This window comes from Spermophilus citellus (assembly GCF_964194105.1).
Source record: "Spermophilus citellus genome assembly, chromosome: 3".
Lineage (NCBI taxonomy): Eukaryota > Metazoa > Chordata > Mammalia > Rodentia > Sciuridae > Spermophilus > Spermophilus citellus.
The window spans coordinates 2,562,986-2,674,617 of NC_138184.1; the positions used below are offsets into that span (position 1 = coordinate 2,562,986).

Sequence of the window (111,632 nt, forward strand, 5' to 3'; positions counted from 1 at the left end):
TAGCCCCTTTGGAACTGTGGACTCAGGGCCAGGCTGTCCTCTGGGGAGGTGTCCTGGGCACTGCAGGGTGCTGGACTGTGGCCTCCACCCACACCAGGTTAGGAGCTCTCCCAGTCCCGAGAGCCACCAATGTTCCCGGATGTGGCCAAATGTTGGGGCAGGGGTGGTGGTGGTCAGAATTAGCCCAAGCCCTACCCCTGGGCAAATAACAGCTGGAGTGTCTAGGAGCAGTGGCCCCACGGAGCACCAATGGGCACTGAGAGCAAACACGTTCCACCTCCGCAGCAAAATAAAATGTGAAAAGCACACTAGCAACTTCCCTTCAGCCACAGGTTAAGTGCCGACACTCTGCTCCACCCGGTCACAGAAACACTCCAGGTGAATGCCACCCGTCTGTCTCCCTCTGGTTCCCGGGCAGGGTGCAGCCTGGAGCCTGAGGCCCGGCCAGCTCTACAAACCTGTTTTGTCTTACCTGCCCCGCCCCGGAGCCCCCAGCACTCAGGGCTATTAGGGTCAGAGAAGGAAATGCAGCCGTCCCAGGGCCAGGGCTGGTCCCATGGGGAGAATTCCACAGGATGAGCTGGCAGGCGGTTGCCCAGGACCCCGAATTAATAACTAAAACCCTTAGGGCTGGGGTGCAGCGGGGTCCGGCAGAGCGCCTGCCTAGCATGTGCCAGGTTCCACATCCCATCCCCAGTACCGAATTAGAAAACAGCACTGCGCCTCACTGAGTGGGGACTCAGGCAGGTCCTCTGTGGCCAACGGCCTGGTGGGGGAAGCCAGTAGTGACCTGGCTGGTGCCACGTGTGGCTGGGGAGCACCGAGCATGCAGGCATGGGAATGGGGTCTGGCCGGCTGCCAGGCAGGCACACTGCCCTCTGGGGTGCTGCTGCCAGGCAGAGCTAGGGAGAACCTGGCAAACGCTCCAAGCCAGCTTCCCCCAACCACAGGTCAACCCTGCTCTCCTTGATCTGGGCGTTTCTGCCACCCGCACATGGGGCAGTGCTGCCAGCACACCAGTCTTTTCTATCTACTCGTTTTGTGATGCTGGACATGGAACCCAGGGCTTCAAAGGAACTATCCACTGGGCCACACCCCAACTGGCCTTTTTCCTTGGTCAAAACAAGGAACCCAACACTTTATGAAAAGTCTCCCAGCCACAGGGAGCTCGGGGAACAAGCTGGGAGCGCCCGCGGCCTGCTGCAGTGCCACCTTGCAACTCACGCCCCAAACAACCACTCGGCATGATTCACAGAGCCCACCTGCTGCCCAGAGAATCCGTGGCCAGCAGTGGGAGCAAGGGCCAGGCGTCTGGGCCTCCAGCTGTGGAGAAGGGCCGGCCTGGATTAGAGGTAGCCAAGGGTGGGGATGTCTGCAGGCAGCATGGGGAGGCCAGGAGAGACCCTGGAAGCCAGCAGTGGAGGGAAACGGGGAGGCCAGGGTTTGTGTTCTTGGCAGTACCCGGAGCAAACCCAGGGCTGCTCTCCACTGAGCCACGTCCCCAGCCCCTTTTATTTTTTGAGACAGGGTCTCCTTAAGTTGTCAAAGATGGCCTTGGACTTGCAGTCCTTCTGCTTCTGCCTCCCAAAAACCTAAATTGTAAGAGGGTTTGGGCAGAAACCAGCAACGCTGTTTGAATGAGGCACCAGCTCATGTCCTTTTTGGTGTCTGCAGAAAAAAAAAAAAAATCCAATACAGGACTAAAAAGTCTCCCAAGAAAAGGATGGTGCTCCGGCCCTCTGCAGCAGCACAGGGCCCGCGGCCCACAGAGAAGTGCGGCCTGTGCGCTCGTGCTCAGGAGCATGGAGGGGCTGCTCTGGGCCGCAGCTGCTTCAGAGGCCAGAGGGAGGCCTTGCAAGCAGCCCAGATGCGGCTTCCCTGGGTGAGTGGGCTGAGGTTACGCAGCCTTGAAGGCAGGACGGCTGGGCCTCGGGCCATGCAGGGACCACAGAGGAGGGCCCAACAGGAATGAAGGACAACACGGGAACTGGGACAGGACCTCATCCGCTTTGCTTGTAACCAACTGGGGCTGAGCAGCTGGTGGCCCTCGGGAGAGTGACGTGCCTGGGCACTGGCTTGTGATTCGCGGGGCGGGCACCGGTGACAGCCACCACATCTGTGGGGCCTGTTGCAAGTGCAGGGACACAGGCCTTATCTGCTGCATCTGCTGGGGTTTCAACCACACAGAGCGTGGAGACCAGCACTTCCTCTCTGCAGAGCTGTTTCAGCTCAGCCCCGGGGAGGGAGTGTGCTCCCTGGAGCCTAGAGAGGCCTCCATGGTGCGCTGGGCAGGAGGCAGGGCTGCCTCCTGCCCAGGCTGCATAACGAGGGGCAGAGCAGCCAGAGGGGGAGGCAAGGAAGTGGTCCCGCTGGAGGCCCTCGGCTCCCGGCCCCTGGCCCCCGGCTTTCCAGGTGAGATGCTGAGGTGGGGCCTGGGCACTGGGGCTTCCGCCCTGGAGGGCAGCGGCGGCCCTGATCCTCGCCGGCCTCCAGGGGAGAGACCAACATGGAGAAGACCCGCGCAGCAAGGAGGCGCAGTAGGCAGCGTTTGCTTTTCCTCTCCCTGTTTTGTTTTAAACTAAGTAAGCAGGTTCCTAGACGGTGACAGGAGCAGTGTCCCTCCCAGGCCAGGCAGCAACCCAGGGGACATGAGGACACAAATGTTCTCGGGGCAGGAGGGGCCAGAAGGCGGGCACAGATGGGGCAGGCAGGTGGCCAGACGCGGGAGCCTGGGCGGCCATCACACAGCGGTGCGCGTGGGTGTGCTGGGCTGGTTCAGCCGCAGGGTCCTGCACAGCCAGCCGGCGAAGTCCACCTCTTCAGCCTCTGAGCGCTTGATAAAGGCGTGGCCCTGCAAGGGAGAGGAGCTGAGGGCTGGGCACGGTGGCCGCAGACCCAGGGAGTGCCAATGGCCACCCAGGACCACATACTTGGTTTCAGAGGGGACCCAAGTGCAGAGAGTGGAAGTAATGCGGAAATGACACAGAAGTGACGCCTGCAGCTGGGGCAGGGTGGGAACACCAGCCCCACAGCCTGCGCTCCCTTCAGCATGCTGGACACGGGGGGAGGGGCTCTTCTCTGGGGTGGGTGTCCCTGGCCTCTATTGGACAACCCCCGAGACAGGACCACCCCACCAAGGACATCTGATCAGGAAAAGCCCCATCTGCCAAGGGAGCTCTCTGCACGGTTCCCAACTCAAAGAATGTCCAATAAGTCAGTCACTGGCCACAAAGCTCTAGAGCCCCGAAATGTGGCTCAGGGACGAGGGTGCACTGCTGAGGAGCTGGGCAGAAGGGGCTTCAGGGTCACCAGAGGGTGTCATTTGGGATACATGCCCCTGATTGAGTCAAGAGCACAATTGGACTGACACATCCAGTTGGCTGGCACAGGAATGGTGAGCAGGCTCCTACCTGTGCCCAGGCTGAGCCAGGGCCTCCCGTGTGCAGCAAGTGCTAACACCAAGCCTTGCCCCAGAGCCCTGGGTGACTTTTAAGGTGTTCAGACACCTGGTGCCCTGCTCCACTGCCCTGCACAGGTGTTGCTTCTGTCATGCACTTAAGATCTGGGTGGGTGCAGGGCCCTCTAGAGAAGCAGCCGGAGACGACCCCTTCCCACCCAGGCCTTGTGCTCCTACCACAGCCAAGGGTCTCAAAACTCAGCTGTCCCCACAACCAACTGATGGGGGCCATCCTGGAGGAGGCACTGAAGTGGGCCTCCTGGGCAGGGGGCAGCCAGTTGGCACAAGGGCATCCAAGAGTCCTGAGGTGAAGCACTGCAGGGCCAAGGAGGGCACAGCGAGGAAGCGGCAGGCTGTGCAGCCTGACCCATGGGGCCTACTGGCGCCACAGGCAAAGGGCACGGCTTGCGTTTTCAAAATGCCCTGCACTGACATCTCCACCGTGGACTTGGGAGACTGAGAATCAACGTCTGTGTCTCTAACGCAAAGATCTTTCTTGGGGCACATGAAGCAGCGGCTATCTAGGATGGACAGCAGCTCAGACCTGATGAGGCCTGCTGACTTGTTCTGGGGACATGCTGACCATGGGCGGCGGATGCGGCTGGGAGGGCTCGTGTCGGGCCTGCCTGCCCAGGAGAACATGTTGGCTGGGCCCCAGGTGGCTGTTTCCCTCTTCCCACCTGCTGGGGAGGCAAGCTCTGGCCAATAGCCGGGTGCAGCAAGAAGTGTGAGCTTCAAGGACACCTGCAGTCACCTCCAGGGTGCAGAAACCTTGGCCTGCTTGGGGGAGTTTGGCCAGGGCGGAGCATCTGAGCACACCAAGAGCACATCCTGAGCCTCAGGGGGACACCGCCCAGAGCGACAGAGCACCCAGGTACTGAGTGAGACTCACTCAGGGTGTATGACAAAGGCAGTCACCTCGCCAGGCCACAGGAGCTGGGAGCTGCTCAGGACTAAGGGGCTGGCCCATAGCCACCCAGTGCCCAGGAACCCTGGCACCATCCTTCTGGAGAAACACCCTCTGCTCTCCCAGCCCTGCGCCCAGCCAGCTTGGACTCCTCCTGCTCGCTCACAGCAGGGCCCCACGTGCACCCTCTCCACACCCAGCCCAGGGTCCGAGGGCACCACTCACCATGAGCATCTTCAGATCTGCTCGTTCTGCAGGGTTCTTAATGAGGCTGGGGACAGGCACAAGACAGGGCAGTCAGTTGGTGGCTCGGGGGCCAGTGTTTTGGACTGTGGTGAGGCTGCCTGTGTCACCCCAGCCCATGAGGAGACCTGTGCAGGAGCCTGGGACTCTGGTTCAGTGCTGCCCAGCCACCTGGCTCCTGCCCAGACAGACACGGGGCTCCAGCACTGGGGGCTCCATCACTGCCTCCGGTCTCCAGAGCAAGACGCCCCCGGGAGAGAGTAGGATAAGGGCCTGAGGGGAGGCAAGGGGAAAGGGGCGGGAACCCCTCCTGCCTGGGCACAGCTGGCAGCAGCCATAGATGTGTACCTTTCTACCACATCCCCAGCTCTGGTTATTATTGGAGACGGGGTTTGCTAAGTTACCGAGCTTGGACTTGAACTGGCCACCCTCTTCCCTCAACCTCCTCAGCCCCTACAGGTAGATCTCTAATAAAAAAACGCCAAGCTCGGAGGCCCAGGGTCAAAATGGAAGTTTTTCCTTTAAAAAAACAGAACAGCCTGAGGACAGCAGCTCAAAGCAGCTCAGGGCTACAGGGTGGTTCTCAGACACAAAGGGCCACCAGGGCACATCTGACGGGTAACCTCCACAGGAGGCTGCCTCCAGGGCACCAGGTGCTACATGAGGCCCCAGCACCGACACTACTGGTTCCTTGATGGGCAGGAGAATCCAAGTAGGAGAGCCCAGGAGAGACCTGACTCCTCCCTCCCGCCAGTGGACAGCAGGTGGCAGCTGCGGATAGACCAAGGGCCCAATCCAGGTTCATACACAATTTTGGGGGCAAGCGGGGAGGGCAGGTGGGAGCCACACCCCAGAAAGGGCCTCTGGCTCTCCTGAGGGTTTTAAGTGCCTGCCAAATCCTGCCACCGACTGCTCAGGATTCTCTAGGGACAGGCAGGTCATCAGTGGGACCGAGAGCAGGAAGAGCTCGAGTGAGCCGATGGGGGTCAGGGCCCCTCCTGCCCCGCTGGGCACGGCCATGCCAGTCCTCACCATTTATGCACGAACTCCTGGAAGTGTGGGCTGAACACGCCACTGGGTAGCTTGGGAGGTGGCTGTGGGGAGACAGAGGGCAGGTTAGCACATGTGGCCTTGGGCCCCCCACCTGACCTCTCCTGGCCCTTGCTGCAAGCAGAGAACAGCCTCCCCTCTTCCCACTGCACAACGCACTGACTGGGCACGACGGGGCAGAGCAGGGCAGGCTTATCATCCCGTGGACCACGCCATCCCTCCAGGATCCAAGCCTAGGCTGCTGCCTCCCTGGTCAGCACTGCACGGGCCAGCTGCTGCCCAGGTTTGTGCGCAAGCACTGTGGGGAGTCTGAGGGTCTAGCCCTGAGAACGACCCCAGATAGGGGGGCTCCTTGATGCTCAGGGTGTTTGACGTGCTCACAGCACCCGGGGATCCCTGCCAATGGCAGGGAAAGCCACGTCACCAGGCCCACCACATCACATCCTGTCATTTCACCACCTAACCAAGGGACAAGCCTAATCCTGCAGCAGACTGGCTCTAGTGGACCCGAGGACCTGGTCAACAGGGTAGTTCCGGGGTCCAGGCTGTGTCCCTCCTGATTACCAGCCCTGAGGTCACTGGCTCATCTGCGCAGGACACAGCCACACTATCTGCTTTTGGGGCATCTGGGAGGAGCCACCAAAGACCCAGAAAGAGCAGGAAGGGAAAAAATGGCCCACTCCCCAGAGCCCTGCTGCAGAGTCAGCCCATCCCTCTGGAGCCGAGCATCCTCCCCAGACCAGGGTGGCAGGGAAGGGGATTAAAGCCCTTGACTCCACGATGCTCTAACTAGGACTAGGACATGCTGGGGGACAGCGCCTGAGGCGCAGCCTGGCTCTGGGCCCAGCACAGGCAGACTGGGGCATCTCTGGATACAGGGAGGGGTTGCAACGGGGATTCTGGATTTGTCTTCCTTAAGGAAACAAGACCCCCTGGGGAAGGGGAGAACCTGTGCGGTCCGAGAGGAGAGGTGGCAGTGGCTTGCACACCAGACAACTGTCCACAAAAAGGAGCGGCCCCCTTGCTCGGGCAGCACATGGGCAGAGTCCCTAGGAAGAACCAGCACTGGAGGCCTCCTCACGCACCTCATTCACAATGTAGTCCAGCAGCTCGAAGATGGCCATGGCTGGCCGGCTGTCCATCCCGTGACCTACACAGTGGGGGACAGAAGTGGGTGAGACTGGCAGATGACTGCCCCTGTGCAGGTGAAGGTCTGGGGGCGCTGGGCACACTGGGCGCCATCACAGCCACTGGCTTATGGCAGCAGCAAAACTCTGGGGAGGTGGCAGTGGCGAGGGCCTGGCCTCTGGCTCCTGAGCTTGCTCCTTGGGAAGAGACTGCTCTCCTGAGCCCCCCATGAACTCAAACAAAAAAGCCACAACAAACACGAGCGCTTTGGAAGAGCCACGCTTGGCTGTGCCTTGGGAGGTGCCACAGCCACGGCCCTGCTCCTGAGCTGCAGGCTGGGCGGGGGAGGGGGCCCACAGTAAGGACAGCAGCATGACCTTGCACAGAGCCACTGGTGGTGACAGAGGCAGGCTCCAGATGCCACTTGGAACAGGAAGCTGGCAGGGGGTGGCTGACCCCTGTCCGAGACCCAGCTGGCCAGGTCTGGGCTCAGCAGCTGGACTTTCGCCTCCTGCCTGTTCTGAAATGGGCGCGGAGGCCAGGGCATGGGCTGGGGGAGGTGCTGGCAGGCAGGTGGCTGCCATCTGAGTGGGGCTGGGAGGGGCAGGGCCAGGCCTGAGGACAAAGACCTGGGAACTCTCCCCTGGAATGAGACCAAGACACCCATGTGGTCTGTCTGCAGCAGCACACAGAGTAGGAACGGGGCTTGTGGGTGATGCTGTCACCTCCCCACATGCCCAGCCATGGGGTGGCTAAACCCAGAACAGCCCACCCTCAGAATGGAATATTATTGAGCCCTCAAAATGAGTATGGAGGTACCTGAGGACCTCGTGCTCATTGAGAACCAGACACAGAAGACACAGTGTGTGACCCAGTGACAGGACATGGATCTATGGGTGCAGGGGCTGGGGACAGGATGGGGGTTGCTCCTGGGGACAGGGCTTCCTGTTCAGGTGATGGAATGCCGTGGAACTAAAGGCGGCAGGACACTGAGGTGCTGAAGCCCTGATGGGCACCTGCCCGAGGCGAGGCAGGGTGTGGAGGTCCTGCTTCAGCAGAGCGGCTGCACTACTGCAGGCCCTCAGGGCTCACCCCAACTTGGGAAAGACAGAACCCCAGGGGTCCAGAAACTGCTCTGGGGCTCTGCTGCCTGTCCGGGACCCTCCCCTATACTCTCCCCCAGAGTGAGCGAGGCGTCCTCAGGAAGGGTTCCCCGCACCCTCCAGGGCCCTGGTGGTCAAATCCAGTAGTCCTAAGGATGTTCCAGAGTCAAGGTCTTGGGTTTAGAGCTCCGGGATGGCCCGGCCCTAAGTAGTAGGTGCCCAGGGGCAATTCCTGCCACTCAAGTGCACAGTTGACGTTTCCCTGATAAAATGCTGGAGAACCCATCCAACGACCTGGCCAGCTGCTAGCAACAGCTGCGACACCCCGGGCACACCAGGTCTGGGGCGCTTGCTGTTTCCAGCTCGTCCCCAGAAACCCCAGCACCATGAGAGGACTGCTGACTAGCGGGACAATCCAGGGGGACAGGTGGTGCTGAGGGAGCCAGAGAGCGGCAGCTGCCATCCCGGACACAGCAGTGCCTGCATGGGTCACACTACCCGCCGGGAGTTTCAGACTCAGGCCATACCGCTGATGGGGCGCCCAGGGGGTCTCGGCCGGGGTGAGGTGCTGTGGGGCTCTCCTTCTGCACCGTTGCCCACGGGCCTGCCGAAGATGGCCTCCAGCTCCTTGGCATCGGGTGGGGGGATGGGGTACCTCCCGATGGACAGCTCCACCAAGGACAGGCCCATGCTCCAGATGTCCGACTGCACCGAATAGTGTGTGCCTTGCAATCGCTCTGGCTGCCAGAGAGACGGGAGGGAGGAGTGCGCAGAGGGCCAGCACCTGCAGTCCAGGGACCGCTGCGACCCAGCCCGCTTCCCCAGCCAGGGACCAGAGCAGTGGGAGGATGCAGAGCCACATCCCTCCATGCCCACAGGGTGTTCACGAGGCCTGGGGACTGAGGCCCTGGACGCCCACAGCACTGGGAGCTTCTGCAGAGGCTGATCCCCCACTCTGTGCAGGGCGAGACTGGCTTCTCAGATCCCAGGCCCCCTGCAGGTTCCGGGGCACCCAGGTATCTCTGAAGGCACCAAGAAAGTCTGATCTCAGTTCAGAAAGTAGCAAGTGCTCTGGGCTGGATGGTAGCCGACCCAGGCAGGACACGGGCAGGTCTCCAGGAGGAAGAGCTGCTTGGGAAAGGGAGGGCGACAGGACTCGGCCGCAGAGGAAAGCCAGACGTGGAAAACAGACTAGGGGGACCCGTGGGCTCCCTGTGGGTCTGGGTGGGACAGGGGAGGCCTGGAAGGACTTACAGACATGTAGGACCGTGTTCCCACGAAGGAGTTGGCCATGGAATCGATGAGCTGCCCGCTCACCCCGAAGTCGCACAGCTTGATCTCCCCTCTGGAGTTGACCAGGATGTTGGAGGGTTTCACATCTGAGGACAGGGCCAGCCAGGAATGAGGGGCCATTGGGCACTGCGGTAGCCCGCCAGGCTCTGGGGACGGCACGAGCCTCCTTACCTCGGTGCATGATCTGATGCTTTTCTCGAAGGTATGCCAGGCCCCGGAGAACCTGCAAGGGCCGTGGACTGGGTGAGCAGGACAGGGGCAGCAGGGGCTGCCCTGGCCCCAGCCACATCTAAGTAGCCAGTGTCTGGAATAGGCCATGGCGACCCTGTCTAGGTGGTGTTGACCTTCTCAGGTTTAGAGCCAATAGAGGCCAACAGGGAGGCTGGCCTCCAGTGGTAGGGGGCGTGTGCAAACTGTCTGGTTCCCACACAGCCTGTGAGGGGCATGTTGGTCCCCCCTCCACTTGAAAGAGGAGGGGCTGGCGCACAGAGGCAGAGGCAGCCTGGGTCCTAGCACCAGGCTCAGCCCTGCCAGCCCCACGGCATCTCCCGGGTGCTCAGGCTCGGGGGTGTGCTAAGGAACAGGTTAAGGTTCCAGCAGAACTGAACAGATTACGGGTGCACTGGGCTGTTTTGCCAAGGGGCGCCTGGATGGCAGATTCCTCAGGGGGAAGTGGTCGACGATGGTGCCGACAATGGCTGTTTCTGGAACGCTGAGCGCCAGGCCCCAGCATCCCATCAGCCCTCCACCCAAGTGGGCAGGTGCACCTCCAGTCATTTTGTGGGCTCAGACGCAGGCTCTGGGAGCAACGTTCTGTGGAGTCACAGAGCGGCAGGATCTAAATCCCCAGGTTCTGCCAATTGTGGGGCTGGGGCTGGGGCCGGGACGCCTGCCCCGTCCCTCAGCTGCCCAGCGCATTTTTGGACAGTGAGGGGAGAATGGGGTCAGAGGTTTATGTCTGCCCCAGGCTCCCCCTTCAACCACCCTGACCAACGCGACCTGAGACCCCAGCCAGTGGTGTCTGCCTGCCATAAGATGGAGGGAAGATGGTGGCCATTCTGCTCATAGTTGTTCAACTGAGACCTTGGCTAGGCCTGAGATGTAGGGGTAGGGACAAGGACAATGACAGAAAATCTTAAAAGCTAGAAAGGACCTGCCACCTTCACCCAGCGGATGGGGATCCAAGGACCCTCAGAAACTTGCTCAGAAGTCCCACAGCCAGTGGAGACAGAATTGGCAACTCTCTGCAGGGCCCCACAAGCACCCCCACGGCTCTGAGCAGCTCCTGGACCCTGGCCATGAGGAAGGGGCTGGCACAGGAAAGAGTGCCTCAGCTGGGAGGGATGCGCTGGGGTCCGTGGTGAGACTCACCGCAATGCTGACCTTCCCCAAGATCTCCTCGGGGATCCTCTTGGCCTCCTTCAACACCTGGTCCAGGGAGCCCCCGTCCTGCGTGAGAAACAGCTCTCAAGAGCCAGCCGGGCAGTGAGGGCTCCTTCTACTGCAGGAAGGCACCAGGCCAGGGCCAAGCACGGCCGTCCAGCGAAGGGCAGGGACTCCTTCAGCTGTGGCCTTAGAGGCTGCAGGGCCACATCTACAGCAGGAAGTGAGGAGGAGTATCCCAGGGCACTGGTGTGTGCCCCACGCCACTTTCCTGAGGTCACCATGGTAGGCGCTCTACTCTGGTTTCCACCAAAACCCTGACTGGGACAGAGATAGTCCCTAGGAGCTCACAAGGCTGTCTGTGCAGCCTGGGCGGTCGTTGGGAGTGGAACTTGAGCAGCTACCACATTGGCACATGCAAGCCACAAACCAGCTTTTGGGGCCCCTGTCCTAGCCAGCACGCCCGCCAGGTGTGGTGTCACAGGCAGGAAAAAGGAGGAAGGGCAGGCTGGCTGGGGGTCCACAGCCCACCCTGGCATTCCCATAGAAACCCAAGTGCTTCCGTTGCCAGCACCTGTGCAGGCTGCTCCCTGGCCTCCCTCTAGGGCAAGGTGAGGAAGGGCAGCTAATGCCTGTGGGCCCTGGCCCGCAGGAGAGGTGCTCGGAAGGCCAGCTAGGGGACAGGGACATCTGAACTCCTCCTCTATTCTCCCGTCACCCATTCGTCATTGTGCCATGCACCCTGCAAAAGACCTGCAGATAACCAACACTGGTTAGTCTCCCATGGTGTCTGGGTCGGGCCCCAAGTCCAATGGACAGACGAGGAAACAGAGATTATGTGTCCTTCACAAGGTGCCCAGGAACAAAACTGGAGACCCAGGGGCTGCCCCAGGTGCCTGGGGAGGGAGAGGAGTCTGGGCCATGCTACCAGGCCAGCCCTGGGCACCAGGTGGTGACAGAACCCTGCCAGGAGTCTACTCTGGGTTGGACACAGAGGAAACTGAAACAGGAAGTCTGGGGGCAGAGTTCTTGCCAACCTGTTTTGCAGGACCCCAAAGACGGCTTGGTCACCAGGACATGCTTCCCTTCATTTGAGGGCAAGAGGAGAAGCAGCAGCCTCAGGAGTGCTGGGGCCCCTGCTCTGCCCCACTGTGCTGTAGAACACTACAAAACCCTATGTGCTCTGAAGCTTCCAGGACCCACAGGTGACGATTATCGAGGAGCTCTGGGCAAAGGTGCTGGTCATGTGGGTAGAAGGACAGGTGTGGCCCCCGCCTGGAGAGCTAGGACCAGGTGCGCCAGTGAGCAGGACGACCAGGCAAGTGGCGCAAGAGGGAGTACACATGTTCTTCTTGCCCCATTCCCGCCTCCCCCCTTTGGTCCTGAGGATTTAGAGCCACCACTGAGCTGCATCCCCAGCCCTTTTTTAAAATCTTATTTTGAGACAAGGTCTCATTTAACTTGCTAAAGCTGGCCTCAAACTTGTGACCCTCTTGCCTCAGCCTCTGGGAGCAGCTGGGGCCATGGGCATGACCACTGTGCCTTGCTCTTGTTTGTATCAACTGACTTTAACAAAACTAGAAAAGCAAAAACAGATAATAAAGCTGGGGCTGTGGCTCAGTGGCAGAGCGCTTCCCTAGCACGCATGATGCACTGGGCTGGATTCCAGCACCACATGAACATGAATAAATAAAATAAAGGTATTGCGTCCATCTACAACTTAAAAAAAAAAAATCCCTAGTAACAGCTCTTTTCATCTTTAATATTTTGAGACAGGGTCTCACAAGGTGCTGAGGCTGCCTGTGAACCTGCCATTCTCCTGCCTCAGCTCCTGAGCAGCTGGGATGACAGGTGTGGCCAGTGCCACCTCTTTTCATTCCAACTCCTCAGAGCTACAATAAATATGTGCAGGACGAAGAAACAGAGAGTGTTTTCTGGGAGGAGCCGGGGGGCCAGTGGGTCCAACAGGAATCTCCAGGAATCTCCCCAGTGCACACAAAACCCCTCCATCTGCAGGGCAGAGAGGGGTGGTGGCTGCCTGCACATTTCCCACTGAGGATATTGGGGCCAATCAAATTGTAGTGGGTGTCCTGGGCACTGCAGGTGCTAAGCAGCATCCTGGCCTCACCCACTCCATGCCAGGAGAACCCCGGTCACAACCAAAAGGTCCCCAGAAATGGTCCACAGCCGGGGGCAGGGGGGGCAGGGGAAAAGGCAGGATCAGCGCCAGGGAGCCCCAGCCTGCAGCTGGGGAGTGCACAGCCTGCCAGCATAAGTGGCCTGCCTGAGGCACGGGACAGGATGTGGTAGGGAAAACATGGCGCCCAGGTCTCTGTGACACCGATCTCACTCTGCATGACTAGACACTTTTTTTGCATGTGTGTTTTAAATGTTCCTGAAAACGTGTTGCTATTGAGCAAGTAATACATGAATACATTTTCTTATTAGAAAATTCAGATGTAATGCTAGGTGTGGTGCTGCATGTCTATAATCCCGGATTTGAGAGGCCAAGGTAACAGGATCACAGGCTCAAGGCCAGCCTATCTCAAAATAAGACTTTTTAAAAAGGGGCTGGAATGAAGCTTAGTGGTGGAGCACCCCGGGTTAGTCCCAAGTACAAAAAAAAAAAAAAAAAAAAGGCAGGCAGTGATCACCCTCTAAGCCCCAGCAGTTCCACCTTCTGGCCCCAAAGTGTGACATACTCTTCTGGATCTTTCTTTTCTTTTTCTTTCTTAATTTATCTTTTATTTGGACATAACAGTTTTATTTTATTTATTTTTATGTGGTGCGGAGAATCGAACCCAGGACCTGAACATGCTAGGCAAGCGCTCTACGCTGAGCCCAGCCCCAGCCCTCTTCTGGATCTTTCCATGCATTCATGCACACACCAACACGTAATGGGAAATAGAGTTGAAACAAACAGGCTCCCTCTGGCGTGTCCTTACAGCCCCACACACGTGGACTGCACTCGTGCGGCTTCATTCCCCATCATGGAGCCGCGCGGTGCCTCCAGATCCAGGGCTGTAGGCTCCTCACTGCTGCGCCTAGGAGCGCCTGGTCACAGAGTTGACCAGACCCCAAGAATGCTGGGGTACCTCTGTGTGGTCAGCACACTACGGCCGCCCTCTGTGGCCCCGGGCCCCACTGCTCACTGGGTTCTGTGTGAGCTTTTCAATAGGTTCAGGCTGCAGAGAAGCAGCCAGCCCCGCTGATCCCAGGACCAACAGGAGCGGCGGGTGAGCTGGGCCATGTGCACCAGAGCTGTGTGGCTCACAGCTCGCCACAGTGTGGAGCTGGGGTGTCTCCTGAAGGCCCAGGTTTAGGGCTCCATCCCCAGCTTGGCACTGTTGGGAGGTGCTGGAGCTTTTACAAGGTGGATCTGCTGGGAAGTTAGGCCACTGCGTGCGGCCTGAAGGGGACACAGGGACTCAGTCCCTCCTCTTTCCATCTCTTGCTTCTCCACCAGTGGTCTCCCCTGCCAGGCACTCCCACCGTGGCCTGCTATCAGCACAGGCCCAAAGCTATAGCGAGCCAGAGTTCCAGCCCGAGTTCCACAACAGAAAGCTCACATGGCGACAGTGGTCACCTTACAGTCACTAACTGCATGTCAGCACGTTAATCACTCGTTACATAAAACACATCATGGTCACAATGACGTGACCACATAACTAGGAGTCTTTTCTTGAAAGCCAGACTCCACCAGACTGCAAACAAGCCGTCTGCACATGTCTGCTGGGAGAGAGGCTGAGACCTCCCTTTAGATCAGGACACTCCAACAGCCCAGGGACGCTACTGTGGCCTGGGTGTGGTGTGGTCCTCCAAGCCCTGCGTGGAAACGCAGCCCCCCCATACAAGCACTGCCTGAGCCCTTTCAGGGTCACAGGCTCCACCTTCATGAGGAGAGATGGATGCTTCTCTGGGTATGTGGCAGGGGTAGACTCCCCTGGGGGTGGGTGGCTTCTAGGACAGTGGCTATTAGAAAGCAAGCAGCCCTTTGTGCCTCCTAGCACACCTGCTCGGCTTCACCTCCCCCAGCTATGACTGTGCATGTGCAGACGCGGGCTGTGCTCTCAGACTTCTCCACCTTTAGAACTATGACCCAATAAACCTCTTTCCTGTATAAACTACCCACCATGGCACTCTGTTATAGCAACTGAAAACACACTAAGCCAGGTACTAACCAGGCAGACTGTCATGCAACTGTAAGCACTGAGAAATGAAGAGGATGAAGAACAGGACCATGCTGCAGGGCAAGGAGGGTGCTGCCCTCTGCTCAGTGCTCACACAGCACTGGGTGCTGTCCAGGACGAGCTTGTTAATGCTTACCCAGCAGGGACCCCTCCCTCCTCTGACTGCCCACAGAGAGCTGCCAGTCTTGTCCAAAGTTTTGTGTGTGAGAGAGTGCATGTCCCAGACCAGTGTGCTCAGCCACGGCAGCCCCAGGACCCCCACAGAGGCTCACTTCCACTTCAAATCTACACTCTAGACTATGGTGGTGGCTCAGTGGTAGAGCGCTCGCCTAGTATGTACAAGGCACTGGGTTCCATCCTCGGCACCATATAAAAATGAATAAATAAAAGTATAAAAAAAGATCTATACTCTAGTGACTCGGGAAGCTGAGGCAAGAGGATCGTGAGTTCAAAGCCTAGTTGGGGCCTCATCAACTAAGCGAGGCCCTAAGGAACTGAGACCCTGACTTTAAATAAAATTCAAAAGGGCCAGGGATGTGTCTCAGTGGTTAAGGGTCCCTGGATTCAATCCCTGGTACCAAAAAAAAAAAAAAAAGAAAGAAAATCCACATCCTTTGCCCCGCCTCTTTCTGGTGCCAGGGACTGAACCCAGGGGTGCTCTACCACTGAGATACAGTCCCAGCCCTTTAAATTTTCTTTTTAAGGTAGGGATCTCCAGAAGTTGCTAAGTGTCTTGTAAAATTGCCGGGAGTGGCCTTGAACTTGAAATCCTCAGCCTCCAAGTCTCTGGATTATAGGCGTGTGCACTGTGCCCTGCCTTTCATCTGAGGTGTGGGTGTGTCGGCCACCCCAGGCTGCCGCACGTGTGCTGAACACTCCATCTCCTACTTCAGTGAGTCTGCCTGCGGTGGAAGCAAAGGGCAGGTCCTCAAAACAGAGGAGGGCCCGTGGCTCCCTCCTGAGCAGGGGCTGCCTGGTGCCTGGCTACAGGGCTGGCTGCACTGGGACCACGTGCTAAGCACCCATCAGAGTGGGCAATAGGAGATGAAGCACATTCCTTCCCAGAGGGTAAGCAGGGAGCCTCTGGAACCACACCCCAGCTAGGGAAGAAGGGGAGGAGGCAGGTCCCGCCCAAGGGGCGCTTTCTCCTCCCTCTGCCCTCTGGCCTTCCTGCACCTGGGCTTTGCAAGACAGACTCGCTCCTCCCAGGTGGGGAAGGGGCTCCCACATGAGTGGATTTGCTTGGACCCCATAGCTGAGTGGGACTCTTGCTCAAATTCATTTCCTGCCTTAGTTACAATACTGTTGCAGGGGATGGTGTGCTCGCAAGGCTCAGCCAAGGGGACATCAGACAACCAGTGCACCCTAGTTCTGCACGGGGAGCCCTGTGGCAGGCAGTCTGGCACCTGCAGCCAGGATGGGGGCCACTCCCCAGGCTCTGCAGTTCTCACCACTTCTGCTTTTGATCCCACCCATTTCTGAGTTTCCACACCACAGTATTCGAACAAGGGGCCACAGTGAGCCCAACCATGGTGGTTCAGGTGCCTAGCCCCAGCAGGACTGGGACCCTGGCTCTGACTGGGTTGTGGGCAGGAGCGCCCTTTCCAGCAGCAGCTCGGTTCTCCATGCTCCCCTGAGCCCAGCCACTGCACTGTGGATCTTGCCCCGTGGTGCTCACTGGCACGCTGCACACAGCTGTACTCTAGATGGGGCAGCTCACAGGGGCAACTTGTGTGTCCCCCACAGGACCAGACAACGACCACACAGGTCCAGCACACTGGAAACACGGTACCCCAGGCAGAGACAGGGGATTCTCTCTAGGCTGACCAGGGATGACTTCCCCACCCTCCATGGAAATAGAGCTGAGAAGAGGGTGCCACTGAGAAACAGGACACACACAAGTAGGCCCCGGGGACACCCAAGGAACCCTCTGAAGCTGCTGAGCTGCTGCCTGAGAGGACAGGGGCTCTCAGGCCCCGGCAGGGAGTCACCCTCCTCCCTGTGGTTCCTGGCCGGGTGCTCACCATGTGCTCCATGCAGATGCTGATCTCCCCATCGCTGTAGAAGGCGCCGTAGAAGCCCACGATGTACGGGGAGTTGCACTCGTGCAGGACCTGAAGCTCGCGGATGATCTGGTTCCGGATGGCTGGCTTGATCTCCAGGTGGATCAGCTGCAAAGAGTTGACGGCGGGTTACCTAGGGGTGTCCAGAAATGCGGGGGGCGGGGGACTGGTCCCTTGGCCCTGGAGTGCACCACAGCATTCAGAACCAACCGAGGACCCTGCAACCCCACTCTGAGGAGTCTGCCCAAGAGGAGAAGCAATTGCCCACACACAGCTGGGACCAGAATGTGCACCGCAGTCTTCACAGCAGCCAGAGGGGGAACTGCCCCCGGGTCCACTGAAACAAACCACAGCTGCAGTACAGATGGACCTCAGGGACTCATGCTCACTAAGAACCAGACACACAGGGCCAGAGTGGGTAACCCAGTGACAGGCAGGTCTAGGATAGGCAAGTCTAGAAACAGGATGTGAACTCATGGGGGCAGGGCTGGGGCGTGTTGGCTTAACCGTACAGGATTTCTTTGTGGGGTTGTGAGAATGTTCTTGAATTAAATGCAGTGAGAGCTAAACAACTCTGTGAGTATGCTGTGTTCCAGCCAACTGTATACTTTAAATGGGTGAGTTGTATGGTGCCTGAATTACTTCACAACCAAGCTGTTTTTACAATGAACATGCAGAAAAACAACTATGGATATCCTGGAGAGACGGTTAATCCTGGGGAGGAGGGTTTACATGGGTACGGGGCTGGGAGGGGAGGCGTGATTGCTCATGGGAACAGGTACCTTTTTAAAGCAATAAAGACATTCTCAAATTGACTGTAGTCATAAATGTGTAATGCGCAATGTATTAAAAAAGAAGTCATTAAATTATATATATATTTTTAAAAAGGTGCCACTATACAGTCTGTGAATTACCCCTCTATCAAGCTGTTAAAAAAAAGGACTTGACAGAGCAAACACTTTCCACTTGGGGAAAGTAGGAGCTGTTAAAAGAAGCCCCCTCAACCCCCCCCCCGGGCCCCTGGGACTCCAACCCAGCAACAAGTCCAAGAGGGGGTGGTCATTGCACCTGTCCCCTCAGACAGGGGTGGGCACATTTTGAGTCCCTTCTTCTTTCAGGCTGGGACACGACACCGAGGCCTGGGGAGTCTACCATTCCCTCCGCTGAAGCTCCTGTCGAGAAGCGGAAACTGTCGACAATATTTCCAAAGGCAGGAAGATTGGGATCTTCCCAAGAGATGCGGAAGACAACGTAAGATGCCAGGAGACCCCAACTACCTACCCCTAGGGAGCTCTCGCCCACAGTCCAGGTAGGAACTGCAATCAGAGTCAGCGTCCTGGCCACTCAGAACCTCAGACCTGGGAGACAGTCGGAGATGAGTCCTCTCATCTGCTAAGGCGAGACCAGGTGTGCACGTCTGAGAACAGCCGCTATCAGCTCCGCGCACACTCGCGGAGTCACTGTGGATGCCAGCAATCAGAAGAAAGACCAAGCGGCCCCGCTCGGGGAGCACGAGATGCCAGGCTGGAAATGTGGTCAGGAGGCCTGGTGCGCGGTCAATGCAGTGCTCAGGGAATGGCAGCAAGGTGACACTGGGCTGGGGCCCAAAGGAAATTGAGTTTAGGAGCCACCACAAGGAAGAGCTGGGGAACAGCTGCCTGTGGGAGGGCACCCAGGCAGGAAGAAGCACAAGATGCTGGGTCCAGGGGCAGACAGAGGCTGACAGTGTCCCCAACCCAGGGAGTGTATAGGGCACGCTCCCTGTGACCTTGAGGACCAGAGCTATGACCCAGGTCTTTCCCCAAAGCTAATGCCCACGCTGCCCCTCTGCTGCTGCTTTTTCAGCTCTGGCTTTGGGTCTCCGGGACGCAGCATTTTCACCCTGCCCTTCACAGGAGGCCACTGGATTACCCCAGAATTCAAGGATGCTCGTTACTCTGGAAGGATGCGGCAGTGAGCAGATGACCAGTGTCTGCTCACACTTATGAGGGTGACAAACAAGCAAGATTGTAAAAACCCAGAGGGTTGCTTTACTGGGCCTTCCAGATTGGGCCTGGATGCTTTCCTGGCATATTGCACTGGCTGAGAATCAAACAGACCAGGGGACACTGGCTGCAGAGTGGGCTCGCCAGCCCCAAGGCTGCCCTGCGCCTTTGGGGGTCTGCACTGGGAGACCTGTTGGGGCGCTGGCTCCCGTTCAATCTGTGCCCTTCAGCTGCAGTGCCGCACGTAGATGGGAAGGTTCTGGGCTCCCATTTACTACCTGGCACGAGAGGGACACACAGAAGAGTCCTTGACTGGCCTGAGAGCCCTTGCTCCCTTGTACTTGTACTTGGAAAAGCACACTGTCCTCACATTAGTGCTGTGGGGAAGGTAGGCCCCAGATTGCCAAGGCTGCTTTGATTTTTTAAAAAATATTTATTTCTTTGTTGTAGTTAGACACAACAGCTTTATTCTATCTGTCTATCTATCTATCTATCTATCTATGTGATGCTGAGGATCAAACCCAGGGCCTCACACATACTAGGTGAGCGCTCTACTGCTGAGCCATAACCCCAGGTCTGCTCTGATATTGAAAAGTCTGCCAGCAGAAAGGAAACAGAAATAGCAAATCCTCAGCTGTGGATTTCAGGGGTGCAGGGAGGTGCTTTAGAAGCAAGAAGAAAGAGCTGGGTGTGGTGGCACACACCTATAATTCCAGCAATTTAGGAGGCCCTGAGCAACTTAGTAAGACCTGTCTCAACATAAAAAGTAAAAAGGGCTGTGAGATGTGGCTCAGTGGTAAAGTGTGCCCCTAGGTTCAATTCCCAATTCAATTAATAAATAACCAATTAAAAACTATATATGTGAAGAAAGAACGAGCCTCAGAGCTAAATTCCCACAGAGACCAGGAAAGGCACAAGGATGTGGAGGCCCACACTCAGGAAGGGGCAGTGACTGCAGGATGACAGGCTTCCAGAAGAGCGGGCTCTCCCCATGGGAACACACACGCTGGAGAAGCAGAAGTCTGTCCACACAGAGTCCCTAGTTAGGAGCTCCTATCTCCAAGTGGTCATGCCTTGGTCTCAACTCCTTTCACCTCCCCGGTACTCCAGAGAGGCTGTGTTGCAGCACCAGAGCCAGTATGAGCAGGTGAGCAGGTACTGTCACACGAGGGTGGACAGAATCCCACAAGAGGGGGCGATGCTCAACTTTATGTGTCCCCTGGCCTGGGAACCCATATTTTGGTCAAACACCAGTCTTGACATGATTGGTAAGGTCTTTTTCAGATGTGGGGAGCAGATAAACTTGTAGGTTCTTAGGTAAACCAGGTGACCCTCTGAGACGGTGGGCCACATTCAATCAGCTGAAGGTCTCAGGAGGGAACACTGAGGTGTCCTGGTAAGAGGGAAGTTGGCCTCAGCCAGCCTTCACACTCCAACTGGAACCTCTGCTCTCCCCTGGCCTCCAGGGTGCTGGTCTGCTTTGCACATCTCAGACTAAAATGCCCACAACCATGTTAAACAAGTCCTTAAAACAAAACCCCTCTCAGGCTAGGGTGTGGCCCAGCAGTGGAGTGCAGTGCTTATCTAGCATGTGCAAGGACTTGGGTCCCCTCCCTTGCATCTCAAAAATAAAGTAAATTTCTACATATATACATGTGCATGCACACACTATTAATTCTGTTTCTCTGAACCCTCTGACCAATACACTAATATTCCCGAAAACACTGCTTGCCACACTTCTGGACCCAGCCGCGCACAAACCAGAAAGCTTCCAGGAAACTGATTTCTTTCTCTTATTTTTTGGCGCTGGGGCTGGAACCCAGGCTCTGGCACATGCTAGACAAATGCTCTACCACTGAGCCACTCTCCTAACCCCAGAGCCTGAACTTAAAACCTCCCTGAAGGCAGAGGTCAGCCAACCTGGGAGGGTCCCAGGCAGCAGTAGCATTGCTGAATTCCAACTACAAGTGGGCTTCCTTGCACTCAGGGTCCCTGGAGGGGGCAGCTGGACAGCAAAGGTCCCACTACCTCTCCAACCTGTCTCATTTCCTGGGGTTCTTTTTTTTTTTTAAAAAAGACTTTTATTTTATTTTTTTTAATATTTTATTTTTTTAGTTATCGGTGGACACAACATCTTTGTATGTGGTGCTGAGGATCGAACCCGGGCCGCACGCATGCCAGGCGAGCGCGCTACCGCTGAGCCACATCCCCAGCCCATTTCCTGGGGTTCTATTCCCACTCTGCCACCTGCTCACCTTTCTGGCCATGATGAGGCCCGATGGCCTGTGCTGGACCTTGGTGACCACCCCGCCATTGCCAGCTCCCAGCTCTGAGATCCTTTCAAAGTCGTCGTCCTTGAGCTCACCAACCTTGGCCTTCTGAGTCAGGAAGGCCTCTAACCGCTTCTTTTGCTGCTCGTCTAGCTCCAGCTCCTCCAGCTTCTTCTGCAGGTCCACCAGGTTTGCCCTGTGGAGTTCAAGGGCACAGATCAGCAGGGGGCATGTTGAAAGGTGGCAAGATGACTCCATCTAGCCATGATCACAAGCAGCCACGTGCCAGGCCAGAGGAAATCAAAGGGACAAGGGCCTAATGCCAGATCTCAGGGATCACCATCTAGCAGCAATGAGACATGTGTGCACCCCCACCACAAATGCATGATTGGAACTGAAGGCCAGACCCATACTTGCAAATTTCAGGAAAACTTGGGGACAAGCTGCAGCTCAAGGGACCCAGGAGGTCTCCAGACCACAACAGAAAATGAAGGAACTGGGGGTCAGGACACCGGTCTTTGCCAGGAACAAAGGACTAGCACCAAGGGGTGGAAAGCAGAGGCTGCATCAGCCACCCCAGCTCTTCTTTATTTTAAGACAGCCTCACTAAGGTGCCCAGGCTGACCTTGAACTGATCACCTCCAGTCTCCTGATGGGATGACAGGTATGAATCACTGTACCCAGTCCCTGTATTATTTTAATTTTCAAGAATTAAAGACCAGCACTTGAGGAGAAGGGGGAGGGGTGCAGACAACCCCAGGGCATGCTGTGCAACCAGCACTCCTCCGTTACTGCAGACCTCCTGTGTCGCATGGACACTTGTGGCTCCTGAACTCAGTGCTCCTGTACCAACTGTCTACTGTACTTTACTGGGCACAAGCAATTTTCAAAGGAAATTTTGACGAGCTATTTTTAGGAACGCCTTGACTTTCAACCTGATCCTGGAGTAAAACAATGCTTCCTGTAACAGGTAGATACTTTAGTCCAACACTGTCCAACAGAGCAGGAGGAAGTCGCGTTCGCAATTTAAAAATTTCCTAGGGCAGAGAGTATAGCTCAGTGGTAGAGTGCTGGCCTAGTATGTGCACAGCTCTGGGTTCCATCCCCAGCACTGCAAAAAAACAAAAATAAAAATGTTTAGGATATGTGTTTTAACTGGGAAACAGGTGAAACTGCTTTTAGTACGATATTTAACCCACCAAAAGCATCACTTTCAATGTGTAATCAACATATGAACATTACTGAGTATTTACTTCTTTTGCATTAAGTTTGAAATCTAGAAGGTGCACCTCACACTTACAGCTCTCCTGGACAACTTGAATGTGTCACTGCCAGGGCTGGCTGCAGCCAAGGGGAACTGGATCAGACGGGGCAGCTCTAAGTGAAGGTCTCTACAGGAGACTGGCCATATCCAGCAGTGCACAGCCACCCACTCAAGAATGTATTAAGTCAAGGTCCACAGCCCTGGAGGGGGTTCCAGCAGCAGACAAGGGGAGACTGGATGCTCTATCAGAACCTTCTATCCTGAAGTCCCATAATTATTTACCTATAACTTTTTATTTATTTTTAAAAAATTTTTTGTAGTTATAGATGGAAAGTATGCCTTTATTTTATTTATTTTTATATGGCGCTGAGGATCGAACCCAGTGCCTCACACATGCTAGGCAAGTGCTCTGCCACTGAGCTATAGCCCCAGCCCCTACCTATAACTTTTTAAAAAACACTTTTGTAGTACTAGATATTGCATCAAGAGCGTTCTACTCAGCAATTTTTTTATTTTATTTCATATAAGATCTTGATAAATTGCTGTGGCTGGCCTCAAACTTACAATCCTCCTGCCTCAGCCTCCTAAGGCACTAGAATTATAGGCATGTGCCACCATGCCCAGTTTCTGTCTCTAAGAAGCATGAGCCAAGGACACACAGATCAGAATACAGGTGACCTGCTGGCTTGGTGATGATGCCTGAGCTGGTACTGCAAAGGCCTACAGGAAGGCAGGGCAGGCACTCTTCCTAGGGCCATAGATACTTCACTTTATTCTCATCAAAACCAGGTAGGTGGGCTAGGTGCAGTGGCACACACCTATAATCCCAATGACTTGGGAGGCTGAGGCAGGAGGATGACAATCTTGAGGCCAGCCTAGGCAACTTAGCGAGACCTTGTCTCAAAATTAAAAAGTAAAAAGGCTGAGGATATAGATAAACCACCACTTGGTTGGTTCAATCCCCAGTACCACTAAAAACAAAAGAATCAGGAGCCAGATGCAGTGGAACACGCCTGTAACCCCAGCGGCTCAAGAGGCTGAGGCAGGAGGACTGCTAGTTCAAAGCCAGCCTCAGCAATGGCAAGGTGCAAAGCAACTCAGTGTGATCCTGTCTCGAAATAAAATACAAAATAGGGCTAGGGATGTGGCTTAGGGGTTGAGTGCCCCTGAGTCCAATCCGCAATAGCTGCACCCCCCCAAAAAAAAAAGAAGAATCAGGAGGAAGGGCTCATGGAGTGCCAGGCCAGAGGAACAGGCTCCAGTGGGTAAATACATAAGGTCACAACATCACGCAAGGAGCCCCAAAGCCTGAACCAGGAGCCTAAGCACAAACTTATTGGGCACCTGTTGAACAATGACCCGAAGACGAAACATCAAGATACTGACTCATTGCAGAGAGAGAGCAAGGAGAGAACACCAACCAATGAGCATGCTTACTCGCTGTGGCTGAAGAGGCAGCTCTGGGCCAGACTTCTGAAGGCCTGGGACATCTATGATGCACCCTGAAGCCACTCAGTAGTCTACCTTAAATGTAATGGGAACTCAATTGGAGTATGTGTGTATGTAAGTACAAGACGTGTCTGGAACCCGAGGCCGGCGTCCTCCACTGGGGAATCAATCCCTCAAAAGATGAACTCCAGAAAACGTGGAAGAAAATACGCAGGAAGATAAGGATAAGGGGTGGATTTTTAAATGTCCTCATGCCTGGCTGTGGCAGTGTTAGCTAACACACATGTGCATGGAATCCCCACCTCTGTCCAGGCTGAGTGGCAAGACCAGGAAACACAACATACACTTGTCCCCTCCGTCCTCATGGGGACACCCTGCCCATCGTAGAGAACAGGAATGAAGAGGTCACTGTGGCACGACCTTCCAAGTGTGTGCCCCCAACACATCAAGCCCGTCTCCTTTGCTGTAGAGTAGATGAAGTACCCCCATCACCCCTGAAAGCATCCCTGCCATCCCCTTCCCCTGGTTTCTCTGCAGCCCTGAAAACCTGTCACCCTCCAGGGCCTAAGGCCTTCTTACCTCCCCACCCGGCCTCCAGAGGCTGTCCTAATCTGTTTGCTTCAGAACCTGCTTTCTGGGGTCTCATCCCTGCCTCTGAATTCCCCCCATTCTTGGCTCCCCTGCCTCTTTTCTTCCTGGGGGTATCCTAAGCACTCTCCCCAGCTTCAGGGGCCTCCCCCACCCCAACTAGCAGGACCTTCTCATTATGTTCTTGGTCTCAGGACCCTTCCCCAATCCCTGAGACCCCCCACATCCAGACTTCTGAGGGACCATCTTTTACTGTGACTTCACCCCTTGGGTCGTCCCACTACCTTTCCCCACAGGGACCTCAGGACCCCTTACCTGGTCCTGTCACTCGGGCAACCCCATCACCCTGATTGTCCTCGAGAAACCTCTCAGCCCAGTTCACTGCGACCCCCTTCTGTTCTCAGGGAATGCTTTCATCCTCATTTTATTATCTAGGGACCACCTAGATAACAGATGGTCCTACTTTTTGGTACTCAGGGGTCTCTCACCCTGTCTCTTCCCATAAGGGCCACCCCTTGCCATAAGCTCAGTAATTCATCAGGGACCCCCACCCCATCCCCTCCTCCCAGGAACCCCCACCTCCTGCTCTCTTCACAGGAATCCCACCCAGCACTCTCCTCTGGGACCCCCTCCCTGGCCTCTCCAGCAGAGGACCCCCCCATCTCTCCTCCCTGAGACCCCCTCCCTGGCCTGTCCAGCAGGGGACCCCCTCCCTGCAAACCCCACCACCACCCCTCCTCCCGGGGACCCCCGCGTCGTGCTCTCCTCCCGGGGACCCCCTCCCTGACCTTTCCAGCAGGGGACTCCCTCTCCCTGACCTCTGCTCCCGGGGACCCCACCCCCGCCTGTCCCCGCGTCGCCGGCCGAACCCCGCCACTCACTCGGAGGCGCCCTCGCTGGTGGGGGACGGGCCCTCGGCGATGGCGGGGTTGATGGTGAGGGCCGGCAGCACCGGCTTCCTCCGGGCCAGCATCGGGGCTCCGCGGGCCGGCGGCGGCGCCTCAGCCGGGGCCCATAGGGGGCGGGCCGCGAGCGGGCGGCGCCGACGCGAGTCGGGGGCTGCGGCCGCGACCTAGGCCGGCGCCGGGCGGTAGGGCCGGGGGCGCGGTGGACCCGGGCAAGGGGCGACTAGGGTGATGGGGCTGAGGCGAGGGGCCCGCCGCCACCGAGGTCCCGGCGAGGCTGACGCTGCAGCGGGACCCGGGAGGCCGAGGGAGGGGAGGGGAAGGCCACGAGCTCGCGCGCCGGCCTCTCGCGAGAGCGAGCGCCGCGGGCCCCGCCCCCGGCCGCGGCGCGTGCGCAGCAGCTCGAGCCCGCCTCGCAGGGGAAAGGGGCGGGGACCGACTGGCGGTTTTCCGGAGCGTGCGCACTCCTACGGCTCTGGCGCGCGTGCTCCTGGGGCGTGGGGCGTGGGGCGGGGGGCGGAAGGGACGCGGCGTCGGGTGTTGAGCGCCGGCAGCTGGAGGACGTCCGGGTCTGGGGCCGAGTGAGACAGCAATCCTGAGGCTAGTGGGCGACCTGTCCAGCTTCGGTGGACTTTTGTCACCAAGTGTGTACACACACCACAGCATTCTTTCATGAGATGACGGTGGCTTTAGAATATCTAAAAAGTCACAAAATCGTGGGGAATTGCCGTGTGCATGTTGAGACATTTAAATTGCAAAATACGTGCAACATGGAGTTCTGTTTTAACCTTCTTAAAAGAGGTTCACGCAGTTCAGGTCCCCCATCTGTCGCCAGAGCTTTCTCATCTTGTCAGACTGAAGCTCTGTCCCCCGCCGACTCCCCTCCCCTCCCATCCTCTGGCACCCACCGAATGCGCCCTGTCTCTGGAGCTGAGGACTCTCGGGACACTTGTGAGTGGGTCCTGCAGCACGTGTCCTTTGGTGTCTGGCTTAGTAGCATGATGGCCTCAAGGGCCAGCCGCGTCGTAGCAGGGCTTCCTTCCTTCTGGGGGATGCTACTCTTCCTTGGTGTGGATGATACATTTATCTTGGGTGGACACTCGAGTGGTCTCCATGTCTTTGGCTGTTTAAGTCACAACTGCTGTGAACTTGCACAGATCTCTCTGAGCCCCTGCTTGCACTTCTTTGGGTACAGACTTAGAAATGGGACTGCCAAATTGGAGGGTGGCTCTGTATGATTTCTTTTTTTTTTTTTTTTCTTTGCAGGGTTGAGGATGGAAACCGGAGCCTTGCACATGCTGAGCCCATCCTCAGCCCTGTTGACTTTTCTAAGGACCATCTTCCTGTTTCCATGAACTTGTAACTTTGTGAGACGAAGTGAGCACCAAAAGAGAAAAAGGAAAGAGCACATGGCACACAATAAAGGCCAGTCACTTAAAATACCTCTTGTCGCACCTCTGAGCATCCATGCGCAGGTCACAGAAGGCGCACTCTGGGAATCGCGGGAGAAGACATGAGGAAAGAAGGATTTGGCGAATGCCTTCCTCCAAGGTCCAGCTCAGTTTCTTGTGGCTCCCCGGCTCAGCCCTGCCCATCTTCAGTCCAGCAGCCCTGTAGTTATTCTTTTATCAGTTTGTGGTGCCCTTTATGGACGCAGTACTGTGCTGGACAGCAGAGACAGAGTGTTAAAAAAAAAGTGCCCAGCAGGAGACTCTGGAGGCTGAGGCAGGAGGATCTCAAGTTTGAGGCCAGCCTTAGCAACCTAGTGATGTCCTAAGCAACTTAGTGAGACACTGTCTCAAAATGAGAATCAAAAACGTAGAGAAAGTAGCCCTTTTTGTACAAACACCCCTGGTTCAATCTCTAGTACAAAAGAAAACAACAACAACAAAAAAAACTAACATGGATTGAGGATTAGCTCAGTAGTGGGGCCTTGCCTACTTGCCTAGCATGTGCCACGCCCTGAGTTCCATTCCTACCATGGCCAGAAAAAGAAAAAGCAAAGAAGAAAAAAAGATACACCAGACACCCACAAATAAACACCCTTGGTCCCCCGCCCCCCAGGTGAGAGCTGTCCAGCCTCCTCTGAAGCCGGGCCTTCCCAGCTCTCTTCCTGTCTGCCTCCCGTTCCGCCCTCTTGGTTTACTCTACCTCTGGCTCTGTGTGGTCTTTTTTATTGAGCTGTAACTTACATCCAGTAAGCGCACCATCCTGAATGTCCCCCCCACCGAGCCTTTACAGCTGTGTCCACCCAGGAAACCATTCATCTTGCTGCTAATTCTCCCCTCCGCCTCCATCTGGGGTTGGCGTGTGGCTCAGGGGTAGAGCACTTGCTCAGTGCGCAGGAGACCCTGGGGTCTGTCCCCATCGAGGCAAAAATAAAATAAGGGAGACAGAGGGGAGGCGGCTGACTTTTCAGCATCTGCTCTTTTCTGTGGTGTAAATCTTCCCAGTGTCCTTCAGCCTGTGACAGCTTCACGAGTCATCAGTGTGTCGCGCCTATCGATAATGTGTCCCTTTTTACCACTAAGTAATATTCCACAATTTATCCATTCACTGGTTGAGGTTCATTCAAGGCTGTTGAATGTCCCTTCCACGTGGACAGTGAGTCCTTCCCTGTTGGAGGGCGTCTCGACAATTCATAGACTTTTTATTATTGTTGACTGGGTTTGGGATTTAGCCACAGGCCCAGCACTTTTCATTGTGTTTTGTTTTGAGACGGTTCTCACTGAGTTGCTCCATCTTTCAACCCTCCTGCCCAAGCCTCGGGAGTCGCTGGGATCACAGGGGTGACCGCTGCCTTGGCCTCCTTGGCTCAGCCTGGTGGTTCTGGGGTACTCTGGGGGCGGTGGCAGCCATCACCTGTTCTCCTCCTACGGGAGAGTGTGCAGCATGCATTTGGGGAATCGCCCTTGCTGCAGGTCAGCACGTGAGTTCTTCAGGAGAACAAAGACAGGGGTCTTTCCTAATGGCGGCTCCAGCCTGCCCAGTGCCTCCCCGAGGCCCTGCTACAGGCCACTTTGCTCACAGGTCACTCGGCCCCCAGGGGTTGTCAGTCCCTGCCCCCTGGAGCTCGGGACACGCTCAGCTTCGGGTTGGCACATGGCTACTGTTGTATTCTGACCCCTGGCCCTGCACCTGACTTGTCCACTGGTACTGTCCCTTCGAGGACAAGGAAGACCTTGCATCCGTCTCCTCTTCCTCGACGGCTCCTGCAGGTGCTGGGTCTGCAGGTGCCTCGGAGGAGTGGACAGTGTCTTTGTCCTCGTCACCTGATCCCTGGCACTTACTATCAGCCAGGAGCAATGATGCTGGGGCACAGGGCACAGGGCACCACACCCTTGCCCAGCGACACCACTCAGCACTCTGCACAGTTTGCTGTGACCTTCTGGAGCCGCAGGACTTTCTACGTGTCACCCGTTCCAATAGCTTTCTTCTGAGTTACATCTTTTCCCTGTTCCAGGGACTTGGGCAGCTCCTGAATGGCTCCTCCCAGGAAATAAATTTCTGATAGCTTTCCTGATAGATTGAATCCAAGGTGACACTTATCTTGTTTAGGCACCAAGTAGAATTAATGTCGCCTGAGTACCTTGCTCCTATCTGGAGACACACCTCACTTTATCTCTCACCTGGGCAATGGATCTAACTGAAAGAACAGAGGACCCTGCCCGAGGACGAGTGGGTCTCTGCTTGAATATGGTGGGACCAGGAAGTTCACATCCAGCTGTGTGCCAACAGGAGATTCCCGTGGAAATGTCCTCAGTGCCCACACGCTGGGTTCCAGTGCAGCCCCAGGAGCTGGGCTCCATCCCCAGCCTCACAAGGAAAACAACGTAAAAGAGACTTCGAAGCTTGCGTTACAGAGTTCTTGCGTGGACACCATTCTCATAAGATGAAGAAGGCTTGGCCTTATTTGTCACGAGGGAGATGCAAATCTGAACCATCGCCAGGGCCAGAGCAGGTGCGGTGCACCTGTGGCCCAGGACCCGGGGCTGAGGCGGGATCTCCCAGGGCTGGGATTTGAAGCCGGCCTGCGTGACCCAGGGAGGCCCTGCTGGGAAACAAAACCACCAAAAAGTGTGGGGGCGGGGGGAACCACCCCATAATAAAAAGCTAGAACAGCTAAAATAGAGACAGTGCCAGGCCAACTGGGAATGTGAGCAACGTGGACTCACACAAATGCTGGGGGAACGTGAAGTGCTGGGCACGGTGGAAACGGGTTTTGGCAGCTGCTTGTACAACCAGACACACACCTACCGGAGAGCACGGCGGCTCCACTCCTGGTGTTGACCCAAGAGCACTGAAGTCAGGCTCACACAGACACCCAAACACCAACGTTCCTGAAAGCATTATTTGTACTAGGACCAAAACCGGAAACAGCCTTGAATGAACCTCAACCAGTGAATGGATAAATTGTGGATTGAATGGGTTTTTAAGAAATCGAGTGGATAAAAAGTGGAATATTACTCAGCGGTAAAAAGGGACACATTATTGATAGGCACGACACGCTGATGACTTGTGAAGGCTGTCATAGGCTGAAGGCAGTCTCCAAATGCCACATGTGGAACCAGGCCATTTATGGGACATTCTGTTAACAACATTACGTGGATGGAGAAGCGGTCGTCGGGGTCCAGGGTCAGGGCTGGGTGAGGTGTGCAGTAAGCTGATTCCCCCACGGAGCTGGGCATGTTGTGTCCTGGTTGTGGTCATGCGAATCTACATATGTCACCAAATCTCATAGAGCTCCATGGACATCAAAAAACAATCAGGCAAAAAAAAAAAAAAAAAAACTGTGTGTAGAAGCTTAGGGGCCAGGGCTAGGGCTGGGGCTCAGTGGTAGAGCGCTTGCCTAGCACATGTGATGCACGGGGTTCAATTCTCAGCACCACATTTAAAAAATTAGGAAATGAAATAAAGGTATTGTGGCACTCGACCACTGAGCCACATCCCCAGCCCTATTTTGTATTGTATTTAGAGACGGTCTCATGGAGTTGTTCAGCGCTTTTGCTGAGGTTAGCTTTGAACTTGAGATCCTCCTGCCTCAGCCTCCCGGGCTGCTGGGATCACAGGTGTGCGCCACCAGCTTAAACGATTTTTTAAAAGGAAAACTAGGCATTTTGAAGGTCAGGGGTGGAGATACGGTGACCTGTTTTCTTCGGCCTGAGCTCCTCATAGTTCTGCCTCAACTGTTGCCCCTGGAGCTGCAGCCGGCCAGCACCTTGCAGGGCCAGCACTCACCCATCTTGGCGTCTGGTTCTGACCACCGTGTGCACTGTGAGCAGCTCTCTGAGCGAGCAAAGGAGGCTGCGTCGGGCCCTGTGCAGTGCGAAGGCATGGGGCAGACACACCTGGGCTCAGAGCCGTACCCTGCAGGTGCCAGGGTTTTCATCTTAAATCCAGCCCGGATTAAAGACCCCGTCCGTCCCAGGCGGAGCTGCCCAGCTTCTCCCACAGCCTGCAGCGCAGCCTCAGCGGCCCGCCGTGCGCTGCTGATCTTCCGCTCTAGCTCAGAGGACCTGAGAGGTATCAGGTCCTAACAAAGGTAAGGCCCACACCTGCTGGTGGACCGTGCAGCTGCTGAGGGGAGCAGTTCAGGGGCTCCCCAGAAGCTGGCCACCAAGTCACCCAGGGCCCAGCAGCTCCACCCCAGGCTGTACGGGAGAGAACTGGGGACAGGGAGGCCCACCTGGCTGGACACATGCGGCTGCTCTGTCCCCCGCAGCCCTGTGGAAGCTGCTGGCCTCAGCAGCAGGCTGGGTGCCACCCAGTGGTAGGGTACCTGGTCCCCAGGAAGCCCGAGGCTCCGTCCCCAGCACCGTCCCAGACTCCAGGGACGGAGGAGCGGGTGGACGTTATTCAGCTGGAGACAGAGAGGAGACCCTGACACCTGCTGCAGCACAGGTGGCTTCCCAAGGTCCTGGTTAGCACGAGGAGCCCGTCCCAGACGGCCTTGGTCATGACTGTTCCTGTGGCACCTACAGAGCAGGTCACAGGAGACAGACTAGATTCCGGCTGCAGGAGCGGGGAGGAGGACTGGGTGACTCCTCCTGGGTGCCGGGTCTTCTTTTGGGGGAGATGCCCTATTTTGAAACGGAATAGATCTGGTAGTCAAAAACGCTGTCCATGGACTAAGGGAGGCCGTGTGGTGCACTGTAAAGTGGTGAATTTTGTTTTGTGAGTCTCGCCTCAGTTTTTGTTGTGCCTGGGAGTGAAACCAGGGGTGCTCTACCACTGGACCACACCCCGACACTTTTTATATATTTTGAAACAGGGCCTCACTAAGTTGCTAAGATTGGCCTCAAACTTGTGATCCTCCTGCCTTAGCCTCCAGGGTACTGAAATGATAGGTTTTTACCTCCACGCTTGGGCTGAGTACATATATTTTTTTAAAATTATGCCAGCGTTATGTGTAACAAGCTACAGTGGTGTAAGCATGGGCTGGGGCTGGGGCTCAGTGGCAGAGCGTGTGCCTAGCATGTATGAGGCACTGGGTTGGATCCTCAGCACCACATAAAAATAAAATAAAAGGTATTGTGTCCACCTACAACTAAAAGACAAATGTTAACCAAAATAGTGGGCTGGGGCTGTAGCCCAGCAGTAGCACACTTGCCTGGCATGTGGGAGGCACTGGGTTCAATTCTCAGCACCATAAATAAATAGATAGATAGATATAGATAATCTAAAAAAATTTTTTAAATAGTGTAAGCACAGCCTTTATATGCAATAGGAAATTAATAGTCATGTGCCTTGTTCTTGCAAGGTTCTCTTTCCTGCAGGGGCCTGGAAGGGAGCCTGAAGCCCCCTCATGGCACACTTGAGTGGGTGACGGTGAGCTGCTGTGTATCTTCTCACCTTTGGGTGCAGTGACATCAAGTTCACAGCATGAAGTGGGCCGAGGCAGGAGCCCTTTCGCTCTGGGAGTGGGCAGTAGTATAAACGGGGCCGTATCCATGGTGGTGGTGGTGGTGGTGGTCTTGTGTGTGGTTGGTTTCTTGTTGTGTTTTCTAGATCCAGGGTCAGCAGATTTCTCTTAAAGTTTCAGACTGTAAATACGTCCACTCCCTGGCCCTGTAGTCTCCTTTGCAACTGCTCAACTCCATGGTCACACCGGGAAAGCCACCATAGAAAACACTCACCAGGGTGCACGCCTGTAATCCCAGCGGCTCGGGAGGCTGAGGCAGGAGGATTGCGAGTTCAAAGCCAGCCTCAGCTATGGCGAGGTGCTAAGCTATTCAGTGAGACTCTGTCTCTAAATAAACTACAAAATAGGGCTGGGGGTGTGGCTCAGTGGTCAAGTGCCCCTGAGTTCAGTACCCAGTAACCCCCCCCCAAAAAAGGAAAGAAAACACTAGCCAAATGTACATGGCCCGGTGACAATTAAACTTTATTTACATAAACAGGTGGCGGGCCATAGCGTGCCAGTCCCTGGTCTAGACTCCAGAGAGCGGTGGAGGAGGGCTGATACTGCAGATCCAGTTCAGAGATGTCCTGTCCACAGGGTTGGAACACGCAGGAGGAGGAACAGTCCCAGTGTTACAACACACCGTGGGATTCACCAGCTGTCGATGACCCTGGGAAATGCCAACGACTCTCACCTCACTATTCACACAGACGAGAACTCGCCAGCTTTCGTGTCTGAACTTCCCGTCTGCCTGTGGACACGAAGGCTTGGCGGACATCAAACCAGAATCTACGATGAGGGTCCTGTCCATCGCGCTGTGCATCCCCCCAGTGGCATCAATTGCACAAGACGCAGCTTCCCCACCCCCAGCAGTGGGCCAACCTGGCTGTCCCTGGGTGTTGAGCTGACCCCCACCTGCTGGCCTTCACGCCCTCGGGGGTCGGCTCAGCACCAGGCAGAACCCGTCCTGGGGGTAGGGACATTTGCCACTTATTTCACTCAACCAAAGCGCCCTGTCTGCCTCTGTGCGTCCCGGGGTGCAGGTGCTGGGGCGGGGCAGGCACACAGGGAACAGCCTGAGCTGAGGCACCAGGGCCCGAGGGTCCTCCAGGGCTGTGTGACGGGCACCATGCCCCAGGGGTGGGCGGGGAGGATGCTATCTGCAAGCTTCGAGGACCCAGGAAGGGCAGGAAGCAGATGCACTCACCACTGTCTTGCCCTCATTTAATTACTTAAAGGGACTATTATTTAGCGAGGACTTAAATAGATGGCATTGTCCCTTGATTTATTTGTCCTGAGCTGGAGCTCACCTAACTTCAAATCCACCCTCTGAGTGTCTGGGTTGGGCAACTCTCACCACCACCTAATTCCAGAACATTCAGCACCCAGAGAGCAGGTCCTCGGAGCAGGCAGCCTGGGTTCCCGCCTGCCCGCCATGCCCTCTGCTTTCTGCTTCCTGCAGGTGGATGCCTGGGGGCTCCTGTCACCGGCTTCAGAGTTGGGCTGGTAGAATGTCTCCAGATCAGATGAAAAAAAAAAAAAAAGGGTTTGGATGAGATGTTGAAATTACCCTGATCAAAGTTCCAAACTCAAGGTTTCAAGACAGAGCAATGGCTTTTTTTTTTTAAGAGGGGTAATTAACAATTTCCCAGCCTAAGCAAGATCAGCTGGGTGTGTGCAGGTCTCATTCTGAAGGTCGGTGTCCCCTGGTGACCCCCACTTTATGGATGTTCTCACTTGTAGACAGGATTGCCATATGTCCTGCGGGGCATTTGCTAAAAGCGGGTTTTGTTGTTGTCATTTGACACTGATGATCAGCCCAGGGGTGCTAACCACTGGGCAACATCACCAGACCTTTTAATATTTTATTAGAGACAGGGTCTCGGTGAATTGCTTAGGGCCTCCCTAAGTTGCTGAGGCTGGCTTTGAACTTGCGATCCTCCTGCCTCAGTCTCCCGAGTCATTGAGATTACAGGTGTGCTGCCCCCCCCCCCCCCCCGTGCCCAGTCCAGCCCCTTTTTATTTTTTTTATTTTTTATTTTGAGACAGGATCTCACTAAGTTGCTGAAGCTGGCCTTGACGTTATGATCCTCCTGCCTCAGCCTCACAGGTTGCTGGGGTGACAGGTGTGCACCACCATGTCCGGCAACATGGGGTCTTGAAAAACTCGTTTCAGCCCTCTGGGCTTTGGTCCCCACCACACATGCGCGCGCGCACACACACACACACACACACACACAGGAGATGGAGCCCAGGGCCTCTAAGTGCTCTACCACTGAGCCTCACCCCAGCCCTTCTTGAGACTGGTCTCCCTGAATCACTGAGGCTGGCCTTGAACTTGTCCTCCTGCCTCAACCTCCTGAGGAGCTGGGGTCACGGATGTGGTCACCACACCACCTGGGCTGTTTTCCCCTTTTGCTCTGCACCATGATTTCCTCCTTTGACACCGGAGTAAAGATGGGCGATTCCTTCTCATAAAAACCCAGATAGTACAGATAACAGTTCCTCATGTCAGTCGGGGGTGGGTCCCTGGTCCCCCTTGGAGACCCAGACCTGAGGGTGCTCATGTTCCTCGTATGAAATGGCATCGTGTTGGCACAGAACCCTGGGCCTCTTCCCGTGGACCTTCATCCTCTACGACTTGGGATACTTGACCCGATGCAAGGTCGTGAGCCGGCCCTGACATCCTGTTCCTAGGGAGCAATGGCAAGAAAACCAGGGTGTTCGGACCCTGGCGGGTGAACGCGAGGTGCAGAACCCAGGGGCCCCTCCAGCCCCTGGATTTGGGCCCCGAGGCCTGGGGGCCACCCGGCCTCTCCACCCACCAAGAAGCTCGGACAGAAGCCAAGGCTGGCGGCGGTGCCCCGCGGACTGTGGGCGCCGCGGGGGAAGTTCCTGGGGGTCTCCGTGTCACCAGGTCCTCTAGAGCCCTTCCCCACGGTTGACAGAGGGTAAGGCCCATCCTGGGCCAGCGGGCGCCTGGGCCCACCCGACCCGGGCGCGAGGCCTCCTTCCTGGGGCCGCGGGGCCGAGGTGCCCGCGGCCGTCGGGGTCGGTGTCGCGTCTTGGGCGGTGGCGCTGGCCGGGGGCGTCTGCGGGGAGGCCCTGGAAGGCGGCGGGCCCCTGGCTCTGGCCGCGGCGGGTCGGCGGGGCCCGGGCGCAGGCGCGCTGCTCGCGGCGTCCTCTAGAGGGCGCCAGCGCTGGCCGGCCGCGCCGCCGTCCGTCAGTCGGTCGGTCCTGGGTGGGAAGCCAGCGGGGAGCCCGCAGGCTTGGAGGAGGGGAGGACGAAGGTGGGCCGGGCGCGCTTTCTCCCTCTTTTCGGTGTGGGGATGGAACCTGGGCTGTAGCACTGAGCCACAGGCCCACATTGTGCCTATTTCTCTGTTCTGGGACAGGGTCTCTAGGTGGCCCAGGCTGGCCTCCACCTTGGGATCCTTCTGCTCCAGCCTCCCAGGTGGCTGGGACGACAGGCGGGCAGCACGGCTCGCGGCCTGGAGGACTTTCTTCGGGGTCGCTGGGTGCCTGCCGTGACTCCTGTCTATCCAGAGCACCCGGCTCTGCCCTCCTCCTTCAAACAGCACCTGAGAAAGCGGTGGTGACCCTGCGCCCACGGAAGTCTGCCTCTGGGGCTGGAGTGGGGCTCAGGGGTGCAGCGCGACTGAGGCCCTGGGCACCATCCTCAGCACCAGAAAAGAGAAAGTAAACAAATAAACAAAATGTGAATTTAATTGGCTTTTCCTGTGACAAAATTATGAAATGATTTTTCTATACTTTTAGACTCTTAAAAGCCAAGACAGTGGGGCTGGGGACATAGCTCAGTTGGCAGAGTGCTTGCCTCACATGCACAAGGCCCTGGGCTCCATCCCCATCACCACTCTCACACACACACACACACACACACACACGCCAAGACAGGGGTGGTGCTCGCCTAGCACGCCTGAGACCCAGCGCCCACCAAGGAAGGAAATAAATAAAGTCGAAAAGCCGCTCTTAGCCTGCAGGGTGACCAAGAGCGGGCAGCCCAGGGCACAGGTGTCAATGGGCACCCTTGGGGTCTCAAGAGACTCAGGTCAACAGGGTGGCAGGAAACCTCGGCCGATGCTCCCTAGATGCAGACACAGATGTTCAGACGCAGGGTTTCAGGTAGCCGACTTAGCCCCTGCAGGGAACCCGCTGTGACCTCCCTCTGTGACTAATAGTTCTGCCTTGCAGTGACTGGCAGTGACTGGGGTGGCACAGAGGTCAGCGCTCGCCTGGCTCAGGCAAGGCCCTGCGTCCGTCCCCAGCACGGCAAGGAAGAAACAGGGGAAAGAGAGGCACAGAATGGTAAGAAAATATAGAGTGGGGATGTCCTCTAGTCAGGCACATGCACATCCCCTCTGTCCCAGCGGTGCACGATCATGAAGGTGACAGTCACAGGGTCACACAGACAGCAGGTATGATCAGTCAGCACAATTAAAGTCAAGGTCATCACTCCCTTGATGGGTTTTTGTGGGGTGCTGGGGTTTCACCCAGGGGTGATGCACCCCAGAGCTGCGCCCCTGGCCCCTTGTATTCCTCACTCTGAGAAGACAGGGCCTCTAAGTTCCCAGGCTGCTCTGGAACTTGCGATCCTCCTGCCTCAGCCTCCAGAGCCGCAGGGCTGACAGGCGTGGCCACTGCGCGGGAGCTAAGGATGGTGTTATTAACTGGTGTGTGTGTGGGGGGAATAGTCAAAAGGAGACTAATATTTCATGACATGCGCAAGGTATATAGGATCCAAGTCCCAGTGCCCACACATGAAGTTTTATTGGCGCAGTCACTCCTCTGTTATCTGCAGCCGCTGCTGCACGCATGCTGGGCCACACTCCCTTGGGGCCTGAAAAGCGGCAAATGTTGGGCCGGTGAGCTCCGTGGTTAGCACCCTCCTAGCACACAAGGGTCCTGTTTCCAACTCATCATTGGAAAATAAAACAACAACAACCAAAAAAAAAAAAAAAAAAAAACCTGCAAATGTTTACTAACTGGCTCTCTTACAAAGCTTGCTGACCCCTGATTTAGATCAATAATAAACTTTGTAGAGCACGAGCCCTGGGTCACTTGATGTGGCTCAGAATTGCTTGTACATAAAACACCCATTTGGGGAAGGAGGAAGATGAGGCACAGAGAGGTCAAATATCTTGCCTAAGTCACACAGCGGGCACTCTGTGCTGGACATCACGGCCCCGCCCAGATTACCTTGCCTGACTTCAGCTAGAGTGTGGCTGTCGGGGCAGCTCTGGGTCAGTGTCACAGCCGAGGTCTGGAGCCCCCTCTCCAAGACCTGGCATCCCCAGGTGTGAAATAGGGTTGCAAACAGTCCCCCACCCACCACGTTTCTGGAGGATCCAAGGGATCCTCAGCACAGTGCCTAGTATACAGTGGGGGCTCAATAAATGATCAGTGTGGTTTTAATCGGGTTGGGCACTTAGCCTCAGAACTTTGCCTGTGAACAATGGGGCTCTTTTTCTCAGAGAAGGAAAGATCAAGAGGTGTGCGTCTGACAGGATTCGAGGTACAAAGTAAGTTCTCAGCGGGTGTCCGTGCGTGAATTTCTTGTGAAAGTTGAACTCAATCCCAATCCCAGCAACTCAGGAGGCTGAGAAGGGAGGACCGAAAGCTGCAGGCCAGCCTTAGCTACTTAGTGAGGGCCCACAACTTAACAAGATCCTGTCATGAAATAAAAAGTGCAGAGGGCTGGGGGTGTGGCTCAGGGTAAATGCCCTGGGTTAACCCCCCCCCCCAGATAAATAAGTTTAATCAGGTGTAAAGCGTTCCTCCCTTCCTGATCCTCTTTTTTCCTTTCTTTTCTCTTTGGTGCTGGAGACGGAACCCAGAGGCTCACACATGCTGGGCAAGTGCTCTGCCACGAAGCCACCCCCAGTCTTTTTTTTCCTTATTGTTTTGGGACAAGGTCTTGCTAAGTTGCTGAGGCTGGCCTCAAACAGGAGATCCTCTTGCTTCAGCCTCCCCAGTGACTTGGGATGGCAGGTGAGGCCAGTGCACGGCCGCCCTCCCCCATGTGAACCTGACCCAGTGGACCTGTCCTCACACGCTGGGCTTCTCCTGCACGCCCACATCTCCCTGGGGCTCTCCAGGGCCCCCATTCTCAGGCAGATTTCCGCGGGATTGAACATCAACCCTGACACTGGAGCTGGCAGGAGCTTGACACAGCCAAGGGATCCGTCCTCAGGGTACAGACGAGGAACTGCCCCGAGGAGAGAGGCAACATCAGAGCCGCGCAGGGTGAGCTGGGCCAGGACCTGCGAGAGCCGGCGCTGCCTGGGCAGGTCCCCACCCTGGCTTGGAGTGGCCGTCCGTCTTGGGCTCTTTGAGCGGTGCCCTTCATCGTCCCCAAACTCATCGAAGCTGTTGGACCAGCGGCTGCGCCTGTCATCCCAGCTACTAGGGAGGCAGAAGCGGGAGAATCCCAAGCAGCAGGCCTGTCGGGCAGCTCGGCGAGACCCTGGCTCAAACACAAACAACACAACAAGGGTGTGTGTGCTGGGACTAGCTCCGAGGTGAGCCTCGCCTAGCATGGTGAGGGCTGGGTCCAGCCCAGCTGCAAAAAGATGGAAGAAATAGAGAAATACGAAGCCAGGGGACGCTATGGACGTTCCTGGGACTGCAGGCACAGAACCCGGCTTCTCGGGGCAAACGCTCAGCACAGACTGTGACAGCCGTGGGAAGACAGTGCCGGCCTCCGCCAGGCCAGGCCCAAAGCAGATTAACTGAACAAAGAAGGCGGAAGGCCTTCAGTCACCATCGCTGGATGAGAACTGTCACCAATGTCCCCACAAGAACCAGAACTTTGCACAGAGGTCACTGCAGCCTGGAACAGAATCACTTCTGCAGGGACATCGGCCCAGCCACGGTGGACAGAAGCACCCTCTTGACTGACCCCTGAGGCCAGGGATGATGGCTTCAAAGTGACCATGTGACTGTCCCTTTTTCCTCCGCCTCCCGGGGATTTGCTCAGGGTCCCTCCACTGCCCACCCACCTTGCAGCCCTCTTGGGCCACCTGCTGGGGTGGACAGGCAAGCTGCGCTGGGGGTGGCGTTGGAGACCCTGGCCTGGCGCTCCTCCCTCCCTCCCCCCTCCTTTCTGGGCCTGCGCCGCACCCTGCCCCGGGCCTGCATCCGGGAAAGCGGGGTGGGCTGGCTGCATTCCCCTGAAGTTCATCCAGGACCTCGGAAGGTGACCTGATTCAGAAGCAGGGTCTTTCCCGAGCTGACCAAGTTCGAGTGACGCCCCTGCCGCGGGCCCTGTGCATCAGACGGTGTCCTTACAGGAGAAGGAAATGCCGGCCTGAAGGACGCAGGGAAAGCTCTGGACAAGCCAGGGCCAGAGGCCTCAATCCCCTGGACACCTGGGCTTGAACTTCCGCCTGCTGAACTGTGGGAGATGCTTTTCCGCTGCTGGGGCGGCTCCCGCGGTGGGGCTCCTGCCCTGGAGCCGGGCACCTCCTGCCTGGGGACCAGAGGAGGGGCTGCCCAGACCACCCCTGCAGCCAGCAGGGCCTCCGGCCTCCTTTCCCTGGTGAGAGGGCTCGCTGCACCCCTGGGACCCACCAGCCACAAAGCCATCTCCTGGATGAGATGGTGACTAGACATGGAGGGGGGGAACAGGCCCGGGAAGTGGGGCTGGCTGACAGCGGTGGCTGACTCCCAGGAAGCGTGCTGGCCTCCAACTTGCGGTCCTCTGGCCTTGGCCACCCCAGCTGCTAGGATGACAGGGTTCCCGTGCGCCCAGCTGCGTGGCTGTCCCTCGCATGGCCCCGGGGTGGACCTGCCCCCTCCTGTGTGAATGCCACGTCAGCACCTTCCCCACCTGGCGCACGGGTTCCAGGGGGTGGGGCGGGGAGTGCTTTGCCAATCGTGAGGTCTGTTGTGTCCCCAACACCTGGCATGCAGCAGGTGCTCAATAAATCCAGTGGCTGTGGGAGTGAATGGATGAGTGTCCTCCTTTCTTAGGGAGGGCAGGGCGGGTCCTCCCTCATCCTCCCTCGTGTCATCTGGAGGCCACCCCCAGAGCAGAGGCCAGACTTCCCGGAACAGCCCTGGTGTGGGAGGAGCGGGCCGGCCTCAGGGAAGAGGCTCCGCATTGCCCAAGAGAGGGGGTCAGAGTCCCTGCGGCCTCCCTGCCCATCCCGCCACACCCACGTCACGAGGGAGTTGCTCATCGCCTGGCAGCGCTCCAGGAGGGTCCCTGAGAGGAGGAGGGAGAGGAGGAGGAGGAGGAGGGAGAAGGCAGGAGCCTCGCTGCGTGGACTCCCTCCTTTGTCCCCCAGAACGTCACTAAAGGGAAGCGTGTGAGCCCCTTGGGGTGAGAACACCCAGGAGAGAGGAGGGGCATAGGTCATCTGGAGGGGGCCCCTGGGGGTGGCCTCCCCTCCTGGCTTGAGGCAGGCAGTGGCCACCGAGAGTCACACCCCTCCCTGCCCCTCTGTCCCCATGCGCCCAGGTGCACCCTCATGGCATGACCAGATTTGCACCAGGGCCAAAGGGCTGAGGAAACAGAAAAATGACAGGTGGCATTGACTGGGCGTCACGAGACGGTCCCGCAGACACAGTCACAATAGTGGCAGCCGTGAGCTCAGGGCCTCGCCAAATTGCTGGGGCTGGCTTTGAACTCCCCATCCTCCTGCCTCAGCCTCTGCGGCGGCTGGGACGGAGGCGTGGCCACTGCACCTGGCTCAAGTTTTAGTTTGAATTAATCAAAATGAAATAACATTGAAAATCCAGTTCACAGTTCCATGTCCCTCCTCCAGCTATTCAAGAGTCACCTGTGGCCTGTGATCCTGTTCTGAAAGGGTGGCTCCAAGCAAGGCGCAGGGGCAAGTAATCCCAAGCCCTCAGGAGTCTGAGGCAGGAGGATCACGAGTTCAAACCCAGTCTCAGCAACTCAGTGAGGCCCTAAGCAACCCAGCGAGACCCTGACTCTAATAAAATATATAAAAGGGCTGGACATGTGGCACAAGCCAGTTATCCCCGGGGCCTGGGAGGCTGAGGCAGGAGGATCATGAGTTCAAAGCCAGCCTCAGCAAAGGCACAGTAAGCAACTCAGTGAAATCCTGTCTCTAAATAAATACAGAAATAGGGCTGGGGATGGGGCTCAGTGGCCAAATGCCCCTGAGTCCAATCCCTGGTACCCCCCAAAGGAAAAAAAAAAAACAGAAAGTGTGGGTCCACTGTATTAAGGCCGACGCCAGCCGCCAGCAAGACCCGCCCAGGAAGGCTGAGAACCCGGTGTGTTGCTCTTCTGGTTTTTGCAGCTCAGGGCTGGACCAGGGCCCGGAGCCTGCTGCGCAAGCACCACCACGGAGCCCCGCCCCAGCCCATAGTTAATTCTTTGGTTTTGCAAACCACGTGGCTTCTGCCAAGATGCCTCCACTGGGCAGATGCAGCTGGAAAGCAGCTACAGACGTGCACAGCGAGGGCGGGGCCGGGTGCCAATAAAGCTTTATTTATAAACGCAAATGAGGGCAGGGTCCGCCTGGGGGGCTGAGGCGTGGAAAGAGCACAGACGTGGAGCTGAATGACATTTCAACGAGTATCCATGCCCCTCACCCAGGTCCCTGTGCCTGGATCAGGGCAGACACTGCAGCAGTCCCTTGGGTGGCTGCCTGCCACAGAATAAAGAGACTCCCGGTGCCGGTGGCTGTGCTGGCACGGTCTGTCTCCGGGGCTGGGCACTGAACCCGCGCCCAGCGCTGAGCTGCGCCTCGTCCCTTCTGTTTTCTGAGACAGAGTCCTGCTGAGGCATCTGCTCCCCGCCACCCCTGTCCTCCCCGCTGGTGACCCCTGCTCTTCTCTTTTCTTGATCACCACTTTTCAGCGACACAAAAGACCAGCGTGTCCTGTTGGTCTTTCTGCCCCTGGATTAGGTCACTTAACGTGATGTCCTCCAGGTCCCCTGTGTTGCTTGACTGACAGGATGTCACTCATTTTTCTGGCTGATGCTGCCTGCTGCGCACTGACCACACCTCGGCTGCCCCTCGTGGAGCATTTCGGTCGATTCGACAGCAAGATGAAGGCGAAGTCCCCTGCAGCAGAGGTCTGTGGTGGCACCTGTGGCCCCGGAAGGTAGGAGTGGGAGGACGGCGGGGCCCAGGTGGCCAGGGCAGGAGGGAAGCCCCCTGAAACAGAAGCTGAGAGACAGAGAGACCCAACCTCCCCCAACCTCCTCCAAAGACATGGGGGAGGGGCCTGGGCCTGGGCCTGTGGGTGACAGGCCTGCGCCCACCCCTCAGCCACGCGCCCCACAAGCCCGCTGCACCGCCTCTGCCCGGTTGGCTCCTGGGCACTGGCCCTGTGCCCTGCCGGCCAGCGAGCCCTCCGGGGAGCTTCTGGTTGGGGACCTTCTGTCCGCTGGCCTCGTTTCAAAGCACGGAGGGTGTCTTTTGGGTGCAGGGGACACACACTTCCTCCCAGCCCCCTGCTGCCCGAGGTCCGGGAGCTTCCTGGTGCTGCACTCTGCCCCCGGGGGGCTGCTGGACGGGGCTGCCGCACCCTGAGCCGCTTCCCAGCCCTGGGTATCTTAAGACAGGGTCTCACTGAGTCGCTGAGGCTGAATTTCCCATCCTCCTGCCTCAGCCTCCAGAGTCTCTGGAATGACGGTGTGGCCCCTGCAGCCAGCTCGGGTGCTGGTGAGTCCCTTCCCTGCGGCCAGCAGAGAGTCAACAGCTGTTTTTAGAAACGGGAAGGGCGGTTGTCCTCGGGGAGGGAGAGGTGATGTCTGTCCCCATTAAGGTCGGGTGGCCCAGGCCTGGCCTTCCTCCCCGTGGGTCTCCCCCGGAGGGAGGAGGAAGCGACTCACCCAAGGGCACTGTGTTCCCTGGAGTCATCAACGGGTGACAGAGGCGGCCGAGTCCAGAAACCACATGTCACCTGCTTCCCCCCACTGCAGGTGCCCTCACCCCAGCGCTGGGCCCACCCACCACCCCTCAAGAGCCGACGCGGAGGGGAGACACGGGAGACCTGAGGCCAGGTCGAGGCCACCGCGGGCAGCCAGGGGGGTGGACTGTCACAGGCCCCAGCACCGGGCAAACCTGCGGGTCCTTCTCTGGGGGGCGTCCTTGGCACTGCAGGGCGCTGAGCAGCACTCCTGGCCTCCACCCAGGCCTGGACACCCCAGTAGCCACACCACGGGGTCCCCAGGCAGCACCAGGGTCCCCTGGGGGCGACTTGTATCACGCAAGTTATCGTCAGGGAGAAGCACCTCGGGCGCCGCAGCCCTCCTCACCCTCCGCCCATCAGGGAGCAAAGCCAGGCGTGAGGTCTCGTGAGCAAGGACACTGTTGGCACCCAGCCTCGTGCCCTGCGCCCAGAAGCCTCGGTTTTGTCATCCATTCACCTGTTTCCAACAGCTCCCTGCTGCGTTCAAACCAAACTCCTCCCACAGCCGTGGCCCCTGCTGCGTTCAAACCTAACTCCTCCCACAGCCGTGGCCCCTGCAAGAACTGCCTGTGCCTTCCCTGACTCCCTCCTCCTCACTCCAAACACCAGCCTCATCCCGCCCCAGGGCCTTTGCACGAGCTGTTCCTTCAGCCTGGCTCTGCCTCATGCTCCAGGCCTCTCCTCTGGGGGGTTTTCCGGCCCCGCAGTGGCCCTCGCCTCGTGTCTGCCCTCCTTCACCTGGTACTCGTCTGCATCCACATCTAGCTTCTTCTTTACTGCTAGAGCCTAAAGCCGTGGCTGGCACACAGTAGGTGCTTAACAAGTAACAACTGACTGAGCACCTACTATGTGTTAGGTCCTTTCTGAGACACTGGGGACTCAGCACTGAGCAAGAAATTGCACCCTGGTCCCTAAGGAGCCAACATCCTAGGGAAGAGGGACAAGGGAAGACAAAAAACAAATACGATTTAAACTAGTGGAGAGTCTAGTCAAAGTGCCAACGCGATAAAGAGGCGGAGACGGGAGTCCTCTCTACTGGGGGCAAAGATGGCTGTCACTGGACTGAGCTGATTCATAAACAACGACCACGGGAAGATATGCCACAGATGACCACAGAACAGGGAGGAGGGCACAGGAGGGGAGTTCAGGTAGCTCGCAGTGCAAAGGCCCTGAGGCAGGAAGTTTAGCTCGATCAACGTTGACTAATGAACCACAGATGATTCTAGAAGGACTTGACCTCAGGGATTCGACAGTGGGGGGCAAGGAGCAGGCTGGTCTTGGAGGCTGGGCAGGAGGTTGGCAGCTCAGATGAGGGAAGGGAGTTCCCAGAAAAGGAACCGGCTTTGTTCCGACCTGGGGACAGGACTGTCCCAGGGACCGTGAGCTATCCCGATCCAACGTCCGGTGACTGAAGAAAAGAGTCCCTGAAAGTAGGAAAAAGGTCACGGCGCGGCCCAGACACCGAGGACTTTGGCCTTTGCCCACTGCAGGCTGGAAAGCACACAACCGAGATAACGGTCCGCGTCCCGCCCGCAGCCCGCGCCCCACTGGCCCTGGACCCTGTCCGTCCACCCTGGCCGCCAATCAACGCCCGGGGCTGGGCGAGCGCGGCGGGGCCTATTTCAGCATCTCCTGGGGGTGGTGACAGGGCACAGCCAGGAGCCAGCGGGTGGGTGGGCCTCGGGCTGGCAGCGGAGACCAGGAGTGTGGAGGGGCCCATGGACGGGGGCCTCGCTGTCCAGGTGAGTGGTGGCTCCGGGCCCCACGGCTGCGGGGGCCACTCTGCAGACGGTTCCAGGCCGTCCAGTACCGCGGCCCGCCGCTGCCCGGGCTGCAGGGCGGATGGGGAGGCCCAGGCCGCGCCGCCCCCTCCTGGACCAGCCCTTCCCTGGTCCCCTGTGGCCTCCGGGGCTCCCGGGCGGGCAGTTCCAACAGGCGCCCGGGCCCCGCCGATGGCGCTCCGAGAACTGTCACCTGAGGTCCCCGCGGCCGCCGTCAGGTTCAGGGGCCCAGCCCGGGGCTGAGCTGGGGGGGTGCCCGAGGGGCTGGTGACCTCACGCCGTCCCTCCGCCCCAGATGGCTTCCCCCGCCTGCGCCGTGGGCCCCATGGACAGCCTGGAGCTCCTGGACCTCCTGTTTGACCGGCAGGACGGCGTCCTGAGACACGTGGAGCTGGCCGAGCGCTGGAGCCCCGCGGGCCAGGTCAGCAGCGCCCGCAGCCCCCGCTCCGCTCCCACCCAGTGGCTTGTCAGGCGCAGCCGCCTGCGCACAGGTGCGGGGCGGAGGCTCAGAGAGGGCAGGAACAATCCAGGGTCGCTCAGCAATTTGGAACTCAGGCCACACTCACGCCTGGGGCCTGTGCCTCCCTCCCTGGGTGTTTCCGGTCACCCCAGTTCAGGAGCGTCCTGGCTCTGCGCGGACCCCAACTCCCGCCCCTCCCTCTTCCTGGGGCAGGTGCTGCCGGGCTCTGACTCGGATGACTTCCTGAGCGCCATCCTGGGCCCTGGAGACTCGGATCCCAGCTCCCCGATCTGGTCCCCCGCGGGCAGTGACAGCGGCATCTCTGAAGACCTCCCCTCTGACCCTCAGGACACCCCTCCACGCAGCGGACTGGCCACCACCCCGGCCAGCTGCCACCCCCATGAGCCTGGCCAGGGGCCCTGCCCCTCCTACCTCCCTGGGCCCCCCTGCCCCGCCAGGCCCTCGGGCCCCCAAGTGCCGGAGGCCTCGGTGGCCATCGACCTGGGTGAGTGGCTGCCTTCCCTGCTCCTGGGCCCCAAGGGGTGCTGCTGGGGCCACTGTGAAGATGGCTCCGGGCCGTCCAGGTCCTGGGCCTGCCTCAGGGAGCTCAGGGGAGAGCTGGGGACCTCCGGGCTGGAGAAGGCCTGATCAGATGGCCCCAGCAGATCAATAATGACTTACTCCAGGGACACTGATGCCCGGGGGCCAGGCAGAGGGCCCCCTGGAGACAGGTGGCCGCTGGGCTTGCCCCTGTCCTTTGGTCTTGCACGGAGCTCTTGTGGGTCTGAGAGGTGAAGTCACCCGAGGCCACCAGCTCCACCCTGGGATCAGAGCCAGGGTCTGTTGGGGCAGCTGCCTACTGTGCGTGGCACCAGCAGGGACGGTGGCATGCGGGGCCAGCCTCACCCCTGTCCTTCGGGGAGACCAGGTCCTGCTGGCTGCCCTGGACCCATCCTGGACAGTGAGAGCCACTGTGCCCTGAGTGGCAGCGGGTCCCCCACCATGTCCTGTGTCTTCTTTGCGCCTTGGTACACCCAGGTGTGCTGGGGGGGTCCATCCCACAGAGGGGTGACCGCTGTCCCCTCAGCCAGGCCCAGGGTCCCAAGCTGTGCCTAGTGCCCCAGCCTGTGGAGGCTGCTCACGGAGACTGGGGAGGCCGGTAGGGCTGGGCGCTGCTGAGGTGCCCCTCTGATGCCCTCCCTGTCCCTGTCCCCTCCTGCCCCATCAGACGTGTGGAGCACAGGGGGCCTGTACACCGAGGAGCAGGCGGACACGCCCTCCCGCTTCAACCTCACCGTGAAAGACCTCCTCCTGTCGGGCAGCGGGGACCTGGTGAGCCTCCATCCCATGCCTGGGACATGGGGCAGGCGGGAGGGGACCCCACACCCCAGCCCCGGGCGTGCAGCCCAGGATGGCAGGGCTGGGCCACTGTGTGCACACGCAGAACCGGGAGAGGAAGAGGCTGGAGTCTGCTGCCACGCGCCCGCCCGGGGCCAGCCACCTTCCAAAGGCCGGGAATCGCCGTCCTTCAATCCGCAGGGGCCTGAAGACGGGCTTTTATTATCCAAATCCCACATTTAAGAAAATGGGCACAGAAGTCCCTGGCTCACGCCAAGCCACCCAGCACCACAGGCTGTCCTAGCACTGGCCTTGGCCCCGTTGTGCTCGCTGCCCACTGGTGGGGGCCACCTGTCCTGCCCAGGGCTTCTCTTACCCTGTAAGACAGACCCCCCCTTTTACAGATGAGAAGGTCAAGTGGCAGAGTCAGGTCTGAAATCCCCTTTGTCTGCTGCCAAAGGTCATCCTGACAGTCTCCGGGGAGGGCCAGGGCGCCTCCGGCGACTGGAGTCACTCAGTGAGCACTGGCCACCTGTGTGCTGGCGTCCAGGTCTCCTGGTCAGGGTGAGGTGACGCACTGCAGGGAGCTCACCCAGAGGGTCCTCCTGGAGGCAGTGGTGCTGCAGCGGCCCCTGAAGGGTCGGTCAGCAGGGAGAAGGACTGGTTTGGGAAGGATTGTCCCGTCCTCGTGCTGGCAGGACCCTGGGGCTGGGGCATGCTAGGCAGGTGCTCCACCCCGAGCGCTCCCCAGCCCGGTCTGTCTTATTTTGAGACAGGGTCTGGTTAAGTTATTCGGGCCGGCCTCCAACTTGGAATCCTCCTGCCTCAGCCTCCTGAGTAGCTAGGACAACAGGGATCTGCCACCTCACTTGGTGGCGACTGGCTTTTATAAATGCATCATTTTTCATGTACCTTTTCCATGTCCACAGTCTTGGGGTCCTGGGGACCTTGTTCCTGTTTCTTCAGATGAAAGTAGACGCAGGCTGGGAGCCTGGCCGGGCTCACAGTGGCCAGGGTGCTAGCCGTGGAGTTTGGACCCAGCCTGGACCAAGACTGTCCCGGAGCAGTGATTCATGGGGTGGCAGCAACAGGAAGGGGAAGGGGGACAGCAGGCAGTGTCCCCAGCCAAGTGCCAGGCAGAAGGGACAAAGTCCAGCCTGCTGGGAGGGACTCTTCCGCGGCCCCTCGGAGGGGGAAGAGCGGGCGCTAGGGCAAGCTACGGGGGGCTGCCCGCTCACCTGGGGGACACGTGCCTCTCAGGAGGCCCCGAAACCCAGGGCCTCTCAGCCAAGATGCTGTGGGCCGGGCCGGGCGGGCGGAGCACCTTCCAGGACTGAGGTCCTCCATCCTCCATCCTGAGTCTCCTATTCCACACGGGACGGGTTGAGGCGAGCCTCCTGCCTCAGCCTCCTGAGCCGCTGGGACGACAGGTGTGCGCCACTGCGCCTGGCTAAACTGAGTCATTTTTTGGGAACAGGGTAGGCAAGTGCACCCACACAGCCTGGGCTCTAATGACGGACGGAGTGGTGTGAAGGGAGATGGCCACCCCTCCCCTGGGTGCCGCACTCAGCTCCCCGCAGGCTCTCCCCCTCCCCGTCCCCTGCCCCTCCTCCAGGTTTAAGCACATGCCACACGGGGTGCCATCTGCCCTTCCTGTTGTTCCTGGCACCCGTCACATGGTCACTGGTGTGGGGCTGGAGGACCCCACCCTCTTTCTCTGCAGGTGTCCCCTGGCTGCTCTGGAGGCCACCGCCTCCCACCTCCAGTGCAATTCCTGTTTTTTCCGCAGCAACAGCAGCACCTGGCAGCCTCTCTGCGACCTGGCAACGGGCACTGTCAGGAGCTGGTGCTGACGGAGGACGAGAAGAAGCTGCTGGCCAAGGAGGGCATCACCCTGCCCACCCAGCTGCCCCTCACCAAGGTGGGAGGGACACCCGGCTCCCCTCCGAATCCCACAGCAGACCACAGCACTAGAGGGTCAGGACGGTGGGTCACCAGCCGAATTCCACCCTGAAAACCCACTCACAGCAGGTGATGCTGTGCCCAGTGGTGACCAGCTGGCTGGCTGCAGGCTAAAAGCCCTCCTTTGTCCCCTCCCCCGTCCCATCGTGGCTTGTCACGGTCAGAGCTCACACAGTGCCCTGCAGGCCAGCCGCCCTGCACACAGGCTTTGGTGGAACTCCCTGATTTCACCAGCCTCCCCGGGAGCTGACACTTTCTGACGGGGAGATTTCCCCAAAGAGCGATACTCCGCGGCCCTGTTCCCAGATCCCGCGGGCTGCCCCAAAGGCTGAGCGCCTGGTCAGGCTCCGCGGATGGTCCCACTCGGTGTCAACACCCAAGTCCCCATTTCTCTTAACTGGGGCGGGCTCCGAGACAGGTGCGGTGTCCACGGGGGACACCAGACTGCGCAGTCCGGGCGTCACTTGCTGGATTCTTGGGGTTGGGGCGTCCTGCGGAGGACGGAGCCAGGCTGACCCGCGCAGCCGGGCCTCTTGCACACTGCAAGAATGAGGGCGGCAGGCTGGCCTCCCCCGACCAGCGCCCGCCCCGGGGGTCTGAACGGAGTCTGGACAGCAGAGGGGACCGCCCAGACGGCTCAGCCCTCCCCTTTCCCTCTGCAGTACGAGGAGAGAGTCCTGAAGAAAATCCGCCGGAAAATCCGCAACAAACAATCAGCGCAAGAGAGCAGGAAGAAGAAGAAGGAGTACATCGATGGCCTGGAAACTCGGTAACGCGGGGCGGGGGTTGGACCTCGCACTGGGGGAAACTGAGGCTCAGAGAGAGGGACACGGGGTGCCGAGGGTCACAACTGCTAGGGCCTGACAAAATCAGCGTTGCTTCCCCTCGAGAAAGAGTGTTCCCTACGAGGACTCAGGGATCCCCGGAGATGGCTTGGGCAAGGGTCCTGGGGTCCCTGTGCCCCGAGGACATGAAGCTCCTCTCTGATGGCGCTGGAGAATGGTGCCGCTTCAGCCCTGAGAGCACTGGCCGCGGGAGGCAGAGGAGGACCCGGCTGTCCCAAAGGGAGCCCCGAGCTGGCCCCTCGCCCCTCTGAAGGTGCTGAGGGTCCGCAGGGGCCAAGCTCTTCGTCCTTTGGTACAAACAGCAAAGGCGGCCCCCTTTCCGGACCCACAGTGGCCTTGTTGGATGCTGCGGGTCTGTTTGGGTTTTCCGTTTCCTCTTGAGTCGGTTTCCACGTCCTGGTTCCTGGGAAGTCCTCGTGGCACACTGAACTGTCCCTACTCTCTGCTGTTTCAGGCTCCGACGTCCGCATCTGTCGTCACGTCCTCTGAATTCTTCATGTTGTCTACTTGTGCCTTCTTCTACTTTTTGATCAGTCTTCCCAGAATTTTGTCTGTTTTATTCTTCTTATCAAATGACGGTTATCAAAATAATTCCTAACCATGGTTCCCATCAAATAATAACTTTCTGTCTTTTCTTCCCAACTAATTATACATATATGTATGTGAAATTTGGCACTGGGGAGGAAACGCAGGGGCAGGTGATTTACCACTCAGTCACATCCCCAGAGCTTTTTAAAAAATATTTTATTTTTTAGTTACAGTTGGACACAACACCTTTATTTCATTTAGTTATTTTTATACAGTGCTGAGGACCAAACCCAGGGCCTCGTGCTACCACTGAGCCACAACCCCAGGCCCTCCCCAGCCCTTTTTGTTTTTTTGTTTTGAGACAGGGTCTCACTAAGTTGCTTAGAGCCTAAATTGCTGATGCTCGCCTTGAATTTGCAATCCTCCTCCCTCAGTCTCTGAGTCACTGGGACTACAGGCATGCACCACCGTGCCTGGCCACAGCCTCTAGTTTTTGAGGGACTTATTCTGTTGTTCTCTGACTATTGTTTAAATGTGCCTGCTCAGCTCTGGGGCTGGATCAGGGCTATGCATTTCCCTCTCAGCACTGCATTAGCTGCATCCCACTTTGAGGGGGTGTGTGGACTGAGCGTCTCCCACGTGCTGGGCAAGCATTCCTCCCCTGACGTGCACCCCCAGCTCTTTATAAACTTTGAGACAGGGTCACACTGAGTTGCCCAGGCTGGCCTCAAACTTGGGAACCTCTTGCCCAGCCTCCTGGGTGGCCAGGACCACAGGTGCGCATCACCAGGCCTGGTTTAAAGGAGCATTTTCACTGGGGGAATTCGTTCCTTTCCAGTTGCTATGTTGGGCCTACTTTTTGCAAAGGGACTGTGGATCCTTATGCACCTCCCTGCAGAACAGCACACGACCCATCTGCTACCTATGGGGAAAACAAGCTGATGGTGCAAGAGTCTCTGGCCTCAAGAGGAGGATTTTCCCTTAGGAGCCTGTGTTCCCGCTCCCCATTCCCGGTGCTGGGTGCACCCCTGCCCTGGGGTGGAGACGGCCGTGGCCCACCTCATGCTCATCCTCAGCCCAGTGGGACACTTCAAGTCTGCACCCGAGTGTTCTGACTTAAGGCCACCGATGCTGACGGGGAACATGGGTGCCAGCCGCACCCAGGCCAAGATGGGGGCTTGCCTCTGCCCTCTTCCCCGCTTCCCCCGGTGGTGCTGGGGTGGAAGGTGGGCCCTCGTGCTCAGCACCTGCCTGCCGCCCAGCCTGGAGGGGCTGCAGGTCGCGGAGGGCCAGGGCTTCGGCTGGGGTCTCCAACTCTGAGCCTGGCACTCAGCCCTGGGGCTCGGCCGTGGTGGAAGTCCCACCCCACGGGGACTTGGAAACCGACAGACCTGGGCTCCCGTCCTGGCCCTGCACAGGTGCCCAGGCGTGTGTTGTGGTCCCCAGCAACCAGGGGACTGAGGCAGGAGGCCTTTGCTTTCTGGCTTGGGGCCTCCCAGGGAAACATCAGTGGGGACACTTGGTGACAAATTCTGCAAGTCACCAGGTCATTCATTGTTCCTTCAGGATGTCGGCCTGCACTGCCCAGAACCAGGAGCTGCAGAGGAAAGTCCTGCAGCTGGAGAAGCAGAACCTGTGAGCCCACGTCCAGGGTTGGGGGGGCGCAGGAAGTGGGGAGGGTGCCATGGGGCAGGGAATGAGCCCCAGCTCGGTGGGCGCCATCTGTGCAAAGGCCCTGGGGCAGAGGAGGTGGGGGAAGGAGGCAAGGCAGGCTGGGAAGGGCCCCCTGGGCCACAGGGAGGACTTGGGCTTTGGCTTCATAGTGGCCAAGCACCCCCTGGCCGTGTCAGAGCCTGAACCCAGGAGAGGGGCAGGAGAGCCGCGGGGGCCACAGAAGAGCGGGTGGCCTTCTCGTGAGCCATGATGGAGGCGGGCGGGAGCAGTGGGACCCTGAGGGAGGGTGGAACCCAGACTTCGGTGAGGCTGGGGCCTGGGGAATGGGCAGGAGCAGGGCCAGGCCCCGCAGGCTCAGCCGCCCCTGTCCCTCCGAGGTCCCTGCTGGAGCAGCTCAAGAGGCTGCAGGCCATGGTGGTCCAGTCCACCACCAAGTCTGTGCACACGGGCACCTGCACCGCGGTGAGTCCTCTCCCCTGCCCCCCGGGGAGGGGTCTGCAGGAAGTGATGGCCAGCACAGTGCTGGGGTCCCGGGCTGGCCTCCCTCCCTGTGGAGGGGACGCAGGTGACCACCCCTCTCTGGCAGGTCCTGCTGCTGTCCTTCGCCCTCATCGTCCTCCCCTCCATCAGCCCTTTCGCCGCCAACAAGGCCGAAAGCCCAGGGGACTTCGCTCCCGTGCGAGGTGAGTGCCTGCCCCCCACCTCTTCCCGGTGCACCTGGACCCTGGGAGACCTGTGCCCCAGTGTCCCGAGACCGGGGGCCGGGGAGAGGGCCACAGGACTCTGCCCCCGCGGCGTCCCTCCTGAGTCCCCGAACTCTGCTCAGTCTTCTCCAGGACGCTGCACAACGATGCCTCGTCCCGGGTGGCCCCGGACGATGACCTGGCTTCCCAGGCCCCAGGCCCCCGGCCGGACGCTGCTGTGTCCCACAGAGGGCCCCCAGGCGGCCTGGGGACGGACTGGGGCTTCCTGGACATGCTGGCACTGGGCGGGTCAGCAAAGGAGCTGGACAACTCGACCCTGGTTCTGGGCAACTCAACAGAGGAGTTGGGCCCGGCCACCCTGCTGGACTGGGTGGCACCTGAGCCGGTGCTCAGCACAGGACGTGCGGGGCTGGAGGCAGCCGGGGAGGAGCTGTGAGACCCCAGCGTGCCTCCGAGTCCCTGCCCAGGCCACCTGGGGGAGCCCAAGTGGACGGCAGGCCCAGGGAGCAGAGGCGAGGCAGGCCCTGGTGGACACCGCAGCTCACTGCGGGGACAGACGGGAGCTGGCCTAGGTGTGGCCCCAGCGCCCCAGGCCCAGGGCTGGCTGCTGGCCACTGCTCAGCCCCACACAGCGCAGATCGCGACCTGCGCCTGGGTGCCCCTCGGCCTCCCTGCTCACTGGGCAGAGGAAGCTGTCCAGCCTCAGGGACCCTGGACTTCTGAGTGGCCGCCACCCACCACCACCCCTTTTCTAAGACTGCGCGACCGACGGTTAATAAAGTATTTTGACAGGACACGGCTGGGGGGCTCAGGGGAGCTGGGGGGTGGAGTGCGGCCCCCGTCTGACAGCTTCAGCACCTTGGAGAAGGACAAGGGCCGGGCGGGACCCCTGGAGCCCAGAAGTGGGACCTGGGGACCAGGACCTGCTGCCGAGGGGCTGCGCTACGCACCACGGGCCTCATTTTAAGATGAGAAAACCAGGTCGAGGTCACAGGCGGGGAGCGGGGACAACCTGACCAACACCACCCCCACCGGCTGCGCAGGGGCCAGGACCCACGGGGCGGGGGGCCTCTCTCCTCCAGGGACACCCCACTGGGGGCAGAAGGCGTAACCAGGGCCCGGGGCTGCAGGAGCGCCCCCCCAGCCCCAGGATGGCGGGTGGGGAGGGGGCGAAGCCCTCCCCTGTCCCCAGGGTGCTGCACCAAGGGACTGCAAGGCGCCCAGCTGCTAGGAGTCTGTCTTTATTGCGTTGAAGACTTGGGGAGGCCGGGGACCTTCTCCCCGCAGCCCTGCCCTCAGCGGCGGGGGGTCCGGCTCCCTGTGGGGGTCCCTGAAGGTGGCCTTGGGAGGCAGATCAAGAGCTGATGGGGAGGGAGTGTTCGGAGTCCCCAGAGGGGCCCAGGGCGCTCCCCCTTTAGGCTGGAAACTGGGGAGGAGGGCGTCTGCCACCCGCTCCCAGAAGTCCTGAGTCGGAGGCTGGCCGTGGCGGGCGGTGGGCCGGGCTCTTGCTGGGCTCCCCAGAGGCCCAAGAGCCAACCAGACAGTGGAGGCCCACGGCCCTGGGCCTGGAGTCCGGCTCTCAGCTCCCTGAGGTCCCCGGGGACAGGGACAAGTAACAGTGAGACCATAAGGAAGAGGAGTCCATGGTTTCTGTGGGAGCCCGGGCCAGCGCCTGGTCAGCTGGGTGCCGCCTCGGCCTTCACCCTCTTGGGAGGCCGGCGGGGGGCAGGGCTGTCTGGCGGCTCCCTCTTGGGGCTGGGGGGCTTGCAGCCATTGTGCCGGGCCCGGGTCTCCACGCTGGGCTCCTGCCCGGGGTCGCTGGGGGGCTCCTCCTTGGGCTCCAGCTTGGGAGCCGGAGGGCGCGGCAGGGGTGGCAGGGCCCTGTCCAGCACGCGGGGCCCGTCCCAGGCGGGGATCTCCAGCCCCAGGTGCTTCATGAGCCGGGTCATGACCTGGTCTACGTAGCCGTGGATGCGCAGGTCAGCGTGCCGGTCCTGCAGGGCGAGCAGGGTCAGGCGGGGCAGAGGCCCAGGGCCCCGGGCGGGGGTGGGCTCGGCACCTACGTGCTTGGTGGGCTGGAGGTTCACGATGACCAGCCGGCCTCCCCGGCGCTTGGTGGCCAGCGGCAGGTTCCCGCTGGGCCGGATTTGCAGGGAGGTGCCCAGGGTGATGGACAGGTCGGCGGTCCTGGGGCCAGGAGCACAGGCTCAGTCCCTGCCCGCCCCGCTCCACCCCCACCCCGGGCACAGGGGTCCCACCTGCTGGCCTCGTCGGCTCGAGCCAGGTCCCGGTCCGGCAGAGCATCTTCCCAGTCCAGGATGGTGTCTCTCAGCTCCCCCCTGTGGGCAGTGGAGGGTCAGCCGGCCCCCCGGCCCCCGGGGCTGGGCGGTGGGGAGGGTCACTCACCTGCAGGCCCGCAGCCCTCTCGCCTTGGCCATGGTGCAGAGCCGGCCGGTGGCCTTGAGGCCCATGGTGCCCACGACCGTGTCCCGGACATACTGCCTGCCCAGGAGGAAGGAGGCAGGACAAGGGTCTCGCGGGCCGCCCTGAAGCCCCGGGCGGCGCTGGGCTTTCTCCGAGACGCTCTTGGGGAAGGGGTTCCCGCACCGGGACCCGAGCAGGAGGAGTCCGCAGACGGGAGGGGGTGGGCCCTGCGGGGAGCCCCGCCGGGGACCAGGAGAGGCCCGGTGGCCAGCGCTCGCCTGGCACGAGCCAGCCAGACCCTGGGTCCTTCCCCGCGCAGACCACGCCAGAAGCTGAGGCTCTGCAACTCGGGAAGGGACTGGGGCCCTGGGGCACCCCGAGTCAGGGCACTGGACGGAGGTCTGCAGCCAGCAACTTGGAAGGTCAACGGCCAGAGTGGGGGTCACTCCCTGTCGTGGGCTGGACTGTGTCACCCAAAAGGACCTGCTGAAGCTTAAGCCCAGTGACCCAGAGGGTGACCCTGTCTGAAAGCAGGGTCACTGGGGGTGTGGTCAGTCGAGACAAGGTCCGACCAGAGGAGGGGGACGGCTGGTCCTCCAAGAAGGGAGAAGACACACAGGAGACAGCCATGTGACCTTGACCACGCGGGCAGCGGCGGGGCCACCAGGTGTCCCCGGAGGGCCGTGCCCAGGCCTCCCACAGCCCTGGGTCTCCGGGAGCGTCAGACTGGACTCCCAGGGCCCCGGCAGCTGAGTCACTGTCACCAGCTCTCCCACCAGCCTGCGGTCATGCACAGCCAGCCTGTCCCCCCCAATGACACCCACAGCCACCCTGTCCCCCCCACCGATGACACCCACAGCCACCTTGTCCCCCCCCAATGACACGCACAGCCAGCCTGTCCCCCCTGACACCCACAGCCACCTTGTCCCCCCCACCGATGACACCCACAGCCAGCCTGTCCCCCCCAGCCCTGCCACTCACGTCCTGCACTTGACACACTCTTCTACAAACATGTTCCCGTGCAGCTCAGCCAGCTTGTCCCTGTGCGAGAGGAAGGAAGAGGCTGCTGGGGGGCTCCCTGGGTGCCCAGGCCCCGCATCCACAAGACCAAGCCACTCCCCCCACCTTCCGGCCCCCATCCGTGCGCTGTGCATCCCTGCACAGTGGCCCAACCTCTCTGCACCTCTCTCACTGTCCTCATGGCTGACCCCACCTCTGCAGACGGGCAGCCTTTCTCTTGGTAACATACCTGCCCCCTTCCAAAGTGTAGGAGGCTGCTGGGCCACCCGGTGGAAGGACAGGGTTGGAATTCCAGCTGGCCATAAGAGAAATGTGGCATGCGTGGCCCCGGAGCACAGGCTTTGGGGCAGGGAGTGAGAGCAAATCTGCTGAGCAACCCTGAGCCAGCCTGTTACCCTCTCTGTGCCTCAGTCCCTCTCTGTGGAATGAGACAGTGACATCCAAGTCTTTGGATGTCAAGGGTTCCAAACAAGAGGCGTGGCAGGTGCTTCCCTGTGGCTCCCCTGCCACCTCCCGGGGACCCTGCTGCAGTGCCACCTCCACAGGGGAGCCCTGCTGACCGCCCCTTCACAGCCACAGCTTCCCAGCGCCCCACTGTGTGCACTCAGGACAGGGACCCCCTGAACCTGGTCCAGGGACCCCACTTCTGCCCCACCGAAGCACAGACCCTGGGACACAGGGAACAACTGCCATCTGTCTGGTCCATTCCGTGTCCCGCACTAGAAGAGCCTGGCACGCAGTAGGAGCTCAATAAGTAAACACCTGGGCTGGGGCCAGCTTGCTCCTGCGTGTGAGGACTGGCGCTGGGAGCCTGGGTGCAACTGTGTGCCCAAGAGGCCGCCTGGGTGTCTCTGTGCCCCGTCAAAGGCCCATCCCGCGTGCTCAGGTGTGGCAACCAGGCCTGGCCTGCAGCAGCTCGGGCTCCGTCCACCCACAACCACGGGGTCCTGGGGCAGGGAGGGCACTCAGGTGTGGACCAAGTCTGGGCTGCAGCAGGGCTCAGGGGCAGCGCCAGGACCTGGGCTCCGCCAGCACCAGAAAGGAGGGCATCTTGAAACCAAGCAAGCGGCAAGCTCAGGACCCGCCCTGCCACCCGGCACACCTGAGGGGACTCACACCTGAGGGGGTTACACCTGAGGGGGTTACACCTGAGGGGAGTCACACCTGAGGGGTCACACCTGAGGGGAGTCACACCTGAGGGGGTCACACCTGAGGGAGTCATACCTGAGGGGGTTACACCTGAGGGAGTCATACCTGAGGGGGTCACACCTGAGGGGATTACACCTGAGTCATACCTGAGGGGGTTACACCTGAGGGGGTTACACCTGAGGGGAGTCACACCTGAGGGGTCACACCTGAGGGGAGTCACACCTGAGGGAGTCATACCTGAGGGGGTTACACCTGAGGGAGTCATACCTGAGGGGGTTACACCTGAGGGGGTTACACCTGAGGGGAGTCACACCTGAGGGGGTCACACCTGAGGGGAGTCACACCTGAGGGGAGTCACACCGGAGGGGGTCACACCTGAGGGGAGTCACACCTGAGGGGAGTCACACCTGAGGGGGTCACACGTGAGGGGAGTCACACGTGAGGGGAGTCACACCTGAGGGGGTCACACCTGAGGGGAGTCTCACCTGAGGGGGTCACACCTGAGGGGAGTCACACCTGAGGAGGTCACACGTGAGGAGAGTCACACCTGAGGGGAGTCACACCTGAGGGGGTCACACCTGAGGGGAGTCACACCTGAGGGGAGTCACTCTTGAAGGGAGTCACACCTGAGGGAGTCATACCTGAGGGGGTTACACCTGAGGGAGTCATACCTGAGGGGGTTACACCTGAGGGGGTTACACCTGAGGGGAGTCACACCTGAGGGGGTCACACCTGAGGGGAGTCACACCTGAGGGGAGTCACACCGGAGGGGGTCACACCTGAGGGGAGTCACACCTGAGGGGAGTCACACCTGAGGGGGTCACACGTGAGGGGAGTCACACGTGAGGGGAGTCACACCTGAGGGGGTCACACCTGAGGGGAGTCTCACCTGAGGGGGTCACACCTGAGGGGAGTCACACCTGAGGAGGTCACACGTGAGGAGAGTCACACCTGAGGGGAGTCACACCTGAGGGGGTCACACCTGAGGGGAGTCACACCTGAGGGGAGTCACTCTTGAAGGGAGTCACACCTGAGGGGAGTCACACCTGAGGGGAGCAACACCTGAGGGAGTTCATACCTGAGAGGAGTCTCACCTGAGGGGAGTCATGACTGAGGGGAGCAATGCCTCAGGGGTGTCACACCTGAGGGAGTCCCACCTTAGGGGGGTCACCCCTGAGGGAGTCACACCTTAGGGGAGTCACACCTGAGGGGAGCAATGCCTGAAGGGGATCACACCTGAGGGGGGTCACACCTGAGGGGAGTCTTGCCTGAGGGGAGCAACACCTGAGGGGAGTCACACCTGAGGGGAGCAACACCTGAGGGGAGTCACACCTGAGGGGAGTCTCGCCTGAGGGGAGCAACACCTGAGGGGAATCACACCTGAGGGGAGCAACACCTGAGGGGTGTCACACCTGAGGGGAGTCACACCTGAGGGGGGTTACACCTGAGGGAGTTCATACCTGAGAGGAGTCTCACCTGAGGGGAGTCATGACTGAGGGGAGCAATGCCTCAGGGGTGTCACACCTGAGGGAGTCACACCTTAGGGGAGTCACACCTGAGGGGGGTCACACCTGAGGGGAGCAATGCCTGAAGGGGGTCACACCTGAGGGGGGTCACACCTGAGGGGGGTCACACCTGAGGGGAGTCTCGCCTGAGGGGAGCAACACCTGAGGGGAGTCACACCTGAGGGGAGCAACACCTGAGGGGTGTCACACCTGAGGGAGTCACACCTGAGGGGTGTCACACCTGAGGGAGTCACACCTGAGGGGAGTCACACCTGAGGGGGGTCACACCTGAGGGGGGTCACACCTGAGGGGAGTCTCACCTGAGGGGGGTCACACCTGAGGGGAGTCTCGCCTGAGGGGAGCAACACCTGAGGGGAGTCACACCTGAGGGGAGCAACACCTGAGGGGTGTCACACCTGAGGGAGTCACACCTGAGGGGAGTCACACCTGAGGGGGGTTACACCTGAGGGGAGCAATGCCTGAAGGGGGTCACACCTGAGGGGGGTCACACCTGAGGGGGGTCACACCTGAGGGGAGTCTCGCCTGAGGGGAGCCCCCTGGGGACGCTCCACCTCCACCAGCCTGGCTGATCTGAGGGGCAGCTTCTCCCAGCAGGTGGAGAAAGACCTGGAAGCCCCGGGTCGGGGGGCGCGCAGAGCTGTGATGAGCCCCAGGAGCGGGGGACCCAGGGTGTGGCGCCCCAGGCCGGGGGCAGGCAGAGCCAGTCACCTGGGGAAGCCGGAGCGCACGTGCAGCCCGTCCACGTTCTGACTGACCAGGAAGTGGAGCAGGCCCACCCGCTCCAGCTGCACCAGCGCCATGTGTGTCTTCGTGGGCCGTGCGCTCTCGAAGGTGGTGTCGAACTGGGGGGCCAGGCCGCGCTCCTCCATGGTCCAGACGCCGCGGGGGCCCCTGGAGGTGCAGGGGGAGGGTTTGGAGCAAACAGGCGAAGGCAGCAAAGGAGACAGAATCAGAGCCAATGAGACAAAGAATCAGAGACAGACAAAAGAATCAGAGGAAGGCAGAGCAGAGCAGATGGAGAGAGAGCCAGAGGGAAGGACAGGGACAGAGAGAGCAGGCAGGGACGGGAAGACAGGTCCAGAGCACGGAGCGCAGGCCGGTCAAGCTGACCCTGGCTACACTGGTGATGCTGGGGTCATAGTAGACCCCTGTCCTGCCCTCAAGGAGTTATGGGGGAGACACAGCTGGACTCTGGCCCTCCAGGGTCAGGTCTGGTCACAGGGAGGGACCCAGAGCTGGGGCAGCAGCGGAAGGGGCCTCACTGGGGACTGTGGGGGAGGAAGGCGACCACTCCACTCAGCCAGAGGGGTAAACACAGGCTGGCAGCTGCCCGAGGGAGGTCTGGGGGCCACAGCAGGGGAGCAGGGCAGTGGCTCAGGGCTGGACCTGAGCCCAGAGGGCGCCCTGTGACTGTGACCGTGACCCGTGACCGGTGACTGTGATAGGGGAGCTGGGCGGGCAGGGCTCAGCCTCAGGACCTCAGCAGCCCTGGGACCCTGTTCCCGCCGGGAGGGTCTGGGCCTGGGCCTGGGCCTGGGGCCCAGGAGGCTCTTGGGAAAGGGCCACAGTCTGGCCAAGGTTGAACCCGGCCCCTTCCAGCAACAAGACCCGCGACTCGGGCAGCTGCTGGACTCGGGCAGCTGCTGGACTCGGGCAGCTGCTGGACTCCGGCAGCCTGGACAGCACCTGGCCCACCTGCCCAGAGGACCAGGAGATGGAGGCTCCCAAGGGCAAGGCCTGCCTGGCCCCGCCCTCCTGGCAGTGAGAGCCGACCTGATGTCCCTGTGGCCACAGAACCCCGTGTGACCAGCTCGCTGTCCCCCAGGTGCCGTCTGATAGCGGCCACACTTCCCAGCACCCCTTGCAGCCAGGCGAGTTCAGGGCCAGGTTCTGGCCCCCAGGGGACAGCACAGCGGGCTGTGGTTCCAGGGACCCCCTGACCCCGGGTCCCTCGGCCGGGGGACACACACCTGAAGTCAGGGATGCCGGCGCCCGTGCTGATGCCCGCGCCCGTGTGGAACACCACGTGGGAGGCCCGCGACACGAGCAGCGCCAGCTCCCGCACCTTGCGCTCCAGCTCCTCCGGGGGGTCGAAGATCTGCGCAGCGACAGGCAGTCAAGTGAGTCCCCAGAGTCCCCAGCGAGTCCCCGAGGGGCAGGGTCAGGGGAGGGACGGTGAGAGGTGGCTGGTCCTCAGCTCCGTCCTGCTCCCTGCTCCCCAGCCCCAGGTGACACCTGGTCACAGGGCGCTCGGTGCGCCCGGGTGCAGGAGAGGGGCCGGGGGCCCAGCTCGGAGCCCAGGCCCGTGCGCCGGGCAGCTTCCCCGCACTCGCCCTCCGGGACGCAGGGGTCTCGGCCACCGGCCATCTCGACCCCTCCGGCTCAGAACCCTTCCCAGTCCCCGGGATCAAGGGCCACGCCCCAGCCTGGCACGGAGTCCCGGTCCGGCTTGGCGGGTTACGCCCGCCTCCCACCGGGGCCCTGCCGTGGCTTTCGCTGGAATCACACCCCCCCTCCTCTCCCATCAGCCCGGCAGACCTTCCCCGACCCGGTCCCTCTCTCGGCCCCGCCCCCTCCTCCCTGGGAAGTCCCTCCCATTGTCTAGCCGGGGAGCCTCCTGAGATTCCCACAATGCCCCGCAACCGCCCGACCCGCCACGCCCGCGGCCGTGGGGTCGGCCTTCGGGAACCCCGCGGCGCTCACCTCGGGGAGGCCGCACTTGCCCTTATCCGCATACGGCGACAGCCCGGCCGCGTAATTCACCGACATCGTCGCCGCCCGGACGGAACAATAAAGTTTCCCTTGTTGAGGTCGCTTCCGCCGGAAATGGAGCCGGGAGGAGGGAGGAGCCGCGCGGCTGGCCGCGCCCCGCAGACGCAGGCGCCGCTAGTGACGCCGCAGGCGCCAGATTTAGTGCTGGAAAAGAGCCGCTGGTGGGCTTGCGCGGTGGCCCTGGCGGGAAGCCACCCACATGAGTTCTCCAGTCACCCCCAAAGTGAGGGAGCACACTAGGGAACTTCATGAGGACAGTGCCATGGAAAGGGGACCCAGGACCCCAGTGCAAGGGAGGGTCTCAAAGCCACTGAGTGGTCTGTAGGCCATCCAGGCGGATGAGCTGCTCCAGCAGGGCAGGCCGTCGCTGCACCTAGAGAAACTGCCCATGGCTTCGGGGCGGTGGCTTGAGGCCCCTGCAGTCCCTGCTGGAGCCAGGGGACGCCAGGGAAGGAGGACGTCGCCCACCTTACCCGCGGGCTGGCTATGGGCACAACGTGGCCAGGCAATGGTGACACCTGCGATTAGATGTGATGGGTGCGTAGAGGGCACAGGGCCACGAGGGTGTCCAGCCTGGGACACCTGAAGGGCAGCCTGGAGGAGGACTGTGGCAGCAAAGGTCTGAAGACCCAGTGCTATCCGATAGAAGGAGGGTGACACGAGGGTGGAAAGGGCCTCCTGGCAGCAGAGGCTGCAGGTGACAGGTGGGAGGAAGGGCAAAGCAGCTCCTTCCAGAAACCGATCAGTCAGGGATGATGGAGTAGAGCCCCAGTCCTCCCTCTGGCCCGTCCGCCAGCCTGTCTCCTCCCTCAGTGCATCCCCAGCCCCTTGGGGCGGAGGCGCCCTCAGAGCGCTCAGAGCTGATCGGGTGTCAGAGCTGAGCAAGTACTGGAAGCTGCTGGTGCAAGCCCGTGGCCCAGCTGGAGGTGGGTAACCGAGCCGCAGTGGGCTCAGAGGCCTGGTGCAGGGCACTGGAGCTGCAGGAGGTAGGAGAGGAAGGCATTCGGGAGGCCTGGGCTAGAGGCTCCCATTGGGCCCGCAGCCCCGTTGGAGGAGGGAGAGGCTGCCGCACCCCGCAGCACCCGCACACGCAGGCACCCTCACAATGTGCGGCCTTCCTGTTGGCCGCTGGCCTTTACCTGGCTGGAGATGCGCCACCTCTCCTGCCACGACCGCTTAGCACCCAGCTCCCTGGCCACCAGGTTCTCCCTGCTGACCATCATCTCTTTCAGGAAGCCGCTCCCTAAAATTAGAGGGCACTGCCCCCTCTCCCAGCCTGCAGATCCCCTCCTTCCCAGGGCTTCTCTCCTGGGTGTCTCATTGCACCCACTTTGGGGTGGAATGCAGGAAAATGGGTGATGGGTGGTGGTGAGTGAATAGGCACATCGGTTGGTGCAGGGTGTCTAGGGGAGTGGATAGGTGGGTGGGAAGGTGGGTGGCAGGTGGAGGTATTATGGGTGGGTGATGGTGGATGGGGGGTGGGTGAAGCGTGACTGAGGGTGATGAAGAACCGTGACCAGATGAGTGAGCAGGACTGGTGGGTGGACGTGCAGGTGGGCGCCCAGCAGTAGGAGTACTTGGAGGAGCTGTGGGCAGGTGAGGCCCGTCCCACCCCACTCCCTGCGCCTCCCTGGAGATCCGGCTAGGACAGGGGGAGCCCCTGGCACTGGCAACCCCCCCAGCCATTCCTGCCCTGCCGCTTTAGCCATGTGTGCACAGGATGGACCAGGTGTGCACACGCGTGCACACAGCCATTGCCACAGACCCCTGGTGTGGCAAGTTGCTGCTGTTCACCCAGAGAACAGACCGACACGAGGGGACTGGGAGGGGGTTCTCTGCAGAGGACCAGTGCCCACGAAGGGGAAGGCAGAAGCAGCCCTGACCCTCCCCCACAGCAGAGCCAGGGCAGAGGGGACCAAGGCGCCACCTGGAGGGAGCGCGGCTACTTTCCAGAGTTAGAGCTCTGCCTAGAAGTGAGAGGCCAAGTTGATCAAAGCATGGGATTTTGGAACTGGGAGAAATGAAAGGAAGTCAATCTTGACAACAGGGACCACACAGCCTGGAGATCAGCTCCATCTGCACAGGCAGACGTAGTACTGGTAGAGTGGATTCACTGAGCCCCTATTATTTGCCATACTGTGCTAAGGACATCACTGGAAATCGACCACTAGTTGGTCAAGTAGAAAATATTGCGAGGCACAGTAGTCACACCTGTCATCCCAGATGCTCAGGAGGCTGAGGCAGGAGGATCACAAGTTCCAGGCCAGCCTCAGCAACTCTATGAGGCCCTGTCCAGAAAAAAAAAAAATTTAAAAGGGCTGGGGGGTGTGGGACTCAGTGGTAGACTGTCCCTGGGTTCAATCCCTAGTACAACAACAATAACAACAAAGGAATTATCTCCCTCATTTTATAGATGAGGGAGGTGAAACTCAGAGAGGGCAAATAACCTGCCAAAGGACACACAGCAGGTAAGAGATGGAGCAGATCCCTTTCTTGCTTCAGGGACCAGAACTGCCCAAGGAAGAGGAAGTGGAGGAAGTGGTCCTCTTTCAGAGGGGAGGCAGCTGACCTGCCACCCACCAGGACTGGTGTCCTTCACCCTATTCCACCACTGCCCTCCCCAGGTGGCTTGGGGGAACGAGGAACACAGACACTGGCGATGAAGACCCTTCGGGCTCGGTTTAAGAAGACAGAGGTGAGACCCCGAGATGCCCAGCCACCCCCAAACAAAGGCTCCTGCCTCCCAGGGCTGGGCCAACGATGTGGTGAGACTCTGGACCCTGTCGCCTGGCCCTCATCAGATTGATCTTTACCCAGCCTTGATAAGGCCAGGCCCAACCTGCTCAGGGTTCTTGAGGGCTCCTCCCCACCCCCACCCCACCCCCACCCCACCCCGTCAGGTTCTTGGCCTCTGGCCTCTGCCTGCGGCCTTCCCTGTGCTCTCTGCTGCCCCCTGCTGCCCTGGCCTCCCCGCTCCCCGTGCAGCTGGCACTCCCTCCTCCTGGGCTGCCCTGTCCCCCATGGCCGCCCTCACAATTTGCCTCCAGTACCGCTCCTCGGGGGATCTTTGCTCCACGAGCCTCGACGACCACGCGGTCCTCTGAGGACCCCGTTTCTCGGAGTCCTGAGCGCTCGCCTCCAGCAAATGTGTCTGAGATGGCGATCCAGGCGCAGAGCCGAGGGCCTTGGGAGGGCAGGGAGACCCGGGAGACCCTGCCTGGTGCAGCCGGCCAGATAAGCCCGAGAAGAGGCAGATTTTGCGGCACAGAAACAAATACAGAGAGGAAAGGATTCCAAGCTCAGGAGTCAGGGGAGTAGCCAGGAGTGCCCAGGGGGAAGGTGACCCCAGAGCAAAGAGCGGAGCGGGAGGGGGCGCCCTTGGGTCCTTGGGGGACTCTGAATCCCAGAGAGGGATGCTCTTTGCCCCATTACCCTGGCCCCTCCTGGTGCCCCTGAGTTGCATCCCGCATGTGGGCTGCCCCCAGGCACAGGCAGAAGCCCCGTGAGGCATCTCACTGGGTTGGCAGCCGGCCTTCCCCAGGCCTCAGGTGCCCGGTCCGGCTTGGCTTGGGACTGAGGACGAAGCCAGGCCTGGAGAGGCTGGCTCACCTTCCTGGTCACCAAGCAAAGTGGCTAAGGGGAGATGCACACCGCGAGGCACAGTCCAGGGCCTTTGGTCTTCCTACTGCCTGATGTGACCTCCCCACCATCCTGGTCTCCAGCAGGGTCCACCTTTGGGAGCTGAGCTGAGTGGTGTGGGGACAGCATGGGGAGGGCGCTGGGCAGGAGGGAAGAGGCCAGGAACCTGGCTGGGCTTTACTCCGGGGCTCTGGCTTTACTCTTCCTGATTTGGCAGGTGACTGTGCTTTGTCAACACCCTCCTGTGCCTTCCCTTGGTGCCACTGTTTTACTATTTTATTTATTTTATTGTTGATGTTTCAGGGTGGTTCTTCTCCTTCTCCTTCCCAGAGGCGCTTTACCACTGAGCTACATCCCCAACCTTTTTATTTTTTATTTTGAGACAGAGTCTTATTAAGTTGCTTAGGGCCTTGCTTAGGCCTGGCCTCAAACTTGCAATCCTCCTGCCTCCATTTCCGGAGCTGCTGGGATGACAGGCGTGTGTCATTGCACCCAGCTTTTTTATTATTTAAGCTTACTTTTTTAAAAATTAAGTTTACACCATTGAGTTTATTGTTTTATTTACTGGGGGGTGGTGCTGGGGATGGAACCCAGGGCCTGGCATGTGCTAGCCAGGTGCTAGCCAGGGAACCGAAGCCCAGAGGCTTTTTTCACTTTTATTTATTTAAATTCAAATACTCCGAAGAGCTGCAGTGTGCTTTGCAGTGCTGCCAGGCAGGAGCTTTGAGCAGGCCTTGCTTCAGGCGCTGGGTTCCATCCCCAGCACCGCAAAAAAGAAAGAAATACGATAAAAGGAGCAAGGAAGCTGCTCAGGGTCACACAGCGGGGACACCTGCCCTCCCTGGGGCTGCATTGGCACAAACCTGGACAGGATGGGGGCCTTTGGCAGGTGCAGATGGGGACGTGCGTTGACTGGAGAGATTGAGAGTGCGAAACAGGGAGAGAGGGGATCAATGGCCCATTAACTGCCTAAAAACGCGACACCAGGTCAGAGGAAGGATCCTGGAGTTTCCCTCCCATCGGGAGGAATGACCCGTTCGCACTTCTCCCTAAGCATTGCCAAGAAGTCTTGGCCAGTGGTAACCAAACCACACCACGCCTAATTGCAAAAGCAGGACTGTGTTTAAATCACGTCTTGCAAAAAGTTTCTACAGCTAACAAAGAGACACCTAATTTGGGACGTGGGTGTGTTTGGGAAGGTTTGCGACGGCGCCTTAAAGGCGCGAAGTCCAGGTGGAGCGCGGTGGGGCAGGCGGCAAGACCTCGCAACTGGCGCGAGGTGGCGAGGGGGTCGGGGTGGGAGGGGACGGTGCACGGGAGCTGGAGGACTGGCCGGGCGCGAGACGCTGCGGCAGATGGGAGGCCTGTTCCCCGTTCCCCTGGCCGAGCATCTGGCCATCCGCCTGCCCTCCCTTCCTCCTCCTGCCCTTCTCCGGTGTCGCAGCAGGCAGCCGGAGTCAAGTTCCGCTTTTGTTCAGTAGCCCCTAGGGAAGAAAACCAACCCTGGCAACAGCGGATGGCCTGGCGATCTCCCCGGACCGCGCTTCTGGGTCCAGCCGCCGCACCTGCGCCCGTGCCCGCCCTCGCGCGCACGCGCCGAGCTCCAGGGCTGCTCCCGCGCCCGCCCTTTCTCCCAAGGCCCGACAGGGGGCGCTCCTTGCTCCGCCCTCCCGGGCCCATTTCCCCGTCTAAAATGGGAGTCGCCCGCCTCCTCTGAATCCCCGCCGCGCTGCTGCCCTATTTCAGGTTTCGTGAAAATCCCACCAGTGGGAAGATTGGGGCTCGTAGAGATCCGGAGACTCCAACACCTCCGCGCTTGCTGGAAAGCCCTACTCTCGTTTTTATCGTCCAGGGCCCCCTTTGTGCGACAGGGTCTCTGTTGCCCAGGCTGGCCCTGAACTCCTGGGCTTAAGCAGTCCACCAGATGGCCTCCTCGGGATGGCATGTCACCATGCTCACCTTTGTGTGTGTGTGTGGGGGGGAGGGTACTGGGGATTGAACCCGGGGCACTTTAAACTGAGCCACATTTCTAGCCTTTTTTGTTTGTTTTGAGACAGGGTCTGCCTGCAGCTCCCAAGTCGCTGGAAGAGTCACTATTTTATAAATTCACTCAACATACTTATTGAGCACCTACTGTGTACCAGACCCTTTGTTTAATGCCCTGCTGTCAAAACCTTAAAATTCTTAATACCTGTGACCAAGGAGCCCTACATTTTCGTTTTGCACTGGGCCCCAAAAAATCTAGTCGGGGGCTGGGGTGTGATTCAGTGGTAGAGAACTTGCCTGGCACGTGCAAGGCCCTGGGTGCGCCAGGCAACAGGCATCAAGATGGACAAACATCTTGTAACAGGCGAGATGACATTTGAGGGAGACAGCAAGAGTAGACAATAGTTTTCAAATGATACTTTGTATTTTCGGTGGTGATAGGAGCCACGCGGGTGTAGAAAGCCGCTGGGCAGAGGAGTCTCCGTGCGCAGGCTGGAGTGGATGGGTCTGCGGGGCAGGTGCTCCCGCAAGGGGAACTACCAGGCAAAGGCAGGAGGGGGCGCCAGCGGTTTGAGGACCAGAAAGGAGACGGCCGGGGCGGGCTGGCTTGGTCCGGGCATGCGCTCAGGGAGGCAGGGGCAGAGGATGCTAGGAGCTCAGGGGGGCAAACCCTTCCTACAGCGGGCAGGCAATGTTTTTGGCTTCCGGGCCAGCGGCCGCCACTGTGCGGTTGCATCTTAAAAGCAGCCTGTGCCTGTGGTAAATGGATGGGGCTGGCTCGTCCCCAGAAAGCTTTATTGATGGATGCTGAGCTGTGAATTCATCACGTTCGCCGCTAACGATGTATTATTATTATTTTGATTTCCCTCGCAGCCACCTGCAAGTGTAAAACCATTCTCAGCCGCGCTGTTGGGGGCTGTATATAAACGGGGCAGGCAGGGGAGGGCTGCTGCCCGCACTTCGTGCTGAGTGGGGTCCCCAGAGGCTTTGCACAGGGGAAAGAGGAGCTAGGCGGGTCAGAAAGTGGCTGCTGGCTGCAGCCGGTGGGGAGGGAGGAAAAGGGTCAAGGGCGGGTGTGCAGACCAGGAGGATGTGTGGTGCCTGCAGTTTGGGGTTGACCAGGGCGGTGGCCACCAAAGGGCCACTCCATGTAGTGCAGCTGGTGGGGGTGGCTGGTGGCTTGGAGATGGGTGATGACCAAGATGATGCTGGGACTTGGCTGGAGCCCTGGGGGACAGGGCTGTGCCTGGCACACTGCAGTGGGCTCTGAGAGGCAGTCTGGTCTGAGCTAACCCATACTAGGAAGACAGGTGGAGAGGATGGAGGAAATGCGAGCTTGAGCTGGGAGATCCATTTCACGGGATGTGCCTGGGGTCACCCCCACCTCCCAGGGTGAGAGGAGGGGGAGCCTCAGCTCCTCCCAGCTGCTTCTCACCAGCTGCTGCACCCGCCAGCCCACCCTTCCCTCCGTCTGTGCAAAGGCAGCTAAGGAATCCTCAGGCCACCCACCTAAGCCTGGGGTCTCAATGGGGGGAAGGGGGCAGTTCTGCCTCTCCCCCATCAGGGACTGCAGCAATGTCCATGGCTGTCCTGACTGGAGAAGCCCCTGGCATGGAGCAGGTAGTGGCACTCTGCAGCCCTCAGGATGCCCATTCCAGAGAACCATATGGCCCCAGAGTCCAGTGCCGAGGGAGAGACCTGGCTCTATGGTGTCTGTTCTGTTGTCTATTCCATTTAGCAATTGAGAACTTGAGGCCCAGAGAGGGGAAGTGACTGGCCCAAGATCACACAGCTGGTATAACAAGCCGACCCCCACCCCGCCCACCGCCTCTGCAGGGCCCCTGCTCCACAGGCTCTGGAAGGCCTGGCCTGGACTCCTCTGTCCCCTGTGGGCCCAGCCTCTCCCGATGCCTCCTTTTTGTGAATTTGCTGTTGCATCACCGGGTCAGAGGCCACAGCACCCCCACACTCCTGCCTCCTCCGCCCCAGATGCCCCTGCTTTGCCAGCACCTCCTCTCTTAAGCACTGGGCTCCCTGCTCAGTCCTGGCCACTCTTGCCCTGGGGTCATCTTCTCACCAGCCCTGGCCTCTTCCCCAAGCCACTACACATGTCAGTCGCCACTAGGCATGTCCCCTGGACGCCCACCGGGCCCTTTGACACTGAATGGGTTTGAACTTCCCGCGTGGAAAATGGTCCTTTTCCAGGACACACTTGGTGATGAACATGTCCCCCAAAGACCAGATCACCCCCACCTCTGCTTCTCTGGCCCCACAGTGACTGATTTCTGTCCAGTCTCCCACTTTCTTCCATGTGACCCGGGTTGCCCCCTCCCCACCCATCCTTCACGCGGGGCTTCTGAAATGTCAGCCTCAAGTGCAGAGCCACAGGCAGGAATTTCTCGCACTGTCTGTGGAGTGTCCAGGCCTGACTAGTGCATCTGGCATCCAGCAGACACTCAATAAATGCTTCTGGCTGAAGGACCCTCTCTCCTAAAGGGTACTCTGGTGCATGTTTGTTGAGCTGTGTGCTAGATGCTATTCCAGGCACAGGGACACAACACTAACCAAGTGACCAAGACACACCCAAAGTGCTTCCCCCCTTGTGGAGCTAACAGGGTGAGACAGGGTGAGAGGGTTGGGAAACAGACAGGTGTCTGGAGAGGTGTAGCCATGCAGAGACAGCAGGCGATGTGAGGGGTGCTGGGGAGGTGATGTTTGAGGCTGAAACATCAGGAGGAGCCAGCTGGGTGGGTGTCTGGGGAGGGTGCTGAGGGTGCAGCCCTGCAAAGGCCCGGGGGCAGCCCAGCCTGTTGTGCTGGAGGCTCCGAGAGGAGTCTGTGGCTGGAGCAGAGGGAAGAGGGGAAGAGGAAGGAGGCAGGGAGGGCACAGGGCAGATGGTGCAGGGCCCTCTGGGCCACAGAGAGGGCTTAACTCTGAGGGAGATGGGAGCCATGGAGGGCTGTGGGCAGAGGAGAAGGGCCTGGCTCTGGTGCTCAGAGCTACTTTCTGCAGCTTCTAGGAGGAGACGGAGGGTGGGGAGGGTGCAGCAGAGCGACTGCACTGTGCAGGTGGCCACCACCATTCCTTCAAGTTCCCTCGCAGGAAGCCCTCCCTGACTCCAGCCACATAGGGCAGCCTCACAAGCTCCCCACTCGGTTCCATCATGGGCCCAAGCACATGGTTCATGAGTCTATGGGTACATGCCTGTCTCTCCAGAGACCCGTGACAGCAGGGACTGTCTCAGTCACCACTGGATCTGCCCGGCTGAGGGCAGGCAGAGGAGACAGACCTCCCCGCACCTTGGGGCCAGAGCCAAGGGCGTGTCCTGTGTCTTTCAGTGGATTTAGCTGAGCATCTACTGTGTCGCGCCCTCCAGTGTCCCCAGGAGCTAGCCGTAGAGCTACGTCTGTATTGGATGAGTGAACCAAGGTTTTTGCTTGTGCTCACTGAATGCCAGGCACTGCGTGGTGCGGTGCTTCGCATACAGTGTCTGGCGAGTGCTCGTGGTGACCACCTGCCATGGTGACTGCTTATCCTGAAGCCCGTTCCGCAGTTGAGGAAAGGGAAGGGGACAGCCGGTAAGTAGCTCAGCCCAGTCAGCCTGGTGGCCCAGGCGGGGCGGCCGAGCGCTGCGTTCAAACACACGGTGCGCGGAGAGGGACCGAGGGACGAAGGTGAGGGGGCGAGGCCCCAGGGTGAGGCCGGCGGGTGGGGCCCGCAGAGGGACGGGCATCCCGCGGGGCGGAGCCGGTGGGCGGGACTCCGGCTCAGGTCCCGCCCCGCCCGGCCCCAGCCCCTGGGTCCCGCGGCCCCGGAACCCGCCGCCCGTCGCCCGGACGCCATGAAGCAGCTGTGCCTGTGCGCGGCCACCTCCTTCGCGGTAGGGCCGAGGGCGCGGGTCCCTCCTCTCCCTCCCGTCCTGGCCGCCCGCCCCCCGCCCCCACCCCAGACCTGGAAAGATGCGCGAGGGAGGGGTCCGGGGTGAGGGCAGCTTTGGGGGACAAACGGGCCATTTGGGGACACACAAGGGCACTCTTGGGGAGGGCGTTCTGAGACTAGATGGGGCAGTTAGGGTGTAGAGGGCATTTGGAGGGACGGTTCTGAGGCTAGATGGGAGCAGGAGAATATATAGAGGGCATTTGGGGGGACAGTTGGGAACCCCATTTGGAAACGCTGGACCATTTGCGGGGACAGTGTGGAGGTTGTTCGGGGAGGCAGCTGGGAGGAGATGGCATTTGGGAACTGTTTCAGAGACCACTGAAGGGAACGGGTTCGGTTTTGTTGTTGTTGTAGTTATTATTATTTTTGAGGATATTTTGGGATAATGATTTGGGAATTCTTGATTTTAGAGAATACTTCAGGCATTTGGGGGCGGCATTTTGGAATGCAGGTCAGGCTGTGATTTTGAGTGGACAGGCCTTGGGACATTTGGGGGACAGTGGTGCCAGGTGCAGTCATGGGAGCATAGGTGGGGCAGAGTGCTTTGGAGACGGGAAAGGGACCTCTTGGAGGCCTGATGGGGAGACTCTGGGGGTAGTTCGGGAAAGACTGTGGATCCATTTGCTGGAAGTGAGGTTGCAGAGAGGGAGTCACACTAAGGGACACAGGGCCTTGGACAGTGGGGGCCATGTTTTGGGAGAATTGGGCTGTCAGGGTGTTAGCAGGAGGCTGGGTGGATGGCTGGGGCGATGGGCCTGGGGAAGATGCTGGGGGCGCGAGCTTGGGAGACACTGTCTCAGGCCCCCCCGCCCAGGACCACCTCCCCTGCAGCTGCGGCTCAGCCCCACCGACCTCGGCTCCTGCCCGCCCTGTGGCTCCTGCCCGCCCTGCGGCCCCTGCCCCATCCCGAAGCCGGCAGCCAGAGGCAGGCGCCAGGCAAGTGCCCAAGGGCGGGTGGCCAGAGCCCAGAGCCCCTGCCAGGGGGAGCGGGGAGGGGCAGCCGCCAGCCCAGCCCCACACGCCTGGTGCCTCCACAGGGCCAGGACTGGGGCAAGAGCGATGAGAGGCTGCTGCAGGCCGTGGAGAACCAGGACGCAGCCCGCGTGGCCGCGCTCATTGCCCGCAAGGGGCTGGTGCCCACAAAACTGGACCCTGAGGGCAAGTCCGCGTGAGTGCCCGCGCCCCCAGGGTGGGAAGGCTGGGGGGCAGGCGGTGGCTGACCTCTGACCTCTGCTCCCCAGGTTCCACCTGGCGGCCATGCGGGGTGCAGCCAGCTGTCTGGAGGTGATGCTGGCCCACGGCGCGGACGTCATGAGCACTGACGGAGCAGGTACGCAGCCCGGACCCGGGTGGGAAGTGCAGCAGAGGCCAGGCCCCAGCCCCAGCCCAGCAGGCCCTGCTTCAAGTCCTGCCCATCCCCGTGGGAAGAGGGGGCCCCCACGGCCCCCAGGACAGGGCCATGCCAGCCAGCGAGCCCACGGACAGAGACTTTGGCTGGTGTTGAGCAAGGAGATGGCAGCTGTGAACAGGGAGGGACTAGGGTCCGGTGGAGGGTGGATCAGAGGAAGCAGCTGGAACAGGGGGCCTCTGGGCTGGGGGAGCTTCTGAGAAAATGACCAAGGCAGAGGAGGAGCCTGGGGTTCCTCCTGAGGGAGTCGGACCCCGGGGGTCTTGGACCTGAGGAGCATCTGGGGTGTTCAGGGAGAGACCAGGGAAGTGGGTGGGGAGGGCAGGGCCTGGAGCTGGGGAGAAGCTGGGTTCACGGGGAGCTGAGCCTAAGAAGAACCAGTGAGGCTGCGAGGACCCGGGCTGCAGGCCGGGCTGGGCCTAGGAGCAGCCGGAGCTCGGGAGTAGCTGCGGCAGTGGGAGGATCTGGGCACACGAGTCAACTGGAGACCCAAGGGAATAACTGGGAAATCACGGCCAAAGGGAGTCCTGGAGACTTGGGGTGACTGGGCGTGCGCAGAGCCACATCCAAAGCTCTGGGGCCCAGGCAGAGCAGGCAGGGAACAGGGAGTAGCTGGGGGTTGGCCGATGGGACAGGGTGGCACCTGGGACAGCAGGAGGATCTGGATGATCCTCGCATCATGGTGGCTGGAGCTGGAGCTCAGTGCAGGGAGCATCCAGAACAGCTGCGACGTGGGGAGTAGCTGTGACTGTAGGTCGTGAGTTTGTGGGTGCAGAGTGTAGCTTAGATTATGAGGTGTCCGGGACGCCAGCTGGCTGGGGCTGGGAGACTCTGACCCAGGGAGCAGCGCAGTTGTGAGAAGTAGCTGGGGCTTGGGGACTTAGCCACGGGCAACTGCACACAGCAGACTCGGGTTTGGGGGCAGCTGGGAACCCCTGCATTAGCCAGAGCTCTAGTGAACCTCTCCTTCCAGGTTACAACGCCCTCCACCTGGCTGCCAAGTACGGGCACCCGCAGTGTTTGAAGCAGCTGCTGCAGGTCATTGGCCTTCTTATCTCAGATACTCCCTGGACTCCAGGTTCTCCCTGAACCCCAATATGCTTTGGCCCGTTCACTTTCAAGCTCTAGCTACTTCCTGGACAACCACGTCCGCCCCACGTCAGGACGCCCTCTCAGCACCACAGACGCTTCCTGAGCCCCTTTCCCTCAGCACGACCTGCTTTTTCAGCCAAGGTCACCCTCAGAGGGTCACCCTCAGAGCTCCCAGCTGCTCCCGAGCTCCCAGCACTTTCTCACCAACCCCAGGGCCTGACAGGTGGCGCAGCACGCCAGGGAGCGGGGACAGGGCCGCAGGCGCTGACATTCAGCGAGCCCGGGCGGGAGGTGGTCCTAGGGAAATCAGGAGGGAGAGGCTGGCTGTGTTGCAAGTGGCCTGTGCCCCTTCCCAGGCATCGTGCGTGGTGGACATTGAGGATGGCAGTGGGTGGACAGCCCTACATCACGCAGGTGGGTGGCGCCCCGCCCACCGTGGCTGGAGGGGGTGCTGGGCTGGGGTCATTCTGGCCAGGGTCTCTCCGTGGTGGACTTCCTGCCTCCTCCTTTTCCTTACCAAGCACCTGCTGTGTGCTGGGCATGGGGCTCCGCGCCATCCTCAGTGCCCTCGGAAGCACAGGCTGACACCCTTGAATGGATGAGGAGTGCTGAGGTTCAGTACCTGGGGGAGACCCTACGGCCCCTCTTTCCTGTATTCAAGTGGCTGGTGGCGTAGCCTGTGGATCACCAGGTCTTTGTGTGGACGATGGCAGGGCTGCCCAGGCTTTAAGTCCCCTGAGGAACTGGAGCATCTCTGGAGAGCTCAAGGCCCAGGCAGCCAGTGGCTTCCCATCCACTGCAGACCCCTTCCCACCCACTGAGCCGAGCCCACCGCTGGGGAAACATTTGTTCTTAGGGATACGATAGGACTGGGCTTGGTTCAGAGTCTTGGGGCCTGTCCCAGACTTCCTGCAGTTGGGGTTTGCCGCCCCCCATGGTGTGGCGCCTCCAGTCTCCAGTGGTGTGGGCCTTGCTGTGGAAGGCCCTTGGTTTTCCGCACCCTGCAGACATTTGTTGGATGGGTACCTAACGTGTGGCAGGCGTCCCTCTAAGGGCAGCAAAGGAAACCCACGCTCCTTCAGGCGCACAGCAGGCTGTACATAGAGTTTGCTGGCTGAAAAATGGGTTCACACGCTGGGCGAATCAAACAGGAGGAAATATGTGAGGATCTGCGCAGCTTCCGCCTTCCCTGGGAGCCACAGTGGATCCGTGCGGGGCGTGGGAGAGGGAGGCAGCAGGCCGGTCCTAGACGTGGCTCTCTCTGCTTCTGAGCCCGTGGGGGGCCGTGGGCCTCGCTGTGGACCTGGTTTCCTCATCTGTAGGAGGAAATATCGCCTTCGTTGTAAAAGTGGCATCCAGGCAGGAGGCTCCCCCAAAATGTCTGCGCTCTCCCCTTCCCCTCTTTCCTCTACTCAAGCGGCTGGAGGCTGTCTGTCCTGCTCAGAGATGCTCTGCTCCTTCAAGGCACATCTGAACCCGCGAGACCGGGTGAGCCTGCATGTTTTAGAGATTCCACTTATGGCGTGTGCCTCCAAGTGGCCGCCCCAGGCCCCCTTTGCGAGGTGCGCATGGAGGGGGGGTGCGAAGCTGGGGCCGCCTCTGGCCTCCCTGCCTCCCAGGGCCAGCTCCTCATGGCTCCTCCTCCTCCCTGCCAGTCCGGCGCCACGCCTCTCATCATAGCTGCTCAGATGTGCCACTCGGACCTGTGCCGGCTGCTCCTGCAGCAGGGGGCTGCTGCCAATGACCAGGACCTGCAGGGCAGGTGAGGTCTCCCTCCCAGCCCTCACCCGAGCTCTGGGACCTAGGGGCCTCCTCCTCCTCCCAGCCTGGGTCTGGTGGGGAGGGGCTTGGGGATGTGCCCGCCCCTCAGCAGCCCCCTTCCCTGGTAGGACAGCCCTGATGCTGGCCTGTGAGGGGGCCAGCCCTGAGACTGTGGAGGTGCTGCTGCAGGGCGGGGCCCGGCCAGGCCTCACTGACGCCCTGGGCCAGGATGCTGCTCACTACGGTGCCCTAGCAGGGGACAAGCTCATCCTGCACCTTCTGCAAGAGGCAGCTCAGCGTCCCTCCCCGCCCAGTGGTACGTGAGCGCGGTCTCCCTGTGATTTCAGGCACCCCCCCAAGTTTCTTTTCTTTTTTTATATCTTTATTTTTGTTTATTTATTTTTATGTGGTGCTGAGGATGGAACCCAGGGCAAGTGCTCTCCCATTGAGCTACAGCCCCAGCCCCTAGGCAGTTTCTTATCACCCCTTTCCCCCTACTGTGGGTAGTTTCAAGGTACCCCATACCTGCTGCATTATAGGAGGTTTCATGGTTCCCCTACTTGAGGTCGTTTCAAGGAGCCCAAGAACATTTAGAGTGGTCGGGGGTCCACTCTGATTTCCCGGGTCATCCTTATTCTTACAACTCCACCTCTCTGGACGGGGGCTGGGGCTCAGTGCTAGAGCGCTTGCCTAGCATGTGTGAAGCACTGGGGTTGATTCTCAGCACTAAATGTAAATCAGTAAAATAAATGCCCGTCAACAACCAAACAGAGCACCTCCCTCTCCTCCTAAGAAGTGGCAGCCCACCCACTCCGTCCTCGAAGTGCCATTGTCCTTTCTCTGGGTTTCAAGGTCCCTCCTATCATCAAGGTTTCCTGCCTTGAAATCCCTGATCCTTGGGCAATTGGACCCCCCAGGCCCCTGGGCCCCCTGTTGCCCTTCTTTGAGGGAGAAGGGAGCCCCTGGAACTGAGCGCCTGATGCTGCTTCCCTCTCTCCCCTGCCCCTAGGGGACGACTCAGGCGAGGCATCATCTCAGGTATGGATCCCCAAGGGGCCAGACCCTCCCCGTGCACACACTCATTCTCCTTGGCCCCCAGCTCTGTAGAAAGGGAGGAAGAGATGGACCCCTGGGCCGACAGTTTGGCGTATGCTGCCACCAAGTGGCGACTGCATGCATAATTCCCCAAACCCAGGGACCATCCAGAGATGGGGCCAGTTCACGGCACTGGGTGGGTGACCAGGGACTGAGGTTGGCGAGGGCTGCTCTGGTCAGGGAAAGGGGCTTGGCTTCGGCCTCCCCTCCACCCCCATTGTCAGCACCTTGGCTCCATGGGGAAAAGAAACTAGTGGTCTGTTGGACCAGGGAGAGCCAAAGCCGGGGCAGGGCACAGGGTGAGGTCGAGGAGTTCAGGGAAGGCCATCTCACCCCCACGTGGGGAGACAAGGGAGGACTTGGGGAAGCCGGGGTGGGCGGGCTAGCAAGGTGGCCCCCACGTGCTCCTTCTCCCTCTGCCCACCAGAACTCCGTGTCCAGCCATGACCACCGAGGGGCTGCCAAAAAGCGGAAGGCACCTCAGCCGCCCGCCAGCATTCCCATGCCGGTGAGGATGCGGGCGGGGAGGATGGGGGAGCCGGGCAGGGCTCTGGCTCCAACGTGGGCCTCATCTAAAGCCGGTGGGCACCGGGCGGGGAGGGCAACAGGATGATCACGAAGCCTATGAGGAGATCGTGCGGCTGCGGCAGGAGAGAGGCCACCTCCTGCAGAAGATCAGAGGCCTGGAGCAGCACAGGGACTGGAGGCAGCCGGAGGTCAGGAGGCAGCAGGCCTGGGAGGTGCATTTCTGGGGGAACATGGCCTTGCCTTTTCCACCTTCTCCACCCCTGTCTTCCTCTCCTCACTGCTCCAGCCACATGGGCTCCTCGCTGGGCTCCAACATGCCAAGCTGGGTCCTTGCCTCAGAGCCTTTGCACGGGCTGTTCCCACTACCCACAATGCCATTCCCTCACATGGCCCCACAGCTCCCTCCTTGCCTCTTTTACTCAAAAGGCTGAACTCGCCTCCCCTTCCCAGCTTATTTTAAACTACAGCCCCTGTCACTCACTCTTCAGCTTGCTCTTTCCATTCTTGGCTCTTACTGCTGTGGCTTGCTGTAGATTTCATTCATGTCCACCAACCTGCACAAGCCCACAGGCAGCCATGGTTGCCAGTGCCTGGCTCACAGTAGGTGCCCAATAAATAGTTACTGAATGGATGAATATTCGGGTGAATGAATAGTTAGTGGCCCCAAACAAAGTCTGCCCCAAAATAGGGGCCCCACAAGAACTTGTGCAGGGGATGATCAGAGTGGGGAGCTACTGCGCTAGCCGAGGGGGGCGGGAGGTAAGGCCCCGCATATCGACCCTTGTCTCCTCCCGGCAGCCGCAGGAGGCCGAGGCCGGCTCGCTCCACAGCCTGCAGAGACAGGTATGCAGCGGGGGCGGGGGCAGAGCGGGCGCCCTGCCCCTATTTCCTCCTAGAGGCACCTCAGCCCATACCTCCTGCCCCAGGTGCAAGAGCTGCAGCAGCTGCTGGCGGAGAAGCAGGAGGAGAAGGAGAGCCTGGGCCGAGAGGTGGAAAGTTTGCAGAGCCGGCTGTCCCTGCTGGAGGTGGGAGCAGAGGCCAGGGGCAGGCCAGGGGCTGGGCGGGAGCCAGGAGCAAGGCCAGGTAGGGCCAGGCAGGGGCGGGGCGAGCCGGAACCAGGGTGGGGCTGGGACGGGCCAGGGAGGCGGGGCCTGCAGCAGCCGGGGGCGTGGCCTGGCAGCCATAGCAGAGCCCTGCGGCCTCATAGGTGCAAACCCACCAGAGGGGCTCTTCAGTATTAATGCCAGTCCTGGTCAGGCAGGGTCTTGAGAGGCTGAGGCAGGAGGATCACAAGTTCGAAGCCAGCCTCGGCAACTTAGCAAGGCCCTAAGCAACTCAAAATAAAGCGGCCTGGGGACGTGGTTCAGTGATTGGTGTGCCCCTGGGTTCAATCTCCAGTAACAAAAGTAAGAAAAAATAAAAAAGAAGAAAAAGCTCAGCCCTTTCACGCATCCTCATAAACCCATGATGACAGACACCCTCCACTACACACAGCTCCGTGGTGGACACTTCTCCCAACACCTACACGAGAGGACTCATGTACGTCTTTTAGAACAAGCCCACCCGAGCATGTCGTCACACACAGGTCATACTTGTGAACACGCAGCCCACAGCCCCCCACATGCACAACATGCCAGAAGTACATATGCACCAGAGATATCTCAAAATGTTTACACAAACAGACAAAAGGTTCCTTTGCATACACCCAGCCATCCAGGATGGCCACACGGCCAACAGCAGCAGGCACAGGCACACGTGTGTACGGGGGGAGCAGTCACAGTGCGGACACCCCAACCCACAGCCGCCCACAGCCATGCTGGCGTGCAGAGCGGACAGCATGGCCCCACCCTCTCCAAACACACCTACCCCATCCTGGGGTCCCCTCGCCCAGGAGGGCAGTGTCCGCCGCACACATACCATGAAATGGGGGTTATCTGATAGAGAGTTAACATCCAAAATATGTAAGAAATCCGTACAACCCAATAGCTTTAAAAAAGCCCAGTTTAAAAATGGGCACACGGGGTGGGCGGGCAGCTCAGGGTAGAGCGCTTAGCTGGCACCATCAAAAAACTGAGAGAGGACATGGTCGGTGCCCAGCAGATAGAAAGCCCTGCAGTGCTCATGGGAGTCCGAGTGTGACCAGCTCAGGCCACCCTGGGCTTTGGGGGGACAGGGGGTGGGGGAGCAGGACCCCAAGCCACTCTGTCCCCACCCCCAGAGCGAGCGGGAGAACACCAGCTATGACGTGGCCACCCTGCAGGATGAGGAAGGGGAGCTGCCCGATTTTCCAGGTGAGCCCGGGGCCCTGCCCTCCTCCATAAATCTGTCCATCGGGTCCTGGAACCCAGGAGAGACCTCCCCCTGGGGGAGAGAGTGTGACGTGGGAGGGAGGGCAGGAGGGGCCTGCGAGTCATTCAGCCTGCTCCGGGGACCCTGATGTTCTGCTGCAGACCCCCACTCCTGTCCCCTGGGTCCTGGGATCCCTGGCCTGACTCTGTGCCCCCTGCCAGGGGCTGAGGCCCTGCTGTCCAGGCAGCTAAGCCCGACGGCCCAGGAGCAGGTGGCTGCACTGCAGGAGCAGGTGGCTGCACTCGCAAGACAGAACCAGGAGCTAATGGAGAAAGTGCAGGTGGGGACACTGAGGCTGAGGACGTGTGAGGCCTGGGTTCCCTGGAGTCAGGGTGTGCAGGGAAGGCCGCCAGTCTGCGCTGTGCCCTGCGACGCCTTCAGCCCTTGCCTGTCCCCGACCCCCAGATCCTGGAGGACTTCGAGAAGGACGAGATGCAGATGGAGGCGAATGGTTCTGCTGAGGTTGTCCCCCTGGTCCTCTATGACTCTCTGCGGGCCGAGTTTGACCAGCTTCGAAAGCAGCATGCAGAGGCCATGCGGGCTCTGGAGCAGCAGGAGGCAGGGCAGGCCCCAGCGGCAGAGGCAGCTGCTCCCCGCCCCCACCAGGGCTCCGATTCGGGAGCCAACTCGGCCCCAAAGGGACCCACAGGTGCCGAGCTAAATGGCACCGCGGCTCTGGAAGCCCGAGTTCCGGGGGCAGAGAACACAGGTGAGGAGACTGCGGGAGCTGAAGCCGCGGAAGCCAGGACTTTGGAAGGGGCCACCGCAGTGCCCGAGGCCCAGGCAGCGGCGGATGCTGAGGCCCAGGAAACAGAGGGGGCGCGAGCCGAGGCCGCGGCAGCTGAGGCCTCCGCAGCGCAGGGGACTGCAGTGAAGGCCACGCCCCAGGGGAAGGCTGGAGCTGCCACTCCGGGGACTGAGGCCACAGGAGCTGAGGCCACTGGCCCAGAGGCCACAGAAAGGAAAGCAGACAATCCGGAGAAGGCCCGCGGCGAGGCCGGTGCCGAAGCGAGGCTCACAGAGCCCCGGGCCGCACACGTGGAGGCCGCGGATACGGAGGCCGCCCGGGGCGCCGGGGTCCCCGCGGGCTCCGGCCTGCACCCCGGGGCCGCTGAGGCCTCCGAGAAGCTGCAGGCGGAGCTGGAGACCCGGATTCGCGGCTTGGAGGAGGCGCTGCGGCAGCGAGAGCGGGAGGCGGCTGCCGAGCTGGAGGCGGCCCGCGGCAAGTGCGAGGCCGCAGAGGCCGAGGCCGGTCGGCTGCGGGCGCGGGTGCGCGAGGCCGAGGGCGCCGGGGCCGGTGCGGGCAGCGGTGGCGACACCGGCCAGCTGCGGGCGGCCCTGGAGCAGGCCCGGGAGGACCTTCGCGACCGCGACCGCCGCCTGCGGGAGCTGGAGGCGGCCTCGGCCTTGCTGGACGAGGCGCGGGCCGGCCGGCTGCTGGCCGAGGAGGAGGCCCGGGGCCTGCGGGCCGAGCTGGCCCGACGGGAGGAGGCGCGGCTGGAGCAGAGCCGGGAGCTGGAGGTGCTGCGGGAGCAGCTGGCCGCGGCCAGGGCGGCGGGGGAGCAGCAGCGGGCAGCGGCCGCCGAGCTGGGCCACGCGCGGGACGCGGCCGAGGCCCGGGCCGCAGAGCTGGCCGCGGCCTGCGAGGAGGCCCGGCGGGGCCTGGCGGAGCTGCGCGAGGCCTCCGAGGCCCTCCGCCGGGCGTCCGTGCCCGTCTGCGAGCACCGCCGGCTGCAGGAGGAGGCCTTGGAGCTGCGCGGCCGCGCCGCCGGCCTGGAGCAGGAGGCGGTGGCCGTGGGCCAGGAGGCCGCGCGGCTGCGGGCGGAGCTGGAGCTGGAGCGGGAGCGCGGGGACGGCGTGGCCCGCGCGGAGCACGAACGCACGGTGGGCGCGCTGCAGGCCGAGGTGGCCCGGCTGCAGGGGCAGCTGGAGGAGCTGGCGCGGAGGCACGAGAGGACCAGCGCCGAGGTCTTCCAGGTGAGCAAGGCCTGGGGGCCCTGCAGCCTGGGGCCTGGACCTGTCAGCTTGTTGACAGCCATTGGCCCCGTCGAGATCTCTGGGGCTCGTGGGACCCAGCCACCCTGAGCCCCTGATGTTCCACCTGGTTCCTCTCTTTTTAACTCAGTTTGACCTCATTTTAAAAATGGCAGCTACTTCTTAGGATCTGGTTATAGAACCCATCTGTCCCGAGGTCGCGCCTATCTTCTGTGTTTCCTTTGCACCTCCTTTTAGTTTATGATGATGACATCTCTTTGGTTTTTAACCTTGTGTGGTGTGAGGTCCGGATCCACGACCACCATTTTTGTAAGCAGCGGATTCCTCCCCACCCCATGTTTTCTCCCAATGGCCATTTTCTCTGGAGGTCATGTTGACCCTGTGGGTTCTCCCTGCTGGCTGCTTTACCATATCCTGAAAATGCTCTCACAATTTTCACCCCTTTGACCAAACTCTAGAAAGAAAATATTATGAGCAGGAATTTTTGATCTCTTTGTTTTTAACCTATTGGATTTATTTTTTGTCTCTCTGTTTTTCCAGGACTGGGCATTGAACCCAGGGCCTCACATATGCCAGGCAAGCATTCTTCCCCTGAGCCTCACCCCCAGCCCGGTTTTCATTTTGAGGCAGGGTCTCTCAAAGTTGCTAAGGCTGGCCTTGAACTTGTGAGCCTCCTGCGCCAGCTGAGGTTTTTATTTTGTTTTCTTTTGCTTTATTTTTTTTTTTAATTTTTTTTTGAGAGAGAGAGAGAGAGAATTTTTAATATTTATTTTTTAGTTCTCGGCGGACACAACATCTTTGTTGGTATGTGGTGCTGAGGATCGAACCCGGGCCGCACGCATGCCAGGCGAGCGCGCTACCGCTTGAGCCACATCCCCAGCCCCTGTTTTGTTTTGCTTTAATCCAGGGTTTTGGTTTTGGTTTGGTTTGGTTTGGTCTTTGTCCTGAGGGTGGACCTTTGACTTGATCTCTTTACTTAAACAAACAACAAAAGCAGCTGTGTTGACAAATATTGAATAAGAAACCGAATTCTTTGACTGTTATCAGGAAAGAATTTTCCTGTCTGTGCCTCTGTTTGCTCATCTGTGTGATGGAAACAGTAGTAGTTCCTAGTCACTGTGTGTGGATTACATGGGCTTATTTTTTAATATTTCTTTTAGTTTTGATGTACCTTTATTTTATTTATTCATTTATTTGTATACAGTGCTGAGAATCAAACCCAGGGACTCCCACATGCTAGGCAAGTGCTCTGCCCCCAAGCCCCAGCCCCGGCCCCTACGTGGGTTTATTCTACACTCCAGCAAGAACTGTAACTGGTACAAGTGTCAGTGATCCACAGCAGAATATCTATCTTCAAGGACACACGCTTTCAAACCCCTTAAATCCTCAGTCAACTTCCTGGAGTCCACAGTCTGATTTATGCCCACCTTCAGGCTTATTTTCTAGATTTTACCTTTTGCACGGTGACTCATTTTTAGAGTGAGTTCCGCAGCTCTGGTTTTTAAACATTGTTGACATATAGCCAGTCTGTGTTGATGGGAGTATTCACTTAGAATCCGTTTTCCCCTGGAGCTTTGTTTTTATTTTATTTTATTTTTTATGTTTTGGTTCTGGGAATGGAAGCCAGGGGTGCTCTACCACTGAGCCACGTCCCAGTCCTTTTTATTTTATTTTGAGACAGGATCTTGCTCAGTTGCTGAGGCTGGTCTCCAACTTGCCATCCTCCTGCCTCAGCCTCCCATGCCACCACACCTGGCTCCGGGAAACTATTTCTAAAGCCAATCCGCCCTTCCAAGAAGGAACTTTGCAAAGGGAACGCTGCCCCATCTTTATTTCCGTGAATGCACGCATCCACTTTTCCATGTTTTCGGCTTTTCCTCCAATTCTCTTTTACTTACCTTTTCTAAGAAATCTACGAACTTGCACCACCGACAGAGAACATGATAATATGGAAAAATGACAACTCTGACTCCCACTCAGCACGGTGAGCCAGGCACTCCCTAGGCAAATGCCACGGCTCCGCGAGGTGGCAGCTAGCATGATTCCCTTCTTTTCACATCTGAGGAAATGGCACAGAGAGGCGAGATCACTTGTCCAGGACACACAGCTAGCGAGTACAGCAGAGGTGCGTGCGGGGCGGGCCTGAACATGCACAGGGCCAAGAGGAATTCAGAACTTACGTGGGTCACACTGCTGGAGTCAACACGGACTTGAGCGTCCTTAGGCCAAGAAGCCTGGGGTCCCAGTGCCCAAGAGTCATGGGGGGCTTGGGCCGTAGGTGCAGCGGGAGGCGCTGTTCATGAAGAGCGAGCGGCACGCGGCCGAGGCCCAGCTGGCCACCGCAGAGCAGCAGCTACGGAGCCTACGGACCGAAGCTGAGAGGGCACGCGAGGCCCAGAGCCGCGCCCAGGAGGCCCTGGACAAGGCCAAGGAGAAGGACAAGAAGGTGGGTGACCCGTCCCGTGCTCCATGGGCCCACTCAGCGGAGGATGGTCCCCAGCAGAGCGGGGGAACCAGCCCATCATGCAGATGGGGATCAGGCAGAGGAGGGGGTCAGCCACTGCAGAGTGTTTACCCAGATCTGAGGCCGGCCAGGCCCTAGGCCCTGTAGTTCATCCTCCCGCCAAGTGCTCATAAGGTCTGCAAGGTAAATCTCCCCACTGAGGAGACTTAGGCACAGAGAAGTGAAGCCACTTGCTCAGAGTCACAAAGCCAGGCAATGGCTCAGCCAGGGTGTGAACCCAAGTTTTCAAGTTTTGTTCCTAATACAACCCCAGTAATACTGACAACAGCGCCTGCCGGGTGTTGGACCGGCCCTCTTCCTCACAGTTCCACTTTTCCTCTACCTCTAACCCTGAAAGCCAGAGACCACTCCATTTTCCTGGTGAACAAACTGAGCCTCCAAAAACTGAAGTAGGGCTCAGTCATACATGTGACCCCCATATCCTGGGGTGCTGACCATATACCTGTCCCTGAATCGCTGTGTAACCCTGGACAAGTCACTTTACCTCTCTGAGCAGAAGTCGCTTCGTCTGTAAAATGAGGAAATTGCAATTGGGCCAGGAGTGGAGGTCACATCTGTAATTCTGGCTACTCTGGAGGCTGAGGCAGGAGGACCGCCAGCTCAAAGCAGCCTGAACAGCTTAGCAAGACCCTGTATTAGAAAACAAAAAAGACCTGGGGGTGTCACTCAGTGGTAGAGCCCCCCAGGTCAATGCCCAGGACCATAAAATTGCAGTTGGCATTGTGGTTTAGGTACAGTGGGGTCTGCTCCGGGGATACTGGGGCTGTGGTTCCGTCGTCCAGGCCCTGCAGGGTGCTCAGCAGCGTCCCTGGCCTCCGCCCGCTCCAGGCCAGGAGCTCTGCAGCTGTGACAATCACACATGTTCCCAGATATGGCCCATGTTCCCTGGGGCAGGATGGCCCTGGTGGAGGATGTCTGGTCTGGGGTGATCCTAAGGCCTGGCGTCTAGTGCGTGCACCGTGGCCAGGCACGGTTTCATCTCAACCTTAGTGCAGAAGCACAGTCGCTTAAGAGCGCGGTTCTCCCATTTCACAGGTGAAGAAACAGGGTCGGGTGGTCACCTTCCCCCTCAAGAAGAGTAGAGCCTACCCTTCTTTTGTAGAAATATATTTTTTAGTTATACATGGACACAATACCTTTATTTTGTTTATTTATTGTGGTGCTGAGGATCAAACCCAGGGTCTCACGCCTGCGAGGCCAGCGCTCTACCGCTGAGCCACCGCCCAGCTGAGCCTACCCTTCTTGATGACGCCTGTCGTCTCTGCCACTCAGGAGGCAGCGGCAGGAGGATGGCGAGTTCAAAGCCAGCCTCGCAACTTAGCGAGGCCCTAAGCAACTCAGGGCCTGTCTTAAAAAAAAAAAATAAAAACAGCTGGGGAGGCGGCTCAGTGGTGCCCAATCCAAAAAAAAACCACCTGTACCATCAGGGACGCGGGCCCAGGGCTCTGGACTCCAGCCCGGCCGAGCCAGGTGGTCTAGAACTCTGCTGTATGCCCACCCGCCCCTTCCAGAGAGACCAGCGGAGACCCCAGAGAGCCGGGAGGGGACCTTTTCCTATAAAGGGCCAGAAAGTGCAAATGTCCTCTGACCCGCAGGGCCAAGCCGGCCGTGGCCACCCCCTCTGCCCTCAGGTGCAGTCTGGGGGACACAGCCCGACGGGTGGGCTCGGTCGTGTGCAGAGGAAGCTGTTCACAAACCTCGAATGTGAATCTGGTGGAATCTTCATGTCACAAAACACGTCCTTTGGGCCTTCCCCCAACATGTAAAGTGTGGTCTGTTCTGTGGCCTGACGACACCCCACCCCCAGATCACAGAGCTGTCCAAGGAAGTCTTCAGCCTCAAGGAGGCCTTGAAGGAGCAGCCAGCCGCCCCAGCCGCACCCCGGGTGGAGGCCGAGGTGGAGGCCCTCCGAGGCCAGGTGAAGGCCCTGCAGCGGCAGATGGAGGTGAGGACGGCGCTGGCCAGGGGCGGGCCGCGCAGGCGCACTGCACAGTCCTGGGCGGCCCGGGGGCAGGAGGGCAGGTGCCTGGGCAGGAATTCGCAGGGTCCAGCCGTCGGTGCCACCCTGGGGTGAGCAACAGACTTGGTGAAGCAGGTGGGAGGTGCCTGGGGGCTGCCCTTCTGAGCACCCGCCCCATGCCCACAGGAGGCTGCCCGCGACCACTGTGCTGTGGTGGCACTGTATAGGAGCCACCTCCTGTATGCCATCCAGGTGAGTCACCGCTCCAGCTGCGTCTCTGGGCCGCCCTGGCTCTGGCCTCCACTTTCCTTCTGGGGGTGTGCAGGGAACACAGAGGCTGGGCAGGTGGCCCCAGGGTCTCTGCTCCCACGGCTTCCAGGGCCAGATGGACGAGGACGTGCAGCGGATTCTCAGTCAGATCTTGCAGATGCAAAGGCTCCAGGCCCAGGGCCGCTGAGGCCAGCAGGGGGCTGCGCAGCCCGGCTCAGAACCCCAGGCCCCCAGCCAGCCCTCGGCCAGCCGCTGCCCCATCACTGGACACGTGGACACCAGCCTGGGTCCCCTCCCGACTGCCCCTAAGTGGCCCCATCACTGCAGCTGTCCCCGCACACTGTGGTTGGTCCGGTGTGCCTGCCCTCCCCAAGGGGCAGCTGCGTATGTCCTGCCCGGGTCCCGTCCCAATGACACCAATCCAGGAATAAAAGATCTTTGCACAGACAAATGCACACGTGGCCTGTCTGACTGGTCCTGCTGGGCGCCTGCGGCAGGGCAGGGAGGGGCGGCCCAGGACAGCAGCCCCGCCCAAACTCAGCCACCGGGATAAAACCACCACAGCAATATGTTTTAAAATGAGAGTGGGTGCAGAAAAGCACAAGGTAGTCGGCTGGGGTGCAGCTCGCTGCCGGGCCTTGTCTAGCAGGCAAGGCCCCGGGTTCCACTCAGCCCTGGAAAGCCACACCTGTAAACCCAGTGGCTCGGGAGGCTGAGGCAGGAGGATCGCAGGTCCTGGCCAGCCTCAGCTACTCAGTGAGACCCTGTCTCTAAATAAAAACTAGGGCTGGAGGGCTGGGATTGTGGCTCAGCGGTAGAGCACTCGCCTAGCACAGGCGGGAACCGGGTTCGATCCTCAGCACCACATTAAAATAAAGGCATTGTGTTGTGTCCATCTACACCTAAAAAACAAATAAATATTTTTTAAAAAAATAGGGCCAGGGATGTGGCTCAGAGGTAACATACCTCTGGGTCCAATCCCCAGTACAAAAAATAAAAAATTGAAGAAACCGGGCAGGGAGGTGCACACCTGTAACCCCAGTGGCTTGGGAGGCTGAGGCAGGAGGATCTCGAGTTCAAAGGCAGCCTCAGCAACTTAGCAAGGCTCTAAGCAACTCACTGAGATTCTGTCTCTAAATAAAATGCAAAATAGGGCTGGGGATTTGGCCCAGGGGTCGAGGGCCCCTGGTACCTCCTCCACTCCCCCCACCCCCCAAAAAAGGAATAAAACCCAACAATGAACAAAGACCTAAATGTGAAGGACTGCACTTTTCTTTCTTTCTTGTCCCCTGAGCACACCTCCAGACTCAGAGTTTCGTCTATTTTTCCTGTACTGGGACTGAGCCCACCCCCTGCCCTTTTTATTTGGAGACAGGGTCTCACTGCATTACCCAGCCTGGCCTCAACTGGCCATCTTCCAGCTGCAGGCTCCTGAGCTGCTGGGATGACAGGTGTGCGTCACCGCACCTGGCCACATTTCTTCACAAATCTCACTTTCAGGGGTGGGTGGGGAGCTGACCCCAGCCTGTCCCTGTCCCTCTGGCAAATCCCCTGAAATCCCCGAGGGCTCTTGGCACTTTTTAGCTAAGGGGGAGGAGGCAGGGGTGTGACTGGGAATTTCCTGGTGCTGTCCAGCCTGTCCTGGGGGTTTTCCTTGGGTGACCTGGGCAGGCACCAGTACAGGATGATCTCAGCTGACCCTGGGTACCCCAGCAGCACGGAGAGTGTGGGGGTGCTGTTCTCCAGCGCCTGGCCTCCTGGGTTGCTGTGGCTGGGGGGCCATCCCTGGCCCGGGGAGTGGGCCAGCGGCTCTGAGGGGGGCACATGTGCCCTGCAGCTCTGTCTCGTCCCCCTGCACCTCTCCTCCCCCTGGCCCTCTCTGTCACTTCTCCATCTCCCCGTCTGTCCCTCAGTCTCCATCCTGAGTCCTTCTCTCGGGTCTCTCTCCATCTCCGCTCCTCTCAGCCTCTTCCTGTCCACCTCTGACTCTCCGAAACTGTCTGTCTGTCTGCTTTCTGGGTGTCTTCGTCCTCCTCCCCGGGGACCCCCCACCCTGCTTCCTGCTGCAGCCGGAAGGAAGGGAAGGAGGGCCGGAGCCCAGCCCGCTGTGCTGGGAAAGGCCACCGGGTCACTTCTCCCTTTTGCGGTCCCCCTTCCCTGCCCCCACCCCCAGGCTCTCTGTAGCCTGCACCCTCGGTGGCCAGTGAGGGGGCTGGGGACTCCGCAGCCCTTGCTCCTCTCTCCACTCGCCCCCAGACCGGCCAGTGAGTCAGCCTGGGAGGGAGGCTCGGTGGCGGGCGGGGCTTTCCCCATGGGTCCCCAGTGCCCTGCCTTTAGCCAAGCTCAGCAGTCCCCACGCCAGACCCTGAGAGATCAGTCATCGCAGCCATGACCCTGAGGCTCCTGCTGGCCCTGGCCCTCTGGGCAGGGGGCTCGTCCTGCGGGGGAAGGGCAGGTAAGCAGGGCCCCGGGGGTCTGGCGGGCAGGGGCTGCGCCTCAGCCTTGGCTCTCGCAGGCTGGCCACATGCCTGCTGTGGGGCAGGGTCACCCTCACAGTGAACGGACAGCGAAACAGAAAGCCAGGGGTCAAACCCATCCCCAGGTGCCAGCCAGGAAGGGGGGCCACAGCCTGCAGCTTCGATAGTCCGCGTCCCTGTCCTCGCGTCCCACACCCACGGGTTACAACCACCGCAGATCAAAAACTTAGGAAGAGAGTTGTGGCTGTCCTGGGCACGCCCACCTTCCCCTAAAGAGCACAGCCACCGCCATGTGACCGTGACAGGGTGGGTCTCCTGAGTCACCTGGAGATGGCTCCAGGTCTGCAGGACAGGGCAGGTCGGAGGCAGACCCCACGCTACTTCCTACCAGGGGCATCTTGGGCCCTGGTACCATCCCATGCACACACTAAGGGGCCACCATAGGTAGAACTGGAACTGCCTGCGTCCACTCCGGAGCAGCGCACCCACATGTGGACAGGGAGGCTCCCGTCCTTCACCCTCAGCCTCCCCATCTGGAAATGGGCCGGTGGGCCCGCCTTGTGTCGGTGTGTGGGGCGGCTGATGGGGCACGTACCCGTCACCCCTGTACCCATTCTCCACATTCCTTCATGGGGCACCTACTGTGTGCCCGGTGTGGCTGGTGATATGGTGGTGAGCCCAGGGCTGTGACCACTCTGGTGTACAGGAAGCTCACCCTCCTCTCTTCCTCTGGTGGCCCCAGTGTCTTCAAGCCAGCCTCGGGTGCAGTGCCGTGCCTCTAGGTACCCGGTGGCCGTGGACTGCTCCTGGACCCTGCCACCAGCTCCCAACTGCACCACAGCCACAACCTTCATTGCCACATACAGGTCAGAGGGGCTAGAAGGGACCTCTAGGGGACAGTGGACTTGGGGAGGGGCCAGCCTCTGGCTGTGAGAGCCCTTGGAGACCCACACATCCCAGCCTTTGGAATTCCAGCGCAGCCCCATCCAGTAGAAACCATAGGACAGCCATAGCGCACACCACAGGCCACCATGCACGTGGAACCTTCTAGACGCTGCGTAAAACCAATATAAACAGCCAGGCAGAGTGGCACACGCCCCTCATCCCAGGTATCTGGGAGGCTGAGGGGGAGGTTCAAAGTTCAAAGCCAGCCTAGGCAACTCAGGGCGACCCTGTCTCAAAATAAAAAGGGGTGGGGTGTGGCTCCGAGGCTGCTTCTTGCCCAGCCCGATGAGGCCCCGGGTTCAGCTCCCTCCCTGGCCCGTGGGAGGCCCGGGTTCAGCAGATGCTGCAGGAGCCCTGGCGCGGAGCCAGCTTGAGGTTCCAGCAGCCACATCGCGGGTCCCCGAATCCGAAGGCTCTGCGAACCCCCGGGTCCCTGGGCTGTGAGCCCGCTGACCTGCCCGACGTCGGGATTCACACGCTGGACTCTTTAGAACCCAGCACCCCGGTGCCTCCCGAGGCTGTGTTGGACACTCTGGGTCCCCCTGCGCTGTGACACCGGGTCACACAGCCGGCGAGGGCAGGACCCGACCAGGGCTGCCCTGCTCCCCTCGTTGGGATCCTGGGGTCCGCGGCCGGGAAAACGCTGAGACCTGCTGCCTCCCGCGTCCAGGCTCGGTGTGGCCGCCCAGGGGCAGAGCCGGCCCTGCCTCCAGCCGACCCCCGAGGCCACCGGCTGCACCATCCCCGACGTCCAGCTGTTCTCCCTGTCGCCCTACGTGCTCAACGTCACGGCCGTGCACCCCGGGGGCGCCAGCAGCGGCTTCGCGCCCTTCGTGGCGGAGCACGTCAGTAAGTGCGGGCGGGGCCGGCGGCGCCCTCCTGCCTCCCCCTCCCCCCGCCCTGATGCCTGACCCCCTCTCCCCCCACCACCCGGCCCCTGGCTCCACCCTCGCCCCCATGGCCCGTCATCCCCGCAGCAGCCACCAGGGGGCGCCCTGAACACCTGCGTCGGCCTCTCCTTCCTCACCCAGAGCCCTGCAGGGCTCCCACCTCCCTCGGTCAAAGCCGAAGTCCTCCCTGCGACCCTCAGGGCCCGTCCACTCCCTGCCTCCCTCCTCCTCTCTTCCCTCCCCTCTGCTCCAGGTACCCAGGCTCCTCACCCCCCAGTCTTGTCCTGCCTCAGGGCCTTTCTGTGCCTGGAGCACCTTCCCCCAGATGTCCTCTGTCCCCACTCCTTTCATTTCCCTCAGGTCTCTGCTCAGATGTCACCTCAAGTGAGGCCTCTTAAGTATATTGGTAAAAATGCACAAACTGTAGGCGGCGGCACATGCCGTCATTCCAGTGACTGGGGAGGATGAGGCAGGAAGATCACAACTTTCAGGCCAGTCCAGCAACAGCAGGTCCCCGTATCAAGCAAAAATGCAACCCTTAATATTAGAAATTGGTGGAGTTTAGTAAAACACGAAGGTCCCCATCAATGCCCACGGCACAGAGACAAGGCAGATCAGCCCAGCTGCCACCTGCAGGTGACAGATGCACAGTGGTCCATCCACACCAGAGTGTCCTTGGCCAGGGCAGGAGGGAGGAGAAGGGCCCTGCCGTGTGGATGGACCTGAGGACCTCGTGCTCAGTAACAGTCACACAGGCCAGTATGGCTCCAGAGGAAGGGAAGGTGCAGGACAGGAGAGTCCAGGGACAGGACCCGGCCCCGTGGTACAGGGCTGGGGGGCTGCATAACTTGGTGACAGCCGGGACGCCAGAGTCCTCCTCCTCAGTGGAGATTGCAGGATCTGTGTCTCACACAGAAACACAGCGACTCCCGTCCTGCCCCACCAACCTGCACCTGTTTTCCCCTCCTCCTGACGTTGTGAGCTCCAGGGCCCAGCAGTGGCCAGTGTGGGTCTCCACTGCATCCTCTATCTGGCGCGGTGGTGGGCGCTCAGGGGACACTTGTTGGGTGGGTGAATGACTGAATGGAGCCGCGTCCTGACCCTGCCTCCTGCTGCTCCACAGTCAAACCGGACCCCCCGGAGGCCGTGCGCCTGAGCCCCCTCCCTGGTCAGCAGCTGCAGGTGCGCTGGGAGCCCCCTCGGTCCTGGCCCTTCCCCGAGGTCTTCTCTCTGAAGTACTGGATCCGATACAGGCGTCAGGGAGCCTCCCGCTTCCGCCAGGTGAGGTCCAGGGGGGCACGGGAGGCTGGGGGCACCTGGGCCCTGGCACTCAGCTTGGGGCCACTAGACTGTAAGTAGAGCTGTCCAGCAAGTCCACGGCTGGTGTCAACCCAGAACCAAAAGCAGGGACTCAACAAGTGGGAAGGTGCCCAGGGTCACAGCCGTGACACGCACAGCCAAAGGCGGGACAGCCCATGACCACGTGCGGATGAGGGACACACAGTGTGGGCATCTGCACCTGGAGCCCTGGCAGTGCCCAGGGAGGATGACTGTTGGGATGGGGTCCCAGCACGGGGCACTCATAGCTGCATCATGCACAGGGCCCGCGGGGTCCACAGGGGACCGCGATGGCCCAGCTCTAGGTCCCAGAGAGGACAGAGGGGCCGGTGAGAACAGGGCGTGCTGGACTGTTGCACTGAGAAGCACCCGAGGCTGCAGGGAGAGAAGGGAGGCCTGTGGCGGCCCAAGGAGGAGGGCCTGCCCTGGGGGTGGCCTACGCTCCAGCAGGGCATCACGTGGCCAGAGCCAGGGAGCCCGTGTCTCCTCTGGCCTCTGGCTCTTCTTAGTCACCAGGGACGCACCACAGGGATACACCACAGGGCTCCCCTGAGGACCTCCTCCAATCCTGATCCCTTTCCAAAGCCTCACCTCTTAGCATCAGACCCCCACAGTGGGGACAGACTTCACACCCAAACCAGGCCCCAAACATACCAGGGCCACACAGGGCATGGTGAGGGACAGGCCGTGGGGACCAGCGTCCTGGGGCAGGGCTGGCAGCTGCAGGGGGCTCTGTGCATAGGCCCCACCCACCTCCCACCGACCCTCTCTGCTCACAGGTGGGGCCCATCGAAGCCACTAGCTTCACCCTCAGAGCTGTGCGGCCCCAGGCCAGGTACTGCATCCAGGTGGCAGCCCAGGACGTCACGGACTACGGGGAGCTGAGTGACTGGAGTCTCCCTGCTGTCCCCGCCATGACCCTGGGCATGTAGCAGCAGCCTCCTGGGGCTCCACAGGGACTGGGTCCTTGGACACCCCCTCCCTGCCACTGTGCAGAGGGTGGATGGGATCCCCCTGCCCTGAGCACACCTCTGGCTCCACTGCAGCCCGAAGACGGTGACCTTGACCAGTAATTCTGCCTGCCTGAGCCTCCATTTCCCACAGAGAAACAGGGACATGCCCTCTCCCCACACAGCGCAGGGCTCTGTGAACTGTGAACCTCACATATTTTTATTAGATAATTTAATTAGAATTGTTGACAGAAGCCCGGCTCCGTCCATTCTGTGTTCAGAGAACAGAACCCCCCCAGGTGGGGGCAGAGCTGGGCGCCTATGCAGAATGAATAGAGAGGCTGCCCGGAAGCCTGTGGGCATGGCTGGCACTGGCCCCCATCGAGGGCCGCCTCTGTGTCATGCCAGGGCGGAGGTGCAAAGGCAGGGGAGCATGAGGTGAGAGCGGAGGGCTACACTCTCCCCTGCTCAGCCCCCTCCCTGGGTGCCCAACCCACTGCTGAGGGGAGACCTCGATCCATCCCAAGACTACGGGGACACACCGGATCTCAGCACCTCCATTCACTCAGGTAAGACCCAGAGAGGACTCAGCCCCAGGCCCTGCCCTTGAGATGAACCGGAGATGAGAAAAGTGCAGAAGGGCACAGACTCAGCAAGTCACCCTACCCAGGGGGCCAGCTCTGGACACAGACCAGGGCCTGGGGACATCAAGGGGTGGGGGGCAGACTTCTGCCTGGAATGCTTCGGCAGAATCCGTGTGGTTCAGGGCTTGTTCCACTCCCCTCCTAAGGCTGCCCAGAAGCAGGAGTCACCAGGGAAGGGTAAACCTGAGGAGCCTACAGGGAGCCAGGCCCTGAAGGTCAGAGAAAGGGCGTGGGCTTTTCAATGGACCTCCCAGGGGTCTCAACTTAAAAGCCCTAGCAGACAGCCTCCCCCTCACACCCTGGCCACCAAGCGGTGGGGTCTTGGTCTCCTGGTGCCACCGGGGAGGCCGAGTCCCGGGCAGGCAGAGTAGAGCTCCAGACACCTAGCCCTCATCTCTGGACCTGTGAACACGGTCCCTGCCACAATCAAGAAAGCGGTGGACTTGAAAGTGCTTTTGGTTCTTCTGGGTTGACACCAGCCGTACTCAAAAGTGTGGTTAAGATGAGAGATCTTTCATTAAGTCGATGACATTTAGGGGCTGGGCGGTGGCTCGGTGGCAGAGCGCTTGCCTGGCAGGTGCGAGGTCCTGGGTCCGATTCTCAGCACCACATATAAATAAATAAATAAAGGTCCATTGACAACTAAAAACATCTTTTAAATATTAATGAAAATTAAGGGGAGTTATCCTGAATTACGTGGCTGCACAAAGGCCCTTCTAAGGCAGAGGCCACGGTGGCAGCGGGAACGGGGGGCATTCGGGCACACGGCCTCTCCGAGGGCACCAGCCCTGCCCCTCCACGTCGGCCCGCCGACCACGAGGGCGCCTGCGCGACTCCACCACCAGCAGCAGCAAGTGGTCACCCGCCACGGCCACGCAGGCCGCTCCTCCGCGCTGAAGTCGCCCTTCCCACGCTTCAACGTCGCCCTGGGTCGCTTCCCCCGCGCCAGGCAGCGGTCGGTGGCGGGGTCTCGGTCCACGCCGCGGCGGGCGGCGATTCACGGCGAACAGGGCCGGGAGGCCGAACCCGGGGCCGCCGCAGAGGACCCGCGCGCGCATGGACCCGCCGCGGCCAGAACCGCGCAGACCCAGCTCCTGCGCGTCTCGACTCCCCTCCCCGGACCGAACCCGGGCCCGCAGGGGGTCGCCGAACACACGCTACACACTTTGCCGAGTCAAAGAGTGAACGGCGGCGTCCCCGGCCCGCCACGCCGCGCCGGGACAGAACCGCAGAGCCGCTGCCGACGTCCGGAGGGCGCAGCACCTCCTCCAACTTCTCAAACCGACACCGACCCCAGAACCTTTATTTCGCGCCACCGAGGTTGGAACTCCGGAGGGAAGATAGGAGGACTCGAAGTTTGATAGGCTGCAGTCAGAGCCAATGAGAAAGGCAAGCTGTGTAGGTTGCAGTCAGTAATAGAAACCGCAGGAAGTGACGTAAGCGGAAGTACAAGAATAGTCAGAGAAGCTCCATAAATAACGAATCTAACCCGTTGTCTGGAACTAGTGAGACGAGAAGGCGGCAAAGATGTCGGAGCGCAAAGTTTTAAACGTAAGTATTCGGCAACCAGGGCTTTCCATCTGGCGCGGGACACCGGGGGACTCCGGGGGAGGTGGACTTCCTGTAATTTCCTTTTGGAACTTTTTTCGCCCCCTTCAACGGCCTTCCGCGGGGAGGGGCTTCCGAAACTCCTCCCAATCACCGTCCTTGGGTGGTGGGCGTCCGCCAAGCCTTGCCTTCTGGGGGCGGAGCTTGCAATCATCATCCAATCCCCTCGCTAGACTGGGATTTCCGCGGGAGGAGACTGTTCTGCACCACCACGTTCGGCGAGAGCCCTGCCCCTCTTAGTGGCTCTAGCCAATCCTGTTCCTTGGAAGGGTCAGGCTTTGCACATTGGCTCTGCGAGTGGGGGACTATCCCCAGGTCCTCAGTTCCTCCCTATCTGTTGAGGGCACATTAGAATCTGTTAGCCCAGGTACCTACACTTTAAGACACCAGTTTTCTCCAGTGTTATGTCAACAATATCTGATTTCTGAGTAGATGAAGCAAGGAAGGTTCCGTTTCCTCCTCTGTAAAATAGGCACATTTTGCTCTCTGGTAGAATCTTTGCGAGGGTTCCTCGAGGTGAGGGAGGCAGGGCACTCTGTGGTGCTTGAGGTTCACTAGGTGCTCACAGGAAGCGCCTTATTTTCTGATAGTGCAGTGGAGTTATTTTTATAACCCAAGCAGGCTATCCTATTTCTCAGCTCCATTCCTGTGCAGAAAGCAGTTACAAGAGCAGGCATGAGGCTGCTGTCTTTAAAGTTTGCTTTCAGCTATGTTCAGTGGTGCACGCCTGTGATCCCAGCAACTTGGGAGGCTGAGGCAGGAGGAAGGCAAGTTGGAGGGCAGCCTGGGCAACTTAGCAAGATCCTGTCAAAATAAAAAGTCGAGGGGAGGGAGTGTGCACCTCAGTGGTAGAGCTCTTGCCTAGCATGTGTGAGGCCCCGGGAGCCGTTCCCCACACTGCAGAAAGGGGCGGAACCAAGGGCAAAAAGAAAGAAGAGGTTGCGTGCCGGTTTTTTCTTGGCTGGTGTCTGGGAGCTTGAATTTCGGGATGGTTCCTTGATGACAGTGGCTCTCGGTACCTGTGCTGTTTGTGCCAACAAGGTGGTTAATGCTGAACCCCAGTGCTTTTGTGGGAGTCTGGGATCTTGGCACACGCTGGGCAGAAGGGACAGCCGTGGGTCTGGGAGATTCCCTGGTAGACTCATTTTGCGCATGTTGTCCCAACTCATCGTGGTATTCCATGCATCTTGTGACTGCTTGAAGAAGGTTCTGGAAACTTGTCTGCACCACCCACCTGACCTCCCCTCCAGGACCTTGGCTGATGGTTCTTGGAATCCTTTGGTTGATAAACCTCGGCAGTGAGGATGCACTCCGGGGAGGACGCCCTCCAGTCCCCAGCCCTGGGATGCTCTTGCCCTGACAAGGTTCCCAGGCCCCTTACCTCTGCCCACGGCCTGCCTCCATGTCTGAAAGACACTTCCTTCCTCTCCACAGAAATACTACCCTCCAGACTTCGACCCGTCAAAGATCCCCAAACTCAAGCTCCCCAAGGACCGGCAGTACGTAGTGCGGTTGATGGCCCCGTTCAACATGAGGTGAGTGTCCTGCGGGGCCACCCCATTCACAGAAGATGGACAGGGTGACCACATCCACAGAGCTGGCCTGTCCCTGGGTGCAGCCCAGGTCCCCAGCCCAGGCTTAGACATCAACCCAGTGAGCCCGCAGCCTCGCAGCGCTTCCCTGCCCTGCCCTTTCGAGGTTCAACTCCCTGACTGCTTAGAGCCCCAGCGGAATCCGCCATGTCCCACCCTTAGTGCAGGTGTGAAGACACAGAGGGCTGCACCTTCATCTCAGCGGCCCCATCAGTCAGGCCTTTGCTGCCTCAGGGCCTTTGCAGGAGCCACAGTCTGTCTGAAGCTGCCGTGGGCTGGCCTCACCCCACCGTGACCCACCAGCTCAGCCATCACCCCCCCCCACAGCACCCAGATCTTGCCCTTTCTCCCCCTTTCAAATTACTAGATTCAGTTAACTCTGGGTCGCACAGTGTTCACATTCCAGCGCACCTGGAATCCCATCCACCTGTCAGTCAGGACACCTTGGGGCAGTGGGATGGAGAACGTCTTCACGTGTCAGGGACAGGATCCTTTTCTGTCTCTGTTCCCTCACTCCCTCCTTCAGCAGTCTTTATCAGGCCCCGTTTGTCAGTGCCAGTGTGTACACAGGTGCCGGGGTCAACCCTGGGACCCACAGTCTGCGGGAAGTGGAGGTGATAGATCATCAGGTGGATGCGCACAGGGCGCATGTGGACGTGCTCATCAGACAGGAGAGGGAGGGCCTCTTAACTGGGATCAGCAGAGAAATGTCAAAAGAAGCACCAATGGAGTTGAGGGCTGAGGAAGAGGGTGTCACAGGTGTGGGAACTGTAAGCAAAGGCCCTGAGGTAGGACCAAGACGGAGGAGCTTGCAGGAAGAACAGGAGGCGGGCGTGCTGGGGCTGGGAGCCCAGGGCCGTAGTGGAAGGGTGGCAGGAGCTCTGTCAGCCTCTGCCTGGCCACCTGGATGTCCTTGAGCACAGTCTTGTTCCAGGAAGGTCGGGCAGGCTGACCTCCCCAGGCTGGGTGCTCCCCTAGGAGGCAGCCTGTGGTCGGAGGTCCAGTGACAGGGGCGAGGAGAGCAGCAGGGGGGCCGGGCCTCTGAGGCGCTCACTGCACACACACACACACACATACACAGTGGGGGGGGGGTGGCAGTCTGCGGCAGTGCGAGTCCCGTGCCCCCAGGTGTAAGACGTGCGGAGAGTACATCTACAAGGGCAAGAAGTTCAATGCTCGCAAGGAGACGGTGCAGAACGAGGTCTACCTGGGCCTGCCCATCTTCAGGTTCTACATCAAGTGCACGCGCTGCCTGGCCGAAATCACTTTCAAGGTAGGGCCGGCCACAGCACCTGCGCCCCCCCCCCCCAGGGAAACCCCTTTACAGTTCATCCCGGAAGCAGGAGGGCCTGGGGAGGGGACACGGAGCAGCTGAGGCAGCCCAGGTGGAGTCGGGGACCCGAGGCAGACGGTGCTGGGAGCCTCCACAGGCCGCAGAGACACACTTTGCTTTTGGTCATCACCGTAAGGATTTGGGGACAGGATGGGGACAGGATGAGGAGAACTTTTTTTGGTGCTGGGGATCGAACCCAGGGCCTTGGGCAGGCGAGACGAGCGCTCCACCCCTGAGCTGTGTCCCCAGCCCTGGGGGGCACTCTTGGACACTGTTTTCCATACTCTGCATGGTCTCTTTTGTTGTTCTTGTTTGTTTATGTTTCTGCTGTAAGCTTTGTTTTTTTTTGCAATTAAATTTTATTTTTTACTTAATTGAACAAAAAGTACATTTTTAAAAATTATACGTTTTGGGGCTGGGGTTGTGGCTTAGCGGTAGAGCACTCACCTCGCATGTGCGAGACCCAGGGTTCGATCCTCAGCACCACATAAAAATAAATAAGTGAAATAAAGGTGTTGTGTCCAACTACAACTAAAAAATAAATATTTTTTTAAAAATTATACATTTTAAGCCAGGCACAGTGGTGCACTTAGCAACTCAGGAGGACTCCTGTTCTTCCACTGTCCTGAGCAACTTAGCAAGACCCTATCTCAAAATCAAAAATAAAAAGGGCTGGGGATGTGGCTCAGTGGTTCAAGTGGTTTACCCAGTGGTCAAGCGCCCCTGGGTAAATCCTGGTACTAAAAAAGAGGAAAATGGATTTTAACCTGAATTCTGAAGTTCATGAATATGAACATGCATGTGTTTTTCAAAGACCAACAGACTGTGGCCTCGACCCTTTATAACAAGACACGTGTCTTAACCCTTTATACTGACGCGACGCCCGTGTGGACGTGGGCTAAGAACAGAATCCACACAGCACTGCCTTCCTGAAAAGTCCCGCCGTCGCCCTCCGCCACCTGCCCAGCCAGGAGCCATGCAGATGGGCAAACGCTCATGACATTTGCTTACATGATTTTAAAAAATGTTTGTAGGCCGGTCAGGCTCAGTGGCCCACTTCTGCAGTTACTGCCACTCGGGGCTGAGGCGGGGCTGAGGCAGGGCAGGGCGTGTGGCTCAGACATAGAGCGCTTGCCTGGATTTAGTCCCCAGGGTGCCAAAGGAATTTTTTTTCTAGGCGCGCATACACACACACGCGCACACACATAGGGGTCATGCTCTTCCTCGATACTTGTAGATCACAGAAAAGTCATGAAGGTAGCCCGGGCAGCTCCTGTCCACCTGCTGCCCCAGTGTCAGCATCTCCCATGGCCGTGGTACATCTGTCCCAGTCAGATACCAACAACGGAACGTCACCATTTGCCAAGTAGGACCTCCGGCGTGGATCCCAGTGTTCAGCTCCCGGTCTGATCCCGGAGGCCGGGGGCACGCTGTATTCATACCTGGGGTGTGACTTTTAACCAAGGACCAGTGTCTCACACAGCCACACAGAGAGGCCGTGGAGCGGAGGCAGAGGATGAAGAGGACAGGTGGGGGCGTTCAGAGCCCAGCCAGGGAGCTGGGCCTGTCTGCAGACGGGATGGAGCCTGGAAGGGAAGAACCAGGCCCGCCAAGCCACAGGGCAGGAAGAGGGACAAGGATGGGTGTCAGAGTCCAGCTCCAAAGGGGGGTCTCAGGAGATGGATGGATGGTGAGGAGTCAGTGGAAGGCGGCAGAGAAACAACACAGACAAGAGTGAAGGTGCTGAATCCCCATCTTTACTTGTGAAGTTAGTCATACATACTTTTCTTTTTGGCAGGCTCAGAATATTTTGTGGTTACAAAACAGGAATCATGATTCAAAGAAACAGAGTATTACGTAGCTACAATTAGATAAGAAGAATGTATCTTGGCTTATGCATAAGCAAGCATTTTTACTTTAAGTTTGCATTTTGCTTTGAGCTGTTTCTGCTTAGTTAGCTTTTAATAATAGTTAGAAATGTCCAGACTATTGGCCTACACCTTGACTATTCTTTCTTGACTTACTGACTAAAAGCGGCACCACAGTTATGGCAACTGGTTAGCTTGAAAAGAGAGGCTTCTAATTTTAATCAAACAAGAGTAAGAGCACAAACCATTGTGCACAGGTACAAGAACAAGTTGCCCAGTACCAAGCACTAATCTCTCTTCTTAACATTAGTTCTTCTTCTCTAGATTTTAATTTAATTTCTCAAAAACTTCCCTGTTTTTCCTACAGGGGGTTTCTCAGTAAACATCAACAATTTACGTTCCACAGCTGAATCCTTGCACTTAGAGCAAACAGATCTATTCTTAGAAGTAGTTGCATTAATTGGGAAAGTTACATTTTTTCCTTCATACTTAATGGTCATATGAGAAGTCGCGACTATACTTATTAAAGGAATACAGAAACAAACCAGCCCGTTCCCAGAAACATGCTGCGCTCCTCCAGAGGATGGACGCCTTGTGCCATCCACCTCAGTAGGGCCTTGCCTTTGCCGGAGTCAGGGGAGGGCGCAGCAGATGGGGAAGAGTTAAGCCCCTGAGCGGGGAGCAGCCTGGTCTGCCTGCCTGGTGCCCTGGCACCCAGACTCCTGCCTGCTCCTCCCAGACAGACCCTGAAAACACCGACTACACCATGGAGCACGGGGCCACGCGGAACTTCCAGGCGGAGAAACTCCTGGAGGAGGAGGAGAAGCGAGTGCAGAAAGAGAGGGAGGACGAGGAGCTGAACAACCCCATGAAGGTGGGTGCGGGGCTGGGGGTGGTGGTGGATGGAGCCACCTGCTGTTCCACGCCCTCCGCATGGGGCCTGGGCTGTGGTGAGGAAGGAGCCTCCGCCCTCGGCCTGGGGCCTGTCACTGTGCACAGCTGCCCTCACCCAGGGGCTCTCCAGGGGGACTTGGTCTGCTACCCGCCCCTCTAATCGAGTCTAGACAGGACAACTCGGAGCAGCACGGAGGTCACCAGGGGGAAAGCAAGCAGGTGGCCTCTGGGAGCCAGGAAAGCCAGAAGAGGAAGGGGCCCCAGGCCTGCACCCCAGAGGGGTCCCTGCAGTGGGGCTGGACCTGCAGCCTGCGGGCAGCCAGGGAGGCCTGTGAGATGACCAGGGCACTCCTGACCCCCGGCCAGGAGGCCAGGAGGCAGTGCTGCCGGAGCCCCAAGTTACCCAGCAGGGGAGAAGAGGGGCAGGAGCTGGTCCGCAGAGGACAGGTGCTTCCCGGAGCCCGTCAGGCCACTCAGGCTCTGGGCCTCTGGGTCCTCGTGTGTCAGGCTGTTCTGCCCCTGCTCCGGGAGGACCAGGGGAAACGTGTGGCTGTTCTTTACAGCCACCCGGGTGCAGCTCCACAGGACAGGCCTGGCAGGCCACACAGCCGGCAGCACCCAGGCAGTGTCCCCCACCGGTTCTACTGGCCGCCAAGTCCCCTGTGTGGCCCAGTCCCTGAGCCTGGCTGCTTTGGAGAGGTTGGGCACCTTGGCCAGACCCTGGAGCAGGTGCCGGTTGTCCTGTACCCACTGCCCTCAAAGAAGGTGCCAGGCTGGACCCGGTTTCTCTGGGGCCGGCTTTGGCGGTCACCGCCCAAACCTCAGGGTTCCCATGGACCTGCGGGGACCTCCTGAGTGGAGGGGCCCCAGGGTGGTGGCCAGGCTGAGCGTGGCCTTGACGCCGGGTGCCACAGGTGCTGGAGAACCGCACCAAGGACTCCAAGCTGGAGATGGAGGTGCTGGAGAACCTGCAGGAGCTGAAGGAGCTCAACCAGCGCCAGGCGCACGTGGACTTTGAGGCCATGCTGCGGCAGCACCGCCTGTCGGAGGAGGAGCGCCGGCGGCGGCAGCAGGAGGAGGACGAGCAGGAGACCGCGTGAGTGGCCCGCCCGTGCCCCCGGCACCCCCCTTCCACCGTCCCTCCTGGTCTCTCATGGCATCTGTCCTCGGGGTCCTCGAGCCCAGTGTGCTCCGCCGTCCCCTGGGGTCCCCAGGCTCAGCACCGGGTGTCCGGGGCCATGGGTTGGTTTTTCTTGTGGGATTGTCTCCGGTGCTGGGCAGGCGCTGGGCCACCGAGCCACACCCTCGGCTGTGGTGTTGGGTGGCAGGTCCCAGAGCAGAGCCACCTGCTGGAGGACCCCCCAGGTCCTCCCTCAGGCCCCTCAGGCTCCCCAGCAGCCAGGCTCCAGGGAGAGCAGCGCGGAGCAGGAACTGCACCCAGGGTTGGGCCCAGCACCCCATGGGGAGGGGAGCCCCAGCCGTATTCTGGGGTCACAGCCGCAGGCCTCCTGGGTCAGTGCCTGACCCCTGACCACCATGCGCCTTCTGTAGCTTTGCTCCATTGCTGGTCAGTCCTGTCCTGTAGCTGTGTCTCTTTCCCCCTGGGCCTTGGGTGGGGTCAGAGCACAGCAGGGCTTGGTGGCACCTGGGGCAGGCAGTGGTCACTCTGCCACAGCCAGCTACTTACTGGCACTTGTCCCCTGCCCTGCCTTGGCAGTTGCTGTGGCCGTCAGCGGGTCCAGGGCTGAGGCCAGTGTCCAGGCAGTCCCGAATAGTCCCCAACCAGGGCTGCAGCCCAGACGTGCTGGCCTCAGTGTCCAGGCACCTGACCACTCACCCCCAGGGAGCAGGGGGGTGAGTCTCAACACGTGGTGCGCCCTTCCCAGTCCGGCAGGGACGGTAGGGCCCTGGCAGGGGGTCCTGGCCGAGTCCCCTGTGGAGCACCCCCAGCCCTGGCCTTCCTGCAGGGCCTTGCTGGAGGAAGCGCGGAGGCAACGGCTGCTGGAGGACTCGGACTCTGAGGACGAGGCCAAGCCCGCCCCGCCCCGGCCCACACTGCGGCCCCAGCCCACCGCCATCCTGCACGAGGTGAGCCCCGGGCCCCCTGCTGCAGTGCTGCGGGGACGCGGGGGACGGTGAGCCTGGGCAGCTGGGTGGCCCTGGAAGGCTGGGCAGCTGGCGCTGCAGCTGCTCCGGCCGCCTCAGGCCCTGTGCCATGCGCCAACTGTTGCTGAAACCGGGTGACGAGTGGTGGGTCTGCTGTTTCCTCCCTGCTGAGCCTGGGAAGCTCGGGCAGAGTGGACACTGAGGTTTGATTCTGGTTGCAAGCCAGTCCCCTCGGTGGTCAGGACTTCTGGGCAGCTCTGCTGGCCCTACTGAGCCTTTCAGGGGCTCAGGCTCCCAGCGGCTCCTGGAGTGTCTCTTGGAGCAGCTGGGCCTGTCCAGGTGGCCCAGGTGACCCAGGTGGTGCGTGGCACCGCGTTGCAGCTGAGGGGAAGCAGGGGATGGGGGCTCCCGCAGACCCGGGTGTGGCCCGCCGTGGCCCCCAACATCCCCCTGGACCAGAACATGGTCTCCAGGCTGAGTCTCGCTGCGAGGGAGGCTGGGAGGAGGCTGGCTAGCTGACCGGGCTGATCGCACCGCTAACTGGACAGGAGGGAAGAACAGAGCTTGGTGGGCAGCCAGGTCCAGTGCTAGCCACTGGGCAGACCTCAGGTGACAGCAGTTCCAACTGCGCGGACATTTGCTTCTCCCCCTTCACACGCAGGAGGCCCTGGGTTCACCCAGCACAGAAGGTCAGAGAGCTCTGGCCCCCGCTGCTGGCCCCTGCTGTTGCCCACCCACTGCCACCGCCCAGGGCCTGGGTCCTGCTCCTGCAGCCCCTCCCCTCTGCTCCCCCTCCTCGTCCCTCAGGGTCCCTCAGCACCACCGATACTCCCGGCACCTTTGGGAGTGCTGCCCCGCTGCCCGCCTCGGGGGACGGTGCTGGGCACACCTGAGCTGGACGTCTGCCTGTCCCGCACCCCTCGCTGTCCCGCCCGCAGGCCTCAGTCCCATGGTTGCCAGTTCTGTTTAAACACGGGGCAGGGCCCCGGGGGGGGGGGGGTATGAAGAGTCCTGCTGAGCCCCTTCCTGCCCCAGCCCGGGCAGGACCTCCATTTCCCCTGGACCCTCAGACAGGGTGACTGGTGCCCAGGGAGGGGCAGGAACCTGTGGGGGCAGCGGAGCAGCGTGGCGACAGGACCTAGCCGCCCACGGGGCCGGGCAGACAGCTAACAGGCAGCCGGGGCGTGGGCACTCGGGCCTGGGAGAGACACTTGATGGGTCTTGAGGGACGAGTCGGAGCTCGCCAGGGGAGGGGAGGGGCGCCAGGGAGGAGTGGGCGCGAAGCCGAGGTGCCAACCGGGTGTGAGGGGAGGAGGCGCAGGTCGCCACTCCCAGCCTCGGGCCACGGCTCGCCGGGTGACAGCAGGGCAGGGGCTGGGCAGGGAGCCCAGAGAGGGACTGGACTGGGGCAGGCCCCTCAGGAGTCCGGTCACCCCACAGGCCCCGAAAGCCAAGAGGAAGGCAGCGAGCGCGGGCAGGGCCCAGCTGTCGGGCCTGGTCGTGGTGAAGAGGACGAAGACGGCCGCGGGGAGCACGGGGCAGGGCCCCAGCCCAGGTGAGGTCCCCAGAGCTGGGCGCAGGGCCTCCCGCCGCCCCGATTGGCAGCAGTGCCCTTACGGTTCTAGAAGCTTCATGTGGGGTGGGGCGCGGCCTGTCCCCCACAGGGGCCAGTTACTGGACCAGGGGAGAAGGGCTGGGGCTCATTTTTCCTTTAATTACAGATGGAAGTGGCCCCTCAAGGCCCAAGGCCCGGGCTGCGTGTGGCTCTGCTGCAGTGCTGGCCAGGCCCGCGGGAGGCCGGCCTCCCTCCCTGCACCTCACTCACAAGATCCAAGTCACACAGCAGCTTATAAGCTAAGCCCCGTGGCCCGCCACCCGTCTTCAGATGTCACGGTCCCCTGCGGACCCCTGGCAGGTGTTCACGGCTGCATGGCCCCCAGCCCACATCAGCTCTGAGGTGGAGAATGGTGGGTGAGACGGGTCAAGGGGCTGAGCCACCTGGCTGCCCACCCTGGCCTCCCGCCTGCTTACCTGGCCTGTGCCAAGGGACCCCCACCCGCCTCTTTCCTGTCCTTTAAAATTCAAGCAGAAATGTGGCACGGCTGGCAGGAAGCTGGCGGACACTCCCTGGTGGGATGTCCGGTGCCATGAGCCACTGTGGCCAGTCCCATGTTGCCCCTTCAGCCAGATGTGCAGGGGGCCTCACCTGGAGCCACGCAGCAGGGTGGACGGTGGGCCCGGTCCCTGTCTGCCCTGTCACAGCGGCTCAACTTGGACATGGAGCTGTCTTCCACTCAGCAGTGCTTCACCTGCCAGGGCAGGCGTCCACAGGCACAGACCCGAGGCCAGGTGGCCGAGTCCCCTCCAGGCGCCCTCCACAGGCTGGGCCACTCCACCTGTGCCCTGAGCCTCACCAGGCTCTCAGGACTGTGGGGCTGAGCCTCTCCTGTCCCCACAGGTGCCCTGGAGAGCAAGAAGACCGCAGACCCTGCACCCCGCACGCCTGGCACCTCCTCCCTGAGCCAGCTGGGCACATACGGGGACAGTGGGGACAGCGACGGCAGCAACTGAGAGCCCTACCCAGGCCCAGGGCATCGCAGGTCTCGGTGCGGCCGTCCGAGGCGGGAGCTGCTCATGGTCTGGGCAGGAGGCTCCACATGACCTGGGCCACGGGCAGCAGCAGCAGCAGCGTCACCCAGGCCGAGGGCCAGCGAGGCTGCGGGGGACTCGGTTTCTCTGCCGCCTGCAGAGGCCCTGCAGCACCTCCGGGTTCCTTCCCACCTGCAGGGTCCAGGGTTGAGCTCCTGCAAGCCCGGCGCCCGCGGCCTCCTGGCCTCTTCCTGGGCAGGCCTGAGGGCAGCCGTGTTCTGGGATGGGGGTGTCCTTCCCTACTTGGCTCCATCCCTCGCCCCATAGAACTGTCTAGAACCAATAAAAGGGCCTTGCCTCACTGGCCAGGCACCTTCTCTCTGCCAGGATCTAGCAGGGTTTGGGGTGGCCCCGGGCTCCACGGGCCCCGCGTCTGTTCATTTGCTGTCGCTGCAGCGCCGCGTCCGAGGTCGGGCCCTTTATAAAGAAGTTTGTTTGGCTCACAGTCCCGGAGGCTTGGCTCTGGCAAGGGCCACCGTAACCGCGTTGCCTAGCGTGTGGCATTGCATGTGGCAGGAGTGGGTGCCAGAGGGAGGGTCACACGGTGAGCCGGGAGCAGAACTGGGGAGGCCCGGCTCACTCTGGGGTGGCCCCGGTCTGGGAGACAGCAGTTCCTTCCAAGGACCACCCTGTGACCAGCCACTTCCACCTTCCCTGCTCAGGGACGCTCCCCACACATGAGCCACACCCAAACCACAGCAGTGTCTCTCCCGGGGACAGGTGTCCCCTGCTCGGTGGCTGCCTGCTGGGGTGGGCCGTCCCCCTGTGCAGGTGTCTCTCGGGGACCCTCGGAGGTGGGACTGCAGGCGGGAAGGAGGTGCGTGCTGGTGGCTGGGGCGCCCCAGGGTAGAGGGGCTCGGAGGTGGGGTGCTGGTGGGCCCGGGGAGGCCCCAGGTTCATCCCAGCACCACAAAAAATAAGTAAGTGGAAAAGGGGGAGAGGAGGTGGGCCAGGGTTAGGGTGTGGCTTAGGGACGTCTCCGGGTTGGGCAAGGCCTGGGGCTGGCCCTGTCCCAATGTGACCTCAAAAAGGGGGATTTGGAGCCGGGCGCAGTGGCCACCCCTGCCACCCCGGCTACTCAGGAAGCCAAGGAGGAGGGTGGCAAGTTGGCAGTCAGGCTGGGGGCTCAGTGGTGGGGCACCCCGGGTCCCCCCACCCCGTACCAAAAATAAAGGGAACTTGGACAGCAGGCGGGGGGACAGCCAGGGGGGGCCTGAGGGGCACTGGACTCCCAGAGCCTGGGGGAGGCATGAAGGACCCACTGGGTTCCAAGGGAGCCCACCCTGCTGGCCTCCAGAAATGGGTCCCATGAGGCGCTCGCGGATGGGCGGAGGCCTCCTTGGGGGACACCTGGCCGTTCCCTTGTCTGTGGCCTCCTGGCCCTCATGTGCGTGTTCCTCACATGGCCATCTCCACCTCTGTCCTCTCTTCTGAGGACTGTTGAAAATGGAGACTGTCAGGAAGGACCTCCAGAGGATGGTTTGTGTTGCACTAACCGGGGACGGGCTCCCTCGGGGACGGAGGGGCAGGGCCCTAGAGAGGAGGCTTAGCACAGCAGTGCAAAGGGCCTGGGGCAGGACCAGCCAGTAGAGCAGAGGAGCCCAGTGGGCTGGGGAGGGCTCCGGGGATCTTGAGCGCGCCATGGCCTGTGTCTGCCCGGAGCCCGCGTCCTCTGGTTGTGTGGGTGGCTGTACTTGGGGCCTGATGGCAGCGCTGTGCGGCCGGGACCTGGCACAGCACGTGTTGGAGGCTGACGTGACCTGCCAAGGTTCCTCGTCCCCTGGGTACCCCTCTTCAGAGGGAGGAGCTGCACCCTCCTGAGGCAGGCTGCCTTGGGGACCAGCTGGGGCCCTTGGGGGCAGGGACGTCCCTTGGACACTGGTATATGGGACTTGGAGCTTCTTGATGGCAGCCCCTGGAGACCCTGAGCAGGCCGCCCGGCCAGGCCCATCAAGGGTTCCCGGCTTCCAGAGCCAGGAGGTGGGGCGTTGTTTGGTGCCCAGTTGGGGGACTGTGTCCTGGCCGCAGTGGGTCACTAGCGTGATGGCTGGCCCTAGCTCTGAGTGAACAGCTCTCCTCCTCGGGGGTGGCCCGATGTCCCGGTTCTCTGGCTCCAGGAGCGGCTACTAGGAGACCCACCCCACTCCTCCAGCGCCTGGGTGTCCTCACGCAGACGGGCACATGACTGGGGCACGCTAACTGGCGTTTGGGGGTCGCGTTTCGGGATGTGGGGTCTCCCTCCTGTGACTTCCGGGTGGAGGCTAAGCCTCGTGGCCTCAGCCAGGCTCTGGAGGGGAAGCCCGGGAGGAAGGGCCGCCTGAGACCCTCCCTCGGGGTCAGGGGCTGAAGCACTTCTATGGGAGGATGTCCCTTGCTGGGACAGGGCCCTGACATCCTGGGCGCCCGCAGACTCCTTTCAGGTAGATTCTGCAAGTGAGCGCCCTTCAAGGAGGAGGGAGGGACGGTCCCTGAATGATTAGGGGACATGGGGGTGGCAAAGCAGCTCTGCAGATGGCTCCCTGGGAAGGCGCTCCAGGACCAGCCAGAGCTCCCTGACAAGGCCCCGGGTGACAGTGGCAGCTGGTGACAGTCATTGCATTCAGCAACGTTTAGCAGCTTCACGTGGCTGCGGGGAGGGCTTGGCGCACCAGAGAGCAGCCCAGCTCCAGAGGGTAACTGCCAGCAGCTTCCGGCACACCACCACCTCTCCCCCACCTCACCGCCTCTCCCCCATGCCACCGCCTCTCCCCCATGCCCATTGGCCAGCCTTTCCCAGGCTCTTGCTCTAAACCACCCTTTTGCTTAAACTCTCTTGTTTTCCTGGCACTGGGGACTGAACCCAGGGGTAGCCCACCCATGAGCCACTCCCAGCCCTTTTTTGTTTTTTGAGACAGTCTTGCTATGTTGCTGAGGCTGGCCTCAAGTTTGAGAACCTCCTGCCTCAGCCTCCTGACTTTCAGGGATTGTAGGTGTGCACCACTGCACCTGGCTTCTCTGGTTTCTTTTGATTTATTCACACTTAACTTTTGCCAAGTTCATGGAGCATCTATTACTGTTATTTATCTAACAGCACTACATTTTAATCTGACCACATTCTAAACTGCAAAATAAAAAAATAGAAACAATACATATGAAAATGTAGTATAGTGGAGTTAATATAAAAATAAGGATTTTGTATGATGTATTCTATTACATTAGGTACAATAATAAAATATAAGTCAAATAAATGCAAACTGCAACCACAGGCCAAATCTGGCCCCTGGTCTGTCTTTATAAATTAAAGTTTTATTGACAGCCTGACCTGCCTACTTGTGTGCTGCTTCTTCCTGCCCCTCCGACCCCATGAGAGCTGAGAACCCACAGGGAGTCACCGTGGGTCATCCAGCTCCTTGGACCTGCCCTGGTTCCCAGGCCTCCCAGGGCGGGGGTCATGACACTTCCTGCAGCTCCCCAACCGTGGCCACCTGAGGACAAGCCCCAAAGCCCAACCCTCTGCCATGACTCTGTAGCCAGAGGGAGTGCAGAAGTCACTCAGAGAGCAGGGCCAGCAGCACCGGAGATGCAGGACTCGCCATTGAGGACCCTGGGCTGAGCTGCCTGTGACCCCCTCACTCCTGTTCCCACTACAAGTTTGAGTCCATCTGTTTATTGAGCACCTACTGTGTACCCGGTTCTGGTTTAGGCACTGGGGCCACAGCAGTGAAAACAGGCAAAGCCCCCTCCCAGAGAGTGACTTTCTTCTTGGGGGGGGGGGTAAGAGATCAAGCATCCAGATTAAATAAACAAAGCTGTGCACCTGGGATCCCAGCCCCTCAGGAGGCCAGGGCAGGAAGATGTCACCTTCTGGGCCAGCCTAGGCAACCTAGTGAGACCCTGTCTCAAAATAAAAGGGCTGAGGAGGCAGCCAGTGATAGAGCACTGCAAATTAAATAAGATGGAAACAAATATTAATAAAATGTAACATAATTAATAATATAAATACAATAAATAAGTATTTTATACAATGTATTTTTATTGTATTAGGTACAATAATAAAAAATAAGTAAAATGAATGCTCCCTGGACAAGGGGGTAACCATGGTGAGATCGAGGGGCTGAGGTGCAGGGGGCCTTCAGAGGTGTGTTCTTGCCCGTGTATGTTTCCAGTGCTGCATGACACCTTACTCCCAAATTCCCTGGCTTAAAGCAACAGAATCACCAGTGTGGCTTCCAGGGATATCTGCAGGGACTCTGAAAGGAGAAAACACTGGGCCAGGCACATGGCACACACCTGCAATCCCAGTGACATGGGAGGCTGAGGCAGGAGGATTGCAAGTTGGAGTCCAGCCTCAGCAACTTAGCAAGGCCCTGTCTCAAAATAAAAAAAAATAAAAAAGGCTGAGGATGTGGGTGGTTAAGCACCCCTGGGTTCAATCCTCAGTACAGCGCGCGCGCGCGCACACACACACACACACACACACACACACACACACACTAGGGGTCGCCATGTGTCTGTGGTCCCAGCTCCTGAGGTGGGAGGATCACTTGAACCCAGGAGTCCAAGGTCTGTCAGCCAAAACCAAAAGCGCTGGGTGAGACTGGGCGTGCTCACTGGGGGGCACCTCCCTAGCACGCAGGGACGGGCTTCCGTCGCCAGCTCCACTCACACAAAATGAGCCAGAGACACAGACAAGCTGCAGCTGGTGTCATCTGAAGGCTCAGCAGGGAAGGACTGGCCTCCACGTGGCCCACAGGACCTTGCCCACACTTGCTTCCAAAGGCCCGCGGAGAGGACAGAGTCCTCACCAGCTCCACCGCAGCCCTGTGGTTAGAAGCAAGTGCCAGCCTCTCTCCAGCGCAAGCTGAGGACCGTGAGCACAGTGGACAGCCCAGTGGAGGTCACCCGAGGGTCTGCATCAGGAGGTCACCCAAGGGTCTGCATCAGGAGGTGGTGACCGGGTGGTTGCCTCCTGCCCCAGCTGAAGCATCAGGCATCTGGCAGGTGCCCATGAGCCTCTGTGACTGAGTCACCAGGGCAGGGACCCTGCCTCTGCCTGTCCACCCCTCCCATTCCTCCACACCGAGTTCCCCAGGGACTCTGGTCTGTCACCCGTGTCCTGGGGCCAGTTCCACCCTGGACCAGGTTCCCTTCACGCGGTTCTGGGGCTGAGCGAGCCGAGGGTCAGGCGCTGGACGCACTGGGGGCTGGTGTGCGCAGCCCCCTCCTCCCGCCTGCCCCCAGCCCGCCTGCCCCGCCCCTTGCCACCGCTGGGCGCTGCCAAGCCTCCTTGGAGACCTCCTCCACCAGCTCCCCTGGGGCTGCCTGGCTGCTGCAGCTCTGGCACCTGAGCCCGCCTCCGGGGCACAGGCTCCTTGGCCAAGGCTGGTTGAGAGTGAGGGACGGACCTGGGACCACCCGGATGGGACCCGCCTGCCCTGCACCTCCCGCGCCAGCCCGCCAGCCCGGGGAAGCAGCCACGGGTTCTGCCTTCAGACTGGGAGCTTCAGAGGGAGGGTTGCGGCTCCTCCATCAGACTGGGGAGTCTCAGGGCAAGGCCACGGGTTAGGACGTCAGCGGTGGCCACTCGTGTAATCCCAGCCACTCAGGAGGGAAAGGGTGGCAGGTTCAAAGCCAGCCCAGGCAATTTAGTGAGACCTGTCTCAAAAGAAAATTAAAAGGCTGATGTGTATGTAGCTCAGTGGGTGGACACCTGCCCATCACCTGCAAAGCCCTGGGTTCCATCCCAGCACGGGAAAGGAGGAAGGAAGGCAGGGAGGGAGGGAGAGAGGGAGGGAGAGAGGAAGGGAGGGAGAGAGGGAGGGAGAGAGGGAGGGAGAGAGGGAGAGAGGGAGGAAGGGAGAGAGGGAGGGAGAGAGGGAGGGAGGGAGGGAGGGAGGAAGGGAGAGAGGGAGGGAGGGAGGAAGGGAGAGAGGGAGGGAGGGAGGAAGGGAGAGAGGGAGGGAGGGAGGGGGGGAGGGAGAGAGGGAGGGAGAGAGGGAGGAAGGGAGAGAGGGAGAGAGGGAGGAAGGGAGGGAGGGAGATAGGGAGGGAGGGAGGAAGGGAGGGAAGGAGATAGGGAGGAAGGGAGGGAGAGAGGGAGGGAGGGAGGGAGGAAGGGAGGGAGGGAGATAGGGAGGAAGGGAGGGAGAGAGGGAGGGAGGGAGGAAGGGAGAGAGGGAGGGAGGGAGGGAGGAAGGGAGGGAGGGAGATAGGGAGAGGGAGGGAGGGAGGGAGGGAGAGAGAGGGAGGGAGGGAGGGAGGAAGGGAGGGAGGGAGATAGGGAGAGGGAGGGAGGGAGGGAGGGAGAGAGAGGGAGAGGGAGGGGAGAGGGAGGGGAGGGAGGGAAGGAGAGAGGGAAGGGAGGGAGAGAGGGAGGAAGAGAGGGAGGGAGGGAGGGAGGGAGGGAGAGAGAGGGAGAGGGAGGGAGAGAGGGAGGGAGGGAGGGAGAGAGAGGGAGAGGGAGGGAGGGTGGGAGGAGGAGGGAGGGAGAGAGGTGGGAGGGAGGGAGGGAGGGAGGGGAGGGAGGGAGGGGAG

At 59.9% G+C, this 111,632-nt stretch overlaps 6 protein-coding genes across 15 annotated transcripts; 4 read left to right on the forward strand and 2 right to left on the reverse strand.

Moving 5' to 3' along the window:
• Positions 1–2,547: 2,547 nt before the first annotated feature.
• Positions 2,548–25,655, reverse strand: MAP2K2 (mitogen-activated protein kinase kinase 2). Of its 2 annotated transcripts, XM_081286343.1 has the most exons (11): positions 25,255–25,655; positions 21,058–21,268; positions 16,779–16,925; positions 10,553–10,630; positions 9,353–9,404; positions 9,143–9,267; positions 8,416–8,629; positions 6,743–6,807; positions 5,640–5,701; positions 4,590–4,635; positions 2,548–2,851 (listed from the first exon to the last, which is right to left on the reverse strand). In XM_081286343.1, the coding sequence occupies exons 1-11, from the start codon at positions 25,344–25,346 to the stop codon at positions 2,741–2,743; spliced, it is 1,203 nt and encodes a 400-aa protein (XP_081142469.1). In that variant the 5' UTR covers positions 25,347–25,655; the 3' UTR covers positions 2,548–2,740. The 2 variants fall into 2 exon arrangements, with proteins under 2 accessions (XP_081142469.1, XP_081142470.1); XM_081286344.1 differs by lacking the exons at positions 2,548–2,851; positions 4,590–4,635 and adding an exon at positions 4,709–4,785.
• Positions 25,656–44,712: 19,057 nt separating this feature from the next.
• CREB3L3 (cAMP responsive element binding protein 3 like 3) lies at positions 44,713–53,154 on the forward strand. Of its 2 annotated transcripts, none has more exons than XM_081287333.1 (10): positions 44,713–44,838; positions 45,173–45,298; positions 45,551–45,842; positions 46,566–46,669; positions 48,465–48,596; positions 49,300–49,406; positions 51,577–51,645; positions 52,062–52,146; positions 52,271–52,367; positions 52,511–53,154. In XM_081287333.1, the coding sequence occupies exons 1-10, from the start codon at positions 44,815–44,817 to the stop codon at positions 52,822–52,824; spliced, it is 1,350 nt and encodes a 449-aa protein (XP_081143459.1). In that variant the 5' UTR covers positions 44,713–44,814; the 3' UTR covers positions 52,825–53,154. The 2 variants fall into 2 exon arrangements, with proteins under 2 accessions (XP_081143459.1, XP_081143460.1); XM_081287334.1 differs by having other exon boundaries at positions 48,471–48,596.
• Positions 53,155–53,608: 454 nt separating this feature from the next.
• SIRT6 (sirtuin 6) lies at positions 53,609–61,320 on the reverse strand. Of its 4 annotated transcripts, none has more exons than XM_081283829.1 (8): positions 61,211–61,320; positions 60,478–60,605; positions 59,216–59,398; positions 55,794–55,853; positions 54,795–54,890; positions 54,647–54,727; positions 54,452–54,575; positions 53,609–54,382 (listed from the first exon to the last, which is right to left on the reverse strand). In XM_081283829.1, the coding sequence occupies exons 1-8, from the start codon at positions 61,274–61,276 to the stop codon at positions 54,065–54,067; spliced, it is 1,056 nt and encodes a 351-aa protein (XP_081139955.1). In that variant the 5' UTR covers positions 61,277–61,320; the 3' UTR covers positions 53,609–54,064. The 4 variants fall into 4 exon arrangements, with proteins under 4 accessions (XP_081139955.1, XP_081139956.1, XP_081139953.1 ...); XM_081283830.1 differs by lacking the exon at positions 61,211–61,320 and adding an exon at positions 61,046–61,064 and having other exon boundaries at positions 53,610–54,382; XM_081283827.1 differs by lacking the exon at positions 61,211–61,320 and adding an exon at positions 60,841–61,038 and having other exon boundaries at positions 53,610–54,382.
• Positions 61,321–70,531: 9,211 nt separating this feature from the next.
• On the forward strand, positions 70,532–87,242 carry ANKRD24 (ankyrin repeat domain 24). Of its 2 annotated transcripts, XM_081283825.1 has the most exons (21): positions 70,532–70,784; positions 71,675–71,779; positions 71,881–72,011; positions 72,085–72,173; positions 73,225–73,289; positions 73,700–73,757; positions 74,761–74,831; positions 74,999–75,105; positions 75,233–75,420; positions 76,114–76,142; positions 76,627–76,707; positions 76,808–76,915; positions 77,526–77,570; positions 77,654–77,752; positions 78,946–79,018; positions 79,238–79,356; positions 79,482–81,053; positions 83,350–83,517; positions 85,403–85,540; positions 85,742–85,807; positions 85,935–87,242. In XM_081283825.1, the coding sequence occupies exons 1-21, from the start codon at positions 70,746–70,748 to the stop codon at positions 86,010–86,012; spliced, it is 3,429 nt and encodes a 1,142-aa protein (XP_081139951.1). In that variant the 5' UTR covers positions 70,532–70,745; the 3' UTR covers positions 86,013–87,242. The 2 variants fall into 2 exon arrangements, with proteins under 2 accessions (XP_081139951.1, XP_081139952.1); XM_081283826.1 differs by lacking the exon at positions 71,675–71,779.
• A 676-nt stretch (positions 87,243–87,918) lies between these two features.
• EBI3 (Epstein-Barr virus induced 3) lies at positions 87,919–93,415 on the forward strand. The gene is made up of 5 exons (XM_081283838.1): positions 87,919–88,280; positions 89,045–89,168; positions 89,918–90,096; positions 91,261–91,418; positions 92,255–93,415. Exons 1-5 carry the CDS (start codon positions 88,214–88,216, stop codon positions 92,405–92,407), a joined length of 681 nt encoding a protein of 226 aa, XP_081139964.1. The 5' UTR covers positions 87,919–88,213; the 3' UTR covers positions 92,408–93,415.
• A 1,026-nt stretch (positions 93,416–94,441) lies between these two features.
• YJU2 (YJU2 splicing factor homolog) lies at positions 94,442–105,448 on the forward strand. Of its 4 annotated transcripts, none has more exons than XR_014020794.1 (9): positions 94,442–94,620; positions 96,112–96,212; positions 97,398–97,542; positions 100,210–100,344; positions 101,279–101,460; positions 102,332–102,452; positions 103,911–104,025; positions 104,192–104,385; positions 104,929–105,448. XR_014020794.1 is itself a non-coding variant. In XM_081283834.1 (8 exons), the coding sequence occupies exons 1-8, from the start codon at positions 94,597–94,599 to the stop codon at positions 105,039–105,041; spliced, it is 936 nt and encodes a 311-aa protein (XP_081139960.1). In that variant the 5' UTR covers positions 94,442–94,596; the 3' UTR covers positions 105,042–105,448. The 4 variants fall into 4 exon arrangements, 2 of the variants coding, with proteins under 2 accessions (XP_081139960.1, XP_081139961.1); XR_014020795.1 differs by lacking the exon at positions 94,442–94,620 and adding an exon at positions 95,360–95,444; XM_081283834.1 differs by lacking the exon at positions 104,192–104,385.
• Positions 105,449–111,632: the final 6,184 nt, after the last annotated feature.

Excerpts from the sequence above, each read along its gene's own strand:
- MAP2K2 (XM_081286343.1), bottom strand. The coding sequence starts at position 25,346 with ATGCTGGCCCGGAGGAAGCCGGTGCTGCCGGCCCTCACCATCAACCCC. Across the intron at positions 21,269-25,254 it reads ACCAGCGAGGGCGCCTCCGA|GGCAAACCTGGTGGACCTGC; the intron begins GTGAGTGGCGGG and ends TGAACTCCACAG. Across the intron at positions 9,268-9,352 it reads GCATCAGATCATGCACCGAG|ATGTGAAACCCTCCAACATC; the intron begins GTAAGGAGGCTC and ends CCCTGTCCTCAG.
- YJU2 (XM_081283834.1), top strand. The coding sequence starts at position 94,597 with ATGTCGGAGCGCAAAGTTTTAAAC. Across the intron at positions 97,543-100,209 it reads TGGCCGAAATCACTTTCAAG|ACAGACCCTGAAAACACCGA; the intron begins GTAGGGCCGGCC and ends TGCTCCTCCCAG. Across the intron at positions 102,453-103,910 it reads CCACCGCCATCCTGCACGAG|GCCCCGAAAGCCAAGAGGAA; the intron begins GTGAGCCCCGGG and ends GTCACCCCACAG.
- CREB3L3 (XM_081287333.1), top strand. The coding sequence starts at position 44,815 with ATGGACGGGGGCCTCGCTGTCCAG. Across the intron at positions 45,299-45,550 it reads GCTGGAGCCCCGCGGGCCAG|GTGCTGCCGGGCTCTGACTC; the intron begins GTCAGCAGCGCC and ends TTCCTGGGGCAG. Across the intron at positions 49,407-51,576 it reads ATCGATGGCCTGGAAACTCG|GATGTCGGCCTGCACTGCCC; the intron begins GTAACGCGGGGC and ends TTGTTCCTTCAG.
- ANKRD24 (XM_081283825.1), top strand. The coding sequence starts at position 70,746 with ATGAAGCAGCTGTGCCTGTGCGCGGCCACCTCCTTCGCG. Across the intron at positions 70,785-71,674 it reads GCGCGGCCACCTCCTTCGCG|CTGCGGCTCAGCCCCACCGA; the intron begins GTAGGGCCGAGG and ends CCTCCCCTGCAG. Across the intron at positions 75,106-75,232 it reads GACCAGGACCTGCAGGGCAG|GACAGCCCTGATGCTGGCCT; the intron begins GTGAGGTCTCCC and ends CTTCCCTGGTAG.
- SIRT6 (XM_081283827.1), bottom strand. The coding sequence starts at position 61,032 with ATGGGAGAGGAGGGGGGGTGTGATTCCAGCGAAAGCCACGGCAGGGCC. Across the intron at positions 54,728-54,794 it reads AGAGGGCTGCGGGCCTGCAG|GGGGGAGCTGAGAGACACCA; the intron begins GTGAGTGACCCT and ends CACTGCCCACAG. Across the intron at positions 54,383-54,451 it reads ACCTCCAGCCCACCAAGCAC|GACCGGCACGCTGACCTGCG; the intron begins GTAGGTGCCGAG and ends CTCGCCCTGCAG.
- EBI3 (XM_081283838.1), top strand. The coding sequence starts at position 88,214 with ATGACCCTGAGGCTCCTGCTGGCCCTGGCCCTCTGGGCAGGGGGCTCG. Across the intron at positions 88,281-89,044 it reads GTCCTGCGGGGGAAGGGCAG|TGTCTTCAAGCCAGCCTCGG; the intron begins GTAAGCAGGGCC and ends TGGTGGCCCCAG. Across the intron at positions 89,169-89,917 it reads ACCTTCATTGCCACATACAG|GCTCGGTGTGGCCGCCCAGG; the intron begins GTCAGAGGGGCT and ends TCCCGCGTCCAG.